At 40.8% G+C, this 144,179-nt stretch overlaps 4 protein-coding genes, 1 long non-coding RNA gene and 1 pseudogene across 8 annotated transcripts in view; 5 read left to right on the top strand and 1 right to left on the bottom strand.

The window, feature by feature from the left end:
• Nucleotides 1–6,971, top strand: part of eeig1b (estrogen-induced osteoclastogenesis regulator 1b) — a 24,100-nt gene extending 17,129 nt beyond the window's left edge. The window contains exons 10-12 of the mRNA XM_085463020.1: nt 113–231; nt 1,556–1,625; nt 1,703–6,971. Coding sequence (XP_085319146.1) covers nt 113–231; nt 1,556–1,625; nt 1,703–1,748 — 235 coding nt within the window. The 3' untranslated portion in view covers nt 1,749–6,971. The remainder of the gene's footprint in view (nt 1–112; nt 232–1,555; nt 1,626–1,702) is intronic.
• Nucleotides 6,972–8,738: 1,767 nt separating this feature from the next.
• Nucleotides 8,739–14,665, top strand: dpm2 (dolichyl-phosphate mannosyltransferase subunit 2, regulatory). The gene is made up of 4 exons (XM_085463019.1): nt 8,739–8,821; nt 11,317–11,406; nt 13,312–13,414; nt 13,497–14,665. The coding sequence occupies exons 1-4, from the start codon at nt 8,819–8,821 to the stop codon at nt 13,550–13,552; spliced, it is 252 nt and encodes an 83-aa protein (XP_085319145.1). The 5' UTR covers nt 8,739–8,818; the 3' UTR covers nt 13,553–14,665.
• Nucleotides 14,666–26,210: 11,545 nt separating this feature from the next.
• pip5kl1 (phosphatidylinositol-4-phosphate 5-kinase-like 1) lies at nt 26,211–88,183 on the top strand. Of its 4 annotated transcripts, none has more exons than XM_085463018.1 (10): nt 26,211–26,229; nt 38,138–38,341; nt 63,414–63,464; nt 63,549–63,703; nt 73,112–73,236; nt 75,965–75,999; nt 76,093–76,148; nt 76,498–76,610; nt 76,791–76,953; nt 86,743–88,183. In XM_085463018.1, exons 2-10 carry the CDS (start codon nt 38,138–38,140, stop codon nt 87,182–87,184), a joined length of 1,344 nt encoding a protein of 447 aa, XP_085319144.1. In that variant the 5' UTR covers nt 26,211–26,229; the 3' UTR covers nt 87,185–88,183. The 4 variants fall into 4 exon arrangements, with proteins under 4 accessions (XP_085319144.1, XP_085319142.1, XP_085319141.1 ...); XM_085463016.1 differs by lacking the exon at nt 26,211–26,229 and adding an exon at nt 37,579–37,643; XM_085463017.1 differs by lacking the exon at nt 26,211–26,229 and adding an exon at nt 37,977–38,025.
• On the bottom strand, nt 51,944–55,411 carry LOC146705373 (uncharacterized). Its single transcript, XR_014921353.1, has 4 exons — nt 54,656–55,411; nt 54,127–54,279; nt 53,311–53,396; nt 51,944–52,711 (listed from the first exon to the last, which is right to left on the bottom strand). It is a non-coding gene; the product is annotated as an uncharacterized LOC146705373 (long non-coding RNA).
• A 36,754-nt stretch (nt 88,184–124,937) lies between the features above and the next one.
• Nucleotides 124,938–126,324, top strand: LOC146705371 (uncharacterized; annotated as a pseudogene).
• Nucleotides 126,325–135,294: 8,970 nt separating this feature from the next.
• LOC146705370 (uncharacterized) lies at nt 135,295–138,505 on the top strand. Its single transcript, XM_085465186.1, has 4 exons — nt 135,295–135,641; nt 136,339–136,393; nt 136,610–136,663; nt 137,141–138,505. Exons 1-4 carry the CDS (start codon nt 135,399–135,401, stop codon nt 137,524–137,526), a joined length of 738 nt encoding a protein of 245 aa, XP_085321312.1. The 5' UTR covers nt 135,295–135,398; the 3' UTR covers nt 137,527–138,505.
• Nucleotides 138,506–144,179: the final 5,674 nt, after the last annotated feature.

Below are 144,179 nucleotides of genomic sequence, written 5' to 3'. Positions count from 1 at the left end.
AGAATTACAACCCACAGAGCTCCAGAATGAATTTGTCAGCGCTTCACTGTGAAGCTGTGTTTGTGTTTCAGACGTGACTTTTTCTCTGGTTTGTGTTCGGTCCAACAAACAGGAGGAAGAAGGAACCCGTGGAGAAGCAGCCCAGCTGTGTGGACGACACCCGCATCGATGCAGACGCTATCGTGGACACGATCGTAAAGAGCCAGGACTTTGACAGCAGCAACAACGAAGGTCGGCCAGAGTCCCGATTATCTGGACTTAGTTTCAGCCACAGGACAAATATCAAAGGCAGTATCAGCTTCTGGCTCTGAAACGTGTCAAACTTGCATTAAATCCTCCTGTTGGCCACCAGAGGGCGGCTCCTGCAGCAGCATAAAGATGTCAGATAGCACAGAACTCATCACTTTCCCGATGAAGTCCTGATGAGAATCAGGTTGAACTGGCTTCAATATGATGCTCATTTTATAATTTGATGTCCTCATGAACGTCCAGGAGGACAATTAATCTGTCTGCTGCAAAGCTCACAGGATGATTTTGTTTAAGAAGTGTCTGAGACTTTTACACTTTCCATTGTTACAGTGTACACCTGTAGTTGAGTCAGAGCAAAGTTGGGTTAACCTCTCATCGTACGAGAAACACCAAAGTTTGGAACTAGCTCAAGGCTTGCTCCTCCAAAGGGTTTGGAGGAGTTGGTTCACCTGCACAAGTGAGCCACGCTAAGGGTGGAAAAGACCCAGAGTTTGATTTAAACTGACTAAACAGCGCAGGTGTGAAAACAGACTTTATCCTCTTATAAAGAAAGTGGAAATAATTCCAGTTTTGAACCCAGTTTAACATAAACGGATGTTTTTTTGAAGACTAACGAGTGGCCAATCAGATTTAACTCAGAAATCAGTGTTGAGGGACCAGCAGCACGAGGACTGATGGCGGTGATGGTATGTGTGGGCTCAGTTTCACTTCACAACAAATAAATTCTTTGTGTATTGTGACCTCAGTCTTCTTGAGTACTCATTACTGGACGTTCCACACTCTAGGATATCGCCCCCTGGTGACTGTACACAGCTACGACATCTAAATACCCGTTCACATGAATCAAAACTTGTAAAAAAAACCGTTAAAAGTAGAAAAAAAGTAGAGTATTGTTTTGGAAAAAACCCTTTAACTTTAGTCATTGTGTCATTGTGGGCAAAGGTGTGGAAATATTTGCTGATACGGGGATGAGTTTTACTGTATTATCGTTTTGGAACTTTTTAAGCCTTGTTTTATTAAAATGAAGTTTCCACCTTCATTTTAATAAAAACATGCAAACTAAACCCAACAGATTGAGTAAAACTAAACTGAAACAAGAAAACTCACTCTGGAAACCAGGTTTGACTAAAAGGAATTTAAAAAAGCTCAAAATTTAAGTTATAACACGTCTGAGCTCCACACAGACACGATGGTCCCTGCAGCAAAATAATGGGCTACTGTATGTCCATCTTTTATATGCAGTCTGTGGTTTTGGGACAACATGTGAGCGTCACCGCAGTAACATCTCTGGGCTCATTTTTTTCAGACAGCAACTTGAGACTGTTTATCAGCAAAGACGGGACCACAGCCCTCAGCGGGACGCATCTCGCCAACAGGTATCATCTCACTCGCCGTATCTTTCTCTCGACGATCATCTTTCATAAAAACTCACCTGTTTCTGTTCTTTTCCCAGAGTAACTCCTGGCATCTTTGAGCCGGTGGTCATCGAGACTCACTGATACCCACGCTCCTCTCGCCTCATTGCCGTCTCTCTGACGTCCGATTGTCTCCGTGCGTGCAAACATGTGCACAAAACTTCATGTGTGATCACCGTGGTGCAGATGTTGAGCCTTCTAGTGTTTTTAATCAGGTGGCGGGACGGGTGTAACACACGGGTACAGTGTTTTCTCATACAGTAGACTGATTTTAACCTGTTTTTAACCTCTAACAAAGGTCATCATTTCTAATTTTACTGGTTTTAAGCACTTTTAAAACTGCTCCAGCCTGCTTCTGTGTGTCGCGTTATGTTACAGCTCTTTTGGTTAGACTGTGCCCTCTGTTTTAAAGTAAAACTCTTCCTCGTGGAGTAGCCTGTCTTTTAGCGGCGGAAGCCTCTATTTTGCATTTTCTGCAGGAAGTGTTGATCAGGTTTAAATGTGATGTTGAAGAGCCTGATGAGTACCAGGGGGAAGCATGCACAGAAATCAGTAATTCATGCTCTCAAAGAAACTAGGTTAAGGGTCTAAATCTAGAATTTAACCTGTAAACCCAGCAGTCAAACTGTAACAAAACTGGCAGTGAGGCAGATATAAAATAACTAAAAGCAGATCCAGAAAACAGCTTCCAAATGTCGAACGTAAAACATGAAATGAAATCCAAGCAACCCCAAAGAGATTTGAAATAAAACATAAAGAGGAATAAAATGACCATACTAAGCAAAAATTCAAAAATTTATAACAACGCTAAAGGGTCTGAAACTGCTTTAATCAGCTGCACAGTTACATAAAACAGCCTGAGAGACACAAAGACGTATCCTGATTCCTACGTCAGGCTTGTGCTCAGAGGCGCGTTTTCTCATAATCCGTCCATGACTGCAGTGCAGCAGCAAGGGAGACCTAACATATACGAGGCCATGGAAAATCTCAAAGTGAGCCACTTACATTCAGACAGAATTCACCTGTTAAATATTAATCAGTGATGCTGACATTTGAGAAAACCTGTTTATGTTTTCTTCACTAAGCTGGGAGCATCAATTACTAATTTGTGTGTTCAGGTTAGTTTTTATTTTTCCCTTCTGTGACTTCAGGACTTTTTCAGTTTTTCACTCTGTTGTTCGGCTTTTCTTCTTTTCGCTACACTGGGTGTGTTTCAGACGAGTCCCCGAGGACGTCTATAAAAGTTGCTGACTCTGTCACATAATCAGTCACTGAACACTGGTACCAGTGAGAAGCACACCCAGTCAACCTCTGACCAGGACTTCGTGCACACATTACTTGAACAACACCTTAGGAACCACTGCATTCTGGGAACTGTAGTGCGACACTGAAACAAGGGTGCTTCTGTCAGCTGGTTGGGACTTTAGAGTTTCTGAGAAAATACAGGACAGAAGATGTCAGACTGTGAAAGCTTCCCTTTAACCAGTGGACAGATTTATGGTTTAGTGTTAGGTTGCATTTTAGCCACATGCTAAATAGATATATTTTCAACTTTCAGATAAAGTGTCATACTTGCAAGGCCGTATTAGGGCTATTGGAGATGTGGAAAAAGTATGAGGCTGCGTGAGGTTTGTCAGGGGTAAAATTCAGAGGTAAAAAGTGACAAATGTATGAGACCAAACTGAAAAATTTACAGGACAAAAATGGCAAATTTGAGAAAGAAAAAGAAGGATAGATTAACAACAAACTGTCCAATTTACAAGAATTAATCTGGGAAATTTTGGAGAAAAAGCAGGCAAAAACTAGAGCAATCTTGTCAAATGTAATAGGATAAATGGGGAAAAAATTAACAAACTTCTGACAGATTTAAAGAGAAACACGAATGGTGATCTTTAGTCAAGGATACATTTTGCTTCATTTTTCAAGGTTAAGTTTGAAAAATTCACCAACAGCATCACATATTAATATAAAAGCAAATCGATCTACACGTTTGTTTTGATGGAAACGCTCCCCGAGCGCTTGTCCTGCAGGTTTTTCCTCTGAATTTTACACCCCTTACGTTTTTGTCCCTTCAGTGCTTTCAATATGTCCCATTTCATTTCTGTGTGAGAAGAAATCAATGCTAACTTATCCCTGGATAGATTTGGTAGAGTAAATTTGAAGGAAGTCATGAACAACATGTAGGGGCAGTAAACAGGAGCTGAAGCATCACTTTCACCCCTGTTATGACGCTATCTCGTCAATATTTCTGCCTTTGGATTTGATGAGGACCCAAAAGTCCCAGAGAGACGCTCTTCGTTCAGGCTGAGCAAAAATCAGCCTGGAACTGAAACTAAAGCTTTTATCCTTTTATGTTATTTTAATGTTATTTGATCACTGTGTTTTTACTTATTTACACTGTTTTGCACATGTGAACTCTCCGAGGCGAATTAGAAACCACTAAAAGGAAACAGAGGTGGCACAGTTGTCCAAAACAACATGAAATCTTCTGTTTTTAAATATCTTATTTCATCTCTGTTGGCTTAATGCCCGCAGAGCCTTTGTTCATATGGCTGGCCATATGTAACCATCCATCCTCTGCACTTACTAAGTACTTATTAACTTTTTAAATTCCAATGATCTCATAAACCTGTCATAAATGTGAGGTTTTGTGGGGGCTTTACTTCCTTTCTCAGCCACATTTTATTTCCAACGTTGGCCTTTCTCTGATATTAAGTACACACAAATAGGCTGAATCCAGAATGTGTGCATTTTAAGGCAGGAGATCTATATTGAGGGCCTGCTCTGCTCCACTGCTCCACACTTTTAATGGTACTAGCCCCTCAGTTCATCCACTCTCTAAGAGAAATAGTTTAAGCACCTGTCTCTTTATAAGAACCCTCTTGTTATAAGCCAACTTTCCAATGACTGGTCAGCTTCTGGAAGCCTGCAGAGGAGCAAATCAGGGTTTCTGAGCTGTATTGTCTATTTCATGCAAAACTGACATCAGCACATCATGAGAGCAGAATGTTTTTTGCTCACAGGAACTACTCTTATCAGTGTTTACCTCATTTTTGTAAAATATGTAACGTTATAATATTATATATTTAACAGAAAGTAAGAAATAAACCCTTTTTAACAACAAGTGACATCACAACAAGCTAAGAAATTGACGTTAGCAGGCAAAATGACTATAAGCACAATATTAGCATTGCCTATTTTTGCATCCATCCATTTAGGTGCTCATTCACCTTTGGAACCACAATCAATGTCGTTTTACTTGCTCATAGCCTGCCATCGTTCTGGCTCCACACTGACAAACAAAGCAGTGTTTTTACCAAAAAGATTAACTTCAGTCAGAACTCTGCATTTTGTAGCTTTGGGCAGTTTAGGTTTTGTGCATGTGCTGCAACAAGGAAAATAAAACTCCTTTTTCCTCATTGCTTTTGCAAGGCTTGTGCAGACTTAGCGTGTTGAGCTAGCAGTGATACTGTGGGCTGGTGTTGGCTGTAGTGAGGTCAGTCCCACAGCTGCAGCAGCACAAAGCCTCTGTTGTGCGAGTACTGACAGTATACAATAGATCTTCACCCCCCCACGGGACTCATTTGTGCATTTGTGATTATGTTCATGCTGCAAGATGTGCATGCCGGCCATGCATCTCTGACTGATATGAAAGGATGTACTGTATAATAGACAGTTTTTTTAAGCTTCTGGTGCATCAAGTCATGCAAAAGTATAAGTAAGTTGTAAGCAAGTACTGGATACTTGGGACATCTAGAGTTTTGTTAGGTTCACTACTCCTCAAAAGTTTAGGATTGCTTAGAAAAGTCCTTCTTTGCTGAAAATAAAGTAGTTTTCTTTTTTTTATTTAATATAACATTAAATTCATGTTAACTATTTTAAATAAAATGTGATTAATGAAACTGTTAATTATAAATCCTCCGATATTGTGTTAACCATTGGAAGTTTATCATATTAAAAAGCCTGCTAATCATTATATAAAGTCGTTAGGCTCTGTATGTTATCCACAGCTTTCATAATTTGTAGAATATGGAAGCTTGTTTCTGCCACTGAAAGAATAAGTTCTTTTCTCAGATGTTTGAGCTAGGAACTTAGATTTTTTTAGATAATAACCTGAAATGTTCACTTAATCTGGCAAAAACTGTTTTTGTTTTTGTGTTTATTTTCAATAATGGGACAGGCAGAGCTACAGGCAGACATTTTCATGCAGCCATGCGTACTACTCCCTCCACAGAACACAGTAACTGGCTGTCACCAGAAAAGAAAGAGGTTCACAACTGACAAAGTCCATAAGGTGTTCAGATTGCAGCTTCATTAGACGGTAACCATAACAGTCAGACTGGGTTCATTAATGAAGGGAGTAGTACACACTGTTGCATTAGGTAACAGTCTGTCATAGATACATGTATGTATGATACATTAATTTTTTGAAGCACTTTTCTAAGTGATCCCCAACTTTAACCTGTACTATTTAATAATTATGCACCTACCTTTATCGCCATATTTTCCATTAACAGTCCATGTTTGTCATTGTTGTGTGTATGTATGTATGAAATGTGTGATGTGGTAACCATATAGTCTATTTTCCTTTTATTTCCAGACCAGCAGGCTGGTCTGCAGCACAGATCTGTGTGTAAAAGCTTATATTTTATGGTAAGATGTGACTAAACAGTAATTATTTACAGTGCTGCCTGGAGTTACTGGGGAAAGTGTGCAGTAAAGGGATCTGTCTGCTACTGTGATTTCTTCTAGAAATACTTACTCTTTCTTTGTACTTGACCATATGTAACCTTGTGATCTTATTAAGCAATTTCTGCGTGTGGTGAAATGTTTTTTATTATTATTATTATCATTTCTGATGATTTGAAATGAAATTGTTGGGGCCAGGGTTATGTTGCAGTGGTAGCTGTGGTACTGATTTAACAAGATGGGGTTTGGTAAAGGGAATATATACTTCACAAAACATTTTCCACCATATTTTAAAATGTATTTATATTAAAGGTAAAATCACTAAATGTGTAGAAATATAATAAATGCATATAAAATATCTAATATAAGCATTAATGTTGGGTGAAAATAATTTTGTTGAATAAATTGGTGCATTTCTGGGTTTTTGAGAATAAAAAATCAGTTGTTGTTTTTTTGTTTTCAAATGCTTTCTAACTCCGTGCACACATATTTTTACTCCTTGTGTTAAAATATTGGGAAATGTTCCAAGAATAACTACAATGTTAATAAATGTTAATAACTACATGTGAACGGAGGAATTGTGATGAACATGAAAACCAAATAAACTGTCAAAGTCTGGATTTATCTTCTTTCTTTAACTGCCTCATCTCTTTGTTTGCACATGTCACATGATACTACACCTTAACACAAGTGTTATTATATACAGTCACGCCGGAAAAGTTTGTAAGTACATGCAATGAAAATATGGAGACAAACAAAAGTTGAAACGATGCCTTCAGGAGACGGTGGTATATTTGATCAAGAAGAGGGAAACCTGACTTTCTGATCATCATCAAAACTATTATCGTTTTAAGTGAAATTATTCTATAGAAAAGAATAACTACACCTCTGGTATCAGAAGTCACTTCTTCTTTAGTAGAAATTACTTTTTGGCGTTTTGCATGATTGTCCACCAGTCTCTGATGCTAACCTGCTAAAATCTTTCATCCACTTTTCAAAAAAAAAAAAAGGAAAAATTATCTTTACTTAGATCTGTGCTTTGAATAAGGCCTTATTATCCAGGGTGCCACAAACTCACCGTACATATCAACCCTGCAGCCGGGGAGCTGTGGACCTGATTGGAGCTGATTGGACCACCTTGATTTGCACTTGGACTCTCTTTTCTCACCTACTGACCTCCTTTTTTGCCATTCACTAGGTAGGTTTAGGCCCTGAGAATTGTTTGGTTTAGGCATGACAGCACCAAAGGACACCTTGTGCATACCTGAAACACGCAAGCAGCAATGCCAAAACGGGAAAAATCATCTTATAAAAAGCATCTCGAAGAAAATCAGGGGCACTTCAACTTAATGAAATATGTAAATGACCTGAAACCAAACAGCTTGAATTTTCTGAAGGACAATGAGAATTTCATTTGCCCCTTACTATTTTCCACTTCAGTGCAGGTATAAAATGATTATCTAATTATTCTGCTTTTATTCACATTAAAATAAAGCAAAAAATGATTTTTATAATGTCTGTCAACAGTATTTTATGGTTTGTGGGGTGATTATAAAATATTTTTTACGATTCTGAATACAATGTGTCAACGTCAATTTTTTCCATTTGTTTTGTTTTTGTGTTTATTTGCCTCAAACATGCGTGTGATGCTGTGATCTATGAAGCTGCAGTAGCAGGTAAACCACGAAGGGGCTTTACAAGGACATGGTCAAGATCATCCAACAAAAAATATTTTTGATGCTGGGAAAAAGACAAAAGAGAATTGAAGAACCTTGGGTTGACAGGAAGCAGCTGAATTTAACCTGGACAAGATCAACATAAGTCAAACAGTTGCCTACAATACCACCTTGGATACTCCCTGATCCAGTAGTATGTTTCACACTATTAAACAAAAAGAATAAGGATAGGGGTTTTATCCTTATTCTTTATTATTTGCATACAGTGCAAGAATATATTACTCAGCATTGCAGTTCTGTCAGAATCTACACAGATCGGTTATATCTCGACTTAGATTCGGACACACTGGTTTGAATAGCACCTTGCTTTTATTAATAGGGAAACACTGCACAGGGGAGTGTGACTGCAGTAGAGAACATGTTTTATTGGATTGTTAGAAATTTGATGCTGAAAGAAGACAACTGATGAAAAAGCTTGACGATATAAAAGTGAAACTGGACTTGTTTGATTTATTTCGCAAGAACTGTAAAAGTGAAAGTTATCAAGCCATATTTTGGTCTTTAAGGAAGACTCATTTGTTTCGGAGAATTTGAATGTTTTTATTTTGGGGGGTCATTTCGGTCCACACTCCATACCAGTTGGTGACGGTAGTGCGGTACTGCTGTAAGAAGAACCACGAGAGGGCATCAGAGACCATTAGATGAATTGTATCAACCGGATTACTGAACAGGAAGAAGAGCACCAGGATACGTCAGCAAATAACAACATTACCTGTGTGTGGGTGAGAAATGGTAAGAAAGCTGCTGTGATTACTTTTAAACAGCTGATAAACGAGCAGAGACAAATTAATACTTTAATGAAATTTTATCAGTTTAGGCGTAATTAGCTTCAGAGCTAATCTTTGCTGTTTGGCTGTGACATTTGTTTCTTTTAGCTTCATGCTAGCAGTCAGCTTCATGGTTGGGGATTATAAGTTAACCGACCTGGTAACATTTTTCAGCGCCGAATTTACTGGCAGTGTTTTTTAATTCGTATGTTGCATGTTTATGAAGTTAGGAGATCAAATATCTTTGATAATTATCAAATTGACTAAAACGGTGAAGGTTTGAATGAAGTTTGGTGCGGCTGCGCAGTGCCGTTGCAGCTTAAAGGGGATTCCCAAGATTGTCTCCTTTTAATGCATCTTATTGTGGAAATGGGGGAACACCTGGTGGCTGCAGATGCTTCTGTTGGTTTAGTTGTCAGAGTCGCCGTGCTGCGGTGCAGGCAGCGTTGTAGCTCGAGCTGTTAGTTTAATTGGCAGGTGCTGATGGAGTTAGTGTGATGATGCAAAATGCATACACGCGTCAATATTATCCTAAGACAACAATTAAGTTATTTAAATTTAAACAAATAAATAAACCATGAAGTCTTCCGTCTGGTCTCCTAGCTCTGTCTTTCTTTCTAAATACCCTCGAGTTTACCTGCGTAGACCCTGTTTAGCGCCTGCTGATTCAGGAAACATGCCCCCGTTATCTGGTGAAAGTCACAGTTTAACGTGGGCAATACAACGTGACGTCATCACAATATTGTGCACAAAATAAGTAAATGTAGTTTGTTTTTTCAGCGCAGAGCTGCTGGAACTTCTTCCCCCTCAGAGTGACCGATCTGGATGACAGATGACAAACAGGATTTAAACGGATGGAGCGATGGACCACTTTATAAGCAAACCTGTTGCTTTAATAAGAATTTGGGCTGTTTGGATATGGAATAAATAGAATTAATGACCCACACTGTTTGGATTAGTACCCGTGTACGTCAGTAATATAGCTGCTACTGATCTGCTGAAACGATTAAAAATCATTGTGGTGGAATTAAGGCTCGGCGGGACCACATATCGCACTTATGAGCCGTTTATTTAGATCACACCACAACGCACACCAACCCCTGAGTCCCCGTGTTTTAACTCGGCGGGCGTGATTAAGGATGCAGTGCAGGTGCGTCCGCCCTCCCTGCACGGCACCGCAGACCACGCCCCACCACAGTCATCCTCTCAAGATGCGAGTATCTTCAGAAAACTCACCGAACTCACAGCTGAATTATAAAGCACTTAGCAGCTTATCAGTCAGGTTAGAAACAGGACGTAGGTTTAAGTGTGTGTTTTTGATCTGGTGCTCAGCATCCATCGGTCCTCCTTTAAATCACGTTTGTCATCTTTAACCCAGATTAGTCACTCAGAGGGGAAAGTGGAGGTCAGCTGAGCTGATCGGTGGTGTCCTGAGAAAATGTCAGCTGTTATTTATGTTAAAGAAAGACAGGGGTAGGAGACCAGGCAGAAGACTTTGTGATTTATTTATTTTTTTATCCAAACAATTTATTTGTTGTCTGAAGATAATTTTGATGTGTGTATGCATTTGCACAAGCTGCAGATGGAGACTTTTCCCCCCCCAAGGTCTTTAATCTTGTCAAGCTGCAGATACACTGACAGACAGAGGATCCAACATCTGGAACACGGAGAGTAGAACATGTAAACAAATCTAACCAGTTAACCTGGAGCACTGGGGTTAGTTGCAGGTATAGTTGCAATGGTGAATTTAGATGAGTTGGTTTAGAGGTTGATTTAGTTGCAGATGAATGATGAAGTTGAAGTTGCTGTAGTGTCAGTGGTTGTTTTAGCTGCATAGGTTGTCATGTTTAGTTGCAATTGACCTTGTAGATGGAGCCGTTGTTTTCGTGACCTCGTACTGGAGATCTTTTGATTCGAGATCTATTGAATCAACGTCTTGTTGAGTTTTCATTTATTTGTTGATTGTTGCTCGTTATTTTGACTACATGACTTCCTTTGAAATGCGGGTTTATAAAAGTGCCTGTAAATAAAGATAACTATTTATATTGATCCAAATTTTTTTTTTAGTAAAAGTTTACCTGCAATTTTTGTTGTTATTTACTCTTGTTGCTGTTTGACATTTATTTAAAAAAGGTAGAATCACAGTTTATTGGTCAGGATGTGATGTAAAGTCTTAATGAGTATTTTTAAATTTGGCCAAAACTGACAATTACAAAGCTAATGTTTGCCAGGGGAGGATGGTGCCATGAAGTGTGCTCAATATCCAAGTAACAACAAGGAGGATCTCCTTTCTAGTTGCTTTATGGGAAATTTAGTGTCTCACCTCTGACGACAACCTGACGTCTGGCTTTAAACTTTTAACCACATTCACATTAGTCTGCATAAAGCTTCAAACGACCACCAGTGCCATGCTTAACACCGACGTCCTCGTGCTCAGTTTTTCTGTGGATATGTTTTCAGGCTACTGGAGTGGATCAAGCGGCTGGCATGAGTCTTGTTGTCTTCAGCCTCGTGCTGTTCACGTACTACTCTGTCTGGGTCATCATCCTGGTAAGTTCTCTTCAGTTCACTGAAATCACATCAGTCACATGGACATACAGGGAGTGCAGAATTATTAGGCAAATGAGTATTTTGTCCACATCATCCTCTTCATGCATGTTGTCTTACTCCAAGCTGTATAGGCTCGAAAGCCTACTACCAATTAAGCATATTAGGTCATGTGCATCTCTGTAATGAGAAGGGGTGTGGTCTAATGACATCAACACCCTATATCAGGTGTGCATAATTATTAGGCAACGTCCTTTCCTTTGGCAAAATGGGTCAAAAGAAGGACTTGACAGGCTCAGAAAAGTCAAAAATAGTGAGATATCTTGCAGAGGGATGCAGCAGTCTCAAAATTGCAAAGCTTCTGAAGCGTGATCATCCAACAATCAAGCGTTTCATTCAAAATAGTCAACAGGGTCGCAAGAAGCGTGTGGAAAAACCAAGGCGCAAAATAACTGCCCATGAACTGAGAAAAGTCAAGCGTGCAGCTGCCAAGATGCCACTTGCCACCAGTTTGGCCATATTTCAGAGCTGCAACATCACTGGAGTGCCCAAAAACACAAAGTGTGCAATACTCAGAGACATGCAGGACATGGCCTCCTTGTTCACCTGATCTGAACCCCATTGAGAACCTGGTCCATCATCAAATGTGAGATGTACAAGGAGGGAAAACAGTCCACCTCTCTGAACAGTGTCTGGGAGGCTGTGGTTGCTGCTGCACGCAATGTTGATGGTGAACAGATGAAAACACTGACAGAATCCATGGATGGCAGGCTTTTGAGTGTCCTTGCAAAGAAAGGTGGCTATATTGGTCGCTGATTTGTTTTTGTTTTGTGTTTGAATGTCAGAAATGTATATTTGTGAATGTGGAGATGTTATATTGGTTTCACTGGTAAAAATAAATAATTGAAATGGGTATATATTTGTTTTTTGTTAAGTTGCCTAATAATTATGCACAGTAATAGTCACCTGCACACACAGATATCCCCCTAAAATAGCTAAAACTAAAAACAAACTACAAACTACTTCCAAAAACATTCAGCTTTGATATTAATGAGTTTTTTGGGTTCATTGAGAACATGGTTGTTGTTCAATAATAAAATGATTCCTCAAAAATACAACTTGCCTAATAATTCTGCACTCCCTGTATGGAAGCTGGTGTTTTTGGGGGGAGTTAAATTGTTGTTTTAACTGTGATTGATGTTAACTAGCCTGTGGCACAACAAAGCAAATTACCGAGCTGGCGCTACATAAACTACACCGGCACATGCTACAAGTCAAGCACCCAGCTCATGTAACTGATTATGTCACCCCAGTCTTTTTTTATTTATTAGAGACTTCCGTGTATTCTTTGAATTAATTTAGTCCAGGTTCCAGCCAAAAGCTTTTAATTGGTGAGTTCGTTGGTTTGTGCATTGTGGAAGCTGTGAGATACAGTCTGTTAGAACAATCTCATTGTAGAGTTTATGTAATGTCCTGACTTTGCCATGTTCCTCTCACCATCCTTTTCTTTGTTTAACATGGCTCCAGCCCAGATGTAGTATAAAAGTCACCAGAGGAAACAGGAGAGACTGAAAAAGAACTTCGAATAACAAGCACATTAAACTAAAGTACACCAGTCTGTTGCCTTTGATAGCATTGTGACTCACTTCCATCCTATTCCACCTTCCCCTTTTTTGATTTGCTTTTTCCATTCACATAAAAAAAAAAATACTGAACTAGATCTCCGTCTTGAGGGAATGGAGGAAAAAAAATCCTGTCCAGAAACTAACCAGTAGCTTTGTATCTGCCTTTTAGTGCACCATTCCTCGTGTTGCTTTTTGTAGTCTAGGTGTGGAACTGCGTCATGTGACTCGCAGACAGTAATTTTGACACCACACATTAACATGGTTGTTTTGGTCGTTTTTCCAGCCTTTCGTGGACAGCGATCACTTCCTGCACAAGTATTTTCTTCCTCGGGAGTACTCAGTCATTCTGCCTGGAATCGCAGCAGTAATACTGCTCATCTGTATAGGTCAGTCCACCATGAGAACTGCAGGCCAAGTTATCTGCTTATCTAATTCAATGAACACTAATGCCTGTTATCCTCTCTGCAGGAGCCTTCACCGTTGTCATCATGTGGAAGAATCGCAAGCCAAAAAAAGCAGACTAATGTTGTAAAACATCAGCTTCTTGCACCTTACAACTAAAATCCAGCCCTATTTTGTAATAAATACTCCTCATCATCACTTTTACAAGTATTTTTGTTCAGAGGAAAGTTTGCCGGTCTTAATTCTGCATTTTAAGAAATCAGCTTTGGTGGCCCCAAGTGGCATCATTGAATGCACTTCTCTTAAGACCATTTGGAAGTTTCTCGACATTTTTAAGGTATTGCTGCGTGGACAAATGAGACAAGAAATTATGTTTGGAGGGAAAAAGGCACCAAAACCGCATCATGACTGTGAAGCAAGTTGGAGGGTGGAGCCACCTTGAGGTCCTGGACACCTTTACACTCAGTGAGAGATCAATGATTATAAAACGTTACAAAGACATTTTCAAGTGAACATCAAAGCAGGAGTTCATGAGCAAAAGCTTTTGAGAGGTGGGGTGATGCAACCCAGCAATAACGCAAAGACGCCAATGAATAAAGTCCAGGGATGTTGTGGTAGGACCTGAAAGGGGCTGTTTGATAGGAGGAATTGTTCAGAAATCCTCTTCATCATTGTGCAAGTCTCGTACGAAGTTACAGGAAATGCCAAAGTCCTTATAGAAGCAATTCTGACCCCTCAGCAGCTCCCCCGAAACACCTTCGAGCACTTACTTGGGCAAAAATTAAAATAAAGTTTAAAAAGACGACCCTCTAATCTGTTCATTTGTATTTCTGTGCACAGTTTTCCATTGTTTGTCGTCATGTTCCTGAACACAGTTTTTCATCTGTCTACTAGTATATGTATTTGTACATACAAAATTATTATTTTCACTTAAAAGTTGGAAAAGTCTGCATGTGGAGGCTGGAGCAGTAGGTGGTGGAGCTGCTCACACACACTCAAGTTTGAGTCCCACATGTCACAGATTTTACAATGAATTTTAAATATTTGAATGATTTAAATGCATTAATTATCATTTGAAACCACTTGGTTTCAGTTAGAAAAAAGGTCACCGCGTCCATTTCTTTGAGGTTAATTTACATTTGCCACGAGACCGTGCTGCTCTGTCGTAATGAGAAACGTGATGGAGGATGTTGCTAAACAAGCAGTTATTGTGTTTAATAAAAATGTGAACAACACAGCTGTTTTTGTTTTTTTCTGTTGTGTGATCAGTTTTGTCAGGTTGTGTTTGTTTACAATTCTGGCTCAGATTGAAATCAAGGCACATTTTATGCAGAAATCCTGATAATCTCACAGACTGCTTAGAAAGTATGGACGTAGCCAGCAGGACCCCCTGGTGTGTTAAGCTCCGCCCTGAAACCTCATGCTGAATGTTTTCACATGTCAGATATATCAGATGTAACGGGACACACGCCTTCCAAAAAGTTCAGCTTTTGTTTCGTCAGTCTAAAGATTATTTGCCCAGAAGTCTTGGGGATCATCAAGATGCTTTTTGGCAAACTTGAGATGAGCCTTTGTGATCTTTTTGGTCAGCAGTGATTTTCTTGAACCCAGTTTTGCATTGTTGAATCATGAACTCTGATCTTACTGAGACACGTGAAGCCTGCAGTTCTTTAATGTTGTTTTAAGTTCTTTAGTGACCTTCTGGATGGGTTGTTGATGTGCTCTTGGAGTAATTTCAGTCGGTTAGTCATTTCTGGGAAGCTTCCCCTATTCCCAGGAATGTCTTTGTAACCCTTTACAGACTGATAGATGTCAGTTGCCTTGTTTCCCATTTGATTCTTCTAGCCTGCTTCACTTTGTCACACAGGATCTATTTACATGATTTCTTGATTCAGCAGGTCTGCGAGTAACCAGGCCTGAGTGTGTTCAGTAAAACTGAACTCGACTTTCCAAAAAATGTGATTAATAACAGTTAATTCATGATTCAACAAGAGGAGCACTTACTTTTTCACAGAGAACCACGTAGGTTTGGATACATCTTCTTGGTTAATCAATGAAATCATCATTTAAAAACTGCATGTTCTATTTACTTGTATAATATTAAAATTCGGATAATGACCTGAAACATGTATGTGTGACAAATATGCAAAACACTAGGAAATCAGGAAAGGGACTAAACACTTTCTCCCACTACTGTAGTTGGAGGGTCAAAAGCACAAAAAACTTCCTTGCAACTGCAAAGGAAGTTTTTTTTTTTTTTTGCTGAAGGCAGCATTGCGGTTTGGATTGGGTCGAAGCAGCGTGGTGAAAATTCCCAAGCTGATGCTACCTACGTGCCGCTCTTATCCATCAGCACCACATCTTACAGGTTTAAGACCTGCTCGTTCAACAATATGTAACCGCCATGCTTTTGCTACCATTCATTTGTTTTGCTCTTCCCACTATCTTTTTCTTTGTTTACTTCCTGTGTTGCTGTACAGTTTTACCCGTGCTGACGTGTCATTAGGGATCCATCACCTTTATTTAAAGGGCAACAATACATTTGGTAAATTGCGCAAACCAAACACAGTGGGCACTGTTTCATAATCATTTTAAACATCTTACAAACAGAGTCAAGACTCTTTGGAGCTGATTTCAAACTTAAGACTTGATTTTTATCTTTTATTGTGTTGCACTCCTCTCTTCCCCAAATCACATTAACTCTACTGGAAAAGATAACATGGTTTTAACCCAACGAGTATAAAAGTCACCAGAGGAAACAGGAAGGACTACATATCAGCGTATTTAAATCGAAATACCAGCTTGCTGTGTTTGTTAGTGTTGTGATTCACTCCATCCTGTTCCACTGAACATTGTTTTAATGTCCTTTTCCCATTAACATGAAAAAATACTGAAGACTTCTCTCATGAAAGGATGTTTAAAAAATTTCTTTTTAGAATCTGAGAAATTTTTAGCCTTAGAGGAAATTCAGATGTATCCGCTCGTTTGTTCTGCAGTCCTCGTGTTATTTTTGTAGTATTAGGCATCACACGTGAAATCCTGAGTCACAGGAAATCCACTCTTCTAACACCACATACAAAGTTGCTTATTTTGGTCCTTTGATAGCCTTTTATTTCCTCCCTTGGAATTTACTCATCCACATGTGGCAGAGCACAAACAAATACACATTTTGATATAAGACCAGACTGCCAGAATTTCAGGATATGTTATAGTTTGGTCAGATTGTGTTTGCAGATAACTGATTTCGATTAAAGATTTTTTGACGATGCAGAAATCCTGACAAAACAGACTGTTTAGAAAGAATGGGCCTAACCACCTTGACCCACCTGTGTGTGAAGAGCGGTCCTGAAGCCTCATGCTGAAATATCTGGCCATTTCACTTGACTGAGGTACTAAAAGAATTTGCATCTTAACAGACCCGCTAATGGTCTTTCCAGAAATCTGGTCATCTTTCACTTTTCAGAAAGAATGCAAGTTTATGAGACTTCGGGTTGAGCTGTCACAGCTGGGGGCGGCCTCAGTAACTGAAAACTGAATCCAAGGCCAAAGTCCAAAATCTGAAGTTCCTTTGATATCAGAAGTGAGTCAGGCTCCACAGACTCCAATGTTGAAATAAACTTTAATCATTCTCTGACTCATTCATCTGGACGGCAGAATTAGGAATGTCTGCAACACCTCATCTACTATCGAGACATTAAACTGGGTTTTTTCACTGTGTGTGATGTTTTTGAATCTTTGTGGTGTTTTTAAAGGATTTTCCAAATAATATGATGGTGTTTGTGACACAGACCAGAAGAAGTTTGTGCTTCAGTACTGATGAGTGAAATTATTAGTTTGATTAGTTTAGCCCTTCTTGGCTGATTTGTTTCAGCGCTCAGACGGTTTATGAATGCAGCTTTAGCGGTCCCCAACCTCTTTTGCAACACGGACCGGTTTATGTCCGACAATATTTTCACGGACTGGCCTTTAAGGTGTTGCGGAGAAATACAACAAAATAAAACCAGTACCGGTACAAAAAAAGAAGATTTATTCATAACGCACGGGAAAAGACCAAGGGAAACCGAGTTAATGATAAAAACGATAAAAAAATAAAAATAAAAACGCTAAAAACCCTGAAAACCTTGAATTTCACACCAGAGCCTCAACTCTCATGGCCCGGTACCGGTGGTCCATGGCCCGGGGGTTGCGGATCGCTGGTCTATACCATATGTATACATGGATATAACTATCCACATGAGGCAACTTCTGGCTTCAGAAAACCGTACAAATGGCGAAGGTTCGTAGCATAAACCTATTCGCCGGAACGTTCAACACAATTCTACTACACAGCAAAAGCAAGACACAAGTCACCAAAGTTCTTTGTGTTTCTCATCCATGAGGGAGAGAACCAGACTAGCGCCGTTCCTTCGCTTGACCTCGGTCGCTCTCGTCCGCTCCCTTGTAACACTGCTCTTTTATTGAGGTTACATGAATATGCATAGGCTCATTAACATAGTTACACATGTGAACAAAGAGTACCGTCTGCGTACATGTGTGTGGGGGGGTCCGAAAAAAAACTTCCCTAAACCTGCTGGTCTGGAAGTCCAGCAGTTCATCTAAACAAAAGGCACTAGACTAAAACAGATATAGATGTGTTTGCCTTACCATATATCAGCAAGAGAAGATACGACCTCTCTCATGTCATGACCCTAGGGTGTGAGTGTGTATGCCAGAACGTTCTGGAATGCACACAAAGTCTTTGCAGACTACTAAGGATCAGACCCCTATTCGATTATAAACTCTAAGCATATATGAGTAAATATTTCTAAGCATAAATGATAATCAACCATATAAACCTGACAGATGGTCTCACATTTGACTCTAGAATAATCTATGGTCGACTCAGTGACTGTGAGGTGCCAAGGTGTTTGGTTTTCGCCAAATGTAGCTGCTGAGTTAAAACACAGACAAATAAATGAAACCTCAGTTTTGATCACCCCTAGAAAATCAGCTCTGTAGTTCTGGAAGGAGGAAGGGAAAGAAGCTCTTTAGGTAAAGTCAGATCAGCTGTGTGGTTACAAAAGAGTGTCACACAATCCTTGGAGAAGAGAAGGTCATGGTTCAGCTCATGGCATGCCAAAACATAAAAACATACATCTACATGTCTGCTAGTCCTCATTGACCTTCTGAACCATTAGAGATCCAATTTAATGGATCTTTCTTTAAAGGTGATCAACTTAACTAATAAACTACTGCAATATATGTGTCTGGGAATAAAAAGGCCAGACAGAGGAAAGAGATCTCTTGTCCATCCTTTCATGTTTACAGGCTATTTTCAAATTTGTGTACGAGCTGCATAAACAATCCTAAAGCTGACTAGGCTTTCCATTGGAAACCCTTCTACACAAGCCAGACCTGTTCCCTACTTTTCAAATTTCGCTGTCATGAACTTTAACCTTTGACATGTTAGAGGTGTACCCTTATGAAAGTGCTCACACCTGCTTATAATTGAGTAACCAACACATTTGATTATCAGCACTTGGCTCCTGCTTATTTCCTTTGGAAGCAGTAAGGGTGAGTAAGGTAATGCATCAGTTCTTTATCTGTTTTTGTTATCTTTCGTAGCTGTGATGCACGTCGATGATTCAGATTTTTTATAAATATAGCCGTGACATAGAGAATACAATTTTCAGGGGAAAAAAATTCCAAACATTTTAATTTGTGTGTTTGATTTTGTAGTTTCATTGTGCTCTTATCAGTCTGACATATGATTCAGCCCATGGCTTTCCCCTCCTTTCCCTTTTTGTTGGTTATGCTTTTTTATACAGAAGCTGACAAGGAAAATGATTCACAAACTTTTCAAGACACCACTGGAAAAGGCCAGTAAGTTAAAAAATTAGTAAATTTAGTAAATTGTTTTAAATTCATGCCAGCATTTCACCTGCGTCCTGCTGACATGCTTAGGACTTATGCACAGGAAATAGAGCAGATTTACAACAGTATAAAAGAAACACTTTTTTTTTTCTCCCACTTATTCACAGCTCAGGTGTGGAATTTCCACTGTGCTACATTTATCCAAAACATTTCTAAAATATAAGTTTTGGTTGACAATTTTAAAAAAAAAAGTGCATTTCACAACAAATTAAGTTATGTGGGATTATTCTGAAGTGGTTCAGGCTTTACAGGGTTAAGCTGGGATTTAGGCTCCAGTTACATCAGGTTTACATCTTTCTTTTTCCAAGACACAGCCAAAAAGTTTACAACATAACAGGTTACTGCAGGCACATCACACCACAAACATAACTAAACTAAACTTCCTACCAAAACATGATCTGGCATCTTGACATCCATCAGGAAAACAAAAAAGTCACAACCTGTACTCTCCTTCAAGATAGCATCTCAACCTGAAGGGTGTCACCTCAGTTAGAGATCCAGCTTTTAAAACCATGTAATATAGGCCCTGTGCATGATACAGCTGTGATGGTTATGCAAATAATAAGTAAGGAGTGTAAGTGAGAAAGATTGAACTGGCCCAGGAGCCAACATGACCCGGATTCCGGTGCTCCTGCTTGATGAGATTTCGTCATACAAATTCCCTAAGCCATGATTATTCATTATTAGAAAGGATGAGGTCGGAAAAAATAATGACAACAATCGTGAAAATGTTTCTTAAGATGTGATTTTGGAGAACTTATCTCCTCTGGAAAGTCATCCTAAAGTCGAGGACAGAAGCACAGTTCTTTACAATAAAGCTTGAACCCAGCAAAGGGTTGAAAGTTTTAAAGTTAGTTCTAAAATGTAAAAGGAGTCACGGGAGAGAAACCAAGATTGTAGGATGTGAACATTTTTAACCAGTTGGACTCTCAGATTATATCAGATAGGACGAGAGTTGCAGTAATGGTGCCTGTAGATGAAATGAAAGCAGGACTGCATGGCCTTGTCCCACTGCTCAGCATCCTGCTGCTGGATCAATGTGAACACTGTCAGAATGAGTAAACACACAGAGAAAAGTAACCACAGTTATGTAAGCACTTATATCTGTCCTTGCAGGGACAAAGATCAACGAGCTCACCACACAGGGCTCAGGTGGTAGAGCAGATCAGCTACAGATTGGAAGGTTGGTGGTTCAATACTTGGCTTCCCCAGTCTGCATGCCACATATCCTTGGGCAAGATTCTAACCCCATGTTGCCCTCCGATGCATTCATCGGAGTGTGAATGTGTTTGAATGTTGGTTAGTTTGCACTTGAGTTTAGAAGCGCTTGTATGAGTGTGTGTGAGTGGGTGAATGAGGCATGTTGTATACAGCGCTTTGAGTACTCCGGGAGAGTAGAAAAACACTATATAAGAATCAGTGCATTACACTCAGACATCTGAATGTGAGTGCACAGTAATCTCAGCACGTTCCATTTGTTTGGCAGTTCTGAAGGCTCGTCCTTTAAAACTAACATCACAGGCTTATTGTGTTGTGATTGGCTGCGCTTTGAGAGTCACCACCATTGCTAAGCAGTCATTACATTCATGCACATTACTTGCATGCTGTGTGGTCAAATGTTTCCTGCTGTTGGGGTATTTCTATTTGCTGTGATCGGTGTCAGGGTTGTTATTTTAAAAATGAATTCTTACACAGAACAATTTCCTGAAAAGTCATGCACCACGTTACTTAATTACACCTAGGAGAAAGACATTTTTTATACTCCTCCTACACAACTTTCAAATTACTCTGTAAAATGACCTGAAACTGATAATCACCATTTAATATAAACCTGAAGCTACAGCCCTACATAGCAACACAAATATCTGTCCTAATGCCTCATTAGGACAGGGGCACATAAGATCATCCTCTTAATATTTAGGTATAAACACAAAGCCGACAGCACAAAGCAAACATGAAAACTGATGAGCCTGATTGATGAGACTGAAGTTCAGGGCGTGGCTGCTGGGCTGGGTGTTAAAGTTTTTCATGCCCAAACTGTATGAATTGGTACTTAAAATTCAGCTGAGGGAGCACAGTGGCTGTTCTGGGCAGGCCCGGACCCTGGAGTCAGTCCATAAAGCTGGCGCTGGATTGATGAGGTTTGCCGACAGCAGAAGAAGTAGACTTCTGATTTTAAGATGTTTGACTGAATAAGTGTCCTCTGTGTAACAGTGAAAGGACATGCTGCAAGCTCGGACTAACTCCCCATAATTTACAGTGTAGAGCGCTAAGCTGGCTACTACTGGTGATCTGCCTGTAGGCTGAAACCAGGTTGTGGTTACTGCTGGGAACTGTCGTCTATGACTCATGACATGTAACAATGAATTGTGGCCGGTGGTTTTATCAGATCTGACAGATGTGTTAAGTGTCAGCTTACTCCACACACAAGCACATTTCCTGTGGGTAGATTTCCTTGGAGCTTGTATCATTGCTTGGCTTTTGTTAGAAAAGGATTTTTCACTTCAGTAAATCGTTCAATTCCAGTGATTAATATAACCTTCTATTTGGTCTAGACATCATAATGTGGCTTCATTATGTTCCACCACTGTTAGCAGTTGGCACCACGGTGGCACAGTGGTTAGCACCGTTGCCTCACTGCAAGTTTGGCTTCACTACCTGGTCAGGGTCTTTCTGTGTGGAGTTTACATGTTCTCCCCGTGCCTGGGTGGGTTCTCTCTGGGTACTCCGCCTTCCTCTCACAGACATGCAGTTAGTGGAGTTTGACTAACTGGTGTTTCTAAATTGCTGTGGGTGTGAGTGTGAATGGTTGTCTTTCTCTCTGTGTTAGCCCTGCGTCAGGCTGGTGACCTGTCCAGGGTGTACCCTGCCTCTCGCCCAAAGGTAGCAGGGGTACCCTGATAAGCATAAATGGAAGAGAATGGATGGACTGTTATCAGTGTTGGAGTTGTTAAACAAATAAAGGGATGATAAAGGACTTTAATATCACCATCCATTCCCATTTTATTATGGTGAATCCATATAAATGGCCCATCCTGTACAATGAGATTCAGAGGAACTGCTACCAGGTTCAGAGATGTAGAAAAAAGGGGGATAAGGTCATGTACACCTTTCTTAAGAATAAAGCAATGCACACGAACTGAAATCAGCCATACAAAACTGAGTATGGAAACCAGATATTCAGGGATTTATTGTTTAAAAAAAAACTTTGGCAAGGGATGACAGCACAACCAGCACTGATACAGACATGAAAGAACAACAGCTCCTTTATACTCATGGGGATAATCTTTGTTTGATCAGTTGTCAGGCGTTTTCTTTTCACAGTCATGTAGGCATTTGCCTGATAATGAAGAAAGTCCATCATGCCTTCAGCAAATAGTTTGTTTTTCTTTCATCTCAAGAAAGTTACACTAACATACCAACAGTACAGAGAGGAGAAATGAGATGAAACACAATTTTCCCTCCTTTTGATTTGAATTAATTCCTCATAGCATAAAATCTAAAACCATCAGTGCTTGCACACCTGGGGGTTTAAGCACCCTAAACTGGAAAGTGAAATGACCTTCCAGATGGTCACAAACTATACAGAGATTTAAATGTTTACACAAGTTACTTTTTTTTGCTTCATCTTTACAATTATGATAGGGAGGTATCCAGTCAGGTGCATGTCAGGTTGTTCATGCATGAGGCTGTTTGGTGTGAGACAGATTCATCAGGCCTCACAGATGCCTCATACATGACGCACAGTGTGACTAATGAAGTTTCCCATATTCTCAAAAATCTGTCAAACTGCTTAAACACTGAACTTTTTTTGTGATTACATTTGGATCGGCTTTTGTAAACAAACCATCAGCTGAAGTATTGTTAGCTATAAATGTAGAACATGTATCACCAAACATTGTGCACACACCTCCTTTCCCACCTAAGAACATAATAGAGAAAGAGTTAAAACGCTTCTCCTTGAATCACTCAGACAAGCTTTTTCTGTATCTGTGATGTTTGTCATGTGGATGTTTTGTCGAAAGGTCGAGTTGGCCGGAGCAAAGAGGCAGACCCAAAAGCTGACTCATCAGAAAGAACATTTCACAAGAAAAGCAAGTTGTTGTTTTTTTTGTTTTGTTTTTTTATCTTTTCACAGGAGACTTGACCGCAGGGGCTGGAGGGCAAACTAGGTTCACTGGTGAGGAGTTCACTGAAAAATGTTTTCCTTACTTTGTTCTGCAGAGTTGAGAGGCAGGTGAGAGGGAAAGATCCAGGTAAGATATGCAGATAGAAGAGGATCCAAGGGAGGAATTCTTTCAACAGATGTTTCCAGAAGCAGAGGGTCAGGCAGGTGAGTGACCGGGGAAATCCCGAGCTTTGAGAGCAAGCGGGCGGGTGAGATGTTGAGCAGCCACTGATGTTGCAGGGATGTTCAGTAGGACGTTGAGCCAAGAAGTTATGGAAGCGTACAAGTATTGGTCCTTAGGCATGGAGACTGCAGGAAAGGGAGACAAAATATTAACAATTGGAAAAACAAATGTGAGTTCAGACAGGGAGGTGGATTTACCAGAAAGAGTAGCAGCCGACCTGGCGATATGGGCCGGTACAGCTTCAAGCCATACCGGCCCATATCCTCCTTCACAGCATGAATCTTCTCTAAGGTCTTCCTCTTCTCCTCATGCCATGCAGCTCTATTGTCATCATCCAACTCTCCCCCCTCTGTACATGTGCAAACATTCTCAAGCTTGAGTCTTTAACTTTGCCTTTAAACCTGAGCTGTCCTTCTGCTGCACTCATTTCTAATCTTGTCTATTCTGCTCACTCCCAATGAAAATATTAAATAGGGGGTGAAATATCTTCATTTCATTTGTACTAAGCTCCTATTTAGTATGTAGCTGTGTGGTTCACCATCTGCTTCTGTGGGAGGAGTGAAGCACCACAGTGTGGTGGCTTAACAAATGAGCAGGCACATTTGTACTTTTGGATTTGGAGTGACACAGAATGTGGTACCTAAAGAGTTAAATCTGAGGAGCCCACAAAGATACCTGAAGCTATAACAGCTCTTGCTAGCTTGAATGATGAACATTGGCGTTTGTCATTCCCCACCATCCTGCAACAACACTGTCCGAGTGAATGATTTGTCAGGATTTTGTTTCCAGTCCACTGATTGCACGTGTAGTTTATCATGTGTTGTCAGTCTCCTCCCAGGTGTCATGAATAACGACGCTTCTCACGCAGGATAGTTGGGTATCAACAGACAGCAAAATGACATCAAAAACTTTGAATTTGTTTCTTTGTAATTCAGAATGGATTTAATCACTGCGACTCTTTTTGGAGAGAGCTTTACCGTCTAACGTGATTACAAATTCATGACAATGTTTTTCAAACATGAAGTGTAGTTTTGATCTTCTTTTGCTGTTGGTTCAGTGAATTTTGGTCAGAGAGTGATGAAACCTGGTTGTAGAAATAGTTTTTTGAGCTTTAACCTGAGACTCTGGCGTGTCTGGCAAAATGCATTTATATTTAAAAATAGATTCAGGATTTAGTGAATTGATATCGCCTTGTTCAAACTAAAATTGTTTTGAATCTGGAAATTGATTTTTTAAACCCAAAGCTTGCAGTTTGTTTTTATTCCCGTCATCGCTCTTTGTACAAGAAAGTTACACTCACATACTAAAAGTACAGAAGATTCTTTGTAACACAAGTAAGTGTAACATAACTGCAACTCTAATGTGTGCGATGTGATTGTTACTGTTTCAATGAAAAATGTAATGTGATTACAGTTACACACAGTATATGGCTGTTAATACAAGTACCCACACAGCGAGCCTGAATATTCACCAGATGATTGCATTAAAAAAAAAAGAATAAAGGTCTCAAACAGCACAGAGTCCAAGGTCAGCTTGTGGCTCCAGTTACCAGGAGTGTGGCTCTAAAGCTGCAGCCACCTGGATCAGACTAGTCAAAGTGGCAATAAGCCTTTAATTTAGTTTATAGATGCTTGTCATAGAACAATAATCTGTGTGCAATTTTATAAATCTCTAAAGAATTCATATTGTTTAGAAACACGTTTATATGTGCTGTATAGCTGGACATGAGACTCTGCGGGCACTGCCTCACTTTTGAGACGCTGTTTAAAGAAATGCAGTTTTGGTTATATTGTCCAGTCCCATTAGTCACTCCTTTGCTGTCAGATTAGAGAAAAAAAATCTTTCCCTGAGTGAGATTGGGTGATTTAAGCCACACATAATTTGAGCCTATGACGCTTTTATAAAATCAGATATAATAAATGTGTTGAACATCAGCTCGCCACAGCCATTTCAGCTCACTGAACTTCATATTTTTTCCACATGCTGGGACAGCATTTCTCCAATCCATGGATGCTTTGTTGATAAAATGGGTTATGAAACATTTTGTCCTCTGTCCTCTGTTCACAATCACTCCCTCTTCTTCAGTTAAAGCTGTAATACGCAGCTATTTTAATTGGAATTGGATAAATGGCACTCTTTTATTCCCCAGCCCAACATCTCCAAGCTTGTTCTGGCAGTTTGTCATGCGGGCGAGTGGCTACGATCTCCGAGGAAAAAGGACATTCCCAAGGACACATTCCCTAGAATGCGTTCCCAAGGATGCATTGTCAAGGACGCCGTGAGCAGAGCTCTGGAGATGTGAAGCCCGGCAGCAGGGGAATGGAGGAAGCTGCACAGAGTCAGGAGGAAGAGGTGCAAGCTCAAGGCTAACACAACCGGCAAAACCAAAAAGATGAAGAGCTGCTGGGTTTCCTCCTGACTGAACCGTGGCTCAGTAACAGCTTATTAGATTCATTTAAACTGGATACATCCTCTCTGAGCGGATCAAGAATCCTGGCTACACACGAGAGGACTCTGAGCCCACAGACCATTAGGTTGGTACACTTACTACTCTGTTATTAACCAGTATTGTTCAAAATTGTTTGGTATTTGGCTTTTTGCAAAGGTGTCGGCTCACTAATTGTTGATCCAAAGTCAAATCAGTCTATTTCAGAGGATTTTTAACTGCTAGACAGACATCAGAGTGGCAGACAGAAATACTGGGAAACTTGCAGATTATACCTGCAGGAGCTTTCAAGGCTTCCACTCTTCTGCGAAGGCTTCCTACAGGATTTTTGTGTCTGTGGGAATGTTGTTCATTCATCCAGATGAGCATTTGTAAGTTCAGACACTGATTGCACACTTGCACACTCCCTTCTGGTATGATCAAAGTGTTTGATGGGGTTGAGGTCAGGGCTCTGTGCAAACCAGTCAAGTTCTGCCACATCTAACTCTGTCAGTCATGCCTGTTTGGACCTTTCTTTGTGCAGAAATCATTTTTTCAACCAGTTTCCACAAAGCTGAAAGTTCCAAAATGTCTTGCTGAGCATGATTTACAGGTGCGGTCTAATGCTTTTGTCTATAGCGTGCCTCTTCTTCATTTGGCCGGCAATAAAACATCTAACACTTTCTTCTACTGCATTTTATGAACAGGGTTTGATACAGGAATGACATTTTTCCTTCACTGCTCTGACTCAGTATCCTAAAGTTTCGATCGTTCATTGTGAAAATTCAACTAATGAGTTGCAGTTTTTCCCCTCAAAGTGAAGGAGAACTGGTTCTGTTTGTTTCCAGTCTACAGTTTTCATGTATAATTTTCAAATGTTGTGCGATAGTAAATATCAATAACGAACTCGAGCTGATTTAATTTGGTTGAAAATCAGTTCATAGTTAAGATCAAGGTCACAGGAAATGTGCAAGTCAGTATTCAAATATCAGATATCAGTAAATCTGTAATATGACCTTCATTGTAAGCACCCAAAGTCAATATAATTGAGTATAACATCATATGAAAGAGCATGGTGAGAGCTACGACATCACAATGACACCACAAGTTTCACAATCTCACACACACGATATGTAGTATCTTACAATAGTGGACATTAGGAGACTTTTTTACAGCTTGTAGAAGCCAACAATTCAGTCCGTTCTGCTCCAGTTATCTTGGTAAAGGCCATTATTTTCTGGTATTTGTTCTCTTAATGTCTTTGTATTATCTGAGATCCCACTCTCAGTGAGACAAAACAGGTAAAAGCCCACATCCGAGACTTATTTGTTTTTTCGCGCCCTGAAATCTGAGGCAACGTTTGAACGTGAATATCTCAAAGACTTTTAAAGAAAAGGCTGAAAATTTCACTTGTCTTTCTTACCATCAAAATAAATCAGAATCTATAATTTGGGACAGAAAAAAGACCATTTACTTTCATGTTAATACTTTTATCATGAAATCCTTTGTCACAAAAATGACGAAAGACCCATTTTATTCAACCTTCACTGCATCCTTGAACCTCCTCCAAGGTCAACTTCTTTTCCTCCTACCTGGCAACACCATCTTCATCATCCTTTGTACAATATATCCACTCTCTCTCCTCCATACATGTCCAAATCATCACATCCTTCCTTCTCTAACTTTGTCTCCAAATTGTTCATCTGAGCTGTCACCCTGATATTTAACTTGCATCCAAATTAGACTACTGTAATTCCCTCTACTTGGGCCTCCCATCTTCCTCTATCCACCGCCTCCAGTTAGTTCAAAACGCAGCTGCGCATCTCCTAACTGATACTAGAAATTATGCCCACATCACACCAGTTTTAGCCAACCTACATTGGCTTCCTGTTGAATATCGCATCAATTTCAAAATTCTCTTGCTTACCTTTAAAATTTTAAACAATTTGGCTCCCAGCTATCTATGCAAACTCCTCCATTTGTATATCCCTAATAAGGCACTTAGATCTTCTAATCAAATGCTCCTGATGCAACCGAGGTCTCGTCTGAAGTTCAGAGGTGGTCAGGCCCTTGCTGCCGTAGCTCCCAGACTCTGGAATAACCTTTTGATTCAAACTAATATGCTATTTCATGGCTAGTTATGTGTTGTTGTTGTTTTTTACTCATATTGTTCATATTGTTTCCTGCCCTCCTTTTACCTGTTTCTTTTATGCTGTCTTATGCTATTTCTCTGACCAACTGTGAAGCACTTTGGTCAGCTTTGTTGTATTATTATGTGCTATAGAAATACATTTTGATTTGATTTGATCCGAAAGAATTTGCAAAAAAGAAAAAAAAATGGAGAAAAAGCAAATTAAAATCCAATAACTCTGGTGTCTCCAAGTGAAAATCTACGTTGAAGGTATTGTATATGTTTGTATATCGTCTGAGAGGAGTTGGGGTTTCTTGTCTGTGGAGTGTTGGGTGTGTTTTCAGATGGATGGAGACTCGAGTCCAGTTGGCTGGAAAACCTCCAGCAGTGAGTCAGCAGAGTTTGCGCTGCAGTTGCATTCCCACTTTGCCAACAAACCTTTTATTTCTGCACCTCTGCTTGCCTCATATTGACTGCAGTATCAGAGCTGCAGCTGCCGGCAGTCGTGTCTGCCTCAGACAGTCAGTGCCAGTGTGGGTGTGACCGCTGGGTGAGCCGGGCTATGCTCCGATGACATCACACGGTCATTCTGCAGGCTGACATGTGACACACATGCACTCAGTGAGTGACACACACTGGGAGAGACACGGACAGGCCGACCATCAGCTGCTGTACAGAGGCAAGTGAAACGCTTTGAATCTGATTGCTTCCATAATGCGTGCAGTCACTGCTAGAGATCAACTGTGTGAGGGGTTTCACCCAAGCTGCTGATGTGTAGTCACCTCCCCGGGCTGCTGTGTGCAGTTATTAGACACTGTCAGCTTTGTTTTTGTTACAATCATCAGATTCTCATTTAAAGATGAAATGTCCTCAATTCATTTTGAGTTGGCTGTCTGCTCACAGCCGTATAGTGACCAAATCAGTTGTTGCAACTTTGCTGTCCATAAAAACAGCATCAACTTCTGTTTGTTTGGAAGTTTCACCATCACACTGTGACTGCTTTTGACTGCAAAGATGCCTCTGTGGCCATTGAGTGCCATAAATGTTGACCATGCATTGACCGCGTTAATGGCTTCCATCATGACATTAGTGAGCGGTTACTTCCCCATCACATTAGTCAGCTAATCAATCCATGGCCGGATTTACTGGGGTTGGGATTGTATTCTGAAAATTGCATAAATCAACAAATGTAAGATAATGTGCACGCAGGATTATGGGCGTCAGTGTGAAGGTTGTTGTTTCGGTCTTTGGTTTGAATGAAGTTAAGTTCTTAATGTCATGGTCCTGGATGACTGGGTCTGTGACCCAGTGTTTTGTGTTGTTTATTATTAATAATCTTCTCTTTTGTGTTATTTAGAGTTCTTAGTCTATTGGTTTCTCTCTGTGTTCCATGTTTGCGCTGTAACCCCTTGTCAAGTCCGCGTCTGTATTATATTTCCTGTTTTACTTTGACAGTCTGGATCTTATGTTAATATTTCTAGTTTTGCTTCCCTTGTCTTGTCCTGCCTAATTACTCTCAGCTGTGCTCTCCTCCTGTGTCTCATTCCCCTTGTTATCCCTCAGTGTAGCCCCGTGTTTCTCTTCATCAGTGTCACGATCTCCCTCATATACAGTGGGGCAAAAAAGTATTTAGTCAGCCACCGATTATGCAAGTTCCCCCACTTAAAATGATGACAGAGGTCAGTAATTTGCACCAGAGGTACACTTCAACTGTGAGAGACAGAATGTGAAAAAAAAATCCATGAATTCACATGGTAGGATTTGTAAAGAATTTATTCGTAAATCAGGGTGGCAAATAAGTATTTGGTCAATAACAAAAATACAACTCAATACTTTGTAACATAACCTTTGTTGGCAATAACAGAGGTCAAACGTCTACTATAGGTCTTTACCAGGTTTGCACACACAGTAATAATAATACATTTTATTTAAATAGCGCCTTTCAAAGCACCCAAGGACACTGTACAACAGTAGCTGGTATTTTGGCCCATTCCTCCATGCAGATCTTCTCGAGAGCAGTGATGTTTTGGGGCTGTCGCCGAGCAACACGGACTTTCAACTCCCGCCACAGATTTTCTATGGGGTTGAGGTCTGGAGACTGGCTAGGCCACTCCAGGACTTTCAAATGCTTCTTACGGAGCCACTCCTTTGTTGCCCGGGCGGTGTGTTTTGGATCATTGTCATGTTGGAAGACCCAGCCTCGTTTCATCTTCAAAGTTCTCACTGATGGAAGGAGGTTTTGGCTCAAAATCTCACGATACATGGCCCCATTCATTCTGTCCTTAACACGGATCAGTCGTCCTGTCCCCTTGGCAGAAAAACAGCCCCATAGCATGATGTTTCCACCCCCATGCTTCACAGTAGGTATGGTGTTCTTGGGATGCAACTCGGTATTCTTCTTCCTCCAAACACGACGAGTTGAGTTTATACCAAAAAGTTCTACTTTGGTTTCATCTGACCACATGACATTCTCCCAATCCTCTGCTGTATCATCCATGTGCTCTCTGGCAAACTTCAGACGGGCCTGGACATGCACTGGCTTCAGCAGCGGAACACGTCTGGCACTGCGGGATTTGATTCCCTGCCGTTGTAGTGTGTTACTGATGGTGACCTTTGTTACTTTGGTCCCAGCTCTCTGCAGGTCATTCACCAGGTCCCCCCGTGTGGTTCTGGGATCTTTGCTCACCGTTCTCATGATCATTTTGACCCCACGGGATGAGATCTTGCGTGGAGCCCCAGATCGAGGGAGATTATCAGTGGTCTTGTATGTCTTCCATTTTCTGATGATTGCTCCCACAGTTGATTTTTTCACACCAAGCTGCTTGCCTATTGTAGATTCACTCTTCCCAGTCTGGTGCAGGTCTACAATACTTTTCCTGGTGTCCTTCGAAAGCTCTTTGGTCTTGGCCATGGCGGAGTTTGGAGTCTGACTGTTTGAGGCTGTGGACAGGTGTCTTTTATACAGATGATGAGTTCAAACAGGTGCCATTCATACAGGTAACGAGTGGGGGACAGAAAAGCTTCTTACAGAAGACGTTACAGGTCTGTGAGAGCCAGAGATTTTCCATGTTTGAGGTGACCAAATACTTATTTTCCACCCTAATTTACGAATAAATTCTTTACAAATCCTACCATGTGGATTCATGGATTTTTTTTTCACATTCTGTCTCTCACAGTTGAAGTGTACCTCTGGTGCAAATTACTGACCTCTGTCATCATTTTAAGTGGGGGAACTTGCACAATCGGTGGCTGACTAAATACTTTTTTGCCCCACTGTATGTCTGTGTGTTCTGTTTGCCAAGCCTGCCAATTTTAATTTAGTTTTTCCCCAGTGTTCAGCAATAAAGCTAACATTTTGAGTTTCAGCTTGGCCTCTGCATTTGAGTCTGAATTTTGGGACCTTTCATGCCTCCCTGCACACAAACCATGGCACTTAACAGGGTTGTGCTTTATTTTGGCCACATGTTAACTAGGCACGCTTTCATAACTGGAAGATGTTCCCTCTCATATTGGCGTCACAGATTTTCTGCAAAAATAAATAAAACTTTTTTTATTAGACTAATTATTTATTAGAAGGGTTGGAAGAAAGGTTAGACGCTAACTGTACCAAACCCTAATCCTTGATCATTGCCAGTGTCATGGTAGATGTTAGGAGTTTAAAACCCTGCAACACAAGAATTCACACAGGAAAACAGGGAAAAGCTAAACTAAGCTGTGCCCTGCTTCTCTGCAGGTTTTAGACTTTTTAAAGCCATCCAGTGGGGTGGATTGGGTCTTTCAGTGAGCGAGTTCAGGCCCTAGGGCCACGTATTTGACTCACCTGTCTTAGCAGTGGGACATGATTCTGTGCTAATAAGCAAACTCTGTGGTAAATGCACCTGACCAGTTTGGACTGACAAGAGGGTAGAAAAAAATGCAAATCAGAGTTCAGTGAGTGTATTAGTCGGCAGGTAGGCATCTATTATGATGGGTTTATTCTTGTTGTTGCACCAAAGAAATCTTAAAATATCCACTAAAATCTTGGCCTGATCAGTAACACTGCATACTTACACTGTTCATATGAAAGATAATCAAAACATTTTAATGTTGATAATTAGAGCAGGGCGATATGACCAAAAATATTTATCACGATATACATTTGAAAATTTGCGATAACGATATAACTGACGATATAATTGACACTAGACAAAATACTTTACAACTCCTCTACTTTATTGGTGCAAAAAAACACCCCCATCAATGTATTTTCACTTACACAAGCAGCTTTTTAAGTGCATTAAAGTTATATAAAAAGTTAACAGTGCAAATGCAAATTCCTTGCTGACAGTTTAACCAAAAGGCATTTTCAGTGGAAACTGGCCGACATATCCTCAGCATAACCATGTATAATATCCATAAAACTTAAAAAGAGGTTATACACACGCAATACGGTAATATTATGTTGAAGCACAGTACGTATCCCTCCGCGAGGCTCCTGCCTACAATAGCAGTAATGCTCCGACAATCCATCAAGCGGTGCGGCTTCGTAGCTTAGCAAAGTCGTACTGAAACATTTGACAGATTTTCCAGCGCCGTGTACATAAAATCGTTTCGAGGTCAGTAAACACAACCAGAATTCATACATAAGGCACACGGGATTATAAGGGGCACTGTCGATTTTCAGAAAAATCAAAGGATTTATTTTAAGTGTGCCGTATTTTCCAAACAATACGGCAATAACGACGGCCCGCTAGCATGCTGTACCAAAAATAGTGCTTTGTTGTGTATCTGACGGACGAAAGCTAAACCAGTTTCACACCACTGAAGTTGCAGCATTTTTACAAACCAATTCTGGTTCATCTGTTTCATTCAACGATCCACTTTCGCTCGTCTCATTCTGCGTCGTAGCCAAGTGCGCATGTAAACAAAGGCACTGCGCATGTGCGTTTTACCCATATTCTATCGCGATATTTCATTTTCTTATCATTGCCCAACATTACACCGGTATTACCGTGAACGGCATGATATAGCCCAGCCCTATTGATAATGATGGTTTTCACACATTTTTATATCCTGACTCATCTCCATCAGTTTAGCTGTTTTCATTGTCATGCTGTGCATTACTCTGCAAAACATCACAAGACCAGGGAAATTACAACTGACTCAAATCCTATGCTAGTGTTACATTTTTTTATTTGTTTCCTGGGTTCCCACACAACCTTCCACCTATCATCTTTACCACAGCAATGGGCCTGGAAGCCTGGAATGGGTGGACTTCAAAAATCACCAAAACGTGTATTAGTTAGTATTTTTTTTATTGAAAAAGATTCTATGTACCATAAATGTTTTATGGTACATAAAAATAACAACAGCTGGGGTCAAAAAAAATGATCTGACGGTTAAAATCTTTTCTATACTTGGGTTTATAAAAAGGGCAGTATGTTTGCCATATCCAATCTCTGTCTGTAACGTTATTATTTTATTTAATATTTAATTCCTTTCATTTGTTTTATATTTTTTTTGGCCTGTAATTGGCATGCAATTCTGGGTTTTATCCTTTCTATTGTTATCATATTGCTGATGTTTTGCTCACTTGCGTTGCTTTGACACACTTTTATTTTCATTGGTGAAAGTGAAACTCTCTGGAAGGGAAAGCTGCTATGAATTCCACTGGAACCCATGTTTGTCACAAACAGCAGCCGCCAATGTACGGAGCAAGTCCTAGCACGATCTAATAATAATTTATGGCAGGCTGGTGTGCACATCAGCTGCTGTGCTACTGAATTCACATGAGAAAGCCAGCGGGTGTTTAACAGTCTTACATGAGTTGGATGTGGTGTGCCGACAGCTGGCAAGCATCAGAGAGTTGGCAGAAAGGCAAGAGAGCAGGTAAGTCTTTCCTGTGACATGTTACAGGTAATTGGGTTCAGAGCTGGTAAGTACAGCTATAAATTTCTTCAAGCAACAGGTAGACAAGTTTCCAGATAAGCAAGTTTCCAGATGAACCTTCTCCTTCTGTGGAAGTTTGGAGCAGCTAGCTTGGAGACGTGAAAGCACACTGCGTTACCACAAAAGCGGCAGGTAACAGAGGTGGCCTAATTCTCACCATATAATGGTGCAGAGAACTGCTGTACTCTACACTTGATTACCAGATAGAGGGCAGGTGTTGGAAGGACTGTTTCAATGGAGAAATTCCAGGCAGGGGGTGGAGCAGGAGACAGAAGCCATCACTGCATCTCCGCCTGAGGCTCCAAAGCAAGGAAAAGGTTAAGAAACAAAAGAAAAGACTTCCAGCCACCTGCCTCGTAAATCAAATAATGCACTCCCTCTCTACTAGCTTTCCTCTTGGGTGTAGATTCACACTTCCTACAAGTTTATCCAGATCCAAGTTTTAGGCTTCACTGGAGTTTTTGAAATCGCTCTAGGTCTAATTAATCTCCTCGGACCAGTTTGCCTTGGGAGACTTTACCTGGGTTATACAGTTCATCAGTTTGGGGGGTTTGTGGTGGCTTATCAGTTATTTAGAGTTTACACTTGATTGTAATGGATGTTTGAAGGCTTCCAGTCTTGCTGTAATCAAGACTGAAACTTAGTTAATGGTTCTTTTAATTAATTGAATACAGCACTGTTTCAGTTACAGTTAAGTAAAGGTATAAAGGTTAGATTTCAGGAGGTCGAATGTAAAGTACCAGTTTATTGCCGGCACATCCAGCTGCCAGTAATTATTGTGCTTTAACTTCCAGAAGTTGCTCAAAAAAAATGGATCGCCCGTGATTTATCTCCCAAGAGATAGAGACCAGCTCTACCAGCTCTGCAGCTTTAATGAGCTCAACACATAAACCAGTTCTCCACGTGATGCGCTAAATACTTTTTATAATGTTAGAAAACCCAGTCTACCCAACAGACAAAGTCTCTCCAGCATGTCCTGGGTCGGGCCTGAGGACTCATACCAAGACACTTAGAAGGCACCCTGATCAAACCACCTTAAGTCTTGCGTTTTGATGTGGAAGAGGAACTGCTCTAGTCTTATCTCTGAAGCTGAGCCCATCCTGCCTTCAGGGGAGGCTCATGTCTAGCACACGTACCTCACCCTCATGCTTTCAGTCTGTACCCACAGCACAGATGTGGAATGTAGATCAACCAGTAAATCTAAAGCTTTGCTTCAACGCTCAGCTCTCCACCACAGCAGAACGGGTTCGGCAGATGCTGCATCAATCAGTCACTCTTCCACTCAATCCTTCCCTGGACTGTGAACAAGACCTGTGTCTCGTGCTGCTGTTCTGCAGCCTCGATGAGCCTCGATAAGGTTTCAAAATAAGAGCGGCAGATTGTCCGCAAGTAAAATCACAAGACGTCGTTGTCCTCTTAAACAGATTAAAGATACGTTCTAAACTTATTTGTAGAATACAGCTGTTAACATACCTGGGTGACTAACAGACATGGGCAGTAATGTGTAATCCGATTACTTTTTTCAAGTAATGAGTAAAGTAAGGGATTACTAAAGCAAAAAAGTAATTACATTACTGTTAGTTTCCCCTAAGCAGGCGCCGTTACTACGTTATTAAGTCGTGATTTTGTTTGTGAGAGTGTCTCATGACAATGACATACGAGTGTGCAACATCCATGGCAACAACAGATGTGTGTAGATCAACAACGGACAAATGGAGTGCTGGAGAGAGTGCAACCATGCAGTGTTTAAAGCGTGGAAGGTCAGACATTACTTTGAGTTTGATTCCATAAAAAGTGACAAAAAGATTAGTGTAGGGGGCGCTTTGAGTGTACTGGGTATCAGGCCCATTGTTATGGGTCATCTGGTCCCTGTAGTTAGAGCCTGGTTTGCACTGCCAGCAGTAAATCTGATTCGTTGAGGGTGGGCGTTGGACTCCAGCAGGCCTGTCCTGTCACTGTACTTTATTATGTATTTGTTTACAGAAAGTTAAAGCAAAAAAACCCAAAAAACAGGAAACTTAATGAAGCAGGACACCTGTCCATTTTTACACCCTGTGAAATAGTTATATGTCAGTTTCAGCATTATAAGAGCCAAGTAAGGTTGAATGATGAATAGATTTGCAACGTTCTATAAACATCAGTTGCAACTTTGCCAGATGATGTTCTACTAATCAATTATGTGCCAGTTATTAAACATTATTAAATATAATTTACTGCAATTTATTTTATTTTTTTTACCAGTTATTAACAATGGTTATTACAGTTTGTCACCATTGTTAAAGACGTGCTGAAGCCGAACACTCAGACCATCAAACAGCATCAGGAGAGGCTGTGATCAGACAGGAAGCTTTTGTTTCTCAGTCAAAGTGAAGAACAGAGAGAGGAGCTCAAAAGGTCCAAGGAGCGCAGCGTCATGCATGTTGCTATGGACGCGTCCAATGGCATGGCAGGCTAATTTACAAAAGGAAGGTAACGCTGTGACGTGAGTGCTGAGGCACTGTTTTCCTTATAAAGCACCAGCTGATAAAAATGGTAATCTCAGATGGGTTTAAATTGCAGGATAAAGACTCTGTAATAACAGATCTTAATGTTGTTTCTAAAATGAAGGTTTTATTACTGATGAAGTGACTCTGTTTATTTGAAGCCAAATACAAGTATTTTTTTTATTTGTTTCTTTAGTTTCTTTGCAACACTGAGACTGCTCAGACTGACACCTCCTCACATGTAATCACATCATCAGGACCCACTGTGCTTCATTGGTCACTGAGCAGATATGAAGTTTTCCAGGAGTGAATTATAACCCAAACCACCATCTTCATAAAATAAAACCAAGTGGTTTTAGTGTCTATTTTCATTCATGAGTCACTTTATTAGATACACCTGTTCAGCTGAATGTTAATGCAGATGTATTATCAGTCAATCACATGGCAGCAACTCATCATATAAAAAATGGTGAAGATGAGCTGCTGACGTTCAAATTGAGCATCAGAATGGGGAAGAAATGTGATTTAAAGGTTTTTGGATATTGTTGGTCAGCTGGTCTGAATATTTCAGAAACAGCTGAGATCTCTAGGGTTACAGAAAATGGTCAGAAAGAAAAATAGAAAGCCTTGTTGATGTTAGAGATCAGCTGAGAATGGCCACACAGCATGCAGAAGAGCTTCTCTGAAAGCAAAGTAGCACTGCAGATGGGCAGGAGAAGACCACCCAATGCACCATTTCGTTTAGCTAAAAACAGGAAACTAGGACTACAATTCCCATTATGCTTATCAAACTGGACAACTAAAGCCTGGAAGAACTTCTCAGTTTGTGCTGTGACATTTGGATAGTAGGGTCAAAATTTGGTGGAAACAACAACAAGAAAGGGCGGAGCCATCCTGCCTCTATCAAAAAAGCTGCTGCTGACCATGTCCACCAGTCAACCTTTCTACCTATCTTTTGGCAGTTGTTTCCAGCAGGATAAGGTAGTTTTTTCTACTCTCAACGGTCTTTCTTGCTACAAGTACCTCATTCACTCAGTCACACATTTACACAAGTGCTTTTTATGCCTAAACGCTGATGAACGCATCATTCACCATCAAAAACTATCAGTTACTATTTATTCCATAGGAGTCTTTTTGTTTCTCTGGCTTAGTACTGAGTGGCTCGGGTGTGTAGAGCTCACAGGGTCAAACATTTACTGTAAAACACATGACATGACCACGCAATTAAAATGTTTTTCTGTGGCATTCAGAGGAGCAGCATTATGGCATTATCCACAGCACAGCCCATGAAGCTTTTATCCCTTTGTGTTGGTTTCCATGGTTACTCTGTTAAAGACTCAACTGACAGTCAGCTGTCTTTTGTGTTAGTCGCTGGCCTCTCTGGCCTCCACTCACACTCTGATTTCTTTTCTCCTCTGCGTCCACAGTGGAGCAGTCACATTTTTTCCTCATCGGGCTGTTTTTCTCTATCTCAGATGGAGATGTCGACAGCCGGTCCAGGGATGTTGAGTCACCAGCAGCGCTCCATGAAGAGAAGGCGGTGGGGAGGTCTGAGGCAGCAGTGGAAACTTCTGGGCCTGTTTGAGATTGACCAACAGCATGAGTTCTACAGCCTGACCTGCATGATGAAGGAGGGATTGGCTGCAGCCATCCAGAACACCATCGATGACCCACCCGCAGTGAGTAGCTGTCAGGAAACAGTGCAGCCACTTACACATGGCGGCTTCACACAAAGCCACCTGCTTTGTAGTGAAGTGGAAGCAGTTAGCAAAATAAGCTGAAAGGTGTCACTACCACATATACTAACAGTTACCATGGAGTAGTTGTGGGTGTTTTGAGAGGAGCCCATTTAGGTCGTGGACACATGAATTTTACCTGTCATAAGTTTATGTTTTTGAAAGTAGAGATCATAAAAAAAGAGGGTTTGAGCTGACTGATAAATGGAAAATACTACATTCTCAAACAACTCCAGTAGTCCTTTTATCCTCTAAGTGGGACATTCAATTATAAACTCATTAGGAAAGTGATACTGAGGTCATAAATCAAGTGACTTCAATACAATCAGACTTAAAAAAAAAAAACTTGGGGTCTCTCCCCATTAAAAATAATACACTCTTACGTACTAAAACATTAGCTTTACTTTTGTATATGAAAGATGAACAATCAAGCCTTTATGGCTGTTGTCATGTTGGGCTTTAGGAGCCCAAAGTAACCAAAATTAGATGGTGTGTGGAGTGTAACCATATGGCTACATCACACAGACAAAGATACCTGTTAACTGGTGCTGAGTAAAATCCAAATAAAGATAAATTTTGCCTTATTATTTGTTGGATAAGACAAAGTGGTCCAGTTCTAGGATTTCAATTAAGTAAGGTGAAGCCTAGCAGCTACAGTCACCTTTGTCACATCCACCTCTCAGTCAAAGAGGCTGCACCTCTAAAATTGTAAACTTAATATAATCCTTAAGAACATTTGGACTGGTGGGTTGTTGTACAGTTCTTATAAGGGAAAAAATGAGCTACAGGGACCAAAATCGTTCTTTATAACAGGTTGTAAGATCTTTATTTCTGCTCTAAAGCTGCAAAGGTTCATATTTTAACAGTTTTTCTTTTTGAAGCCTCTAGTGGACATCAGAGGAACTGCAGTTTGTGGTACATCCATATTAGCTCAGATTTCTGCTTGGTTTTGTGTTAGTAGCAGTAGTAGCAGAGTCAGTGAATCCTTGGCAGTATATTACTTTTGTTTACCTTCCATAAATTAAAAAATAAAAGCAGATTACCAAACTGAAAATTCTCTTGTTATATTGCATTAATGAGGCCTGATTATCCTTGTTGCCTTGTCTTGTCTGCTTAGTTTCATGTGAATGAGCCATAACCTACCCTCCAACCACCAAAAAAAACCTTATTATCCATTTATAATATGCAGTTCTTCCAAAGAAAATGTGCTGCTTGTGTAAATGTATTGTATTACAAGTTGGTATTACATTAAAGTACCACTGAGCTGTGACACTGGACTGTTGACACAATCTGCAGAGTGCCAACAAAAAGTCATGAGAGAGTGAATGAAAGCTGTTGCATAATATTTCTACATCATCAACTATAATGTGTCACATGGCGTAATCAGACTACAAAGGTCGTCTGTAATGGCATCTACAGCGACACCACAGCTGTGAAGGCATTGATTATTGGATTACTGCACAGAACCTGTGAGCTGCAAAAATCACAGCTTCATGCTCATTCCAAAGTGAGAAATGAGGGCTGAGGAATTTCACTGTGCAGATTCACACAAAGAACTAGTTCAGTTGTTGTTAATGTAGGGACACCAGAGCTACAGTGACTGAACAGCTTGTCTAAACCGAGAGACAGATGAAACCACTCACGAAAATATAAAATATAATATGATGAATGCTTACATATCTGAGAAATATAAATGAATATTTTGTTGAAGTTTAGCTGGTTAACACGGGCTAAAAACGGTTCGACTTTGAATATAAAAGGTCATTTTTGTAATTACCCTCTGCTAACCTGTACTATAACTTCTACCACAGGAGGGCAGTATTGTAAAACCGAGATCTGAAATCTAAGAAAATGTAATATTGTTGAGACTGAGGTGATGAAATGTTACCTGAAAGCAAGAGGTTTAATGGTTTGACTGTCCTGCTTAGTAAATGTGTTCTTTTGGTTTTCCAGCTTATCAAAGAATTGCTCAATAATGCACAGAAAGTTCAAGAAAATCTAAAACTTGTTTCCACTCTGAGGTTGAGTGAGAGAAGCTGACACTTACACTGACACTTAGATAGTGTCTGACCAATTCTGGTAAAAGGCAGATTTTGGAAACAAGCAAAAGGTTAAATACAAGGGAGGTTTAAATAAGTAGAGGAAAGAGGATCTAACTGATTCTAAATAAGCAGAAAGAAAGACAGGGAGTGTGGATGATGAAATCCTCTTTTCTCTGATTCTTAGAATGACCAAAGTTTTAAAAATGAATCATGTTTTACTCAGTTTGACTCGAAATGAATGAGTCCGTAAAGTTGTAAGAAAGTGTTTACAGAGGTCAGGGCTGATGGTTCCTTGGACTTTTATAGGACAGGAAGTCGTTTTTTTTTTGTGCCTGGTGGCCTTTAAAAAGAATGCAAGCTTAAAGCATTTCTGCATTTCCTTTACTTTTCAGACCTAGAAGCTAGGTCCATCCTTTATATTGTTTGTGATTCCAGTGAGTATTTCCTCACTGGCACACTCAAACTGAGACTGGCAGAGTGGATGCTGTCATGAGTCACTGGGCCTTCTTACTGTATGAAGTCATGTTGCTTGTTTCTTTGCATTTTGTTGATCAATTTAGTCATTTTCCAATGGCTACCTTTTATTAAATGCACTGGAAGGTCAGTTTCCTAAATAATAATTCAACAGAGTTCGTTTTTCATGTGCTGCAGTTTGAGGCCACAGAGAAACGCTTACAAATTATAAAGTAATATTTTCCTATGTTCCTGCTCCCTCACTCAACAATCCTTTTTTTCTTTTTTTCATTCCCTTCATGTTGAAGTCAAAGTCATGGTTGCAATACTATCATCAGCATATGGCTGATTAGATTATATCACTTTTGAAAAAAAAAAAAAACTTCAGACATTACTTAAAAAGTAAAAACTCGATTAAAATTTTTATGTAATTAATAAGAGGCGTTGTAAATAAGTAATCTCTAAAATCTAATTAAATTAAAATCAAAAATATTTTTTTTTAATTTAAAAGGGTTTTAGTATGCGACAGAATAAATAATAGTCATGGACATGAATATAGTAAACTCAAGCTTTTAATTTCTGGGGAGAAACTAAATAAAAAGCATTTAAACTGCATTTCAATTCAAAACAGAGAAACAAAAATAATATCCCTGGCCAAAATTGGGCAGACTTAAAAATAAAGTCCTATTTTAAGTGCCTTAACCTCCTAGGACCTGGCGTCCACATATGTGGACATCGCATTTTGGGTTATTTAGACCAAAATACTCAATTTGGGCCTGATATCCACTTACGAGGACACTATGCTGGTACTGTTTTATCAAAATTTTAAATGAATATCCTCATATGTGGCTCTTATTTTTCTTTAAAAAAAAAAAAAAAAAAGCCAAAAAAAAAAATCTGGTAATTCTTTTTTTTTTTACATTCATCAAGCCCCAATCAGCCCAAATATCAAAAAGAAATTAAAAATGCATGCCGTGGAAGAGTTCGGGTCTTAGGAGGTTAAGTACATTTTCAAAATGGCATTGTCTTTAAATAATAATAATAAAAATGTCATCATAAAGTGCAGTTTTTCTTCTTTAAAAGACTAAGGCAGAAACATAAACGTTTATTTGACCAGGTTCACCTTTAAACTCTGAGTACCCTTAGCCAAAAAGTATTTTGTACATTAGGCTAAAACAATGTGATCATCGAACGTTTTAGTGCAAAAAATAACAAACCCATTGGACTCACAATACCTGCATGCTTATTTATTGGCCGTCTCTTTCAGCCAGTTACTTAGACAAACTAGCCTGTTCGCATAGATAGAAGTGGCAGGACTCATCAAATACTTGCAGGCCAGGACAGACAGTTGCTGGTGGGTCCCTGCTCGACCCTGTTACGCAGGGCTTCATCATCTGAATCAGGGTCCGAGGACAATGAAGAGAATCAGAATCAGAATACTTTATTGATCCCTGGGGGAAATTATTTAAGAGAAGAGGCTCTTTGTCTTTGCTGGCTCCTTTGTGGTGGCATCTTTACACTGTTCCTGCAGCAGGGCCTCAAGGCTGGTCCAAACCTCTTCTCACTCTCCCCTTGCAAGACACAAATCCTTAAAGTGTGTATCAAGCACAGTAGCTATCTTGAACAACTGATGGTTGAGTGTAGCTACACGTTGGGATAGGTCCTTTGTGAAGGCAGTCTTAAATTTCACCATGTAGTTTGAGTCATCATCAGAGACCTCCATGGTGTGATGCAGGAGGCAGAAAGCAGGAAAAACCACTGAACATGAGACATATGTTTCACCTCCACGAAGCTCAGTCACAAACCTGTAGTAGACTGTTCAAGAAAGTAATTATTAACCTACACAATAACTAAACTATAAAGCTTTTTGAAGAAACAGTAACAATAAGTTAAAAAATAGTTTTATTTACCTGCATGGCTCAAGGACAGTTGCCAGCTTTGGAGTTTTACCAGCTCTGATGGAGTTAAAATGACTAGCTTGTGCTTTTGTTTGTCTAGCACAGCAAAAACAGCCTCTTGATTCTTTAGTAGATGTGAAACCATATCCAGCGTTGAATTCCACTGTGTGGAAACATCCTGTATGAGTGGCTTTTTCTGTTGCCCCAGGCTTGTTTGCTCATGTGTAGTTCCTCCATACTAGCAGGGCTGTCGTTTTAAAATGGCGCCGGTGAGGTCGGCTGCCGTGCTGGATGCTCTGCCCCAACTTCTCCACTTTTTGCAGTTTTTCGTCACTTTTTGCTATATCTGCGATAATCTTGCATGGGCATCATGCAAAACACACAAATCCGCTACAGTAGAGACACTTTGGTTTCTATTGGTCTGCAATACACGAACATTTCACCATGTTTAACTCCGGACCCAACCTGGCCAAAGGAGATCCTGAGAGAGAACAAAGGACGCGACCCTAAGCGATGGCCTCGAGGTAAAAGAGCCGGCATCAGGAACAGGCTATGGGCTCGCGCACACCGCGCACCCATGCCCAGTATCCTGCTAGCCAATGTTCAATCCATCGAGAACAAGCTTGATGACCTCAGAGCCAGAATCAAGTTCCAGAGAGACATTCGGGACTGCAATCTCCTCTGCTTCACCGAGACTTGGCTGAACCCAGCGATACCAGACCACGCCGTGCAGCCGACGGGGTTCTTTTCGGTTTACCGCATGGACAGGACAATGGAGTCGGGGAAGAAAAGAGGTGGTGGAGTGTGTTTGATGGTGAACAACAGATGGTGCGACAGCACAAACATCTCCCCACTCACACGCTCTTGCTCGCCCAATCTGGAGCTTTTGATCGTTAAGTGTCGCCCTTTCTATCTCCCTCGGGAATTCACTGCGGTCATTGCCTGCACTGCTTACATTCCGCCTCACGCGGACTCGAACACTGCCTTATGTGAGCTACATGAGGCTCTCACACATCAACAAACACTTCACCGAGATGCCGCACTCATTGTTATGGGAGATTTTAACAGAGTGAATCTCAAACGGACATTTCACAACCTTCACCAGCACATCAACTGCCCCACCCGGGGCACGAGGACATTAGACCACTGCTACACCCCGTTCAAGAACTGTTACAAGGCTCAGCCCCTGCCGGCATTTGGAAAATCGGACCATGCCGCCATCTTCCTCATGCCTGCTTACAAACAAAGGCTAAAGCAGCAACCACCAATCAGGAGGGAGGTCGCTCGCTGGACGGACCAATCGGTGGCCGCGCTGCAGGACGCACTGGATGATGCACTGGATGACGCAGACTGGGACATGTTTCGGCGCAGCTCTGATGACATCAACATGTTTACGGAAGCGGCTGTGGGATTTATCGGGAAACTAGCGGATGACACAGCAGAAAGAATTATCATCCGAACGTTTCCCAACCAGAAGCCGTGGGTGGATAAAAACATCCGTGACGCTCTGAGATCACGCACCGCTGCCTACAATGAAGGGCTTGTCTCCGGTAATATGGACCTATACAAGGCTGTGTCCTACAACGTGCACAGCGCGGTCCGAAAGGCAAATCGGAGCTACGGGGAAAAACTAGAGTCACAGCTACGACAGTGCGACTCTAGGAGCCTGTGGAAAGGACTGCGGACTATAACGGACTATAAACGACCAGCTTCTTCAATGATGAATGCAGATGCTTCACTGGCTGATGAGCTGAACACGTTTTATGCTTGCTTCGACGCCGCAGCAATTAAAACAACAAACGGCTGCGCACGCTCGGAGTGCACCAGTGAAGAAAATGCATTCGTCATCACAGAGCATGCCGTGAGGAACACCTTCAGGAGGGTGAACACCAGGAAGGCAGCAGGACCAGATGCAATCCCTGGCCGGGTCCTTAGAGCCTGCGCTGATCAACTAGCACCGGTGTTCACGGAGATCTTCAACCTCTCCCTGGCCCAAGCTGGTTCCCACGTGCTTCAAACAGTCCATTATTGTCCCTGTTCCAAAGAAACAACAGCCCGCTTGCCACAATGACTACCGTCCAGTAGCACTGACTTCAATTGTGATGAAGTGTTTTGAAAGACTGATGAGAGATCACATCACTTCTTCACTTCCTGCCACCATCGACTCACTTCAGTTTGCTTACCGGACTAATCGTTCCACAGACGATGCCATATCTCACCTGCTCCACACATCCCTGAGTCACCTGGACACTGGCAGAGGGAATTATGTTAGGATGCTGTTCGTGGACTACAGTTCAGCATTCAACACAATAATTCCCTCTAAGCTTTTCACCAAGTTGACGGATCTAGGACTCAGCTCATCACTGTGTCAGTGGATCCTCAACTTCCTCACAGACAGACCCCAATCAGTGAGGGTGGGAAAACAAGTCTCCCCCTCCATCTCACTCAGCACTGGAGTGCCTCAGGGCTGTGTTTTAAGCCCCCTGCTGTACTCACTGTACACTTATGACTGTGTAGCCACATCAGACACCACCTCCATTGTCAAGTTTGCTGACGACACTGCTGTTGTGGGCCTGATCTCCGACAACATCGAGACGGCCTACCTGGAGGAGATTAGGAACCTGGAGACCTGGTGCCAGGAGAATAACCTCCTCCTAAACATCAGCAAGACTAAGGAGCTGATCGTGGACTTCACTACAAAGCAGGCGAGGAATTACAAACCCCTCATCATCAGTGGCACGCCAGTGGAGAGAGTGGACAGTTTCCGATACCTGGGTGTCCACATCACTCAGGACCTGTCATGGTCCTGTCACATCAACACCCTGGTTAAGAAAGCCCGTCAGCGTCTCTTCTTCCTCAGAAGACTTAGAGACTTCCATCTGCCACTGAAGGCGCTCAAGAACTTCTACTCCTGCACCATCGAGAGCGTCCTGACGGCAAACATCTGCACCTGGTTTGGGAACAGCACCAAGCAGGACAGACGAGATCTGTAAAGAGTGGTGCGCTCGGCCGAACGCATCATTCAATCAGAGCTCCCTGACCTGCTGTCCATCTACACCAAGCGGTGCAAGTCCAAAGCTAGGAAGATTATGATGGACCTCTCCCATCCCAACAATGGACTCTTCTCACTGTTGAGGTCTGGGAAGCGCTTCCGCTCCCTTAAGGCCAAAACAGAGAGAATGAGGAGGAGCTTCTTCCCCCAGGCTATTCGGGGCCTGAACCAGGTGTAGGACTGGACTCTCCCAAACACGTCACTATAAGACTGGACTCTCACACACGTCACCACACGCACCACCACACATTTCCTATAATCCTATAATTCCTATAATTTATAATCCTTATCTTTATAATCTCTTCTGCTATTTGCACATTCTTTACTGTAAATTCCTAAGTTAATTTGTAAATTTTTGTAGTAAACTGTAAATTGTAAATATTGTAAAACTTTTCTTCTGTCATTTAATGGTCGGGCATTGTACAGCTACAAGCATTTCACCCCCATGTCATACTGTGTATGGTTGTGTGTGTGTGACAAATAAAATTTGAATTTGAATTTGAAAAGGCATCTAAAACAGAAATAAAGAATTTTACTGGAAATAGTCTTTCGGCACAGCATTTCGAAAGTTGGATCACCTGATGCTAACTGTAGCACATTTTCTCACCCCCTATCTTCTACCACTGATAGTGGTCTACAATCCAGAGCAATTAATTTTGCAAGAGAATCTGTAAGTTTGTCCGATGTTGACTTACTAATTTTGGTCCTGAAGCCAGTCATTTCATCAAGTTTGGGCTACCGACACCTTTTGTTACTACAAATTTGTTTAGGACAAATTAGCTGTTAGCTACCACTAACAGCTTTCACAATTTCTGTGCTCGCTGCATCATGTTTTGCATTTAGATGCTGCCATAAGGTTGAAGTGCTTCGGTGGTATGCAAACTCCTTTTTGCACAATTTGCACAAAACCTCGCTTTTATCAAATCTTCCATCGGGTAGTCTTTTGAAATGAAATTTGCCTCTGATCAATTGAAATCAACTGAATGAGCTTCAAATCCTTCTTTAATGTCTTCTTTGCAAGCTCAGTACGAACTGATGGAACGGTGAATGTCCTGAGACCGCAGTCTATGAATAAAATGTTTGTGTAACATGTACTCTGATGAATAAGAGGGCATTGAAGTTATTTTACTCAGCCCTGAAAATCTTATCTTAATGACCTTACTGTATCACCCCATTAGAGCACTTTGCTCCCTGACTGCAGGCTTACTTGTGCAATATGAATACATTTAATTGAATTGAACTGAGTTTACAGGTTGCAGAGCAACCATGTTACAGATGTGTTTAGTTAGTCTTCATCTGTTATTGTGTTTTATTTTTAGCTCACTTTCAGTATTTCAAGTCATTTCATGGAAACAGTAGACACAGAAACATAAAATCTCTGAAATTATAGAAATTTCCATCTACAGTCAACAATTCTTTAGCAGTTCCTGTAAGTTCCGGTCTTTGTGGGTCATAGTTTCTGTTAGCTGTCCTCTTACAGGGAGTGCAGAATTATTAGGCAAGTTGTATTTTTGAGGAATAATTTTATTATTGAACAACAACCATGTTCTCAATGAACCCAAAAAACTCATTAATATCAAAGCTGAATGTTTGTGGAAGTAGTTTTTAGTTTGTTTTTAGTTTTAGCTATTTTAGGGGGATATCTGTGTGTGCAGGTGACTATTACTGTGCATAATTATTAGGAAACTTAACAAAAAACAAATATATACCCCTTTCAATTATTGATTTTTACCAGTGAAACCAATATAACATCTCCACATTCACAATTATACATTTCTGACATTCAAAAACAAAACAAAAACAAATCAGCGACCAATATAGCCACCTTTCTTTGCAAGGACACTCAAAAGCCTGCCATCCATGGATTCTGTCAGTGTTTTGATCTGTTCACCATCAACATTGCGTGCAGCAGCAACCACAGCCTCCCAGACACTGTTCAGAGAGGTGTACTGTTTTCCCTCCTTGTAAATCTCACATTGGATGATGGCCCAGGTTCTCAATGGGATTCAGACCAGGTGAACAAGGAGGCCATGTCAATAGTTTTTCTTCTTTTATACCCTTTCTTGCCAGCCACGCTGTGGAGTACTTGGACGCGTGTGATGGAGCATTGTCCTGCATGAAAATCATGTTTTTCTTGAAGGATGCAGACTTCTTCCTGTACCACTGCTTGAAGAAGGTGTCTTCCAGAAACTGGCAGTAGGACTGGGAGTTGAGCTTGACTCCACCCTCAACCCGAAAAGGCCCCACAAGCTCATCTTTGATGATACCAGCCCAAACCAGTACTCCACCTCCACCTTGCTGGCGTCTGAGTCGGACTGGAGCTCTCTGCCCTTTACCAATCCAGCCACGGGCCCATCCATCTGGCCCATCAAGACTCACTCTCATTTCATCAGTCCATAAAACCTTAGAAAAACCAGTCTTGAGATATTTCTTGGCCCAGTCTTGACGTTTCAGCTTGTGTGTCTTGTTCAGTGGTGCTCGTCTTTCAGCCTTTCTTACCTTGGCCATGTCTCTGAGTATTGCACACCTTGTGCTTTTGGGCACTCCAGTGATGTTGCAGCTCTGAAATATGGCCAAACTGGTGGCAAGTGGCATCTTGGCAGCTGCACGCTTGACTTTTCTCAGTTCATGGGCAGATATTTTGCCCCTTGGTTTTTCCACACGCTTCTTGCGACCCTGTTGACTATTTTGAATGAAACGCTTGATTGTTTGATGATCACGCTTCAGAAGCTTTGCAATTTTGAGACTGCTGCATCCCTCTGCAAGATATCTCACTATTTTTGACTTTTCTGAGCCTGTCAAGTCCTTCTTTTGACCCATTTTGCCAAAGGACGTTGCCTAATAATTATGCACACCTGATATACGGTGTTGATGTCATTAGACCACACCCCTTCTCATTACAGAGATGCACATCACCTAATATGCTTAATTGGTAGTAGGCTTTCGAGCCTATACAGCTTGGAGTAAGACAACATGCATGAAGAGGATGATGTGGACAAAATACTCATTTGCCTAATAATTCTGCACTCCCTGTACACTGTGTTCGTGTTTTCCTCCGAAACAATAAGTTCCCTTGGAGCAGCCTTTCAACGCCTCTCTCTGTCTCTCGCTAGCAAAGTTGACCCAGACAACAAAGTAAAGCTAGTTTTCGGCTACGAGCCCGACACGGAACCCGACTACGGTGTACATTTTAGGACATCCAATTGAATTTAGGATTCATTTTAAACTCCCTTTTACTGGTTTTTAAACCCTTAAATGGTCTGGCATCTGCATATTTGTCTGATTTGTTGAAGCCCTATGTCCCCACTCGTTCGCTCCGGTCAACCGAGCAGCTGTTCCTCCCAGTCCCCAAATCATGGCTGACACTGAGAGGAGACTAAGCGTTCTCTATTGTGGCTCCAAAGCTTTGGAATAATCTTCCTCTTCACAAATGGCAATCAACATCAGTGCTGGTTTTTAAATCCAGATTAAAAACGCATTTTTATTCGCTGGCCTTTGACTCAGTGGTTAACTCACTTGTATTAGCCAGAGGTCCCTTTACTACAGTTCGGAGCCGCGGACCTGTTTTATATACGCGCGGAATATTTTTACGAGATTGCTGCAAAAAGTGCAGCCTTACCTAATGTCCACCCTACTGTTACTCATTTTATATTAAGATTTAAAAATGTAGTTGGTATTGGTATGGCGAGTAACCTTCTGTAATAGTAATAAATCACACATCAATAGTACATTCATGTAGTTGTAAAAAACACAATAATATAATAGGTAATCCAAAGTATTCAGAATACGTTATACTCTCATTGAGTAACGTAACGGAATACGTTAAAAAAATACATTTTGGGACATGTATCCTGTAATCTGTAGTGGAATACATTTTAAAAGTAACCTTCCCAACACTGGTGTTTAGAAGCCACAGTCATGACTTGTGGTCATATCTGTTGGTTGAGAAAATACACTTTAAGTGGGAATTGCTATATTTAAAGTGTAGGAGTGGGAACTACTGAGTGTATTTCTCCAATCCAATCTTTTGAAGCTATTTTATACAATAAAATAAAAGCTACTCCAAAAAGTCTTACACACAAGCCTAAATGCTTTGATAAATATGTCTAAATGGTCAGAAAAATGTATGAGATCATGCAACCTAAATACCTACAATTCTTTCTATGACTATGGTGGTGGTTAAAGGATTTAAAAACATACAGGAAAGCCTTAAAATCAATCCTAAATGGGTTGAGCTCAAATAAAAGCAGGTATAACACTCTCAAAATTATTAAAATATAAGGTTTGACCTTAGAAATAAGCTTTAGTTGGTAAAAAAAAACAAAACAAAACATGATTTTACAACAGAAAGAATCTGTTAAATTCAAGAATGGAAAATGTGAACATAAATATCAGAATATTTACGTGATGATATTCATGTAAATGTAATAACTTTCATCACTGGATACCCTGCACTCATACTGAATTTCAGTATGTTTTTTAAAGCAGCAGGGCAGGCTGGTCAGACTGACGGTTTATGGAAAGAAGGACTGTGACTGTGAGAGTAACTAGGATATTAAAAAAGGAATAAATGGAAAATGTGAAATGAGAAGAGTAAAACTTAAGTTCTATTTTATGTCTGAGTTGGCGTCCAGAGTCCTGTTCCTCATAGTTTTGAATTTCCAGTGAATATATTTGAGTTTGGACTTCTGTGAAGGTTTTATTATGACTCTGAATGTTTAAAGTTTTGAACTTCTGGTTTCTGGGTTCCTATGTTGATTGATGTTGATTATGAGCGCTTTATTTCTAGTGAAATTTTTGAGACTTTGATTCCTATTTTTACTTTATGATTAGTCTAGAGGTGAGTTTCATTTTTGTTTCCTGTCTTTGTTTCTATTACACTGTAAAAAAAAAATCTTAAAAAAACAGTAATATTCCGGCAGCTGGGGTGCCAAAATAACACCGTAAAATAACATAAAATAACTTTCTCATGAAAATACGGTTATTTTCAGTAATGACAATGCAGTTTGTTGCCCTAATTTTACATGGGATTTTGCCTTTTTCAAGTTCTATTAAACATTAAATTAGGGACATTTTAATGTGATTAAACAATGAAATTACCTATAAACAAGGTCAATGAATGCAGCAATATGAATAATAATACTTAAATGTACAGAAATATGCAGTTAACAGTTGGTTTAAATGATAATGGATTTCATTTATATAGCGCTTTTTGAGACCCTCAAAGCACTTTACAATTCATTCACTCTCACATTGGTGGAGGCAGCTACAGTTGTAGCCACAGCTGCCCTGGGGCAGACTGACAGAAGCAAGGCTGTCATATCGCGCCATCGGCCCCTCTGGCCATCACCAGTACACTGAAAAAAATATGTTGTTGGATTTACTTAATTCAATGGTGGACATTTGTTGCACACAGATGTTTTGCTTTGGCAGCAACTTAAACAATTGAGTTAAATTAACACAATTTATTCATGTTCAATAAGCCTGTGCAATTTGTGTTGATAAAATGTGACTTAAACATGTTTTGATGAAGTAATTTGAGCTCTTGGAATATTTTAATCCTTCACAATTTTCTCACTTTATCCCAACACCATTCAATAACTTTTACCCAATACTACTTGGTCACTTAAATACTACATGTTATCTTCAAATTACATTTTGCTATTATATTCTAGTATCAAATACACAATTTTCAAATGGAGGCCTTATAACAGATTGTATTGTTCTCTTCCAAGATGGTTGCTGGCATCCACCAGTAACCTTTCAAAACAAAATGTCTAATTTCACTGCATTGACAGTAGGTAAAGAATTAAACTGACATTACTCCTCCACTGAATCTACATAAATCAACAGTTAAATAATGTCAGTTCTTCCGTGTTCTCTGGAATCAATCACAGCAAAGAAATTAGACTGTTTCTTTTGAAAAATGTTGGGAAAGAACAAATCAAGATCAAAAATCAAGATTCAGTTAAACAACAATTATAACTAAACAATTTGAGATAATGTTAGTTTCCATTAACATTAAATTAGGTTACTGAATTGGCAAACACCTTCCTATTAACATTACCCATTTTACCCCAATAACTAAAGAAATTAGCACTTGCAGGTCAAAACCTTTATTCAAGAGACGCAAAAATAACATTGATACAGTGACTGTCAAAAATTACAGCACTGATCATACTGTGACATCTTGGTTCAAAACAGCACACTTAGAAATATTCAACGTTCTTTACTTCAACTGAATGAAACTGAAAACACCATTTCACACGACCCATATGGGATATTTAGACTGTATAACTGTTCACGCTACATCTCTTCACTAGTAAAAGAAAGAAAAAATACAAAGAGAAATTTAAAAATGCTGCCAAAATGCTGTACAGAGCAAAAGGAAAAACAAACAACAACAACAAAAACAGCTTGTCCTCATGGCAGTTGCAGAGTATATAAAAATGAACTCTGCGATCTGTTCCTGGAATTGAGCTTCAAAAATGCAGCAGAACAAGTGTGAGATTTAAATGTCCTCTCACCTAGAGCTGATCACCTCACATGCATAACAGTGAGCTTTCCTTGCAGGAGCAGTTTTGTCTTAGTTGTGAGCTTTTCTTGAGAGCTGAGTTGCATCCAACTCCATTACCACCCTTTGAATCACCTCAAAAGTGTAGCAGAGCTGTGATGGGTAACTCATGTTGAAGGAATAAAAAAGGTCCAAACAGCATGGCTACTGCAAAGGTCACGTTATCCAGATCTTGAAGAACTACTATACCCTCGATGATGATGCCAACATCAGAAAAGTCATTGCCTGCCGCATCCTCTGGAGACAGATGTTCTTTGTGGTTTTCTCAATCTGTGCAGTGCCCTCAGTCAAGTCCTGGTTAAACACAAAACATTTCTTTAAGATTCCTTTTTAAACTCATTTCTTTTGAATCTACCAGTTCTAATGTTATAGTAATTTAAACCAATGCAAGCAACATAGTAAATAGCTATAGCCAAAGAGTGGCCTGCCATGCTGCCATTCATGGTCTAACAGAGTTTCTAAGAGAGGGTGAAAAACATAATAATTTCAAATGCTTTACATTAGTTTTTGTTAGAAAGACACTGGCCCATCAGAAATCCAGGTTATGTCACTCAGAAGATGTTAGAATTTAGACTTTCAGCCCCACAATTTGGTTAGCTGTTGGTCAGTTGGTCTTTTTTTTTTTCCAAACAAAAGCTAATGTAAATATTGGTGGGATTTTCCTTGGTTCACTAGAATGACAAATTTAAAGTTTTTTCACACTGATGTGACCCCTAATACAGGGGTAGGGGTGGGGCCTCAAGGGCCGGCGGCCGAGTTCACTACCAGGCCTCATGTGAACTTCAAATTATTAAAGAGGACTACTGGTCCTAACCAGTCCAATGAGGATCAAGTGGATAACTAAATGCATTTTTAAATGTTGCAAAGCCACAATCTACTCATAAAACACTCACCATGAACTCCTGCACCAAGATTGCAATTGTCTTTCACACAGATGCGGAGCACTTTGATGAGACTCCCTTTGAGCATTAATGTCATCCTAAAGTATTATAACAAAGAAAACAGAGATTTGTGAACTTTTCAGTAGCACAGAAGAAAATGATCCCAGACAAAAACTCTTGACTTTTTAAACCAGTCAACATGCAACACCAGCATCTACAAAGCAATATCAAAAGTTCCTGTTTGACATCAACTTTATGGATATATAGTTTCCAGAACATATTTTATTTTATTTATTTTTTGGCCTGTCCCGTTTGGCTCTTTTGCCATCAGAATTGTTGTCTAAAGGCAAAGAAAGATGCCCAATGGATTTACTTTACCAAATTGACCATCCCAGCCTTGCCATAATGGTCCATTTGAGTCACCTTTTATTGTTTATTTTATTTTCACTTACTGAATACGGGACAGACTTGACTGGGGGAAAGAAGGGGAGAAAGAAAGAGGGAAAGAGAAACAGCTGAGAAGAGGGACGGGGGAGAAGGGCAAAAACCAACAGAATGAGCAGAAAAAGAAAAAAAAGAAAAAAAAAAGCATATATCAATCACCTGGGTCACCTGCTGAGAAAGAAAAAAGAAAACATATATTTTTTAAAAAAGATAAATTTTTCTCAGTGGGCCAGTAAATGCATGACGAAAATTATGGCATCCTTTCAGTGGAATCAGTACTCACTTGTAATAGTTGACTGTTTCAATGGATGCAGCATAAAAATCTTTTACTGACCTAATGCAATACATATAAACTTTGTAGTTAAAGAATTTTAAAGTTCTTACTGTCATCATGGCAGCTACATCCTTTAGCTTTGTGCCCTGTTCCCCCGATCACTTTGCAAACACTTTCAGCAGACTGTCAGAGAGAAACTCAGCTCCGTCAGAAACCTTGACTGTAAAGGCATGGTTGGGATGCACTGGAATGCTGCATTTTATCTGAAATGACATAAAATTATTTTGAAATAACAGCAGGCATTGTGCTTGGTTAATAATCAGTAATGTTTTGTTGAATAAAAACTGTGTTTCCAGATCTTATGGGATTCAAAAAATCCAAAGATGTTTGTTCCTGATTTGCAACCCAACAACCCAGAAGTTACAACCTCATTTTAGTTCAAGTGTGCATTAATGTGAGTCCAGTAATCACCTTTCTGACAATACATACAGGTATAAGTTAAACCTATGGCAGATTTTGGATTTCTCAGTTGTATTAATAGGGTGGTCTATTTGAGTATGCATGCACCTAATAATTATAAAAAACCTATTATAATTAAGTTACAGAAACCTTGAGCGAAAATAGAATATACTTTCTTACCATAACACCTTGAACCCACAATCCATCAGCTGACTCCTGGTGAAATGCAGAATAGATGTGGTCTCTCAATGTGCATCAACAAAAACAAAAACAAAAACAAAAGGACAGCAGGTGAGGGCAGGAGGGGTAGGGATGTAAGCTAGCATAATGCCACTGATGATATTAGCTAAAGCTGTTCAATGTCCAAAATCTCACTAACACCACGGTGCAGTAAATACACAATGTAACTGAAGAGTCAGTTGGCAAATCTATTCACACAGAAAACCAAATTATGTTATGAGTGCCTCGTAATTAGGTTTAATGTGATATTACGGCTCTTGTGCCAAAGACAAATTCAAATGAAAAAGCGCCAATTCTTTGACAACAGATAAAACAGCAAATAAGCTAACGGCTCTTTTTTAGCATGTTACATGGTGACACTCTAGACGTTTAACTACATTTGGCTGAAATATGGTAAATATTAATTCAAAAAATCAAGACATACCAAAAACGTAGAGTTGACTGCTCGACTTGACTGAGATGGATGCCTTTTTTAAACCACGATCCAAAGCCCGCGAGACAAAATCACGCGTGGTTTCACGAGATTTAACGTTGCTATCTTATTGACTTACTTCACCTGAACATGATATGAACAATTTAATACACCCTTTCTGCATATCATGTAGTTTTTACACTATATAGTTACATTTATCTTTAAAAGATGAGGCAATTGTGTTAAATACATGCAAGATGCTTACATAAATCCAAGAGATGGCCAGTCCCTTTTTTTCAGTGTAGCTGGTGTCTTGCCCAAGGACACAACGACCGAGACTGTCCGAGCTGGGGCTCGAACCGGCAACCTTCTGATTACAAGACGAACTGCCAACTCTTGAGCCACAATCGCCCTAAATAACATTACGCGATGTAAAAAAAGTTTATTAGAATCATTTTATATATTTTTCCATAGTATTACATTTGAATTTAACAGTTCAATCTGTCAAATAACAGACCAACATTTGTGAAATTATGATACATTTGTGAATGTATTTTAACAATCTAAATATGCATATGTACAGACAAATATATTTAAAAAACAAGAAAATTATGTTTTATTACATTTACAGTGATTTTATGTTATTTTACATTTGAAATCTAAAATCACAGTCTATTTATGTGAATTTAAGGATATTCTAGAAAAACTGTACAAAACTGTAAAATACAGCGTAAAATACTTTTATTTTACTTGTTTTTTACAGCGTAGATGGATTCTTTGTTTCTTCAATGTATCCTGGTGTGTCAACATCTCTTCCTCCCTCTGTCTCATCTTTCTGTGAAAGTGCTAACTCTTACTTTCACCACTTCAAATTCAAGCTTGATTTAGACTTCTGCAAGAAATCTACATCCTAACTTATGACATAAACTGAACCCCTCTTAACCCTTCATGCCTTTCAGTCATTGTAAGCTATGTTGACCCGAGGTGTAATTATATTTCTCGGGAGCTCCTGTTACATGGAAGCCTATGTTGTGGGGTTAAAAGCCGTTCCTTGCTACATCTTAAGTTATGACGAACTGGAGGCCACTGCCTGATGAAGCCCACAGACCACATTGTCCATGAAAAGCAGAGATGAGATTCTGTAGCCACCAAAGTAGAACCCTTCCTCCACTTGGCTCTGCTTGTAAATTATGTCCATAAAAATTATTGACAGTCATTGACAAAGGACAGCCCTGGTGGTGTCCACCACCCACTGGGAGCAAGTCCAATTTATTACCGGCAATGTGACCAAGCCCTAGCTACAGTTTTACACTGTTGAAAGGGCCAGACACCCATTACTGCTAAAGCACCTTCCACAGGATACCCCGAGGGACACGATCAAGTCCAAAAAACCACATACAGACTAGCTGGACAAACCCCCAAGCATACTTGAACATTCTCAAGAGGATGAAGAGTGGGTCCAGTGTTCCTCAACCAGGACCAAAACCACATTATTTCTTCTGCATCCAAGCTTTGACCAATACACAAACTCTACTTTCCAGTAGCCTGGAACAGACTTTCCCTGAGCAGACCCTTGTGTCCCCCTTTTTAACGATGGGCTAATCCAGAGGTGCAGCCCCAGATCGCTGAGCAATGCTGCAGAGGAATGGCAACCAAGTCAGCCCTATAACATCCAGGGGTTTAAGAAGTTCAGGGCAAATCTTGATTGCATTTTTTCTGGTAGTGTTAGTGTTTCTGCTTTATTTCATGAGACATTTTTTGAGCCTTTCGTTTCTGTTTTTACTTTATGATTACCCACCCCTGTTGCACCCCTTATCCACCCCTGTTGCTTGTCACGTGCTTCATGATGTTGTGATGTGGACATTTACGTGCTCTTTGTGCAGAGGAGGTGTTTTGTTTTCTGTTCTGACTAGAGGTCTCTTTTTTTCCCCTCCTCATCTTGCCCATTTTCGGATTTCTGTTTGTCGTTTTGTGCTTTGTCACCTAAAAAAAAACACGGTCCATTGTTTGTTCTACATTCTGCTCCCCAAATTTTCAGAAATAAGTGAGATCAGAGAAGTGAAGAGTCTGCTGCTAATGTGTTACCCAAGTACACTTTTATATACTGATCGACAAGACTGAGAACACATTTTGACTGGCTCAGGTTAGAGTAATGGTTGAAGTTGGGTGCATGACCAACAGTGTTGGGACTAACGCGTTATTAAGTAACGCGTTACAGTAACTACGTTATTATTGTGGTAACGAGCACGGTAACTAGTTATTATGCCAAAATCAGGAACGCGTTAGTCGTTACTGGGATTTAGATAGGGTCGTTACTCGTTACTTCGTGTGGTGGCTATCGCGGAGCTTCCACAGATTCAGTAACATTAGCAAGTGGTGGAGGCAGCAGGTGGATGAAGGAAAGGGGACGCAGAAGGAAAAGAGACCCGAGGCGGCCGCCGGTCCAAGTGTGAACTGAACTTCAGGTAAGAAGTTATGACCTGCAGTCTCTCTGGGTCAGATATGAACCAAGTTTAGGTGGAGTTTATTTTCGTTATTCTGACTTTTTCCCTACTGCGTGCTAGCTAGCATGACGGAGTTTCTATACAGCTGGGTGGTGCTATGAAGTTAATGATGTTGAACTTTATTTTGTTCATAAGTTATTAGAGTTGCCAACCGTCCCGTCTGGTATTCAGAGAAAATATTAAGCGTTTCTTATTGAGGTGAAAAGGAACAGTTTGTCCCGTAATTCAGCTACAATGAAAAAGGCACAAAGCTGGAGTTATTCTGTGTCTTTGCTGCACAGCTGCCTCTTCTTCTTTCATTCTCTCCCCTCCCTCTCCCGTTTCTACTTCAATCATGAAAACTGATCAGTGATCAGCTGATCGGCTCTCTTGTTTGTCGCCCACTTTGCGCCACAAAGAGGAAACCAGCGGATGTCGCGCTAAACAACAGCAGCACGTTTAAGCTTGATCAGCTGTTAGAATTTATTTAATATTAATTTCTAGTATCAGCTGATGTTTGCTGGAGCCACAGCTGCAAAAAAGCTGCTGGTCATGATATGGTTTGGTTATCTGGTGAGAGGGAAACATGAAGATGAAACCAGGAGATGTCCTTACTGAATCATCAGAGCTGTGATGGAGAAACAGGTTTACCTTTTAGGTGACATGAATGAGTTGAAGGGAAGTTATGAACTGTTTCTGAGAGACAAATAACCCCAGGATCCTTTTTTAGGTAGCTGACAGCTGGTAACTGTGCAGCAAAATCTCCAGTGTTAAATTAACACTAGAGAGTGTCTATATGGGTCCACACCTCTGAGTATTAAATACAACACTGTTGAGTGTTAAATTAACACTTTTGACAGTGTTATATGTTTAAAAGTAACCTAGTCAGTTTTGAAGGTTAACAAAACTGACTAGTTTTGTTATTTCTAACATTTTGAGTTATTTTCCAGTGTTAGAAAATCAGCACTGCTCAGTGTTGGTGTATTAAAAGGGAAAGGGGGGCACAAAGAAATACTTTTCTTTCTTATTCTCATTTAAAATGTCTAGCTTTTAAAAAATAATTATCTGAATCTTACAACAAACGATTGATAGATTGATGCATATATACCATCAAAACAGTGTACATCACTGTCACAACAGCGTTTGTTTTCATTCAAAGGCTTTATGATTTTTCCTATAATGGTGGGCCGGTCTCTAGTCAAAATGCCCGGGACGATTTATTTGTCCCAGTCCAGCCCTGTATGCAGCTCATCTGCAGTCTGGTGTTACCTACATCTTCCTATTTGGAAGGCAGAATTTCCGAGTTCTGAGTACAATCGAAAGCACCACGACTGCAGTTTTTGTGTTGGATGTAAAAGGCGGACATGACACTGTGACGTAGGCTAGAATCATGGCAGCAGTCAACGACGGTCCAGGTGTGGCATTTCTCTCGTGGAAATGTGCACATTATCTTTTCCTTTCTATTAGTAGGTGGCACAGTGCACTGTGGCAAGTAAGCAAGCTAGAAGACTGGCAAAGTTATGGAAGCAACACATTAACAAGAGAATTCTGAGTAAAACCAAAGTTACTTTCCCTAGTAACTAGTTACTTTGAAAGTAACGAGTAACTTGAAGTAACTGAGTTACTTTTGAGAGAAGTAACTAGTAATGTAACTAAGTTACTATTTTAAAGTAACTTACCCAACACTGATGACCAATGACTATTTAGATCGCTTAGAGTGTTTTTGTGAAACTGCAAGTCGATGACTTTCAGATGAAGTGTTGTACATTTATTTTTCATTTACAGGTTTATCTTAAAGGTTTTTCCATTTGGTTGTTCGGTAATGTCCGTAAAAAGTATGAATGTTACTGAACTCTTACCTAGGATGAGTAGCCAATGAGCTGCAGATGCTCCACGGGCAAAGTTACAAAACTTTATGATCACACATTGTGTATGTTTGATGTGGAACATTCGCCCTGTTATTCATTTCTTTTTAGGCCAGAACAAGTCCAGTAAGTAAAATACACACAAATCAAGCTCTGACAGTGATGACAGGAGTTTTGCACACAAAGAAAATCTCATCAAAACAAAAATATTAATCCAGAGGTGCTGGAGGGTTGTCCAGGGGCCTGTTCTTCGTACGTCGCTTACTACATCCAAGATCAAATGACACATCCAAGACCAAACCATCGCGCTAACCGTGAGCTCGCTAATCCGGTTCCCCGAACACACCTGCTGTTGACGATTAGTACAGCTGGACGCAGTAATGTGACATCACTGGGTGTCGTAAAAGGGGCTACGCATCGATAGTAGAAACATTGATCGGCAACCCGCTGATTGGTCGGCGAAAATGTCGAAGGAGCGCGCTCGGTATTTTCCGGCAGCAGAGCAAGAACTCATGAGTGAGGGATTTCAGGAGTTTCAGAGTTTAATTAAAACGCAAGAGAACACTGCAAAGGCTGCAAAAGCAAGGAGAGAGGGGCTGGCAGAAAGTTGCTGACAAATCAAACTCGTAGGTAATTTAATAATAATAATAATAATAATGGATTGGATTTATATAGCGCTTTCCAAGGCACCCAAAGCGCTGTACGATACCACTATTCATTCACTCCCACATTCACACACTGGTGGAGGCAGCTACGGTTGTAGCCAGGCTGCCATATCGCGCCATCGGCCCCTCTGGCCAACACCAGTAGGCGGTAGGGTAGATCTATCATATGACACTATATTGTCCAATATCATATGGCATTATATTATATTATAATATGTTATATTATATCCCCTTTCACATTAGAGCCACAACAGGACCCACAAGAACATGGGAACAAGTAAAAGTGAAATACAGGAGTATTCTACAGAATGGTAATATTTATCTCTTAGATTGCTTTTCGTCTCTTGGCAAGGTAATACTGGCCTGTAATACTCTGTTAGTTTGTTCATAACAGCAACCAAGAAAAGGGCAGAGCAACAAAAGACAGGTGGTGGTCCTGCACCCCCTCGTCAACAAGTTGGTTAAGTAAATAATACCCTCACGGGAATATCGATATCTCTCTATGAGCACACTGTCGCGCTGAGCTAAAGGATCCTGTCTGTCCCGCAATATACGCTGAATTCTGAGGACTCTCCTTATCAATCTTGCACCTTCCGCAATGGGTTGGTCGCGTATACGGACAGGACATGGCTGCGACAGGCTTCCCAAATCCACCTTCGCTTTTATAGCCGTGGTCTCTCATCTTGATTACACGAAGTAATTTACAATTACTACTCTGAAATATGAATTACATCTGTAATAATCACATACATGTAATAGAATGTTAATAGTACATTTCCCTTTTTTAGGAAATGACCTGTATGTATCTGTGTGACATCAATAAAAGGATCAAGTGCTGCATTATCTTTAGTTACATTGATGTTATTTATTTATGGTGAAACAGTGGTGGAATATCGCTGTTGCTTTCGTATAAATGAAGCGGACATACCTGCGTGGCCGCGATCTAATCCTGTTTACATAAAGTAAACCTGCTCCCGAGCAGGTTTACGCTTACGGCTCTGTTGCTATGACAGCAAGTCCCGGATGAGCTTCGGGGAACCGAACGATCCAGGATCACGCGAAATCGTCAACAATCTAATCCAGCTAACTTACTTAGCGAGGTACGAAGAACAGGCCCCAGGTTTGTAGACACAAACCAGGTGTGGAATACTGCCTCCAGTACATATTTGGCACAAAAATGTAAAAACACTGGTCCAGCCTGCTGAATATAAAGTGCTCTTTTTTTCAGATTTTGAAAGGCTTGTGTTTTGTTTTGTTTTTGGTTTTGTGGTGAGTGCCTGCCTCATACTCTTAAAGCCTGTAAGTGAGATCTAAAATGGTAGGTTAAACAAATGGCAGTGATTTTCCTTCCTCATGTGAAAGTATGTAAATAACACACCCAAAACTCAACAAGACCTTAAACCACAGAGAGCTCTGCAGTGCCTGCTGTGATGCAGCCATTTGCTGCTGCTTCACCCTAATCCTGTTTAAACACAATATGCTGGCTCAGCAGGTAGAAGTGTGGCAGCTCTGTTTGTGTTTCATCCACAGGGTCTCATGACAGCATTTTGTTTTTGTAGCCCTTTGGTGCACACAAGTCTCACAGGATACAGGTGTAAATGTGAGCTAAAACAGGCCAGTGTTTAGTTATTGTCATTGGTGATCTGCTGGTGATATTACAAGAATTTGTAATACAGACATTCTAAATAAACACAAAAACTAGTAGATTTTCCTTTCAAATAGACTCGCTAAAACAAACAGGCTAGTAGGGGGACAGACAGCAGGGTGTGTGGTGCATAGTCCATTTAAAGCTGTGTTAGTACGATTAATTGCATCCTGACAATAACTGAATGAGATTATCGAAGGAGTACAAATACCAAGGCTCTTGTCAATGTTAGTGTATGCAATAAGAATTTTCCTTCAACCACGGTTTGACAGCTCCGAGCTGTTCCCAGACCTGATCAGAGGATGCTGGCTCACGGCATGACTGCCATGAAAGCAGCCTGCAGAACCTGAGGTGGGGGGCTGTTTAAATGGTAGTCAGCATGTCCAAAAACCAACACATACAAATGTAACATAAATAAATAAAAATAGTAATAATGATATCTAAGCCACTTGAATATTTTAACTTTAAGCTAATATATACAAACTAACTTATATTTTATCCATCTTTAACAGTTGCCACACAATACACACAATCATTACTACTGTACACCAGTGTTGGTCAAGTTACTTGAAAAAAGTAATCAGTAACTAATTACTGATTACTTCCCCCAAAAAGTAATCCCGTTACTTTACTGATTACTTATTTTCAAAAGTAATTAATTACTTAGTTACTTAGTTACTTTTTAAAAACACGATTTACAACCTGAATAGGTGATAAAGCGATAGATCTTTAGCCCAGTTCTACTTTTTCTGCATAATCCATCATACAAAATGTAATCAAATGGAAAAGTCTCTTTTAAAAACTTGTTTTATTAGTTTTAATCTTTTAACTTTATGCATCAAGCAAAAATTTAATTATATGCAACATTCTCTGACTGGAAGAAATTTGTTTAATATTTAAACTTATTTTCTGCACATTCCAGCACATAAAATAATTTTTTTGTGTGTTTACACTCACTCTTTCAAATAGATGCAAGTAAAACACAGCAGAAAATAAATAAAGTCAAAGACTAGCAGTCCTGTTGCTCTATTTTCACCTGTAAAGCAGGAGTGCGGTAGGCGGAGGTTCACCCTGGTGCAGGTGTGCCGCGGCGGTCAGTGGAAGAATCCGCGAGTTTCTCTGTGAGTTTCCCACTATGTCATAGCGCACTCGGTGCTTGCTTGGAAGTTTAGGGGTTTTTTCACTGTAAAAAGAAGTTTTCTTCCCACGCACAACGGACACTAATGTTTTTGTCACTTTTTATGGAATCAAACTCAAAGTAAGGTCAGTACTTCCACGCTTTAAACGCTGCACGCTCATACTCTCTCCCGCACTCGATATATTATCCACTGTTGATCTGCACGCAGCTGTTGTCACGAACGTCACACTTGCTTAGGTCACTGTCATGAGACATTCTCGCAAAAAACTCACAGTTTTAGTAACGCAGTAACGCAGCGTTCCTACGGGAAAGTAACGGTAATCTAATTACTGTTTTCACAATAGTAATCCCTTACTTTACTCGTTACTTGAAAAAAGTAATCGGATTACAGTGCCCATCTCTGCTGTACACACATAACTTTTAATAAGTCTATTTTGTCAGTTGTCCTGTTTTTCTGTGTGACTTGCTTTTGTTTCTTTTTATGCTTTAGAATGAACTGACAGATGAAGATTTCAGGTTGGAGGTCACTCAGATCCATAAGGTAGGATCCTGTGTGTTTCTCTGACAGCTCTCAGATGTATTACTGTGCAGAAGGCTTCCCTGTTTGATTTCTGTTTGTGTGTAGGACTTCACAATGGAGACGTTTGCAGGGCCTGTGTTTGCCACGCTGCGTGGATCTTTAGGAATGACTGAGCAGGAGTATCAGCAGTCACTCTGCTCTGAAAATTGCTACCTCCAGTTCATCAGCAACTCCAAGAGCAAAGCAGACTTCTTCCTCACGTGAGTTACAACAAATTGGCTGATCATCTGCCAAAATGTACAAGTCTGATAAAGACAGATAAATCTAGCGGGGCCTGCAATAATGAACCCGAGTAATAAACTTTACACACAGATGTGCCCAGTTAAGTAAATGCTGCTTAAAGGGGACTGATTATGCTTTTCATCAGTCAGTTATTTAAGTTTTCCAATTACTTTTGAGTCTATGAAATTGTAGTAAAAATGCTTTAGTTCCGCACATTTTTACCTTTTTGGAAATAAGTGTTTCAGTGCTTAAGTATGAAAGCTGAAAGTCTGCATTTGAACTGCATCGGTGTTGTTCTGTTTGAAATTCACTGTGGTGATGTCTCTGTCCAAATATTTATGGACCTAACTGTATATAAGCAGCGGTCTAAGAGTAGCTGTGTATCATAATCATCATCATAGTTTATTTATATAGCACTTTAAAAACACACAAGGCTGACCAAAGTGCTGAACAACAGAAATATAAGAGACACAATAAGAATAATAAATACGATAAAATAATAAACATAGTAATAACAATAAAATATAATTAAATACAAGTCAGTTAACCACTGAGTCAAAGGCCAGGATTTAAAAATCTGGATTTAAAAACCAGCACTGATGTCGATTGCCATTTGTGAAGAGGAAGATTATTCCAAAGCTTTGGAGCCACAATAGAGAACGCTCGGTCTCCTCAGTTTCATCCGTGATTTGGGGACTGAGAGAAACAGCTGCTCAGCTGACCGGAGCAAACGAGTGGGGATATAGGGCTTCAGCAAATCAGACAAATATGCAGATGCCAGACCATTTAAGGATTTAAAAACTAATAGAAGGAGTTTAAAATGAATCCTAAATTCAATTGGAAGCCAGTGCAGGGAGGCCAGAACTAGAGTAATGTGCTCAAATTTCCTTCTACCAGTTTAAATCCGTGCTGCAGCATTCTGTACTAGTTGCAGGCAGCATGGATAACAGTCTCCAAATCACACTTTGAAAGAAAAGGTTTGACCTTCAACAGATGCCTGAGATGATAGAATGATGATTTCACCACCCATTCACGTGTAATTGAGCTCTTCAGGTGAGGGGCCAGAGCAGTAAGGTCGACATCAGGGGTATCAGAGGTACAATTCGGGCTGAACAGAATTGCTTCCATTTTACGTTCATTAAAATTTAAAAGGTTTAGAGCCATCCATGACTTAACATCACTAAGGCAATCAAGCAAGAGTCTAATTGTATTTTGCTCGTTTGTGTTGTTGTGTTTGCACATCTCTGTTGCTTGTGGGGCTCGCACACAAGAATTTCACTCGCATGTGCTGTGCCAGTGTGCCTGCACATGTGATGTGACAATAAAAAGTGATTTGATTTGATTTGATTTGATTTAATTGGGGAGCTATCAGAATGACTGAAAGGAAAATAAAGCTGGCAATCATCAGCATATAGATGAAATGAGACTTTGTGTTTTCGAAAGATCGCTCCCAGTGGCAGGAGATACAACGAAAACAGTTATGGCCCAAGAATAGATCCCTGTGGTACACCCCACAACAGAGGGGCCACAGAGGACGATGACGAGCCCAACTTAACACAGAAGCTCCCGTTTGAGAGATATGATTTTATTCACAGGACAGCCAAGCCAGAAATGCCCACACAATGCTGGAATTAAGAGATCAGCAGGTTGTGGTCCACTGTGTTGAATGCAGCAGTCATATCCAGTAATATAAGCACTACATGTTTATCACAGTCCATCGCTACCAGAGTGTCATTCATAACCTTTATGAGAGCTGTCTCTGTGTTGTGAAATGGCTTAAAGAAAAATGTCAAACATTTGAGAGTTATTTAGATAATCCATCAGCTGAGCGTGAACAATCTTTTCCAAGATCTTACTCAGAAAAGGAAGTTTAGAGATGGGTCTGAAGTTTGACATAACTGAAATATCTGAGCCTGGCTTCCTAAGTAAGGGATGAATAACTGCATGCTTAAACTCGCTTGGTACTTGATCTGACAAGAGGCTGGTATTAATTATGTTCAGAATATGTAGTCTAACAGTAGGAAACACCTTTTTGAGAAAACGGGGATGAACAACATCATTCGGAGAACCACGCGGTTTAGCATTTAACACAACCTCCTCTAGTTAAGGTAGAACAATTGGTTGGAAAGCAATACACAAATTTGAACAGGGAACATCCACAGCCGGGTCACCAGAAGATAAAGTGGAGGGTCTGAAACCGGCAACCTTATCCACAAAGAAATTAAGAAACTTATTACACATAACCTCAGAAGACTGCAAAAGAACATGATCCTCTGTATTCAGTACAGAATTTATGGTATTATACAAAGCACGAGGGTTATGTGAATTAACAGCAATAAGGTGAGAAAAAAAGGAGTTTTTGGCGGTCTTTACTGCCCTCTGGTAAGCTTTCCAGCTCGTCTTAAGAGCTTCCAGAGAGATGTACAGCCATTATTATCATATTAACAATATGATAATACTGTAAATAATAGTGTAAATGTTCTTGTTGGTTACAGACTCTCGCATCACCTTCATAACTTGTATTTGGATTTCATTATTTTAAATTATATAAGCAAAGTTAGATGAATTAGATTGTTAAAATTCTTATTCTTTTCAAATTCTGATAGATGTTCAACTCAACTCAAAAAAACATTGTGTTTTTTGAGTCCACGTGTGTCACTGACAGTGTTGGTCAAGTTACTTGAAAAAAGTAATCAGTAACTAATTACTGATTACTTCCCCAAAAAAGTAATCCCGTTACTTTACTGATTACTTATTTTCAAAAGTAATTAATTACTTAGTTACTTAGTTACTTTTTAAAAACACGATTTACAACCTGAATAGGTGATAAAGTGATAGATCTTTCAGCCCAATTCTACTTTTTCTGCATAATCCATCATACAAAATGTAATCAAATGGAAAAGTCTCTTTTTAAAACTTGTTTTATTAGTTTTAATCTTTTAACTTCATGCATCAAGCAAAAATGTAATTATATGCAACATTCTCTGACTGGAAGAAAATTGTTTAATATTTAAACTTATTTTCTGCACATTCCAGCACATAAAATAATTTTTTTGTATGTTTACACTCACTCTTTCAAATAGATGCAAGTAAAACACAGCAGAAAACTAGAAAAATTTGCATTTCCTGCGAAAATGCAGTGTGGATGCTTTAAAGCTGAAGCTGTATGCAAAAACTAGCTGAAAAAGCTGAAAAGTTGCAGAAATTGTAAAAACTTTGCAGAAGCAAAGGAACTTTGCTAAAATGTAATAACTTAGCAGAACTGCAATATCTTAGAGGAAACATAATACTTGGCAGAAATACAATAGCATAGCAGAACTTAGCAGAAATATTGTAACTTACCAGAAACATGACAACTTCTCAAAAATACAAGAATTTAGGAGAAATAGTATAAGAAAACAGAAAGAATATATTTAGCCAAAAATACTTAAACATTACAGAAACACTATGATTTAGAAAAATAGTACAACATAGCAGAAATACTGTGTTTTACCAGAGACACTGTGATGAACTATGAATATTGTAATTTTAAATTAATACTATGTTTTAGCACAAATACTATAATTTGGCAGAAATACTATAATTTGGCAGAAATACTATGATTCAGCACAAATACTCTGGTTTAGCACAAATATTATAAGATAGCAGAAATACAATTATATAGCAGAAATGCTATATTTAGAAAGAAAAATATAATATAGTAGAAATAGTATGATTTAGCAGAAATACTACAATATAGCATAATAACAATGATTTAGAACAAATACTATGATTGAGCAGAATAGTTATAACTTAAGTGAAAATACTGGAAAACTAAAATGACAAGCTGAGAAAAAAACAGAACATGGTTAAGCTGTCTCAAAACTAATTATTGTTCAACTGTGGGGAAAAAAAGAAATACAAATAAATAAATACAGAAATGTAAAGAGAGAGACACACACACAGGGTCTATGCCAGTCAAACAATGAGATGCTGCCCTAAAGAGGGTCTTTCTCTCTCTCTCTCTCTCTCTCTCTCTGTCTCTGTCTCTCACACACACACACACACACACACACACACAGGGAGAGAAGCAAGTTTCTAGGTCAGTCAAGCAGCCTGGGAGCTGGTAAATTTGAATCCACCAATCAGAGAGGCTGTAAACTTTTCCCGCCAAAACAGGTGCACACACGCAGCACAGAGACAGGATTTTTGTAGTCTATTTCTCATAGTGAGGATTCCCCTCAAACAAATGACCATAATTTCCTAACCGTAGGGGCAAGAACTGTCATTTTTACACAGTTTTGTTCAGAAGAGATGGGGCAATCGTCAAGTGTTGACAATTTATCATTAAAATATGAATTTTTAGAGATATATGATATGGATGACGGGTTGGTTTAGAAGCCACGAAGGCCCCAATATGCAAATTTGAATGCCTCAGCCCACATATATGATTGGCTGGCTGGGAAGCCGTGGAGGCCCTGATATGTAAATTTGAATGTCTCAGGCCTCACAGAGGATTGGCTGCCTGGGGAACTGGCAGTAATATATGGAAATAGTATGCTTAAGCATAAATACTACATTTAGTAGAAATACTATATTTTAGCACAAATACTATAAAAAGCAGAATTACTAAAATTTAGCAGATATACTATATTAAGCACAAATCTTATAAAAAGCAGAAATAGTATGATTAAGCATAAATACTACATTTAGTAGAAATACTATGTTTTAGCACAAATACTATAAAAAGCAGAAATACTATATTAAGCAATATAAATATCCTATAAAAATCCTATAAAAAGCAAAAATACTATACTGTGATTTGGTAGAAAAACTATAATTATTCAGAAATACTATATTTGGCAGCACGGTGGCACAGTGGTTAGCACTGTTGCCTCACAGCAAGAAGGTCCTGAGTTCAATTCCACCATCAGGCCGGGGTCTTTCTGTGTGGAGTTTGCATGTTCTCCCCGTGTTTGCGTGGGTTCTCTCCGGGTCCTCCCACCGTCCAAAGACATGCAGCTTGTGGGGATAGGTTAATTGGATAATCCAAATTGCCACTAGGTGTGAATGTGAGAGTGAATGTGAGTGTGAATGGTTGTCTGTCCCTGTGTGTTGGCCCTGCGACAGACTGGCGACCTGTCCAGGGTGTACCCCGCCCTTCGCCCTATGGCAGCTGGGATGGGCTCCGGCACCCCCCGCGACCCTGAAAAGGATAAGCGGAAGCGAATGGATGGATGGATGGACTATATTTGTCAGAAATACTATATTTAGCACAAATCTTATAAAATAGCAGAAATAGTATGATTTAGCACAATAGTAATATCTTATACAGAAAAATTGGAAAAGCAAAATGGACAGCTGAAAAAATGCTGAACATGCTGAGGGTCCCTCGAATATGCTTGTTAAATGAAAAAAATCGGCAAAAAAAAATATAACAGAGACACACACACAAGATCCAATTCAGTCAACCAGTCTAAATATGTTGAATTTGAATCTTACAATGGGATCATCCCATTAAAAGACTTTCTTTCTCTCTCTCTCTCCCTCTCTGTCACACACACACACACACACACACACACTCACACACACACAGAGGGAGAGAAGTAAGTTTCTAGCTCAGTCAAGCAGCCTGGGAGCTGCTGAATTTGAATCCACCAATCAGAGAGCCTGTGCACTTTTTCCCGCAAAACAGCTGCACGCAGCACAGAGAGACACAGGATTTTTGCAGTGTATTTCTCATAATGACGACTCCCCTCAAACAAATGACCATAATTTCCTAACCGTAGGGGCTAGAACGGTCATTCTTACACCGTTTTGTTCAGAAGAGATGGGGGAATCTTAAAGTGTTGACAATTTATCATTAAAATATGAATTATTAAAGATATTTGACTTCTAATGCACCATAACTGAGCAGAGCAAAGCAAAAACTGCCTTGACTTGCCCTCAAACAACGCTTTCTAACTCTAAATCTATTTGGAGTATCAATATCATTCTTTCTCTGTAAGAGACAGCAGGCTTTGGTGAACAATCATGGAAATTTTCAGGTCTCTGTGGAAATTCATTAAAAAGATATGACGAGAGAAATAAGTGGTTCATTTCCAGAGTTTGAAATCTGAAGAAATCTGAGCGAAGGACGAATTTCCTACCCTCAAACAAGTCTAACTCATTTCAGAACGGTAATAGGTGAGAAAATAATTCTTGAATTGTGAGCGTCAGGAGTGTCTGAAGATATACTGGGACAAGCCTCATGTCTTAACTTTGCTTCATTAAGGAGATATGACGATTCGAATATGCCTCTCATTACAGAAATCAAGCGGTGATTTTGAACAAACTCTCCATTGACTTTCTATGGAGAGTTTTGCGACTTTGTGTTGGTCTGAGGAGATTTGCCAAAATTCTATAAATCCCACAACAATGATAGTGACATTTTCGGAAAGCCAGCAAAAATACCTACGTTTTGATGTATAATTTGTGGAAGTTGAGTGAAAATTGAGCAAGTAGCAAGAAGTTGTTCGGACATGAAGAGAAGACTGCAAAACCTTCAGTGGCACACTGGAAGCCAAGTGCAATAGCAACCATAACAACGCATGTATTTTGTGAAAAATCACAATTTTGCAACTGAAAACGTTAAGAGGCATAAAAGTAAAACGGTAAAAGATTTGAAAAAGCTGATTTATACCTGAATAGCCCAATAATTTGAGAACAATTTAAAGTTTGAATGGTTGTTCTACGTGAAAATATGAGGAAGTAGTTAAGTTTCAAAAACAAGAACATTTTAGCAGAATTGCAGAAGTTTCCCATTCATTTCAATGGGACAAATTAAGCTTAATATTTTAAAAAGTATAATAGTGAAAAATACCAAAAGACATAGCACACATTAGCAGAAGTAGCAGAATAGTTTAAAATTTGAACAGTGAAAATCGGCTGAAAATTGTGGAAGTAGTTAAGTGCCAAAAAGTGTACGGAAGTATCAAGAGGAACTCAATATGTGTGCTTAAAGCATCCACACAATAAATAAAGTCAAAGACTAGCAGTCCTGTTGCTCTATTTTCACCTGTAAAGCAGGAGTGCGGTAGGCGGAGGTTTACCCTGGTGCAGGTGTGCCGCGGCGGTCAGTGGAAGAATCCGCGAGTTTCTCTGTGAATTTCTCATTACGTCGTTGCGCACTCGGTGCTTGCTTGGAAGTTTAGGGTTTTTTTCACTGTAAAAAGAAGTTTTCTTCCCACGCACATTGGACGGTAATGTTTTTGTCACTTTTTATGGAGTCAAACTTAAAGTGAGGTCAGTACTTCCACGCTTTAAACGCTGCACGGTCATACTCTCTCCCGCACTCGATATATTATCCACTGTTGATCTGCACACAGCTGTTGTCACGAACGCCGCACTTGCCTACGTCACTGTCATGAGACATTCTCGCAAAAAAAATCACAGTTTTAGTAACGCAGTAACGCAGCGGGAAAGTAACGGTAATCTAATTACCGTTTTTGTCATAGTAATCCCTTACTTTACTCGTTACTTGAAAAAAGTCATCGGATTACAGTAACGCGTTACTTGTAACGCGTTACTGTAATGCGATTTACTTGCATCTATTTGAAAGAGTGAGTGTAAACACCAGAGGTGGGACCAAGTCATTGTTTTGCAAGTCTCAAGTAAGTCTCAAGTCTTTATCCTCAAGTCTCAAGTCAAGTCTCAAGTAATGTCAGGCAAGTCAGAGTCGAGTCTCAAGTCACTGGTGTAAAAGTCCGAGTCAAGTCACAAGTCTGAAACTTTGAATTTCAAGTCCTTTCGAGTCTTTAAAAAAAAAAAACGAAAAAATAATGTTGCAGTTATGCTAAATGTAAATATTAGACCATGTAATTTTAAAATCTGTGTTTTTCTCAACACATGACAAAATAGTGAACTTAGAAAATATACACAAATTGTGAAATTGCACCTCTTTAAAATGCAGCTCAATTAAACCTAGCTCCAAGAATAATTTTCACCGACAGTTCTGAGATAAGCTGCATGTTATTCTTGGATGCGGTTGTAGGACCAGCTTTAAAATCGCATGACAAAAATATCATACACATTAAAAAAAACTGTATCACCAACGTAGCCTGGACAAGATTTGCTAGTTAGATGAAGTCAGCTATCTCATCTTAGCATATTTATATGCATATTTATAATCATACGGTTCTTGGAGTGAGTGCATACACTCATGAAGTTTAGTAACTTCAGGTCACTGCAACAAGCCCAGGTACAGTTTACCGACAGATGGGTGCAGGACCTTGAAATGCACCGTGTAGAACGAAAGACCATCGTACGTATCATAAGTTTACCAGTCTCACAAATTGTCGTCATAAATACACATTCCTTAACTGTTTATTAATAGGACCTTTGAGCTCAACGGTAATTAATTAGTAGTGGAAATAATTTCTGGTACCCATCACAGAAATGTAGCAGTGACAACAATATTGTATGCTGTAATCGTACTGGGCAATTAGTGATACAAAAAACCTGTTTTATCCTGTGAATAAAAGTATATGTTTTTGTCAATGTACCATAATAACAGAAGCGAAACGCAATATTGTGTCAGGACAATTCACTATTTATGCACAATAAACAAAGGAGCATAGCGCGACAATTTCTGTTCAGCGCCAGACTTGCTTGTAACCTATATCACTAATTATGTTATGAAAATGACGTATTAAGTACTAAAAAACACTGACCTTCGTGTAAATGCTTGGAGCAGACTAACCTGTGAGCTGGAGTGTTCTGGGACGTTATATTTGGTCTTTGAATGGCTGCAATCCAGGCCATCCGTCGTCTTTGTTACTTCGGAAACATGGCTTGAACAATTTCTCTTCAACGACGTAATCCGATAACAACCGATCTCTTTACCCGTCGGCTTCCCGTGGCTGTCATGCGACCGGCTATTGCAGTTAATAATACAGCGGCTTCTTGACATTTTTGTGTTTCTTTTTATCGCTGTATAACTGATTTTAATTGAAAGCCTGCGTGCGCTAGTACCGCTTGCCACGAGTTCCCAGAATCCTTTGCGGTTCTACCCGTGAATGACGTCACATTTTCAATCTCTATATAATATGCATGTTAAATTTTATATTTGGGGTAAAATATCAAGTCTTTTCAAGTAAACCGGTTCAAGTCCAATTCAAGTCCCAAGTCATTGGTGTAAAAGTCCAAGTCAAGTCACAAGTCTTAGAACATTTTTTCAAGTCAAGTCTAAAGTCATAAAATTAATGACTCGAGTCTGACTCGAGTCCAAGTCATGTGACTCGAGTCCACACCTCTGGTAAACACACACAAAAAATTATTTTATGTGCTGTTACAAGTAATGTGTTACTGCCCATCTCTGGTCACTGATAAGAGAGAGATATACTGACACCGTGTTTTTCAACTTTTAGGAATGATAAACGCTTCTTCTTAAAGACTCAGAACAAAAGGGAAATTAAGTTCCTTCTGGGCAACCTGAAGATCTACATGGAGCACCTGAGGAAATACCCACATTCACTGCTGGTCAAGTTTTTAGGTACCACACACACAGACTGAGAAATATCTCTGTACATCACTCACAATCCCCAGGGTCCGGTCAACCCTCCACATTAGACTGGATGCTTCTGTTCACAGTGTTACAGTATAGTGGGCACATTTTAAGAGTCCAAGAGTCCAGAGTCTGGCTGGCTCAGATGCTGGCAGTTCTCACTGCAGTCTACCGGTAGCGTCTCCTTTTAGGCCAGGATAGACGAATGTCACCGAGCAGTGACTAAGTTTGTGGTAAAAGGCTTGCCCCCGATTTTCGGTAAGTGAATGTGTTTAATTGTAGGCAGGGACATTACTGGATATTCTTGTGTAATTGCTACAGAATAATGGTAAACGGCCTGTATTTATATAGCGCTTTACTAGTCAAAAATAAACCTGCCCCGGGGCCTACCACAGCACTTTCACACCTGTGCCATGATACACAAATAATAAAATGCCATCTTGGATGACATTTACCCTGCACTCGTCCTTTGTATATCTTGGCACAGGCATAATATCTCTGTGGTAGTCCTATCAGAGCAGAAAACACTTGCAGCACACCTACAGCTTTCTGATGAATGATCCCTTTTTTCAGTGCAATGTTAAACAAACTCTGCAGGGGAAATTCCACCGAAAGCCTTTTACCTTCACAATGACACATTTTTCTCTGTTGCAGTTTGATTTTTACCTCGTTGAAATTGCAGCAACAATTAAACAACAGAAATTAGCTCCCTATAATAAATACACCAAACAGTGGGCGAGTGAAAAGCAACAGAAATTAGCTCCCTATTATAAATACACCAAACAGTGGGCGAGTGAAAAGCAGAGGCCCGTGCTATGCAGAAGACGTGTGTAGGAAGTCACTTCAGGTTTAAACTTGGCTGGTTTTGATCACTGGTTCCCGTCTTATCTTGCTGCTGATGCATGCCTAACATGCTCTGGAGCAGATTACGTTCGAGACAACAGATCAGCACGAACAAAACCAAAACCAACCCAGCAACTCCACAGAAAGTGGTGTGGCGTATTGCAAGGGGCATAAAATCCCTTCAGCGTGCAGACAGTAAGAAGGTGTGAAGTCTGTCTGTAGTGAATGAAAATGAGTACAATTATGAATTAGTAGAATCAACTTTATTGATTTTTCCCCTGTTAGCTTCAATTTGAAAAGTACTTTATTACTGAACATTGTGATTACTGGAACTGTCAGCTTAAACAGCTGTGATTTTTGCTGCCCTTCTTTTCTGGTTAAAAAAAGGTTTATAGAAGTTTGTTTTCCAGTGTTATGGAGCAAAGCTCTTAAAGTTTACACAAAGTCCTGTGAATCCTTTTCCTTTCACTCGTACTGTGCTGCTTTGTCTGCAGTAGCTGTCACTTTCAGCGTATCATGTGTTTGACCTCTTCTGATTTTTCTAATATTAGTTTTATCCTCTTTTGTCCATGTATCTGATTGCACACGTGTTAAAAATTTGTATCTTATCTTAGGTTTGTGATTAATTGGCTTCATAAATACGATATTTATCATCTGTTGAGCCCACTAGTTTCCATTATTGTGCTGCTTTTAACTTGTATTAACAAAAGAGGTCAGCTAGCTTCTTATTGTTTTAGGATCTCATGAGAAATGAAAGGAACTTCGTTTTTGGGTAGGACCTCTTTGTTCATAATTTTAAATATCAAGCACTTTTCTATGCAAACATAGCCAGTAAGAAGTGCCTGGAAAATAAAATAATGAAAGCAATTTCAAAATAAAAGAGAAAGTGATTAAAAATGAAACTTAAAAAAAAACCAAAACGATTTTTGTAACTAGTGAAAACACCAAAACTGAGAGAAATGTCAGCCTTCAATGATCGACCTAGACTGAACGCTCAGAGGGGAAATGTATGGAGCCCTGAAAGGCGAATGAGAAGAACAATCCATGTGTTATTACTCGTGTAACATTGGCTCTTTTTACTTGTATGAGTAACTTAAACTTTAATAATACTGCAGTACAGAACTTCAGTGAATAATTGAAGAACAGATTATGACAAACACATTTTTATGAACAATCCCTCGGATGAATGCGACTTGTCACCAATTCCATGCACCAACACAAAACATGGAAAACAAGGACAGTGCCCTCGGATTGGCAGACTAAGGTGGTGAACCAAGGGATCATAAACCTCAGCCTCCATAGGGAAGCTACACCACTGTCCTGGTATGTCTAAGTATCACAAGTATTGGATGTTATCGTACGTGTATTTCTGGTGGACTCTCTTTCTGTTTTACCTAGAGTTGTGATTTGCATCTCATGGTGGTTTTGTCTTTATCTCCTGTTACCTCTGGCTCTCTTCCACTGCATGTCTTTCCTCCTCTCACCCCACCCGGTCACCACAGATGGCCGCCCCTCCCTGAGCCTGGTTCTGCTGGAGGTTTCTTCCTGTTAAAAAGATGTTTTTCGTTCCCACTGTCGCCAAACTGCTTGCTCATAGGGGAGCAAAGATAATCCATATGATCGTTGGGTTTTTCTCTGTATGTATTATTGTAGGGTCTACCTTACAAAATAAAGCACCTTATTGTGATTTGGGGCTGTATAAATAAAACTGAATTAAACTGAATTGAACAGGTGACAGCGAGTTCTCATTTGCAATAAACCGTAGAGTAGGTTTTAGAGTAAGAGGTTTTATGTTGCAAATCCCACATCCCACTTAAAATAAATCCCACTTAAAATAAATGTCTCAATTAAGTAACTGGTTGCTTGTTTTTAGGTGTTCACAGGATCCAAATCCCACAAAGACGAAAGGTACAGATACATTTTACGCCTGTTCAGTTCTGTTGAGAATTACAATGTGAAACAAAGGATTATAAAGTACTTTTTCCCATTTATCTGTTCCAGAAGTTCTTCATTGTCATGCAAAGTGTGTTTTATCCAGATGATCGCATCAATGCCAGGTAAGCTTGGAAGGATGTCCTTTACAAGCATCCATATGCGACAAGTTGAAGTTGACTATTGCTCAGGAACTGCAAACCTTCCGATCTCTTACAAACAGACTAGCACATGCTTGCATGGCTTTGGATGCTGATGCGACAGGTGCTGTCCGTGACTCTCTTGTGACTTTTTTTTCACGCTTGCACTTTTTAGACATTTACTTTGTAGTGCCTTCTATGCATTATGTACCAGGGATTGGGTTCACCTATACCAGGTGAACCTTGTTCCTGGAACTTTTGGGTCATGTTTCGATGGTCCAAGCCTCTAGCAGAACCTTGAAAACATCCAGTTATGCCTTTTTTGTGTTGTCAGGTATGACATTAAGGGCTGTGAGGTGAGTCGCTGGACAGAGCCTGCACCAGAGGGAAGCCACATCATCGTGGTTCTCAAAGACCTCAACTTCGAGGGCCAGTTCATCACTCTGGGTAAGAGCATTTATGTATTCAGGGTATAAGTTCAAAAGGTAGCATTATTGCACCTTCTTCCAGGCCTGTCACTGCAGTATCTCACTGCAAATGTCATGTCCATGTGCCGGAGTAACAATTAAATACCAGTTTTTGTGTCAGTATTGTGTTTTTCGAGCTGTGCGTTGTTTAATTGTTTAGACCAGCAGCGTTCCTGGCTCCTGCGACAGGTGGAAATTGACACACACTTCCTTCGCCAGCTCAACGTGTTGGACTACAGCCTTCTCCTGGCTCATCAGCCCCTACACCATGACGAGCGCCACCAGGGCCTCTCCTTTGCTACGCTCATCGTAAGAGCAAAAAAGTACGTTTTAGTACCCTGATTTTCATTTTTGTTGCATTTAGAGAGTTCTGATTGCGTATTAATTTTGGGAGGATTCCAGCAATTTTAAAACACTGAAAAGTGATGAACTGCTTCAATTCTTCATGATTCAACAAGGTGTTAGAAACATTCCTCTGAGACTTTGGTCCATATTGACATCACACATCACACAGTTGCTGCAGCTTCAATCCAAATGTCACAGCAGAAACCAAACTTCATCGAACCACGCAACGTTTTTCTATCCAAGCATGAAACCTGGTGTGCTCTCCTGCTGCTGCATCTGCTTCAAGATTCAACATGTGTGTTCAGAGAGGGTTTTTTTTTTTGTTTTGTTTATTTGGGTTTTTTTTTTTTTTTTTTTTTTTGTTGCCTTCCTATCAGGTCAAAGCAGTCTGGCAATTCTCTTTTGTCAGCCTCATTAACAGGACATGTTTATCCAGAGAACTGCCTGGCACTTGATATTTTCTCTCTCTTCTCAGACTATTCTCTGTAAACTCTAGATATGGTTGTACGGGAAAATCTCAGCAGCTAAGCAGTTTCTGAAACTCTCAGATCAGCCGGTCTGGCACTAATGGCACTGCCTCATTCAAATTCCCTATCCTGATGCTTGGTTTAATCTTCAAAAGGTTTACGTGCCTAAATGCACAGAATTTCTGCCATGTGAGTTGCAAATTAAACATTTTTTAAACATGGCTGTTAAAATGTTGGGTAACGCGTTGTGAGAATTGCACTGCATCACTGTTTTAGGAAACCTGAGACTTCTGTCTCAGCCAGTGCTCTTTGAACTAACAACCACAGAAAGTACAGAGAGCCTCACCAGCAGACTGGGTTTGGTTTGTTTCTTTGCTGACATTACAATAAATATTGATAAATCTCTTAACACCAGATTTATCCATACAATAACAAATACCTGCAGTCATGACAACATGCAAGCATGGAGAAAGTGAAAGCACAGCATGACATCATTATGATCTTTAAGGTGTATGAAACAAAAGCTCCAAATGAACACGAACACAAAAACACAAACACAAACGTGTTTTAAAATCCAGCTGCTGTATTAACAAGGTTAACTCAGCAGATGGAGCACTAAAGACAAAATAAGAGAAAACAATCAGAAACAACTCGCTGGCCGAATGTTTTTTTTTTTCATTCCTAAAATAAAAGTGGAACATCAGGAGCATCAGACACCTCGTCCTAAGCCAGAAATTGTAATTTCCATTAGTGTGTGACGCATGCTGCTTCATCACTCACTCACATCCAGAGCAGTGGGCTGGGCTCCCAGACTAAGCTTCCTGCATAGGGTCCTGTTGCAGAATTCCTCCACTTAAGTTTTTTTTTTTTCACTCTGCTTTAAATTAGAAGAAAACTGAGTCATTACTGGTTTTGTTCAGTTACAGACTGTAGACACAGCTTCAGACGAATATAAAATTCAGACACTGAGTCATGGTTGCCTTTTTGTTTTTGGCCCACGATATGCTTGATATCTGGCTTCAATTCAAGCACAAGCCCTGAATCACAGAATAATATAATGCATGTGGAGCTCAAATATTTACACTGAATATTTTGTATTTGAATTGCATGCAAACTATTTAGCTACCCCTTGATATGTATCTAACTGTTATACAGTGGGGCAAAAAAGTATTTAGTCAGCCACTGATTGTGCAAGTTCCCCCACCTAAAATGATGACAGAGGTCAGTAATTTGCACCAGAGGTACACTTCAACTGTGAGAGACAGAATGTGAAAAACAAATCAATGAATTCACATGGTAGGATTTGTAAAGCATTTATTCGTAAATCAGGGTGGAAAATAAGTATTTGGTCACCTCAAACAAGGAAAATCTCTGGCTCTCACAGACCTGTAACGTCTTCTGTAAGAAGCTTTTCTGTCCCCCACTCGTTACCTGTATGAATGGCACCTGTTTGAACTCATCATCTGTATAAAAGACACCTGTCCACAGCCTCAAACAGTCAGACTCCAAACTCCGCCATGGCCAAGACCAAAGAGCTTTCGAAGGACACCAGGAAAAGTATTGTAGACCTGCACCAGACTGGGAAGAGTGAATCTACAATAGACAAGCAGCTTGGTGTGAAAAAATCAACTGTGGGAGCAATCATCAGAAAATGGAAGACATACAAGACCACTGATAATCTCCCTCGATCTGGGGCTCCACGCAAGATCTCATCCCGTGGGGTCAAAATGATCATGAGAACGGTGAGCAAAGATCCCAGAACCACACGGGGGGACCTGGTGAATGACCTGAGAGAGCTGGGACCAAAGTAACAAAGGTCACCATCAGTAACACACTACAACAGCAGGGAATCAAATCCCGCAGTGCCAGACGTGTTCCGCTGCTGAAGCCAGTGCATGTCCAGGCCCGTCTGAAGTTTGCCAGAGAGCACATGGATGATACAGCAGAGGATTGGGAGAATGTCATGTGGTCAGATGAAACCAAAGTAGAACGTTTTGGTATAAACTCAACTCGTCGTGTTTGGAGGAAGAAGAATACTGAGTTGCATCCCAAGAACACCATACCTACTGTGAAGCATGGGGGTGGAAACATCATGCTATGGGGCTGTTTTTCTGCCAAGGGGACAGGACGACTGATCCGTGTTAAGGACAGAATGAATGGGGCCATGTATCGTGAGATTTTGAGCCAAAACCTCCTTCCATCAGTGAGAACTTTGAAGATGAAACGAGGCTGGGTCTTCCAACATGACAATGATCCAAAACACACCGCCCGGGCAACAAAGGAGTGGCTCCGTAAGAAGCATTTGAAAGTCCTGGAGTGGCCTAGCCAGTCTCCAGACCTCAACCCCATAGAAAATCTGTGGCGGGAGTTGAAAGTCCGTGTTGCTCGGCGACAGCCCCAAAACATCACTGCTCTCGAGAAGATCTGCATGGAGGAATGGGCCAAAATACCAGCTACTGTGTGTGCAAACCTGGTAAAGACCTATAGTAAACGTTTGACCTCTGTTATTGCCAACAAAGGTTATGTTACAAAGTATTGAGTTGTATTTTTGTTATTGACCAAATACTTATTTTCCACCCTGATTTACGAATAAATTCTTTACAAATCCTACCATGTGGATTCATGGATTTTTTTTTTCACATTCTGTCTCTCACAGTTGAAGTGTACCTCTGGTGCAAATTACTGACCTCTGTCATCATTTTAGGTGGGGGAACTTGCACAATCGGTGGCTGACTAAATACTTTTTTGCCCCACTGTATTTCATTTATTTGGGTTTATTAGAGTTGTTATTTGTATATTTAGGTTTCTCAAATCAATGTGCGTGCCTAATAAGAATTATAATAAATATTTTGATGTCCATTAGTAGAAATGGGCCTTCATGGTCAGTGTCTGAGGTCTTCTTCCCCAAGCTATAAAGCCTGCTTCATTTAGCCCTGTAAAGTCTGACTGATATGCCTCTAAGCTCTTTGTTGCTTTTCTCTTGAACATATGTTTGCATGATGATATAGAGCCAATATTCTAACTAATAATTAAACTTTTTGTAATTAAAATAAACAAGGGTTAGTTAGATTTAATTCCTGGTTGAATTTATAACTTTACTCGCTTAGAAAGAAATTAACAGATTCTAACTTTTATGGTACTTTAATTTTAATGGAGAGAGACAGGATATCAAAAATACCAAAAAGCCAGAAAAAAAAACCTATTACATAAACATTATAAATTGATTTGCATGTCATTGAGTGGCTCATCCAAATTTCAATTCGTCATGTTCCTAAAGCACCCCTGTCATTCCAACCTCTCCAACACTGTGATAAAGACCAAAGAGCTGACAAAGGGAGTCAGGGACAAGACTGTAGACATGCTTAAGGCTGGAAGGGGGGGGAAAGGGCCATCAGCAAGAAGCTTGGTGCCGAGGTGACGAGTATTGATCCGATTATACGGTAATGGAAGAAATATGAAATGACCATTAGTGGCCCTGGGTCTGGAATGTCATGCAAGATTTTGCCTCATGAAGGGAAGATGATCTTTAAAAGGTGGTGGATGACCCAAAACCTAATGACAGGAACTTGTTAATGATCAGGTGACCACCTACACTAAATGCCTTACCTCTGTGCTTGTCAACAAGGGTTTCTGCACTACTTCTGTGGTGAATCTTTGTAGACCTTGCAACGTAACTGACATTAATAGCTGACACCATTACCAGGATTCATGCTTTTCTGTGATGTTTTATGTGTTAATTACTTTGTGGTTGTGTCCCACAGCTTCATCTGTCCTTATACTAAAGTGATGACTCTTATTCTCTCACTGATAAAATTAAAAGCTGCAATGAGAAAGTAGCCTGAAATCCACAGCAGCAATCGACAGTACTGAAAAGCAGTTATATTTCCACAGCAATGCACGTCAGCTTTAGTGTATGTTAAGTGACAGGATTACAGAGGCCTCTGTGTTTTTGATGTACCTGTGGTCTGTAAGTCCTCAGTGGTGGACTCTGCTCTTCAGGTGATTTGTTTGCATTTATAAAATGTTTTTTAGTGACTTAGCAATCAAAAATATAATCATTCTACCTAAAATACATTAGAAACATGACGTTTTGGTTTACCATGTGAGTGGTAAACCAAATGCCTTACCAGCCCCAACCCTAAACCCAAATCAATATTAAAAAGCATTTTTAGTAACTAATTAGGTATGTAATCTCTGCATACCAGCCCCAACAGTAGTTTCTAAATCTGTTGGAAACTCCGTCATCAGTCTCTCCTGACATTTTTTCCAAAGCTGGTAGGGTTTGGTGTGTTTTACCGCAGCTGTTTAAGCCCTGACTACAAAGCACCATATAAAAGATTTGATAAAGCCAACTTTTAGTCAAGACCTCAACTATAAAAACAGAAATTAGCATAGCTTCCAAAGAAACTGTGAATGCATAAATGTCTTAAAGTTAAATCAAAACCAACAGGTCATTAGCAGCTCATTTGCAGTTAAAGTTAGAGCTAGGGTTACGTTCAGTTTTTTCTTTTCAGTTTCTGAAATTGGCACCAGTGTCCAGTTTTTGAAATATAAATAGCTGCAAGTGCACAATCACGACTGTGTGTCTCATTTAGACACTCAGACACTGAGCCATGTGCTAATTGCACACATTTCTGCATCTCTGCCATTCAAAGAGACTGTGTATATAGTTTATTGTGTGAATGCCGTGAGGCCCGGGTTCAAATCCTGCTTATGGCAACAATTTTTTCAGTTAACAGTTCAACCTTTTTAACTCTTTTCAACATAAATTTCAGCTTCTTCACCCCTTTGCAGCACAAATTCCAGATTCTTCAGCTGTTTTCAGCAAAACCCTCAGCTTCTTTACCTCTTTTCAGCACAAAGTTCTGCTTCTTTACACCTTTTCAGAAGAAACTTTTGCTTCTTTACCTCTTTTCAGCAGAAGTTTCAGCTTCTTGGCCTGTTTTCAGCAGAACTTTCAGTATCCTCATCTCTTTTTAGCAGAACGTTCAACAGGTTCACCTCTTTTCAGCAGACAGTTCAGCTTTTCCCACCTCTTTTCAGCACAAATCTAAGCCTCTTCTGCTCTTTTCAGCAGAATTTTCAGTTTCTCCATCTCTTTTTTGCTGAAAATTCAGCTTTTTCACCTCTTTTCAGCACAAATTTCAGTTTCTTCACTGCTTTTGAGCACAAAGTTCTGCTTCTTCACCTCTTTTCAGCACAATTCAGCTTCTTCTGCACAGTGCACATTTTTTCTCTCATCATATCGTTGCTTGGGAGTAGAACTGGTTTGGCTTACTGGGATGAGTAGCCGCTGTGAGACCCAGTGGCGAAGTTTCGAATCCTACCTGTGGGGGTTGCCGCACATCTTCCCTGCTTGCATGCACACTGCTTTCTTATCACTCTGCAGTATACCCTTTCAAATACAGCCATCTTCAGCAAGCACTTCAGCTTCTACACCTCTGTTCAGCAGATAATTCTGCTTCTTCAGCTGTTTAGCAGATTCCACTACATGGCATTCACACTTTCGCAGGAAATGCAACTGTTTCTAGTTTTATGTAATATTCAGTACTGAACTTAAAACTTTTCAAGGAATCAATTTATCATTCAGTGTTTTCATAAAAGCCTTATTTTTACACAAACGAGGTTTAAGGCCTGGAGACGTTTGAAGCTTTTTGTCCTCCACAATGGAAAATGGCTAAAAATAAAAAGCCACTTTAGCCACCTCCTAATTTTATTAATTCTGTGCTCAGCTTTGAGTCTCTAACATCATTAAAACATAGCTGCTACTGCTCATTTTACATTTTTCGCTTGTGTTTTCACTCTTTCCCAACATGCTCAAATCTCTAGATTCATATATGTCCAAATTCCTTTGGAAAAATATGCCCCCACGTATAAGCTTAAAAACACTACAAAAGACCAAGGATAAAGGAGGATTAGAACTACCTAACTTTCAGCACTACTTCTTAGCCAACAGGCTTCAGTTTATCTCAGGATGGCTAAAACATACCTTCTTAGATGAACCTTGGCTAGATGTAGAAAAAGCACTTTACAATAATCTAGAGATTTCAGATCTACCATTTATCAGCTCAAACATCCAACGACATGAATGCTTCAAAAGCATCAACATCGGCTCTTCTCTGACAGCATGGTGGGAGTTTCTAAAAATAACGGAGATCTTCATTAATCCCATGCAAACGTACACCTATCTGGAATAACCCTGACATATTACAAAACAATAATATGATAAACTTTTCAGATTGGAGTGGTAAAGGAATCAAATATGTAGAACATATACTAGAAGGAACAGAATTTATTTCATTTGACAGACTAGTTACACAATATGGGATCAACAAGAAAAGATTTTTAGAATATCAACAAATTAAATCCATAATAAACTACAAACACCACCAAGTGTGGTTCAGTTTCTTACTCTTAAAACCCCCAAATTACTATCCAAAATATACAGAATGCTTTCTAAAACAGATGAATCAATATCACTTCCTATGGCAAAATGGGAAGCGGATTTATCAGTTAACTTAGACCAAAACTTCTGGTCTCAGATTTGCTTAAAAACCTTTCATCTAATCAGAAATCCCAGAAATCGCTGCTGCACTGGGCCCCAGTCTGGATGGGCCTGGGCCCACTTTCCCTGGCGGGTCGCGGAGTATGGGGGTGCCTACTGGGGTCAGCGGGGGAGCTGACCCCAGCTCCACCACAACCACCGACACATGCAGGGCCTTGGAGTAGGGGTGTGTCACCAGCGTGCAGAGGAGGCATCCCCCCCCTCTGTCCCCTTCTGGCTGCCTCTGCCTCAATTTTATCCCACAACTCAGACATTCACATTACTCACACTCTCATTACACATACATATAGGATCTTGGGGGTGGACACGCTACACGGAATCCAAATTATCATCAGGGTGTACACCTCACCCCTGGCGTCGTTGCCCACCTCTCAATTTTAAATACACGTAGACATTGAGGGCTAGCAGGAGGGGCTATGCGCTTACCTGCTGCTCTCTGGCAGGTAGCTCCATGCCCACCTCTCAATTTTAAATACACGTAGACATTGAGGGCTAGCAGGAGGGGCTATGCGCTTACCTGCTGCTCTCTGGCAGGTAGCTCCATGCCCTCCTGGGTTTTAAATGCACTTTAGAACACACATACATCAACACTACAATGAGCGGGTGGAGGGAGGTTTGGAGTCTTCTCTCACCCCCGTTCTCTGCGGCCTGCTGAAGCGGGGGGGCTAGAAGGAGGACTTGGTCGTCCGACTGCGGTCTGGAGTGTGGGGCCTCCCTGCTGCTGCGGAGTCGGGGCGGTCTGCTTCTCCCCACCGCAGGGAAAAGGGTAACACTACCTGGGTCTGGGTGCAGTCCCCCCCTCCAGGGGCAAGGGTACCTAGACCCGGTTTGTAGAGTACGCTTGGGGAGTGTGATCGTGTGTACAGCGTCTCTTTATATCTGTCTCCACGTTGGTTGAGTGTGGAGTAAGTGCATATGAGAGCATGAGGGTGGGAATGGATGTTTGTATCTGTGTGTGCCTGTATGTCTGTGTCTTTATGTCAGGTTGGGTATCAGACGCCACCTCTCTGGGGACACCTCAGGCCCTCCAAGGTTTGGAGGCCTATCTCCCCCCACCACTTCCCCTGCCGGTGGCGGACTCCCTCAGACATCAGTTCGTTGTGTCTGGGGATGGGCGTCCGGGTACACACCGGCTCACTCCTTGGCGGCTGCTTATCAGGGCCTGGAGCCTGGGGCTCGCTTGGGCCACTTTGGAGGTGGGGTGCCCCCGGCCTCTCGGCCTGGGGCTCGGTCACTCAGGCACAGCTGGCTGCCGTCGGAGCTCACGGGCACGTCACTGCAACCCGCCCTGGCTTCTGCTCCGCGGCTACTGAGTGAGCCCTCATCTGGGACTCTCCTCAGCTCTTTCTGGGACAGTGGCGCGGCTGCCCCTCTGTTGGTCTTCCTTGGTCTCTTGTGTTCTGGGGGCCTCTGGATGTCTGGAGTTTTGATCTCCTCCATACCTGCTTCATGCCCTGGAGGACGGGGCTGTGGCCCCCCCACACCCTCTAGCAGATCATTACATGAAGGAACCTTTTAAAAAAACAAGCGCGTCCATGCTCACAGGTGTACACACGGGTGATCACACCCACAAACTACACCCTTTTTGGCTCCTACCTCAAAGCCCACTGTGTTCTGTTGATCTTATGTGCTGCACAATAATGTTTAATATTTAGTATTTACTGTCATATTCCCATATATCATTGTGATGTTGTTTATTCTATTACTCTCGTTTTCTTCTGCTTGTTTTCTTTTTTCTTTCTCAACAGGTGATCCAGGTGATCGATAGATGTATTTTTTTTTCTGCCCATTCTGTTGGTTTTTGTTTTTTGCCCTTCTCCCCCGTCCCTCTTCTCAGCTGTTTTTCTTTCCCTCTTTCTTTCTCCCCTTCTTTCCCCCAGTCAAGTCTTTCCCGTATTCAGCAAGTGAAAATAAAATAAACAATAAAAGGTGAATCAAATGGACCATTACGGCAAGGCTGGGATGGTCAGTTTGGTAAAGTAAATCCGTTGGGCATCTTTCTTTGCCTTTAGACAATAATTCTGATGGCAAAAGAGCCAAACGGGACAGGCAAAAAAAAAAAAAACATGCTCAAATTTAATTCGGTTCCCTGTCTCTCTGTGCACCTTGCCATTTTGTGTGAAAATTCCATTACATCAGGATTTCTGACTCAGACTATCCTGTCTGGCACCACCAACCACACCAAGTTCCAAGTCAATTTAATAAGCCCTTTTTTCCATTCTGATGTTCAACCAGCAGTCGTTTCAACCATGTCCACACGCCTTAGTGCATTCTTCTATAGGAGTGGTGGATGAAATATTTGCCTTTACCATCTTGACACCCATTAGGCCAGCAGTAACCAGTGTGGAATTTTAGGGTTGCTCTGGGTTGCTTTTATTTAGGCTCATTTCTCAGAAACCAAAAGATATTACCTTTCAGATTTTTGACTATATATTCTCTTAACATATTTTCTTTTTAACTGTTTCAAATTTGAATAAATATTATAAAAAATGGTAGACTGTAACCTAACCCAAGCCCCAGGCTTAACCCTAAATGAGTTATCAGTTACCTGGTGTTCAGAAATTAATGCATGAGTATAATGGCGTGGGAATTCAATGTGTATATTCAGTCTGGATTCACTTGGTGCCCTAAACTCTGTTGTAATCTGTCTAGACCGGACTGAAAGGATTACAAAAGGGTCAATTAGGGTGTCCGTTTCAGTGACTCATTCTCATCTGTATGGCTTTTCTTTTCAGGTCTGTGAATCCAGGCTCCAGTCCAATCCATATGAATGCAGCCACAGTTCCCGGAGCAGTCGTGGACGAGGACCCTGCCCTATCCTTATCTGAAACAGACAGCGGCTTAAAGACACCACACTCTCAAGCTGCATCAAGGAGCAGCTCTCCTCGAACATGTGCAAAGGATGCTGGGCCAGCAAGCGCCGAGGCTGAGCTGCAAGACTTCCAAGCCCAAAACCGACGTTTGCTGCCAAACTTAAAGAATCCTCTTCACATCATTGATGGCCCCGAGCAGCGCTACTTTGTCGGCATCATTGACATTTTCACAGTTTACAGTTTTAAGAAGAGGCTGGAGCATTTGTGGAAGAGGTTGAGGCACCCCGGTCGGTCCTTCTCAACCGTCAGTCCACAGACTTACTGCCTCAGGCTGTGTCAGTGGGTGCAAGACCACACCAAGTAGAGCCTGAACAAGAGGTGGAAACTCATTTCCACTTCTCACCTGCAAGTCCAAATAACCAAAGTTCAAACGCATGGCGTAAAGCACGTTTCCTCTCAAACCTTCTCATCATAAGAACTTCAGACATTAAATGTGGGCCTCACCTCTGAGCCTTTAGCAGATACCAAAATGATTTTTGCACACACATAAATTAGATTTTGTAGAAAATGGATGGATGGCTGATTACGAAACAATGCAATGAAACAGGCTGTACGCAAATAGGAATTTCATTATTTATTTGAACATTTTTTTGGATTGGATTACTTCTTTATACTTCCTTAACCTGCCAAATAGTTTTAAGACAAGTATGCGTTTCAGCCCACTGTGTTCAAATTTTAGAATTATATTCTGGATTTGACGCTTCAAGCTGAATGTTTGGGGTATCTTAGCTTGCTATGACCATGAGTCTGAGCCGAAAACTCTGTACTTGGGCCCACCCTAACGCATAAGCTGCTTTATTCTACATTTTGACTCTGAGTGGGACCATAATTTACAGACTAAACACCAAGTTGTGTTCAAAATGGCTTAAATTGAGTGACTCTGACCACAAACACATCAAGAAAGTGATTAGAGAAGTCGTGAATCCAAAACAACACAGGGTTATTTTCTGATTTCTCTTCTATACATTCATACTTCTTTTTGCAACCAGAGGGTTTTAAAAGTAATGCAGGTGTAAGGCCTTTAATACACAGAGACTGTGATGTCCTCTGTCCAGCTGTTATTGTTTCTATCCACTTCTTCTTCTGTTACTGCTAATGCTACCTCAGAAAGACTAATTTAAATACATGGGTGCATTAAAGGGTTAAATAAATACTTGTTTTGTGTTTTGCAAACCAGTGAGTTTGTGAAGCAAATATATTTGCAGCACAGGGAGCCTCATTCCTCAAGATCACATACATGTTCTAGCATCATGGAATAAAGCTGACTTGCAATCTTTTTTCTTTTTAATATATTTTCATTCTTATTGACTTCTGTAATGTACAGGGTGAACCTACAGCCATGGACCTTCTGTTTTTCCCCATCTACAGGGTGGGCCATTTATATTATATATAATAAAATGGGCCGCCTTCTAAATGGCCACCATGGTCACCACCCATCTTGAGGAGTTTGCCCCCTCACATATACTAATGTGCCACAAACAGGACTTTAATATCACCAACCATTCCCATTTTATTATATATAATATAAATGGTTCACCCTGTAGATGGGGGAACAACAGAAGGTCCATGGCTGTAGGTTCACCCTGTACATTACAGAAGTCAATAAGAATGAAAATATATTAAAAAGAAAAAAGACCTACAGCCATGTAGGTTCATGTCATCTTACCCTTAGATTTGAAAAAACATTTGAGAGAAACAAATTAAAAACAGGTAATTGAATTTTCTCTATAAATTATATTGTTCATGAGTGTGCTTGCATTTCTCAGCAAAACATTTTTTTTCTCCTAACTCAGCTACGCCTATGCAGGGCCAACCCAAATACGCAGGGCAAAGCTGCTCTGCAATCAAAGTCCACTCGAAAATCATTCCCCATGTGCCTTGAAAACCTCTGTACTGACGTCTTTGAGTAAACTGAATCCAAATTTCCATTTTGGAACAACGACACCCGAATAAATGAAAGCATAGGGTGATGTTAGAGAGCTAATAGCAAAAGAGCTTAGTGTAACTTCCAGAAAACCACTGCTGTTATTAACATCCATTAAATTAACTGCAGTTAATAATCTGGTGTTTCCAACCAATGCCAATGACTTGAACAAACCATTGTTTGATAAAGTGGAAGTAAAAGTGCTACAGGAATCTGATAAACTGACTGGAAGTTTCTGGCACTGAAAGCAAAGTGAAAATGCCTTAAAAATAAATAGATGGAGGAAAAAAAGGAATAAAAAGATTTTTTTTAAAAAGTTAAATAATTTAATAGATGGGTTTATTAAACCCTTGTGGGGATAGGTTAATTGGAAAATCCAAATTGCCATTCGGTGTGATTGTGCGAGTGAATGTGAGCGCGAATGGTTGTCTGTCTGTGTGTTGGCCCTGCGACAGACTGGCGACCTGTCCAGGGTGTACCCCGCCTCTCGCCCTATGACAGCTGGGATAGGCTCCAGCGCCCCCCGCGACCCTGAAAAGGAGAAGCGTAAGCGAATGGATGGATGATGGGTTTATTAAACAGCTAAATTAATTGAAAGTGCAGCAAGCAGTAAAAAAATGAGGCAAATTAATATTTTATGTAATCACCTTGTAATCACCTTGACACCTATTTAGGGCTCTGTGCTTTTAATCTTCTCTTGGCTGCACATTCTCTTTGTATGGCTCTGTTTGCATTTAGTGTTGTGATGTTGAATACATTCGTGATTCTTTCTCTGACAATACAAAGATCTCACAAATGCATGAAGGATTTAATGTGTGCAAATAAAATTAAATAAAAATGAAGACATGGGCAGCAGTAATTCACCCAATGCAAACATACAAAACAAAAACCAATAATTTCCTTTCCCACAGAAAGAAGTAAAGTGTGCCCACTGAGTAGATGGGGAAGAGCAAAAAATAAATAAATACAGGAAGAAGAAACTTGACTGGATCACAATTGCACCATAAATTAACTGTTCCGGAGTTCAACTGTAACCAGATCAAGACCACCTACTCCGAAGGCTTTCAATGTGGTTGTTTTAGTCCACACCCAAGTTTGATTAGCATGTTGGTATCTGCACAAACTAACTGCACCATGGGACAAAATGATTGAGAGTTTGAAGTAAACAGTGCAATGCCTTATTAAAGGTGGAGAAACACCACCCTTACTTCAAAATGCTTCTCACCAAAGTCACTGACAAAAAAAACAACCTAAACAGTTATTTTGGCTACGTTCTTTCTGTGCATCTTTGCCAAAGTAAACCAGCTTCTGTTTCTGACCATGTAGCGTTACAGAGCAGTCACAGACTCAGGGGTTTAAAATGTGGCCGTATCTATTGAGAGGTCACTTGCGAGTTTGCGAAATCCTGGGTGACACTTTATAATATGACCCGACAGTAAGGGCATTATTCCCCTATAATTAAACAGACTTTAGTTGTTTTATTTTATTTATTTATGCATTTTATTTGAGTTTCAATGTAGGTTGTGCCTAAATATTTTACAGGGAAGGAAATACAAGGTATAGCGTGAGTTATTTGAAGTACAGGGTGGGCCATTTATATGGATACACCGTAATAACATGGGAATGGTTGGTGATATTAAAGTCCTGTTTGTGGCACATTAGTATATGTGAGGGGGCAAACTCCTCAAGATGGGTGATGACCATGGTGGCCATTTAGAAGTCGGCCATCTTGGATAAAACTTTTGTTTTTTCAATAGGAAGAGGGCCATGTGACACATCAAACTTATTGGTAATGTCACAAGAAAAACAATGGTGTGCTTGGTTTCAACGAAAATGCGCCCGACGTCAGGGGTGAGCCATGGCTTCCAGCGGAGTTCCTCCTCCAGCTGGACAAAGGCTGCTCGGCGTCGCTCCTGAAGTTCGATGTCTGCTGGGTCCATAATATGGTCGCGATCTTCTGTCAAGTGAAGGCTGTGTGCAGGCAGGAAAAAGACCCAAAATGCAGACTCACGGAAACAAAAGGTGAACTTAAATAAGGCTTTAATGCTGGACGACAAAACAGAAAACTGGCTGAACAGCATACAAAATAAACTAACGTGGCGGGCTGGCAGGCTGGCAGACAGACAGACAGAACACACAGTACAATATGATGGTCCGTGTCACCCCAACAGATATTTAGCGAGGAAAATTTAAAAACAAACAGCAATTAATTAATTAAAAAAACAATTTAAGATTGGGAATGTTTTGTGTTTTATTTTGGTTTTTCTAAAAATAATTACCATGATACCAATTACACTACTTAAAATTACTTAAGCTGTACTTAAATGTAATCAAGGTTTAATTATTGCTTTGTTTCCTGTAAAATCCGGTTTAATAAATCTGGAGCTGAGGATTTCCACTATGGCTGAGCCAGGTGGTGAAGAATGAGCCAAGATCCAAGGACACTGGATCTTGGAAGGCTGGTTATTAGGACAAGACAGCCACCTTCACCACATGAGATGGATGCCACCTCCCACCTCCCTTCCCCTACCCTCCTCCCTGTGTTTCTATATCTAAGCTTCTTTAAGTCCTTAGCCGACAAGCATACCTAGAATAACTTGAATTCTGCCTGTTATTATGACCATAATTTACAAATTAACTTGATATTTCATGGGGAAATATTAAGCTATGGGTCATGGGTGAAGGTCATGGGGAAGATTATAGATATAGATTATAGATTAATGGAGCTGAGGGCCATTTTCTCATAGACCTCTATACAGCTAGGAGTGTTTCTCTAGCTGGAGGACTCTACCAGTCTTTGCCTTCACTTACCAGACTTGGAGACTACGTCAGTTTTTTCTGCATGTGTGGAATGATACAATGGAAGTTTCTTTCTGTTTTTGAAAGGAAAAATAGAAAAATCCAGAATCAGAAGCTGTCCTTGCAAAATTCCTGTTTAGTCTATGTGATGTTGTCTGACAAACTGTTGTAACAGCAGTCTGGCGAGGAAGGAGCGGCTAGCAGGTCCAGCGGGCATGAGGTGTGGAGGTTAGCCGGATAACTCAAAGCCAGTCAGTTGAATCAAACAACAGACCTTTATTCGCTGTCAGCAAAATAAGACCACACTAGCCAGGTCTCCACGGCTCTACTCGGTCCGTACATACATGTGCAGAGATGGGTAGTCGCCGGCACCAGGCTGTTACAACGGTAAGGTTTCTCCAGAACAGACACGTGAGCAGCATGTAATGGCTGCCGCTATACCGATTTTCATTGATTTAAACCTTTCTGTGTGTGATGACACAGTTTGATTCCACTCATGTTGTGATCCATGTTAGGCTGGTTGGCTTTGTTGTCATGTCCTCTGATTTCTGTGTTCCCCTTTTATTGTTTTTATGTTCAGTATTTCAGGTTTGGATGTTGTCATGTTTTAGTATTATTTGACTTCCTGTTGTAGTTTGACCATTTGTTTTCTCATGTGTTATGTTCGCTTTTACTTCCTTTTTTCTTTCATCTCCTATGCTTACAGTTTTTGTGGTTTGTGTTTTTGCCTTTTTTTTGTTTGGCTCTGGAATTTGGCTTATCAGCATTTCAATAAACCTTTTTTTGTTTTTCTTTGTTGTTGTTGTTGTTTTTTTATTCTTATTTTGGTCTGTATGTAAGTGTAGCTCTTTATGATACCTTTACACTTGCGCTTAAAAGTCTCACTTTCTGGATTACAGAGATTGTAATTGGTTCTGTGGGGTTTTGTTTTGTTTATGTTTTTTTGTTTGTTTTTTGCCATAGTCTCTGAAACTATTTTGGGTTCAGCAGAGCAATTTTAAAATCTCATAGCTAACATTAATTCACTAACAATAATACAGTTTACATGCCTGAGCATATCAAATTAAAATGGACCTACTAATTACGTCAAGCCAACAAATGCACCATCAGCAACTTCAGGAACTCTTTTTTTTTCTCACCTTTTCATACAATTTTCAAAGGTTCAAAGCGTTTATTGTCATATGTACAAAGAAAAAAAGGCCCGGTTAGGTTAATGTACAATTTTGTACAACATCAGCTGATTGCACATACATTTTGAAATCAGAACATATTGCACTGATTACTGTGAAATCAGCACAATATGTGCAATATTTTGGTGATTCATTATTAATTACGTCTATGCAAACAAAAGCACCGTCAGCAGCTTCGGGAACTCATTATTTCCTCCCCTTTTTGTTCAGTATGTAGATGATTTTGTATGACATCAGCTGTTTGCACAATATGTGCAGTTAGCTGATGTCTACATATTGGGTGATTTGGACGCTGCGTCATTTTCAAAAAAGGTTCCATTGTTCTTTCCATTGTTCTTATGGGTGGCTGTAGCTCAGGTGGCAGAGCAGGTCAGTCACTAACCAGAAGGTCGGTGGTTTGATCCCAGGTTGCCTCCTGGCTGCATGCCAAATATCCTTGGGCAAGATACTAACCCCGTGTTTGCCTACTGGTGGTGGTCAGAGGGCCCAGTGGCGCCTGTGTCCGGCAGCCTCGCATCTGTCAGTGCGCCCCAGGGCAGCTGTGGCTACAATATAGCTTGCTGTCACCAGTGTGTGAATGTGGGTGTGAATGACTGAATGTAGTGTAAAGCACTTTGGGGTCCTTAGGGACTGAGTAAAGCGCTATACAAATGCAGGCCATTTACCATTTTTCACATCAGTATCGCATCCTCGAGCAGATGATTTGATGTCTCATTTAAAGGCCACTGTGCTCAGCGGACTTTAAATGAGCGACTAGTGTGCTAATCTCAACACTGACAGTGAGATTATGCAACTTGATTTATTTTTTGTTCATGACTTTAAAGGAGGCTGTGCTGTCATAGCTGTAAACTGTCAACTGCATGATGTGATGTGAATAAAACTCTTAGCAGCGGTGAGATCCCACTCCTAAATCCCCTGTGCCGTTTTGAATACATAACAGGTCTTTCTACTTTGAAAAAATAATTGCAGGCAATATCTTTATTATTGCTTTCATTTATTTACTAATTTTAGTTTTTGCAAAAACAGAGCATAATGGCAACCCAACACATGGAAATACAATAAAGAAAACGACACGATAAAACAAAGAGGACTGATGTCATTTGAGTTTCTTTGAAGAGTTGTGAGGATCATTGGTGTTTTAGTTTTGCTCCCTCGTCTGCCTTCACATACATATAAACTTTAGTGACAGCATATTCTTAATACATGGGGTTTAATAAGATGCACAAGCAACGCTATTGAGAACTATAGGCATGCTGTGTGGTTTAGTGGTCTTAGCAGAGGCGGACCCACCCACAGGTTTAAGGTGTAGCTGTAGCACAACCTCACATAAGTGAATTAGATATGAATGCAAATAATCGCGTACCTACTGCCCTGCGCATCGCTAAGAAAACGAATGAACTAGAAATCAAAAAACAGTTTGTGTATTACTCAGTATAAAAATTTTCTTCCAAAATAACATTAGTTTGGAAAAAATGTCAGCCTCTCAAAAAAAACCCTACTGGATCAATCGCAATGATTTGTATGGATATATAAGATAATATAGCATTGTTTGTATTATTTGTAGTTTTCCTGTTTATCTGTTGAGTAGTATTCAGTTTAGTAACAGTTTTGTTTTCCAGTCTGGTCTCATTTCTGTTAGCCTCTCTGCTTTCACTTGTGTTTGTCTTCCTGTTTAATATTTGCAATTACTGTTGCCTGTGTCTCACATGAAGTTTCACTTCCTTTGTTTCATTTTTGTCCTCCCACCTTTGTTGCCCGTACAACTGAGTCAGTTGTCATTCCTCTTGGTCATGTGCTCCCTTCCTTTCTCTTTTGGTTTTGAAAAGTTCATCTCTATCTCTCGCTCTCTCTCTACTGTAGCGTTCTCCTTATAAAAACATTTTTATTAAGCTTGGCATGTTTTGAGATAAAAACCCTCCTAAATTTGCATAATAAAAATTATTTCCTATCAGTTATTGATTAATTTTCTTTCATTTTATTGAAATTTAGGATTCGATCACAACACCTCTGTTCTGTAACTGAGGGTTAGTGGGGAGTGTTATGGTCTAGTTTCATGTACTTTATATACATCAGTACATAAGTTCACATGCCTGTTTAAAAACAATAAAAGTTCCTCTCAGTGACTGAGAGCTGTCTCACTGTGTTTTAATGAAGCCTTGTCTTCATTTTTGATGACCTAGGCAAGAGTAAACCAAGCTAAAAGTATTTATTAAAGTGTCTCGGATGTCATTTGTTTGTTTGTTTTCTTTGTTTGTAAAAAAAGAGTAGGTCTCAATAAATGTTGTGATATTTTCTGTAATATTTTTAAGCCAGCAGTTTTTATTGCCTAAACTTAACTAAACAACAAGTTTTGTTATTAGCAACATATTTAAAAATAATTTAAATCATATGTAGAAAAACAGACAGGTGTGAGTCAAACTTCAAGACAAAAATACCTTTCAACCAGTGTATTTGAGAGTGGACTGGTCAGCATTCATGTTCAGAACAGAATAGCTCTTTAATGTCATTGTAAATGCACAAAGAAATTAAGGGCGCACCACGCCAACTGTGCATGGAATAAAATATAAAAAGTAAGACAGCAAGAATAAATAAACAACAGGAGAAGTATACAATCAAGAGAAAGGCACACATTGAAGAGCAAAATGCTTGGAAGTGGTGCAAAAGGACTTGGTCTGAGTGCAGAGTCCGTGTATGAGTGGCCTGAGTGATGAGGGTTACTCAGACCATGGCTCAGATTGGTGAGGTGGTGGACAGGGGTGGGGTGTGGAGATATAGTGTTTGTTAACAGTCAGAATGGCCCAGGGGAAAAAGCTGTTAGTGAGTATGGAGGTGTGCGACCTGAGGCACCAACCAGAGGGCAGTGGGTGCTATGTTGGCAGTAATTTTAATAAACGAGAGTGCAATCGAGAGAAACGTGCCCTACAATGAGTTGTTTATTGAGTTATTTATTCCTTCCTTTACAATTTTTGTCACTCATGTTGTGACATTTGTCTGTCCCTCACAATTTATGAAAAAATTCTGGAGGCACCCCTGTTCTCAGTAGTTGCCCCCGTGTACCAAACACCCAGCGATGCAAAGTAATGCTCAATTCAGTATTATTTATACAGAATTACAACTGCAGTCACGTCTAGGTGCTCTGTAACCCACATAGCAAAATTGGTATGGCCCAGATCTGGCCCACACAATGTGCTTACACATGGCCCACATACCGGAAAGAATGACAGCCCTTTGGTGGCCCAGATCTGGTTTGCCAGATGTGGCCCACACATGGGCCAGCACATGTTCCAGTTGCAGACACACTGCTGGCCCTGTGCTGGCCCAGAACAGTTTCAGCTCTGGCCCCAGATGTCAGCCTAATGTGTACTTTAATCAAGCCATGTAATAACAACATGTGCTGGAACATAATAGTACAAAGTAACATGATGAAACTCTGTTCAGACAGTAAATGGACTGATTCTTATATAGCGCTTTTCTACTCTCCCGGATTACTCAGAGTTAGGGATGGGTATTGATAAGATTTTCATGATTCCGATTCCATTTTCGATTCTGTTTAACGATTCGATTTTTTATCGATTCTTCTTTTTTTTTAAAAAAAGCAGAACACTAAGGTCGATTGGCTTAGAACTTTGTTTTATATCTTCTCTTTGCACAAGATAGAAATTTAGGAGTAACATGGCCTTACAAACCCAACAGTGACATCTTAAGAGATCCAGCCTACGGCTCTTCAATGGGGTGTCACAGGGTCCCCAGGAAAAAAAATTGTAAATGTAAAATAATAAAATAAATATTCTTCTGTAGCAATAACAAAGTATAACATAAATTATTCAGTAGCAATTACATAAGAATATCCAGTAATGTCCCTGCCTACAATTAAACACATTCACTTACTGAAAATCGGGACATCTGCTGTGGCAAATGGGTGCAAACCTTTTACCACAAACTTAGTCACTGATCGGTGACATTCGTCTATCCTGGCCTGAAAGGAGACGCTACCGGTAGACCGCAGCGAAAACTGCCAGCATCTGAGCCAGACTCTGTCTGTCTCTCTCATCATGGTCACCTAAATGCACAGTAATGGCAGGTTTTGTAATAAGGCAGAACGCGCTAACATAATATGCACTGTTAGTTGGTTATTTACCTGTCGCTTTAACGGGAGAGGACGTGCAAACATTACCGCTGCTGCTGGGTTGAGATTCACGAGTCCGGAGCGGAATTAAAAACACGACATTCATTTAAGGTCATCGCGTGTTTTGTGAGCAAATGCTTTTGCATATTCATAATGTTTCCTCCCTTAAATGAAATATCTACTTTGCAAGTTGCCCTGTTGTCATCCGTTCTCGTAAAGTAAAACCAAACTTTTGAGCGTTTGAGCCGCTTAGGCGCCATGTTTCCTGCCAGGTAAATGACGCTCCACAACGTGGTGACGTCATTCGGGGCGACTGGAATCAATAAGGGAATCGTTTGTAAAAATGGCAAACAATTCCAAGGAATTGAAACAGTGGGAACTGGTTCTCAACAAGAACCGGTTTTCGATACCCATCCCTACTCAAAGTGCTCTATACAACATGCCATATCCACCCACTTTCTTTACACTGAGTGCTTCCTAACTACATTCATACACATTCACAATCTTGACACACAGACTGGAGGAGCGAGGGATCGAGCCACTAACCGTCCAATCAGTAAGTGACCTGCTCCACCTCCTGAGCTACAGCCACCTGGTGGTAAACATGAGTAGACTAGGTTTTGGATAAAATGTACACTCACAAACCTGTCAAACCTGCATTTGAAATGTTGGCTACTATAGCAGTATAGTATTGCAACATGGCATTTGGGTTTTCTAACTAAAATAGGAAAACAAGAACATAAATAGTGCCATTATTGCCAGACCTTGCCCACATCTGGTTGACATACACCCTGCCATGCCAGAAATCAGCCAGCAGTGTCGATTAAACATTGTGACTACATGACAATCTGATAACCAGCTTAATTTAGTTAAACTGCTTTAGTAAGCTGTATTTGAAACCATATTTTTCACTTCTCTTCAAAGCTTTTCCCGCATCTCTTCTCCTCACAGTCATTATTATTCATCACAATGTCTGAGGGATTTCCCTCTAATGTTGTCACAGTGATTCTGCTCTTTTCTTCCACAGAGGAATAGGGTGTTCATTTTGTTTCTGCCAAAGTAAGTTAAAAGCAGTAAAAGAATTTCTTATTCTTATTATGAAAAAAAATTATATTTAGATCCAAGTGATAACACATGTTTAAAAAGGGACATCTAAAAAAGTCCTATAGGACAAGGCAAAGAAAAACTGAATTTCTAGCAATGCAAATCACTAAAAGCTTCTACGTCAAGAGCCTCTACAAACACATTTTTTGTTTACAATTCATGCCATAAAAAAAAGATTAATCCCACAGCATGTGTTCCCGTTGATGACGCTGTTCAGGAGACGTTAAAGATAAGAAAAGATAAAGCTTTATTAGTCCCACATGTGGAAAATTTGTTTGGTCATGGCAGAAAGTAGACAGTACAAAGTTAAGAGCAGCAAAAATTATGAAAAAAACAACAGAATAGAAGAAGTTATAACAGAATATCACGCTAAATGAGAAATTGCACTTGGTAATATTGCACATCAGGGAGATAAATATGGTCTCTCTGTAACCGTGACTTAGAAACAAGCAGGTGTGCATTTTTAAACAAAACTCACTCGTATGGAGCTGCAGGGGCTTCCTATAATTCTCTTAATATAGTGCAGGTGAATATTGGGTTATATATCTGATAAAACACTGAGGGGAGGACGTGCAAAAATTACAAGGCTTGTTTGAGGTTTCTCAGCCATAAGCAGATAGACCATTCACTGCACTGTCTGGAAAGCCTTGGGTACTGCCAGTCATGTCTGTATTACCTCATCATAATCTGAACACTAACAAACAAATCAGTATAATATACTGCAGTGTCTCTCGCCAATGGCAGCAACCTCCCTTGACAGGAATAATGCATTCTCATCACAATTCCTGATGTTGCTGCAGCTGTTCTTATTTAAAAAGACCAGAGTCTAAGTTTGGAGGGTGGAGACTTTTGTATTTCTTCCCCTCACATTCATTATTATTCATCACAGTGTCAGAGGGATTTTCCTAACTCACCAATCCTTTTCCCCCCACAGAGGATTACTGTTGTAATTTTTTAAATCAAAATGTGGAAAAAGAAATAAAAGAAGGTCCTAATTGCAGGATAAAGTATCTCTTATTATTACCATAAAATGATTAAATTATCTTTAGAGACAGTTTTGCTTCCATTCACATTTGACTTTCACTTCAGTCTGTGGTTGTTTTAAAAATACTTTTGAGTGATTAGCACACAAAAGATTGCACAGATGATTGCACAAAGGATGACTCCAGAAATTCCATCTCTATGCAAGTGTTTTTGCTGACATCAAAGTACTGAAGCTATTGTTTGCTGTCCTAGCCAAAGAGGGCTTGGCCTTACTGTGACATGACAGTTTCTAGCATAACCGTTAGGGAGTGTTAGGAATACCTTCCCTTTTCTGTTGAGTATCTGATTAAAAATAAAAAGGAAGAAAAACAAGCTCAGATAAAATCCCAATCTGCTACGCTGCCAGCAACAGACAGAGCACACAGCAGGGGATGAAGTCAGTCACCAACAGAGCCACATAAACCAGAGCTGGTGGAAAGGAAACTCATCTAGTAGCTCAGTGGTGGTGACCCCTGCTAACTTTAGACACCTTGTAAGCTTAGCAGCTAAACCCATGCAACACCACAAGAGTCTTGCAGTGCAAGGCCAAGTACGAACCCTGAGTAAATATATGCAAACACTGTATGATAGCTCAACTACAGGCCTGCACTGCCCACCAAACCGTTCTCAAAGACCTTCAAGGCACCACACTATGCAACAAGAGCTTTCGCAAAGCCAAATACTATCTGCACTACTGCAAACTGAGATACACAGCACAGGGTAAACACACACAATGCTGTGACAACATCCTACAAAACTCAGTGTCACCTGATTAGCTTACTGAGCTCTCAGTTTTCCCCATCTAGCAGAGGGGAGATGTAGCTAGAATCAGAATTAAGTTTATTCTCAGTTTATACACAAATGAGGATTCATCTTATTGGCGTGGTGCACAACGTATTTAAATATATATAATATATACATCTCTAAGTAAATATTAATATAAATGCAGTACAAGAATAATGTCTAACAACCCACAGATATTAGGATATTAGAGTTTGGTCCACTACCAGGATAACCACCAATCACAACAAGAACAAAGCTTTATGGGAAAGGCTGAGCCAGCAAAAGAAGAGAAGAAAGTACCTCTAAAACCAAAATCACAATGTTTGAGTACAACTTATTGCAAACAAAAAGCACATATGAAATGTCATTGTGATATGACAGTTTTTTAGTTGGCTGGGAGTATCTTCTCTTTTTTTCTTTTGGTTCGTGGTAGGAAGAAAAATACAAGTTCTGTTAAATCCACTGTCTGCTACTCTGCTACTTTCCCAGCAGCAAAGAGCACAGCGAGGCAGTTCAGGAATAAGAGACAGACAGAGCTGCAGAGCTGGAAGAGAGTCAATTCTGGACAAGTTGACCATGTCTTGAAAATCATCCTGCTGACTATGAACAATTAACCGTGTGGAAGAAAGACGGTTCCAAATAAGTGCTGATATTACTGCACTTTTCCAAAAGAAAACATTTAAGTTCATGAGCCACATCAACCAAGCAAACAATTATTTCTGAAACCACAAATCAAAAAATCTTCATAGCACCTTATATGAATTAATATTGCAGTTTGTGTGCACTGTGTTTGAGATTGAGTTTAAAAACACTTTAAAGACGGTCCTATTTTTCCTGTTTTTGACTGCAAAGTCAAAGGATATCATCACACAGTTTTCTTTGTTGGAATCCGGGAAGTGGACTGGGTTTCTTTTTTTATGTTCAGTTTCAAATAGAAAAAGAAATCTGTTTCCTCGCTGACAGACATAACAACACTGCTTAAACAGAGAAACATGCATAGCTGGAATTCCTCATTCTAAAATCACTGGGCCAAAGAGAAAACTCGAGAGGGAATAATCATCCAACTATGCTGTTCTCCTGTGGTTTTAACAAAGACATTCTCATAAGAAATACGCAGAATTAACAAGCAAACAATAACCACTTCAGCGCAGAAAATGGACCACCAGTGATGGTGCTGGATGAGGAACTGGTGCAATCTGGAGCAGACTGAGTAAACAAAATCCTGAAATAGGAAATGCTCTGATGAACAGTTTTACACAAAAAACCATTTGATTAAAAGCTGGCTGGCTTGATGTAGACATAGGCATCCATTCATTATTTGGACTCCTGTTACTCCAGGTCTGTGGCTGGGACTGAAAAATTTATACTATGCTAATATATACTTAGGATGGCATTTTACTTTCGTTTAATTCTATGATATCTCCCACATAGACCTGTGTTTGTGTCCATATAAAGATCTCACAGCAGAGCTGGGTGCAGAACTTGTTTTTCTTGCATTAGAATCGGTACTCAAATATGCATTAGTCTCTGTTTTCCAGACTGACCACATTCTCACTTATGTAAACTATGATGAAGTCAAGCTATGTCTGTGACGATGTTGAATTGCACATGAATGTAAGCAGGAGGATGGGTAAAGGTTTGAGACGGTGGTAATCGGTTGACAGGACTTCTCCATTAGCTATTCTATTTAAAAATTCATGAACTATCACAAACATACATCTGTACCTTTATGCTTTGAAAATACATACAGCTGATACTTCATTAGGTAACATGGTGCTGTGCTTTTGGCACAGATTCAACAACATGCTGGAAACACGCCACAGATGGTAGCATCATACAGTTGCCGCACAGCTCCCCTTCCACTGCGTTCCAGCAGTGCTTTATTGGATTAAGCTCTAGTGACATTGGAGGCCGTTTGACATAGGACTCATTGTCATATTCAAGAAATCAGCTTCAGATGGTTTCAGCTTTGTGACATGCTGCAATATCCTGGAAACAGCGATTAGAAGATGGGTAAACTGTGGTCATAAAGGGATGTATGTGGTTAGCAACAATACTCAGCTAGGCTCTGGTGTTTACATGATGCTCAACTGGTACTAAAGGGCCCAAAGTGTACCAGAAAATATCCCCCACACATTACACCTCCAGCAGCCTGAGCTGTTGATCCAAGGCAGGATGGATCTATACTTTCGTGTTGTTTACACCAAATTTTGACCTGGCAATCCAAGACTGTTGCAGCAGAAGTTGAGTCATATGAGACCAGGCCTTGTTTATTTCAGTTTTGGTGAGCTTGTGTGAACTGAATGGCACCTGCTAAGGTAGCCCATCCTCTTCAACAAATGTTGGTTATAAATAATACTCGTGTTTCTTTCTGTTTCCTTTCTATTTGCTCAAAGTAGTGTGGCAGAGAAATGCTGCTCAGTGCTCACTATTTCCCCTTTTTAATGCCATTCTCTGTAAACCCTAGAGATGGTAATATGGGAAAATCCCACCAAATCAGCAGTTTCTGTAATTGTCCCAGCCAAGTCATTTATGTCTGCATTTAATCATTAATTATTGTCTGCTCCCACCCCCACAACCTCACCTGCAGTCAGCCTGGAATCCAGAGCCACACCACTGTGCCAGCCTCTCTCTTCACATGTTGCCTCCTGTGAGATTCCTGACACCCCTCCCCCACCCATCACCTTCACTCAATACCAGGTTGAGATGCAAATGAGGAGACTTCACTCAGGCAAGTCTGCTGGACCAGACGGAGTGAGTCCCCTTGTCCTCAAGGCCTGTGCCCCCCAGCTGTGTGGAGTCTTTCATAAACTGTTTATGCTGAGTCTGAGTCTGCAGAGGGTCCCGGTGATGTGGAAGACATCATGCCTCGTCCCTGTACCAAAGACGCCTCGTCCCAGTGGCCCCCAGGATTACAGGCCCGTGGCACTGACCTCCCACATCATGAAGACCCTGGAAAGGCTCATCCTGGACCAGCTGCGACCCATAGTAAGACCACATCTGGATCCCCTTCAGTTCGCTTATCAGCCTCGTCTCGGAACAGAGGACGCCATCATCTACCTGCTCAATCGTGTCTACACCCATCTGGACCAGCCGGCGAGCACTGTGAGGGTCATGTTTTTTGACTTTTCCAGTGCTTTCAACACCATCAGGCCGACCCTCCTGGGTGATAAGTTAGCAGCGATGCAGGTGGATGCTTCTCTGGTGTCCTGGATTGTTGATTACCTGACAGGAAGACCACAATATGTACGTCTCCCACAGTGTGTGTCTGACAAGGTGATTAGCAACACAGGGGCACCACAGGGGACTGTCCTCTCCCCCTTCCTCTTCACCCTCTACACCACAGACTTCAGCCACTGCACAGAGACCTGCCATCTTCAGAAGTTTTCTGATGACTCTGCGGTGGTTGGATGCATCAGCAGGGATGATGAGACAGAGTACCGGGCTGTGGTCGACTCCTTTGTCACGTGGTGTGAGCAGAATCATCTGCAGCTCAACGTGGCAAAGACCAAGGAACTGATCGTGGACTTCAGGAAGACCAGGAAACACTTGACCCCTGTTTCAATCCAGGGGGTCAGTGTTGACATTGTGGAGGACTATAAATACCTTGGAGTACACATTGACAATAAACTGGACTGGGCTAAAAACACCACAGCACTTTACAGGAAGGGCCAGAGTCGTCTCTATTTTTTGAGGCGACTGAGGTCCTTCAACATCTGCCAGAAAATGCTGAGGATTTTCTATGAGTCTGTTGTGGCCAGTGCGATCCTCTATGCTGTTGCATGCTGGGGGAGCAGGCTGAGGGTCGCAGATGCCAACAGACTTAATAAACTGATCCGTAAGGCCAGCAATGTTGTGGGGATGGAGCTGGACTCCCTCAAGGTGGTGTCGGAGAGGCGGATGCTGTCCAAGATAAAGACAATGTTGGATAACACCTCCCACCCACTCCATGACATGTTGGTCAGTCACAGGAGCTCGTTCAGTGAGAGACTGAGATTACCGAAAAGCACCACTGAACGACACAGGAAATCATTCCTGCCTGTGGCCATCTCCCTGTACAACGCATCCACTTAACACACTGTTTGCTGCTACAACTACACATGTTTCTTTTCCAAATATTTATTTATAAGTGACTTATGTATGTATGTATGTATGTATGTATATATATGTATATATTGTACTATTCTTAGTTAGCGTATTGTCTGTCTTGTCTTAATGTTGGTTTAAAATGGAGCACTGTAACAAAAAATAATTTCCCCCAGGGATCAATAAAGTATTCTGATTCTGATTCTGATTATAAATGTATTGCTGTCTTCCACAGAATGTCTTTTGTCCTGTCTTCCTCCTCTCCCACCAGCTGGTCACGTCAGATGGTTCTGAGCCTGGTTCTGCTGAAGGTTTATTCTTCCCACTGTCGCCAAAGCGCTTGCTCGTAGGGGATCATATGAATGTTGGTGTTTTCTCTGTTGTGTTCTTCTAGGGTCTAACTTGTGTAACCCAGATCATTGTTTGAGTATGGGATTTCTGATTATTTGTGGTCACTGAACGCACCACTGTGCCGTGCGCATAGCCACTCTCTAGTCCAGCTACAGAGTTTTTCCTTCCGTTCGTCCGATGAGGCGCATGCTGCTCTCGTGCCCTCTACGAGCTGGAAATTCGGGAAAAAGTCTTGTAGCGGTTACAAACGTGAAGCGGAGCTGAGTCCGACAGCATTCGCCATTACACGAACTCCTCTGGTGAGTTAGCGTGCAGCTCATGTTCGTATGAAATGTTTTGTGCCTTATTATACTGCAGCGAGGTATCAAATCTACCGCTGTCATGTTGTTAAGAAAGAGGCTAAATATTGTATAACGTGTGTTATTGGCTGACTGTTAGCAAGCTAGCCGTTAAGTGAGCCTAGCTAATGTCCTGAAATGGCGGCCGACACGAGGTCAGTTACAGTGTTATTATGTTATGCCTAAGAGAACAGCATTGATAAGCATTGTTAACTGCATTTATGTTCTGTTATGTTGTATTTTGACAAACCTGTATTATTATAATGGTAAGTCTGTTAAATAAGCCGTTAGTGACATGGACACTGAGTCAGTGGTACTGAGACTTATGAACATTTCAGTTAATTCTTCTGCACACTTGTGTGTAGGCTGGTTTGTTTGCCCTTTTGGTGCCCTGGATCCTACTGGATGAACTGCCTTGTGGAAGTCCTCATCTGATGACTCTGCCGAACCGTCCTGGCAAATAGATGGTCGTTGCTGGATGCTATTATTGGATGCTACACCGTTCCAACAGAGCGGTAGGAACAATTCAAAGGGCCCCAACGATGCGCTTTATTTTTCCCTGAGCTCAGGTGATTTTCTTTTGGCCAAAGGACCTTAAAGGATACATATTTGTTTTTATTTATTTATTTTATTTTTCTCATGACACTGAGTGGAAAGACACTAAAAAAAAAAAGGGGTTTATTATTTAAAATTGTGTCTAATAAATGTGTTTATATTAAGTAAGTGTGGTGTCCATTGTGTGCTGGAAGCCTTATTGTTCCTGTGGTGGAGCAGCTACTACCAATCTCCTTTACGAAACTAGCTTCTGACAGGATACAGGTATTTGGGATACATTTGATTTCTTGTAACCTATTTTTAGAGAAACTGTGATTCTGGGTTAAACATCGGGGTGAAATTGATGACACTGACACCTAGTGAACTGCCCAAGGTCAACAGTCCTGATTTCCACGCATTAAAGGTTTGGCGTAAGTACAGATTGCGTTACAAGTGGCGAGCCAGCCAGGAGATTGGTGAAAAGTAGCACCTTGACTTTCCAGCTCACAACATCTACCTCTTTTCCTTGACCCTATTGTGTTGGACATGGATCTTTGCAGACGTTTTGATGTAGATGGCCAGTCCTCACTTTTTGTGACTGGCGTTGAAGGGATTTACACAGATGATGACATTGCTAGTGTTTTTTCAGTAAATGGTAAAGTTTCTCGGATAGTTCGAATTCCAGATGAATCAAACCAGCCAGAGGGTAGAGTCCTGATACAATATTTGTCCGATCAAGCCATTTCCAAGATCAACCCCCAGATCTTAGGCGACTTGCCGAGCCCCAAGGATCCTGCTATCGGTTGGTCTGTCAAAACCATTCGAGATGTTGCTCAGGAAGAGGTAGGCAAGGAGTTAGCTCGTAGATATTTAGAAGAACTGAAGGCTGTTGGAGATAGTGGTAAAGCAGGTTTCTTGAGTGTTATTCAGAGTGAGGTCAAAGAAGTTCGACATAACTCTGAGATTCCTGACACACAGCCACACACAGCTCAGGATGGTGACACATCCCTCCATGACATTGTAGCTAGTGATCATGATGAACCTAATCACTACACACAGACCCACAATGCACCTGATAGTGCTGTGGTGAACCCTGTTAATATCGACCGCAGTCTCCTTAACCCACCTCAGATTCAAAAAGTTGTCGTTGAGCACGTTATCAGAAATGACTCAACAGCCCCGTGGTCTACACAAACCAGACTGCGCACCTTTTCTGGCCGTGCTCCTAGGCCCAATGGTGAGGTAGACTATGAAACATGGCGCACACAAGTGGACCTTCTTGTCAGTGATTGCTCTCTTAGTGATGTGCAAAAGGTTAGGAAAATACTTGAAAGTTTGCTAAGTCCAGCAGCCGATGTTGTTAAGTTGCTTGGTGTGAGTTCACCACCCAGGGCTTATGTTAGGCAGCTCGATTCCGCTTTCAGTGTTGTAGAGGACGGAGAAGAGTTATTTGCAACCTTTCTCAGCTCCAACCAGAATAGCGGAGAAAAGCCCTCAGCATATTTGAACAGACTCCATAGCCTCCTTACTCGAGCTATTTCTAGAGGGGGAGTCTCTGTCGAAAGTTTGAGCGAACACCTACTCAGACAGTTTATTAGAGGCTGCTGGGACCAGAGTCTCATTATAGCTCTCCAACTAGAAAACAAAAAGAACAGTCCACCAACATTCCCAGATCTACTCCTTATGTTGAGGACCGAGGAAGGTCGTAGATCTGCAAAGCTAGACAGGATGAAAAAACATCTGGGTGCTACAAAAGCAGCTGTACATGCCCACTCCATTTTTGATGTACCCTCCTATGATGATGAGCCCGTTCCGACACAGACTGCAAAGCAGAGCGAAGCATCTAAGCTTGAGAGGAGAATGGATGAGCTTTCAAAGCAGGTAGAGAAACTGAGTCAAAGGTCCAATAATTCTCCTTTTGACAGTGAGCTTAGTGCAGCGTTAAAACAGAGGCAAGAAGAAACTGTTAAACTTGAAAGCAAAATAGATGAGTTGTCTAAACAACTCAGAGAGCTCACTCAGAACCAAAAATGTCCTAAAGAGAATAATAGTGGCAAAGACTTCCTTACGGCAAGAAATAGCAGTGCCAGGAGACCAGTTAAGGTTCCCTCTATGCCAAAAGCATGGTTCTGCTTTAGATGTGGTGAAGATAACCACATTGCCGCTCGATGCCCAAATGAACCCAACCAGGCACTAGTCCGCCAGAAGAATGCTGAGTTAAAGGAAAAGCAAGGAAGGTTCCAAGCCCAACAGGTTACTGAGCCTTTTGCTTTAAACTTGTAGCGGCTCCTGCTGTGGGACGTCCAGGAGCTGAGACCAGCATTAGTCCCGCCTCAAGTGACCAAAGAATTGATGTTCAGAGCAAAATAAAGACCCAGACAACGGTTCAAGATTTCAGTTCCCAATCCCGCTTGCCACCCGGTCTGATAGGTCCTCGTTGTTCAGCTTCTGTTTTGGTTGAGGGTGTGCAATGCAACTCTATCATGGATAGTGGTTCACAAGTCACTACAATCTCCGAATCATTTCACAAGGATAAGCTGGCACATCTCCCCATTCAGCCCATTCAAGCATTGCTTGAGATTGAGGGTGCAGGTGGACAGCACGTTCCCTACCTTGGTTATGTTGAGACCCACATCACTTTTCCTCACACCATTACAGGCAAAGAGGAAGAGTTGGTTGTTTTGGCTCTTGTTGTGCCTGAGTGCCATTTTAACAGCAGAATACCAGTTTTGATTGGTACCAATGCACTGTTAAGACTCCATGATAAGTTATCTGAACGTGACGGTCCAGATTTCCTTCACAGACTGTGTTCCAGAGATGTAGCACTGGTTCTCCAGCACTTGGCTAAACAAATGGATGATTGCCACATACACCCAGTGAGGTTGCACGGGAAAGTACCAGTCACCATCCCTGCCAACCACAAGTGCTGTTTAATGGGCGATGTTAGGCTGAGAAAGAACACTCCTAACGTAAGTTTCGTCCTTGAACCAAATGAACACGACAAGTTACCTGGTGGTTTATTTCTTGAAACTGCTTTGATAGACATCCCTTACAAAGCTAAGAGTAAGGTTCCAGTCGTCTTGCAGAACTTGAGTGGGCATAGTATTGTATTGCAACCAGGAAGTACAGTTGCCCAGGTATGTGTAGCCCAGCACATTTCACCCCTGGTGCCTGTTTCAAATGCTTCTTCTCATGACAAGTTTGATGGAGAGAAGCTTAAGTTTAATCTTGATGAGTCACCCATCTCTGAAGAATGGAAAGAGCGCATCACCACCAAGCTCAAGTCTATTTCAGAAGTGTTTGCGGTTGATGATCTGTCTTATGGTCACACCACTGTGGTAAAACACCACATTCGGCTGAACGATGACACGCCGTTTAAGGAACGGTCGAGGCCCATCCACCCAAGTGACAGAGAAGCTGTCAAGCAACACCTCAAAGAACTGCTTAATGCAGGGGTTATTAGGGAGTCAGAGAGCCCCTACGCATCTCCAATAGTAGTTGTGCGTAAAAAGGATGGTTCAATCAGGTTGTGCGTTGATTACCGCAAGTTGAACGCACGGACCATTAGGGATGCTTATGCCCTCCCAAACATTGAGGAGACCTTCACGGCCCTTAGTGGTGCCAAGTGGTTCTCGGTCATGGACCTCAAATCAGGCTATTATCAGGTTGAGATGGCCGAGGAAGATAAAGCTAAAACTGCTTTTGTCTGTCCTCTTGGGTTTTATGAGTTTAATCGCCTGCCTCAGGGCGTTACAAATGCCCCAAGTACGTTTCAACGACTGATGGAGAAGTGTGTTGGGGGTTTGAACTTGAGTGAGGTACTTGTGTTTTTGGATGATCTGATTGTGTTTTCAGACACCCTGGAGGAACATGAGGTGAGACTCATGAGGGTGCTGAACCGGTTGAGGGACTTTGGGTTGAAGCTGTCCCCAGAAAAATGTCATTTCTTTAGGCCCTCGGTGAAGTACCTTGGCCATGTGGTTGATGCCCAAGGAGTTCACACAGATCCTGATAAGATCTCAGCTTTGAAAACATGGCCTCGTCCTACAAACAAGAGAGAGTTAAAATGTTTCCTAGGCTTTGCCGGTTATTACCGGAGATTCATTGATGGATACTCAAAGATCGCAAAGCCTTTAAATAGTCTCACGGCTGGTTACTACTCACCCAAAAAGAGGGGTAAAGTGTATCTTGGAGAACATTTCAAACAACCATCAAACATTAACTTACCTTTTGGAGAGGAGTGGACACCTGAATGTGAAAATGCGTTTAAGACTTTGATTGAGAGACTGACATCGGCACCTGTCCTTGCTTTTGCCAACCCACAGCTACCATATGTCCTGCACACTGATGCCAGTCGTGAAGGCTTGGGTGCAGCGCTCTACCAAGAGCAGGACGGGAAGCTGAGAGCTGTGGCTTATGCAAGCAGAGGACTTTCCAAAAGTGAGAGAAACTATCCCACTCACAAGCTTGAATTTCTAGCTTTGAAGTGGGCAGTTTGTGAGAAGTTTAACAGCTACCTTTATGGCGCTAACTTCACCATTGTGACGGATAACAATCCTCTCACGTATGTACTGACATCTGCAAAGTTAGATGCTGCTGGTCATCGCTGGTTAGCTGCGCTGTCTACTTATCAGTTCACCGTTAAGTACAGGGCCGGTCATGCCAATCGCGATGCAGACGGGCTGTCCCGACGACCACAAGCTCCTCCTTTTGAAGATGAGGATTTCATCAAAGAAAGGGAGAGAGTTGATGACATGAAAAACCGTCTTCTAGAGGTGAGCAACGAGATGAGTCACGAGGTGGTATCTGCCTTATGTCAACGCCATCTTGTGGTGTCAAAGATCGAGCACTGTTCAAATCTAGAACAACCTTTGGCTGTAGAGTCTCTTGCTGTTGATCCCTCAACAGTTGCGGATGTATTTGGAGAAGACACATTACCATCTATGACAAGCTCTGACTGGTATAAAGCTCAGAGGGATGACCCGGTTGTCTCACGTGTCATTACCTTCGTTGAAAGAGCTCAAAAGCCCAGCTTCAGAGAAACAAACCTTGAAGTTCCTGATGTTAGGCTCCTTCTCAAGGAGTGGAGAAGACTCGAAATGAGAGATGGAGTATTGTACAGGAAATGGACAAATAGAGACAACACTGTATGGCAGTTAGTCCTACCTGAACAGTTCAGAGGGAAAGCGTTGCGTGGAGTGCATGATGAAGTTGGTCATCTTGGTTTTGAACGAGCACTGCATCTTGCCCGTTCCAGATTCTATTGGCCAATGATGACAAAGTCTGTAGAAGAGAAGTGCAGACAGTGTCCACGCTGTGTCAGGAGGAAAGCAGTGCCTCAGAAGGCAGCGCCTCTTGAAAATATTATAGCAACTTACCCGCTTGAACTCGTCTGTATGGACTATTTGTCAGTTGAGCCAGACAACAGAGACACCCGGAACATATTAGTTATCACTGACCATTTTACGAAGTTTGCTGTGGCAGTGCCAACTAAAGATCAGAAGTCCAGGACCATTGCAAAAGCTCTGTGGGAGAACTTCATAGTTCATTATGGGTTTCCCAGTCGTCTACTCAGTGATCAGGGTAGAGACTTTGAATCTCACACAATCAAAGAGCTATGTGCGTTGATAGGAGCAGACAAAATCCGCACTACACCTTATCATCCTCGCGGAAACCCGGTGGAAAGGTTTAACCGGACACTTCTTGATATGTTGGGTACGTTGGAAGAGGAAGACAAATCTCACTGGAGGGACTTTGTTAAACCCTTAGTTCATGCGTATAACTGCACGAGGAACGACACAACTGGTTTCTCTCCTTATGAACTGATGTTTGGCAGACAACCCCGACTACCCATTGATTTAGTCTTAGGTATCCAACCTGAAAATGCCAACCATAAGTCTCATTCAGAGTATGTGAACAACCTTCGTCAACGTCTGGAGGAGAGCTACACCCTAGCTGCAAAAAACTCCCAGAAGATCGGAGAAAGGAATAAAGTTAGGTTTGACAAGAGGATTAGAGTGGCCGAGCTCTGTGCAGGTGACAGGGTTTTGGTTAGGAACATGAGTGTCAGAGGTAAACACAAAATCTCAGACAGGTGGGAACAGAAAGTACATGTTGTGGTTAAACGAATCAATGATGGCCCTGTCTATGTTGTGGAACCCGAGTTGGGAGACGGACCAAAACGCACCTTACACAGGGATCTCCTTCTACCGTGTGGGTTCTTACCTGTGGAAGAAATGGCAGGGAGCAGATCTCATGGGCCCTCTAAAGGGAAGAAACCAAGGAACAAAGCCGAAAGAGAAGTACAATCTTCTGATGACCCTGATGGTCAGGAAGATGAGGTATACAGAGATGAGGACGAAGTGTATCCAGCTTTTGTGGTTCCAGAAATAATAACCAGAGGTCCTTTTATCCAGACTGAAAGGCAGGTTATCACACCTCAGCTGTCCACTGGGGATGTGCATTCTAGGTTGCCCCGTGCAGAGCCACAAGACGAGTCACACGCACGAGAAACACCCAGTCATGTTTCTGAACCTGAGCCTTTGTTACACTCAGAAAGCAATGAGGTGACCACATCTCCCATTCCATCTGATGAAGGTCCAGGTTGGGTTGTTATTGACATTCCTGAACAAACAGAACCTGTTGAAATGAATCAAGAAAGCAGCGACACTGCTGAGCAGAGTTCAGAGCCAGAGACAGTAGAGTTGCGGCGTTCTGGGAGAGAGAGACGCCAACCTCGTAAACTAACTTATGATGAGTTAGGTGAGCCTTTAATTTTGGCTCTCAGTTCCTTTTTGTCAGAGTTTCGCAATTGTATTCTCTCAGAGCACTTTCCTTCACACACCTGTTAAGTCAAGTGTGCATGCAGAGACTCATGCACTTTAGAGGGGGAGAGTGTAACCCAGATCATTGTTTGAGTATGGGATTTCTGATTATTTGTGGTCACTGAACGCACCACTGTGCCGTGCGCATAGCCACTCTCTAGTCCAGCTACAGAGTTTTTCCTTCCGTTCGTCCGATGAGGCGCATGCTGCTCTCGTGCCCTCTACGAGCTGGAAATTCGGGAAAAAGTCTTGTAGCGGTTACAAACGTGAAGCGGAGCTGAGTCCGACAGCATTCGCCATTACACGAACTCCTCTGGTGAGTTAGCGTGCAGCTCATGTTCGTATGAAATGTTTTGTGCCTTATTATACTGCAGCGAGGTATCAAATCTACCGCTGTCATGTTGTTAAGAAAGAGGCTAAATATTGTATAACGTGTGTTATTGGCTGACTGTTAGCAAGCTAGCCGTTAAGTGAGCCTAGCTAATGTCCTGAAATGGCGGCCGACACGAGGTCAGTTACAGTGTTATTATGTTATGCCTAAGAGAACAGCATTGATAAGCATTGTTAACTGCATTTATGTTCTGTTATGTTGTATTTTGACAAACCTGTATTATTATAATGGTAAGTCTGTTAAATAAGCCGTTAGTGACATGGACACTGAGTCAGTGGTACTGAGACTTATGAACATTTCAGTTAATTCTTCTGCACACTTGTGTGTAGGCTGGTTTGTTTGCCCTTTTGGTGCCCTGGATCCTACTGGATGAACTGCCTTGTGGAAGTCCTCATCTGATGACTCTGCCGAACCGTCCTGGCAAATAGATGGTCGTTGCTGGATGCTATTATTGGATGCTACACCGTTCCAACAGAGCGGTAGGAACAATTCAAAGGGCCCCAACGATGCGCTTTATTTTTCCCTGAGCTCAGGTGATTTTCTTTTGGCCAAAGGACCTTAAAGGATACATATTTGTTTTTATTTATTTATTTTATTTTTCTCATGACACTGAGTGGAAAGACACTAAAAAAAAAAAGGGGTTTATTATTTAAAATTGTGTCTAATAAATGTGTTTATGTTAAGTAAGTGTGGTGTCCATTGTGTGCTGGAAGCCTTATTGTTCCTGTGGTGGAGCAGCTACTACCAATCTCCTTTACGAAACTAGCTTCTGACAGGATACAGGTATTTGGGATACATTTGATTTCTTGTAACCTATTTTTAGAGAAACTGTGATTCTGGGTTAAACATCGGGGTGAAATTGATGACACTGACACCTAGTGAACTGCCCAAGGTCAACAGTCCTGATTTCCACGCATTAAAGGTTTGGCGTAAGTACAGATTGCGTTACACTTACAACATAAAGCAGCTTGAGGCTGAACTTTAACTGCTAAATTAACGCCTAACTTTTCTGGGCACCTGTGTTAACAAACCAGCCACACCAGTGACATTTTATACACGGTGTCTGTTAGTTTGGAGTTTGTTAAAAATATTTAAGCTCGCAGCTACCATTAGATTGGAGTGAAAACAAAGTTGTGAAAAGTAGCAGGGTCTCATCGTAGCAGGGTGTGGCAGGTTTCACACCTGATCTGCATCTCCTCATCACCTGCTGGGGTTTAAGGACCATGACATTCCATCACTCCCTGTCAGATTTGTATGGTGCGATCCAAGCTTGTCTTCATTTTCTTCTTACCTCAAGACTAACCTCGAACTGCCGTCTTTCCTCATACTGTAGTTCCCTCCTATTGTGCCTGAACCTGGGGGAAAGCAGCAACACACTATACATAACAGTCACTAAATCAACAATAAACTTGGACTTGAATAAACTAACATAAAAAAACAAACAAACCAGAAAGTAAATAAGAATGTGTTTGCATAATAAATGCCAGTGTGCCCTGCTCGTCCTAGGAGGTTGAAATGATAGAGGGACCAGGCAGCTCTCACGTGAAAGGTAGGTTGCTCTAAAGTTTAGGAGGCACCACTGAAAAGGCTCCCCTCTGCTTTTAAGCTGGGATGTAGGAACACTCAATAGCAGTTGGTTCATACACCTCAGTGCTTTGGTAGGTGTAGGGCTTCAAAAGTAAAGTGGGGCTTTAAGCTCTTGTGTCATTGTGATGGTTTGCATGCAGCTTCTGTGATATTAAAGGTCTCATATTAGCCTTTTTTGTGACACATTAAAGCTTCAGAATTCATGAGTGGGGTCTTTTCTAATGAGTGTTATGCTAACCACAGTCCTTATTTCAGAGGAGGAGATCAACTCAAATTCAGTTTACTCAAACTGCAAAAATACAAACAAATTTCAAGGTTTTAAAACTCAGCAAGTAAAACCTGCAACTAGGGATGGGTATCGTTTAGGTTTTATCTGATACCGGTGCCAAACCGGTACTTTTGAAACGGTGCTTAAACGGTGCTCAAACCGGTGCTTAAAGAATGGAGAACACAAAATTGGTCCAAAAGCCTCTCATGTTCAGCTGTTTTTTTGTAAAAAGATTACGATGTTAGCCTTTTCTGCAGCTATGGGGCATATATGGTATCACTCTTGGCTGGAAGCAGTGCTTAAACAATGGAGAAAACACAAACTTTGTCCTAAACCTCTCATGTTTAACTGTTTTCCACTTTTTCTTTGGTCTTTTTAGCCTTTTTGGCCAGGGTGAAGGGAGCATCTGCCATCAAACAAGAAGACAGCCGCATGTAGCTATGATGATGTTTGCTAGTTCACCTTACATGCATTAATTTAATAACGTGGTTAGCCTACTCAACGTAAATTACACACGAACATTAAGCTACTCACGCAGAGAAGAACGGCTGCTGCTGCCATCATCATCCGTCATCATTTCTGCTACACTGGCAGGGCTAGGGGCCAGGACTCTCCTCTTCGGGTTTTTGGGGGATGTTGCTAACTCCGGGTCCGATAACAGGCAACCCACCCGCAGTAGATGTGCTCGGTGTGAGGTCTCGCAGCAAGCTATCAAATACGGCGCATTTCTCGGCTTTTAAAAAAAAACGCTATGCGTCGCCAGGTGTTTCATCAGATTTGAGGTGTTACCTCCTTTGACAGTATCACAGTATCACCTTAAAGCACTTGTTGCAGGCTGCTGAGTTTGCATATTTTGCTGTGAAGTATAGCCAGACTTTTGACCACTTCGCCTTGGTCATTTTTAATCTGTAGCTCTGCTCTAAAAGAACGTACGTATCTGGCCCCGCCTACTATCCTCGGAAACGTAAAATGATTGGCTAGAATCTAAAGTGTATCACAGCTCAGGAAAAAAAAGCACAGAAATAAAGCACCGAAATGTGCACTGCTTTTCGGTCTGGTTACTACCGTTTATGTCAGAACCCCGGTACCCATCCCTACCTGCAACTTTCCAAGTGATAAAGATTTAGTCTTGTGTGGGCCAAACAACCATTCATTGTACTGTGAAACTACAGTCTGTGTAGTAATGAGTCATAACCTCTGTAAATAAAGTAATAAAGTGATAAGGTGATAGTGATAAAGTAATGATAAATGGGGGCAGAACCAAAGGAATTACCCTGCATTCTGAAGCTGCAGAACATCACGCTTTGTAAAAAAAGAGAAATAGCTTTGAAGGAGAAACAGATTAGTTCATTCAAATGAATGTAATACTTTATGTGACAGGCCATAAACATGTTTACGTGTATTTGATGATGATGACTTTTAAATGCAGACCTGACAATCAGGACATGATTATTAACTCCTATTGTTCCATGTTTTCATCAAGTGTTCTCATCCTAAGGATCTGTGAAATACTGGGGCCTGTTCTTCGTAACTAAGTGAGTTAGCTGGATGAGATTGTTGACGATTTCGCGTGATCCTGGATCGTTCGGTTCCCCGAAGCTCATCCGGGACTTGCTGTCATAGCAACAGAGCCGTAAGCGTAAACCTGCTGGGGAGCAGGTTTACTTTATGTAAACAGGATTAGATCGCGGCCACGCAGGTATGTCCGCGTCATTCATACGAAAGCAACAGCGATATTCCACCACTGTTTCACCATAAATAAATAACATCAATGTAACTAAAGATAATGCAGCACTTGATCCTTTTATTGATTTCACACAGATACATACAGGTCATTTCCTAAAAAAGGGAAATGAACTATTAACATTCTATTACATGTATGTGATTATTACAGATGTAATTCATATTTCAGAGTAGTAATTGTAAATTACTTCGTGTAATCAAGATGAGAGACCACGGCTATAAAAGCGAAGGTGGATTTGGGAAGTCTGTCGCAGTCATATCCTGTCCGTTTACGCGAGCCACCCATTGCGGAAGGTGCAAGATTGATAAGGAGAGTCCTCAGAATTCAGCGTATATTGCGGGACAGACAGGATCCTTTAGCTCAGCGCGACAGTGTGCTCATAGAGAGATATCGATTTTCCCGTGAGGGTATTATTCACTTAACCAACTTGTTGACGAGGGGGTGCAGGACCACCACCTGTCTTTTTTTTTGCTCTGCCCTTTTCTTGGTTGCTGTTATGAACAAACAAACAGAGTATTCCAGGGTCTCTTTCCAAGAGACGACAAGCAATATAAGTGATAGATATTACCATTCTGTAGAATATTCTTATATTTCACTTTTACTTGTTCCCATGTTCTAGTGGGTCCTGTTGTGGCTCTAATGTGAAAGGGGATATAATATAACATATTATAATATAATATAATGTAATATAATATTGGATAATATGGTGTGATATGATAAATCTACCCTACCGCCTACTGGTGTTGGCCAGAGGGGCCGATGGCGCAATATGGCAGCCTGGCTTCTGTCAGTCTGCCCCAGGGCAGCTGTGGCTACAACCGTAGCTGCCTCCACCAGTGTGTGAATGTGGGAGTGAATGAATAGTGGCATTGTAAAGCGCTTTGGGTGCCTTGGAAAGCGCTATATAAATCCACTCCATTATTATTGTTATTATTGAATTACTTACGAGTTTGATTTGTCAGCAACTTTCTGCCAGCCCTCTCTCCTTGCTTTTGCAGCCTTTGCAGTGTTCCCTTGCGTTCTGATTGAACTCTGAAACTCCTGAAATCCCTCACTCATGAGTTCTTGCTCTGCTGCCGAAAAATACCGAGCGCGCTCCTTCGACATTTTCGCCGACCAATCAGAGGGTTGCCGATCAATGTTTCTACTATCGATGCGTAGCCCCTGTTGGGCCACCCAGTGATCTCACATTACTTCATCCAGCTATACTAATCGTCAACAACAGGTGTGTTCGGGGAACCGGAATAGCGAGCTCAGAGTTAGCGCGATGATTTGGTCTTGGATGTTTCATTTGATCTTGGATGTAGTAAGCGACGTACGAAGCACAGGGCCCTGGTGAGTCATTAATTCCAAGTAATGTTTTCTTTTTAGGTTTTCAGTGACATAAGATCAGGTAGAGCTGGTTGCCTGCTTATTGGAAGGCTGGTGGTTCAAACCCCGCCTTTTTCAGTTTGCATGCATAAGTGTCTTGGGGCACTAAACTTTTTCAAAATAGACTAGAAAGGGGGAGACTAAAAAGAAGTGTGTCTTAATTAGAAATATAAATTGGTGCAGAAAATTGGCACCAAAGCACTGGAACTGTGGCGCTACACATGGCTGCACGTGACTTTAAGCAGATTTGTAAATTAAATAAAAGGTATAATTCTTTTTAAGCAGTTTAATAGTAAACAACATGCAAAATTTAAATATAATTAAATAATTTTCTTTGTTTTGTTTTGTTTTTTTCCCTGTTTGGTTGTTTAGCAATCAGAATTTTTGTCTGAAGGCCAAGAAAGACGCCCAACGTTTACAACTATAAGGTGGCAATTCAGCCATTTGATTCATGTTACAGCAGCTCATGAGTGAATGAACATGTTGCAATAAAAGTACTTTTAGAAGTACATTTTTCCAAACACTTACATTTACTTAAGTTTACTTGAGTAGGGTTAGGGGTTACCACTTCAGCATGCAGTCAAGTTCTATACTCTTGCTGATGACCTACTAATTTTATATAGGTGTGGTGCAACAGGGATACATGCAAAAGTTTCAGGATAGCGGCCCTCAAGGACTGTTAGAGGCAGTGGCGAGTGGGGTGGCTGTAGCTCAGGTGGCAGAGCAGGTCAGCCACTAACCAGAAGTTCGGTGGTTTGATAAGATAAGATAAGATAAGATAAGATAACCTTTATTAGTCCCACACGTGGGAAATTTGTTTTGTCACAGCAGGAAGTGGACAGCGCAAAAGTTATGAGGCAAAATTAGAATACAATAAGAATAAATACAGTACACAACTGTACAGAATAGAATAAAATAAAATACTATATACAGTAGAATAAAATAAAATAAATATACAATAAGATAAAAATAGAATACAAATACAAATACTATATACAACTGAGTAAAAATACAACGATGACAGAAAGGATTATTGCACTTAGTATTATTGCATATGTATGGATGTGTGTGCTTGATCAGTTAAAGTCTTTATTATGGAGTCTGACAGCAGTGGGGAGGAAAGACCTGCGAAATCTCTCCGTCCCACACCGTGGGTGCCGCAGTCTCCCACTGAAGGAGCTGCTCAGTGCTGTCACAGTCTGCTGCATGGGGTGGGAGATGTTGTCCAACAGGGATGACAGCTTAGCCGCCGTTCTCCTGTCACTCACCACCTCCACTGAGTCCAGAGGGCATCCTAGAACAGAGCTGGCCCTTCGGATCACCCTGTTCAGTCTCTTCCTGTCCCCAGCAGAGATGCTGCCGCCCCAGCAGACCACACCATAAAAGATAGCAGAAGCCACAACAGAGTCATAGAAGGTCTTGATCCTAGGTTCGATCCTAGGTTAGCTGCATGCTAAATATCCTTGGGCAAGACGCATCTCTGATGCATCCATCGGAGTGTGAATGTGTGTGAATGGTAGACTACTTAGCACTTAGGTCAGAAAAAGTGCTGGTGTGATTGGGTGAATGAATTAGGCTACGTCCACACGTACACGGGTATTTTTGAAAACGGAGATTTTCCGTTTTAAAAAATAATCCCGTCCACACGTAAAGGCAGAAATGAAGGAAAACGCTGCTAGGAACATACCAAAGCAACAGGTAGCGATATATTCCTAACCGTGCAGAAATGTTGGCCAATCAGAAGTCTAGAAGCCTCGGTGGGAAAAAGTAAACAAAGCTGGGGCATAGAAGCAGAACCGAGTCGTATGTGTGGAGGGACAGTAACTGTGTGTATATGTAAGCATTTAAACACTGCAGAGAGTAGAATTAACAGTAACAGTATTGTAGAAATTCTCCGTTTTCAGTGACCAAAAACGCCATTTACGTGTGGACGAAAGGTGCAAACGCATAGAAAAATCTGCGCTTTCAAAAATACCCGGGTACGTGTGGATGTAGCCTTAGTTGTATAAAGCGCTTTGAGTGCTCAGACAGAGTAGAAAGGCGCTATATAAGAACAAGTCCATTTACCATTTACCATAACCCGTTTCGAGGTTAGCCAGGCGGCTAATGCTATCTACCGCCTGACTACCGAGGACAGTGACGTCATCAGCGAGAGACCGGTGACCAGCATCGCGGAGCATGACGTCCGAGCGGCACTGAGGAGAGTGAACACAAGGAAAGCGGCGGGGCCAGACGGCATCACCGGCCGTCTGCTGCGCTGCTGTGCTGACCAGCTAGCAGGTGTGTTCACTTACATCTTCAACGAGTCCCTGGCGAAGTCTGTGGTCCCCACATGCTTCAAAAGATCCACCATCATCCCTGTGCCCAAGAACAGCAAACCCTCATCCCTGAACGATTACCGGCCAGTTGCACTGACCTCAGTAGTAATGAAGGTGTTTGAGAGGCTGCTGAAGAACATCATCTCCTCCTCCATCCCAGACACCACAGATCCGCTGCAGTTCGCCTACAGATCCACAGAGGATGCCATCGCCCACGTCCTACACACCACTCTCAGCCATGTGGACAAGAAACAGAGTAACTATGTGCGAATGCTGTTTGTTGATTACAGTTCAGCGTTTAACACAATAGTGCCCTGCAGACTGTTCACAAAGCTGAGGGATCTGGGACTTAACAGCCGTCTGTGTGCATGGGTGTTGGACTTCCTCACTGGCAGAACTCAGGTGGTGAGGGTGGGCAGGTGCTTCTCCAACAGCATCACCATCAACACAGGAACACCTCAGGGATCTGTCCTCTCGCCACTGCTCTACTCCCTCTACACTTCAGACTGTGTGGCCACCCATGGCTCCAACACCATTGTGAAGTTTGCTGACGACACAGTGGTGTTGGGTGCCATCTCCAACAACGATGAGACGGCCTACATGGATGAAGTGAAGAATCTGGCATCGTGGTGCCAGGACAACCACCTCCAGCTGAACGTCAGCAAGACCAAGGAGCTGGTGGTGGACTTCAGAAGGGGTCAGCACAGAGACTACAAGCCCATTATCATCAATGGAGCTCCAGTGGAGAGGGTGCAGTCCTTCAAGTATCTTGGTGTCTGTTACACCCCGGCCTAGGCAACCGGCGTGCAACGTATGAATACAGAAATAAGAAAAAAAACACACGAGAAAAAAACTAAAGCTCTCCACCAAAATCCCAAAACGAAGGTGTCTCAAACGAAAATATTAACAAACCCATTCACAGCTATTTACAACAGACTATTTATTTACAACAAAACACCAAACTATTTACAACACGGGGGGAGATCGCGACCATGACACACTGAAACACAGGGTTTAAATACCTAGAGGGAGCAATCAGGAAAATGGACAACAAGAGGGAAACACAGCTGGGGCAACTCAGAACTGACGAGACAGGGAAACGTAAACTGAAAAGACTAAGATAACACAGACTTTCAAAGTAAAACAGGAAACACATAACAGTCACGCCAAAAACAACACACTGACAACACCGAAACGTAACAGTTCCCCCCACCCAAAAATCAAACATTTAACACCAAGTGAAAAGTTTGATCCAGATAGCCGAAGCCGATGAAGGCTGGAGCGGTCCCACTGACCCTCCAGCAGACGACGAAGGCTGGAGCGGCCCTGCGCTCTTCCTTCTGACTATGCTGTCTGTGTTGAGCGCTCAGTGGATCTGCGCTCGACAGTGCAGCCTAGGCGGAGTAGTCGAACACAGATTCACTGAGCGCTCAACACAGACAGCATCGTCAGAAGGAAAATTGATAAAATAAATTACAAATGTTGTATTGTTCGATACATATGCGTACTGAACCGAAAGCACTGTATCGAACGGTTCAATATCGATACGAATATCGTTGCACCCCTAATATGTATGTGTATATATATATATATATATATATATATATATATATATATATATATATATATATATATATATATATATAGGCTACATTTCACTGTGTGTTATACTTGTATAACTATGCATGTGACAAATAAAGAACCTTGAACCTTGAACCTTGAGGAGATCCAGGTCCCAGACATCCAGAGGCACCCAGAGTGCAAGAGCCAAAGGACTAGTGATGTTCGATTCGTGAACGAATCGTTCAATACTCGAGAATCACTTTACTGACTCGTGAATCATGATTCACAAGCCCAACTGACTCACTGACTCATCCCTGTTGCTGTTAGCAAACTAATTTCATTAGTAGAAATATATCTAGCTTATAATTAAAATTGTGGGGGGAAAAACAACAGCCAGTTTCGTAACAAAAGCATTTCTGCTCTGAACTGGAAGAAAAAACCCTGAGTAGAAGCTCACATCAAGAAAATAGCTCCTCGGTTCAGAGTAGCATCGTGCTGCTAACATGCTAACAACACATTTGAGCTACTCACCCCCTCCCTTCCTGTGCTGAATCATAGAGCGAACGAATCACTCACTCACTCACTAACCCCCTCCCTCCTGTGCTGAATCAAAGAGCGAACGAATCACTCAGGACTCACTAACCACCTCCCTCCTGTGCTGAATCATAGAGCGAGCGAACGAATCACTCACTCACCCCCTCCCTCCTGGCTCACAGCTTCTTCTTCTTCTTGGTTGGCAACCAATGTTAAGGCGCATTACCGCCCCCTGGCTCACAGCGCAGTGAACATTTAGATGAGAAAATATATATTTGACACACTTAAGGAAAATACTAATAAAATACAAATAAACAAAATAAATGTTTATTAAGCAATTTTGATAGGAAATTGCTTAATTTTAGAAATGTTTTTGCTCTTTTTTTATCTATAAAATAGTTGTTGTTGTTTTTTAATCATTCATCTTAGCAGTGGGATTTACATGAAAAGGGAAACAAATTAAGTTTGAGTGGAAATGTAAAACCTTTGCACTCTCTGGTCAACTGACTCAGTGAATCAAATGACTCAAAACACCCGATTCACTTTGGTGAGTGACTCATTAACACTCGATTCAATAAAAAGAATCAAATTTACCATCACTACAAAGGACGACCATCAGAGGAGCAGCCGCGCCACCCTCCTAGAAAGAGCTGAGGAGAGCCCCAGCTGTGGGGTCACCCAACAGCCATGATCAGTGTTGGGGAGTAATGGAATACATGTACCGCCGTTAGGTATTTAAAATACTAAATATTCCGTTACAGTTACCATTTAAAAAGGTGGTATTTAGAATACAGTTACTTTGTTGAAATAAATGGATTACATGGCAGTATTTTCCTGTTTCATATTGTCGTGGGTCAGGACTGTTTGGGTTTTGTTTGACAGCTATGGTCTGTTGTTCCAGGCGGCAGTGTTACGGTTGCCATGGTTACAGGGTGACGCTCTCTCTCTGTGACTGTGTGTTTCCTGGGTGAGAGAGCGCCTTTTTGTTGTTGTTGTTGTTGTGCTAAACTAATAGGCAGGATGCTACAGGCATAGCCCTAAAGTAGCCTCATGGGCAGTGTAGTCCGTGCTGCAGGGAGAATAGACTGCCATAGCCATTATGTGTCTGTGAGCACGAGAAGGGAGAAAAAGGAGAGTGGAAAAAGCACGTAAATATAGAAATAACCACTGCAGCCAAGATGAGTGCCTGACGAGCCCAGTTGTAAGTAAGCTATTAAGACCCAACTGTACACCGTGTTCGTGTTTTCCTCTGAAACAATAAGCTCTGTCTCAAACTTGACCCAGACAACAAAGTAAAGCTATTTTTCGGCTACGAACCCAACACGAAACCCGACGTATTAGCCAGAGGTTTCTTTACTATGGTTCGGACCTTCTGTAATAGTAATAAATCACACAGCAATAGTACATTCATGTAGTTGTAAAAAGCATGATAATATATTAAGTAATCCAAAGTATTCAGAATACGTTACTCTCACTGAGTAACATAACGTAAGATGTTGCAAAATACATTTTGGGGCATGTATTCTGTAATCTGTAGTGGAATACATTTTAAAATTAACCTTCCCAACACTGGCTATGATGCAGAAGCCACAGGGGACCCAAGGGGTCCAGGACCCAGGCCCAGGTGCCTGAGGCCCGAGGGCCCCCCACTCACCAGAAGGGGCTCGATCGAGGCCCTGGCAAGCAGCCACTGGGAATTAGCTGGTACATACCTGAGCGCTGAACCCCAGTGACTGAGAATATAAACATACATATAAACACAGACAAACAGACACACACAGACACAAACATGCATTCCCAGCCTCATGCACACATATACAAATACTCGCCACTTACCCAACATGGAGACAAATAGAGATGGACACTGTACACACACTCACACCCCCCAAACATACTCTTTACCCCTGGTCCAGTTACCCTTTAATATAATTACATAATTAAATTATCTACAGATAGCATTCATGATTTGTTAATATGTACAGTCTCCCTCTATAATGTTTTAGCATTCGATATTTTTATGTATATTTTGCTAGCTAGCTTGATCTATAAAAGGCAATTTATGTGCAAAATAATAAGAAAGTAAGGCTTTAAAATTACTAATGGAGTGCAAATTAAAATATTTGCATCCAAAATATGGTAGAGTAAAATGAGAAAGTAAGACTACATAGAAATACTACGAAAATACATTATTGGAAAGTACATTAAATGTGTACATCGGTAAATGTACTCAAGTTACTTCCCTACTGGCCCTATCTTCCTTTTGGGTGCTGTTCGGAACTGTAAGATTTATGCCTATAGGTTGTTTACTGCCAGTTGATGAGTTTATAAACTTGTAGCTTTTCCCTGAGGTTTGGTTTGTTTTCGCAGAGAGAAGAAAAATCCAAGGAAAACGGAAATCCGACACTACAAGCCACGTGAGAATATTCAGTCTGTGTGTGGGGCAGCAGCAACAAAAGGAAACACGGGAAGAAGGTGCTGTGTTCTGGACTGTTAGAGAAGTGAGTTTACGTTCATTGCACAGCTAGTTGCTAGCACTGCAGACCTTTGCACATCTATAGTACTTTACCGGCATCCAAGGGGAAAAAAAGCATACGTGGCCGCGGGATGTTGTTTAGCTCGAACTTGCAAAGCACACCTGGTAGTTGGTTCAGATCGGGCTCAGATCACATTCACACCATAAAGCACTGTGGAGTTCATTTGGAAATGCACCAAGACTATCACCTCCAAAGGGTCTCAGGGCGGTTGTTTTGGTCTATAATTGAGTCAGAGTACTCTGTTCACACCTGCACTAACCAACTGCACCAAGACGGAAAACAATCCCGAGTTCAATTTCAACTGACTCATCACTGCAGGTATGAAAGCACCCTTAGAGTAATCTAGTTCAGTGCTTTTCTTAGGCAGGGAGGTATTTTGTGGGAGCTAGTGGCACTCTATCCTCTCCACTTGGTGTTCGCTCGCTCTGCGGTAGAGTATCACTTCCTGTTCCTGCTCAAACACAGTGGTGTTTCTGAGTAGCTTATCTGCTTAGCAATTTAATTAAAAACTAGAATAATAAAGATAGTATAATCTTCACATGCGTCATCCGAAGCACACTTTCTGTGTACTCACTACCTAATTTATAGCCAAAGTATTCACTCACTGTCGCTGTACTGTTTCGCTAGCTTAGCTTAGCTTAGCTCCTAGCCGACTCGTTAGCACTATGGCTACTTCACCTGTCCCTCCTGCACTTTCCTGCTCATTGTGTCAGATGTTTAACTACTCGGCCTCCTTTACCAGTAATGATACCTGTGACAAATGTAGCATATTTGCAGCTCTGGAGGCCAGGATTACTGAATTGGAGACTCTGCTTCGCACCCTTCATTCACCTGTAGCTAGCCAGGCCCCTGTAGCTGGTGCAGCCGAAGATAGCGTAGGCCCCGCTAGCTGTTCCCCGGCAGACCCCAAGCAGCTGGGGAAAGAGGACGGCTGGGTGACGGTGAGGAGGAAGGATAGTCCTAAACAGAAGCCCCAGGTACACCGACCAACTTGTTCATGTGTCTAACCGTTTTTCCCCAATCGGCGACACACCCGCCGGGGGTCAAACTCTGGTAATTGGTGATTCTGTTCTCAGACATGTGAAGCTAGAGACGCCGGCAACCATAGTCAATTGTCTTCCATACCAGGCGACATTGAAGGAAATTTAAAACTGCTGGCTAAGGGTAAACGTAAATTCAGTAAAATCATAATTCACGTCGGCAGTAATGACACCCAGTTACGCCAATCGGAGGTCACTAAAATCAATATTGAATTGGTGTGTAACTTTGCCAAAACAATGTCGGACTCTGTAGTTTTCTCTGGTCCCCTCCCCAATCAGACCAGGAGTGACATGTTTAGCCGCATGTTCTCCTTAAATTGCTGGCTGTATGAGTGGTGTCCCAGAAACGATGTGGGCTTCATAGATAATTGGCAAACCTTCTGGAGGAAACCTGGTCTTGTTAGGAGAGATGGCATCCATCCCGCTTTGGATGGAGCAGCTCTCATTTCTAGAAATATGGACAAATTTATTAAACCCCCCAAAATATGACTATCCAGAGTTGGGACCAGGAAGCAGAGTTCCAGTCTTACACGCCTCTCTGCAGCTTCTCTCCTCCTGCTACCCCCCAAAAAACCCATCTCCATTGAGACTGTGTCAGCTCCCAAACAGACAAAAAACAAACTAAAAACCAGCAATAAACAACTTAAACATAATAAATCACAAAGAAAGAACAATACAGTATCCACATCTGAACCAAAGAGTAAAACAGTGAAATGTGGATTATTAAATATTAGGTCTCTCTCCTCCAAGTCTCTGTTAGTACATGACTTAATAATTGATCAACAAATTGATATACTCTGCCTTACAGAAACCTGGTTTCAGCAGGATGATTATGTTAGTGTAAATGAATCAACACCCCCGAGTCATTCTAACTACCAGAAACCTCGAAGCGCAGGCCGAGGGGGCGGTGTGGCAGCAATTTTTCACGCCAGCCTATTAATTAACGAAAGACCAAGACAGACTTTTAATTCATTTGAAAGCCTGATGCTTAGCCTTGTCCACCCCAGCTGTAAAACTCAGAAACCAGTCTTACTTGTTATCATATATCATCCACCTGGGCCTTACACAGAGTTTCTCTCTGATTTCTCAGACTTTTTATCTGATTTAGTGCTCAGCTCAGATAAAATAATTATTGTGCGTAATTTTAACATCCATGTAGATGCTAAAATGACAGCCTCAACATGGCATTTAATCTGTTATTAGTAGGGATGGGTACCGGTGTCCGGTGCCATCATCTGACATAAACGGTAGTAACCAGACCGAAAAGCAGCGCACATTTCGGTGCTTTATTTCGGTGCTTTTTTTTCCTGAGCTGTGATACACTTCTAGCCAATCATTTTACGTTTCCGAGGATAGTAGGCGGGGCCAGGTACGTACGTGCTGTTAGAGCAGAGCTACAGATTAAAAATGTCCAAGGCGAAGCGGTCAAAAGTCTGGCTGTACTTCACAGCAAAATATGCAAACTCCGCAGCCTGCAACAAGTGCTTTAAGCTGATACTGTCATACTGTCAAAGGAGGTAACACCAAGAATCCGATTAAACAGCTGGCGACGCATAGCGGTTTTTTTAAAAGCGGTTTTTTTTTAAAGCCGAGAAATGCACCGTATTTGATAGCTTGCTGCGAGACCTCACACCGTGCACGTCGGGTGGGTTGCCAGTTATCGGACCCGGAGCAACATCCCCCAAAAACCTGAAGAATAGAGTCCTGGCCCCTAGCCCTGCCAGTGTAGCAGAAATGATGAGGATGATGATGGCAGCAGCAGCCATTCTTCTCTGCGTGAGTAGCTTCATGTTGTTCGTGTGTAATTTACGTTGAGTAGGCTAACCACGTTATTACATTAATGCATGTAAGGTGAACTAGCAAACATCATCATAGCTACATGCGGCTGTCTTCTTGTTTGATGGCAGATACTCCCTTCACCCTGGCCAAAAAGGCTAAAATGACCAAAGAAAAAGTGGGAAACAGTTAAACATGAGAGGTTTAGGACAAAGTTTGTGTTTTTTCCATTGTTTAAGCACTGCTTCCAGCCAAGAGTGATGCCATATATGCCACATAGCTGCAGAAAAGGCACACATTGTTATCTTTTTACAAAAAAAAACAGCTGAACATGAGAGGTTTTTGGACAAAGTTTGTGTTCTCCATTCTTTAAGCACCGGTTCGAGCACCGTTTAAGCACCGGCACCGTTTCAAAAGTACTGATTTGGCACCGGTATCGGATAAAACCTAAACGATACCCATCCCTAGTTATTAGACTCAATTGGCTTCACTCAAAATGTAAAGAACCCACCCACCACTTTAATCACACTCTAGATCTTGTTCTATCATATGGCATAGAAACTGAACATTTAACAGTGTTTCCTGAAAACCCTCTCCTGTCTGATCATTTCCTGATAACATTTACATTTACAATAATTGATTACACAGCAGTGGAGAGTAGACTTTATCACAGTAGATGTCTTTCTGAAAGCGCTGTAACTAAGTTTAAGAATATAATCCGCCCACTGTTATCATCTTCAATGACCTGTACCAACATAGAGCAGAGCAGCTATCTGAACGCTACCCCAACAGAGGTCGATTATCTTGTTAATAATTTTACCTCCTCACTACGTATGACTCTGGATACTGTAGCTCCTGTGAAAACTAAGGTCTCAAATCAGAAGTACCTGACTCTGTGGTATAATTCTCAAACACGTAGCCTAAAGCAGATAACTCGTAAACTGGAGAGGAAATGGCGTGTCACAAATTTAGAGGATCATCATTTACCCTGGAGAAATAGTTTGCTGCTTTATAAGAAAACCCTCCGGAAAGCCAGAACATCTTACTATTTGTCACTGATTGAAGAAAATAAGAACAACCCCAGGTTTGTCTTCAGGACTGTAGCCAGGCTGACAAAAAGTCAGAGCACTGTTGAGCCAACCATCCCTTTAACGTTAACTAGTAATGACTTCTTCTTCACAATGAACTTCTTCACAAATAAAATTTTTATCATTAGAGACAAAATTACCAGTAATCATCCAACAGATGTAATATTATCTACAGCTACTCTTAGTACCATTGATGTTAAGTTAGACTCTTTTTCTCCAATTGATCTTTCTAAGTTAACTTCAATAATTACTTCCTCCAAACCATCAACGTGTCTTTTAGATCCCATTCCTACAAAACTGCTCAAAGAAGTCCTCCCATTAATTAATTCTTCGATCTTAAATCTGATCAACCTATCTCTAATAATCGGCTATGTACCACAGGCCTTCAAGTTGGCTGTAGTTAAACCTCTACTCAAAAATCCATCTCTAGACCCAGCAGTCTTAGCTAATTATAGGCCAATCTCCAACCTTCCTTTCATATAAAAAAAATCCTTGAAAGAGTAGTTGTCAAACAGCTAACAGATCATCTGCAGAGGAATGGCTTATTTGTTTCAGTCAGGTTTCAGAGCTCATCACAGCACAGAAACAGCTTTAGTGAAGGTTACAAATGATCTTCTTATGGCCTCTGATAGTGGACTCATCTCTGTGCTTGTCCTGCTAGACCTCAGTGCAGCGTTCGATACTGTCGATCATAATATCCCATTAGCGCGATAGGAACATGCTGTAGGTATTACAGGTACTGCACTGCAGTGGTTTGTATCATATCTATCTAATAGGCTCCAATTTGTACATGTAACTGGAGAGTCCTCTTCACACACTGAGGTTAATTATGGAGTTCCACAGGGTTCAGTGCTAGAACCAATTCTGTTTACATTATACATGCTTCCCCTAGGCAGCATCATTAGAAGACAGAGCATACATTTTCACTGCTATGCAGATGACACACAGCTCTATCTATTCATGAAGCCACATAACACACCAATTAGTTAAACTGCAGGAATGTCTTAAAGACATAAAGACCTGGATGGCTGCTAACTTTCTGCTTCTTAATTCAGATAAAACTGAGGTTATTGTACTCGGCCCTGAAAATCTTGGTATCTAACCAGATTCTTACTCTGGATGGCATTACCTTGGCCTCCAGTAATGCTGTGAGGAACCTTGGAGTCATTTTTGACCAGGACGTGTCCTTCAACGCACATATTAAACAAATATGTAAGACTGCTTTCTTCCATTTGTGCAACATCTCTAAAGTTAGAAATATCCTGTCTCTTTAAAAGTAGAATGGGAGGGAGAGCCTTCAGTTTTCAGGCCCCTCTTCTGTGGAACCAGCTTCCAGTTTGGATTCGGGAGACAGACACTATCTCTAATTTTAAGATTAGGCTTAAAACTTTCCTTTGTGCTAAAGCATATAGTTAGGGCTGGACCAGGTGACTCTGAATCCTCCCTTAGTTATACTGCAATAGACGTAGGCTGCCGGGGATTCCCATGATGCACTGAGTTTTTCCTTTCCAGTCACCTTTCTCACTCACTATGTGAGTTTTCTCTCTGGCTCTCAGCGAAGGCGGTCGCACTTTTCTCCTCTCCTCCTTTCCCCTATCTTCCCTGCTTAGCTGCTTATGTCCTTGTCTTGTCTCATGTTTTTTTTCACTTCCCTGGAACACTCTTTCACAGTCTGTGTCTAAAACCTAAAGAGAACTATGGATTTGATCAACTGGTCTCTGAAGGCTATTGTCACCCTTTTCTCAACGAGAAGTCTGGGCTTGGGAGAGCCCGAGTGCCCTGGAGGGACTTTCCCTGCCGGGTACACGATGGACGGGTGGCAGAAATGGAGGATCGTGTGCCTGGCGGGACCGTCGGTCGAGGACGCTGCAGATATCTACCTATTCGGAACCATGGTAACAGGGTTCTTGCTGATCGGAGCTGGCTTGGCCCTTGCTTATCGGAGAATAAAAGCGGAACCGGCTGTTCAAACCCCCACAAAGCTGCCCGCTGAGATTGAATTGACTGGATGAGGTGCGGTTTTTCAGACAGGGCTCACAGACGGGAGCATGGTTGAGAGCCCCCCTGCTCCAGCAGGTCGCAGAGAACGGGGGTGAGAGAAGACTCCGAACCTCCCTCCACCCGCTCATTGTAATGTTGATGCATGTGTGTTCTAAGGTGCATTTAAAACCCAGGAGGGCTTGGAGCTACCTGCCAGAGAGCAGCAGGTAAGCGCATGGTCCCTCCTGCTAGCCCTCAATGTCTGCGTGTATTTAAAATTGAGAGGTGGGCAACGATGCCAGGGGTGGGGTGTACACCCTGATGGTACTTTGGACTCCGTGTATCGTGCCCACCCCCAAGATGTGTAATGAGAGTGTGAGTAATGTGAATGTCTAAGTTGTGGGATAAAATTGAGGCAGAGGCAGCCAGAAGGGGACAGAGGGGGGGGGGGGGGGGTAGCCTCCTCTGCACCCTGGTGACATACCCCTACTCCAAGGCCCTGCATGTGTGGGTGGTTGTGGTGGAGCGGGAAGAGGGAGGCAGCTGGAGATGGTGATTTGATTTATGGTGGAATTAACATAGCTATGTCTGTTCTAGTCTGAGTGCTTTTCTGTTTAGATGACCTGCTGGACTTCCTTACCGGCACTGTCGCCAAAGTGCTTGCTCATAGGGGGTCATGTGATTGTTGGGTTTTTCTCTGTATCTATGAAGTGCCTTGAGGCGACTTTTGTTGTGATTTGGCGCTATATAAATAAAATTGAATTGAATTGAATCCTTTCACAATAATACTGAACATTTTTTCTTAATCTTGTCCACATTTGAAGTCTCAAATTATGTCACCTGTAAGGTGAATCTTGATATATGACAGGCATATCACGACAGATGCTGCAACACAAGGTCTCATCTCTCCCAAACAGCCAAGACTAATAAATAAAAAAAAATATAAAATATTAAACATATATATATATATATATATATATATATATATATATATATATATATATATGTGTGTGTGTGTGTGTGTGTGTGTACAATATACAGTGGGGCAAAAAAGTATTTAGTCAGCCACCGATTGTGCAAGTTCCCCCACCTAAAATGATGACAGAGGTCAGTAATTTGCACCAGAGGTACACTTCAACTGTGAGAGACAGAATGTGAAAAAAAAAATCCATGAATTCACATGGTAGGATTTGTAAAGAATTTATTCGTAAATCAGGGTGGAAAATAAGTATTTGGTCAATAACAAAAATACAACTCAGTACTTTGTAACATAACCTTTGTTGGCAATAACGGAGGTCAAACGTTTACTATAGGTCTCTACCAGGTTTGCACACACAGTAGCTGGTATTTTGGCCCATTCCTCCATGCAGATCTTCTCGAGAGCAGTGATGTTTTGGGGCTGTCGCCGAGCAACACGGACTTTCAACTCCCGCCACAGATTTTCTATGGGGTTGAGGTCTGGAGACTGGCTAGGTCACTCCAGGACTTTCAAATGCTTCTTACGGAGCCACTCCTTTGTTGCCCGGGCGGTGTGTTTTGGATCATTGTCATGTTGGAAGACCCAGCCTCGTTTCATCTTCAAAGTTCTCACTGATGGAAGGAGGTTTTGGCTCAAAATCTCACGATACATGGCCCCATTCATTCTGTCCTTAACACGGATCAGTCGTCCTGTCCCCTTGGCAGAAAAACAGCCCCATAGCATGATGTTTCCACCCCCATGCTTCACAGTAGGTATGGTGTTCTTGGGATGCAACTCAGTATTCTTCGTCCTCCAAACACGACGAGTTGAGTTTATACCAAAAAGTTCTACTTTGGTTTCATCTGACCACATGACATTCTCCCAATCCTCTGCCGTATCATCCATGTGCTCTCTGGCAAACTTCAGACGGGCCTGGACATGCACTGGCTTCAGCAGCGGAACACGTCTGGCACTGCGGGATTTGATTCCCTGCTGTTGTAGTGTGTTACTGATGGTGACCTTTGTTACTTTGGTCCCAGCTCTCTGCAGGTCATTCACCAGGTCCCCCCGTGTGGTTCTGGGATCTTTGCTCACCGTTCTCATGGTCATTTTGACCCCATGGGATGAGCTCTTGCGTGGAGCCCCAGATCGTGGGAGATTATCAGTGGTCTTGTATGTCTTCCATTTTCTGCTGATTGCTCCCACAGTTGATTTTTTCACACCAAGCTGCTTGCCTATTGTAGATTCACTCTTCCCAGTCTGGTGCAGGTCTACAATACTTTTCCTGGTGTCCTTCGAAAGCTCTTTGGTCTTGGCCATGGCGGAGTTTGGAGTCTGACTGTTTGAGGCTGTGGACAGGTGTCTTTTATACAGATGATGAGTTCAAACAGGTGCCATTCATACAGGTAACGAGTGGGGGACAGAAAAGCGTCTTACAGAAGACGTTACAGGTCTGTGAGAGCCAGAGATTTTCCATGTTTGAGGTGACCAAATACTTATTTTCCACCCTAATTTACGAATAAATTCTTTACAAATCCTACCATGTGAATTCATGGATTTTTTTTTCACATTCTGTCTCTCACAGTTGAAGTGTACCTCTGGTGCAAATTACTGACCTCTGTCATCATTTTAAGTGGGGGAACTTGCACAATCGGTGGCTGACTAAATACTTTTTTGCCCCACTGTATATGACTAATAATTTCCCAAACTAACCCAGATTAGGTCCATAGAAAAACCTAATTTGAGCATTTTAACAGTCAGTTAATAGTAACACCTAACAAAAAAGACAAGTTCACATATTTACTCAAAGACATGCTCGTTTTAGAGAGTTTCTTAAAACAGAGGTAGCTTAGTCTCACAGCTGCACCACTAAACCATTAGATATTGTTTTGTGGTGAAAAAAAACGCTTAAACTACCCAGGAGTCCCTGTACCATAGATATATTTAGTCTCTTAACACCTACCAGGCCATAAGCACATCTAGGGTTAGGCTTCTGTTAGTCATATATTAACTCAAGCATTACAATTACAACAGTTACAACAAGCAGCAAAAGTCCCTTAGAGGTGCATAATAACTGAACACAAACACTACCCTCACAGTTTTTAAAACAAATAAATCCTAAAGAATTTTGGGGTGTGGCAGAACACAGTGTTTTCCAGGAGAGGCAGCTTCCTTCAGGCAATACCTGGGTAAATGTGTCATTACTCTGACTTCTAGATCAAACCACGCATGGGTGGAATGCAAAAGTACAGTTCATATGATTGCCGTGGCATACATATATAATATATATAACTAATCAACTGACCTATTGGTGGTTTGATCTTTAGGCAGGTATGCACCAACCTGCATATGAGATCTCTGAGATAATGACTTAGGAGGACTCATAGATAACTTTTGAATCAAACTGAAACCATTTTTAGCAAAGATGGTAAGGAGCCCTTTAGACCCCTGTTAGACATCTATTCAACAGGAAGCTTCTCAGTGGATGATCACAATGAATTCAAGTCTTATAGCCTGAAATAGCCTGAAAAGACAGCAAGAGAGCATTTGAAACGGATCCATATTATGACTGGCTTTTGTTTCATCATCTTTGTTTTTTTTCTCAGTTTGCTTTTTCATTTTTCATTCTGTAAAGACATTTTCAGCTTGCTGTTCCAAAAATTTTATAAACAGCAGTGGACACTAACTAAATCCTAACCCTATGAGGGTCACTAATGACAAAGCCGATGTTGAGAGCTTTGAAAAAGGCATTTTTTGCATTTCTGAAATAGTGTGGTCAGTGGACTGGTAGTTACAACACGTTTCTAAATAATCACTCAAAGTGCTTTGTACTAACAGCCTCATTCACCAAACAACACACATATCAATGCAATGCTTTTTATTTAATGCCTGAGCACTTTGCATAACACACACACACAAACATATCTGGGAACCCAGGGCTCAGTATCTTAGGACATTCATGCTGACTGACTCATCACCCTTCCAATTAATAAATAACCTACTCTACCTCCTGAGCCTTCCTCCACACTTGTTATGTGAACCAAAGTGAAACTAATTTTAGCATAGATAGTTATGAATCATTTGGACGTGTAATCAGGTTGTATTCAGTCTTTGCAGTAGCCTTAAAAAGCAGCTTATCAATTTTCAACCAAATGCGGATTTAACTGCATGACAGCAGCTCATGGGCAAGACATGTAGGTTATTGTTTTCTTAGTCACACACTATGTTAATGTTATCTTACAAATGAATTCACTGGTATTAAACATTTTCTGATGAAACATTTCTAACTGGGCATTTCACTTTGGTTAAAAAAAAAACTGCATAAAAAGCAGTGGATGCTATTGAAACCCAAACTCTACCCAGAACCAGTTAGGTTTGAATTTTTCTTTTTTTTTAAAGTAAGGCAAAGGTCTGTGTGTGCAATTTCAAAATGGGGTGATCTAGACTTTGACATTTGAAATGTAAGCCTTTTTAATCTTGATGTCTCTGTGTTATTTATCTGTCTGATAACATAGAATAAAGTCTTTGCAAAACCCTGAAAAAACAACTTATCATTTGTGACTTTTAACCACTTGTTGGGTTTATGGTTAGTTTTTTCATAGACTAGAAGGCATTACCTTTTCCATTAAATCATATAGATTTATTTTGGCATCATTTTCATGTTTCAATTAGGCAAACAAGTATACACAAAGGAGCAACCCTACCCTGTACTGTAGATGAGATAAAACAAACAAACAAACAAACAAACAAACATCTGTTTTAGATGTGATGCAATAAACTTTCACTTTTTAATCCGGTTTAATCTCTTTAAGATCTGACAGTTATGTATCATTTAGACGTCTGTTAAACCACAGATGAACAGAAAACTTGAGTAGGTAAAGGACTGGAATGAATTCAAGCCTTAAAAAAAGCCATTGGCAGACTTTTTTCTTTTACGAGTGCATGTCTAGGTAAACAGAGACTCTTCTTTAGCACCACAGCCTGAGTCATAACTGTGAAAAAAAAATCTTTTGACTTGTTGGAATCAGATGAGGAAACAAGCTGAATGTAAAGAGCAACACATGACACATTATAACCGGACTCTAGTCTAGTGAACGTGGGTCAGTGTGGGAAGTGGTGTATGCTCCTCCTCACTCTCTCTCCTCTCCCTTCCTGTCTGCACGAAGGGACAGATGAGGTAATTCCAGTTTTTTTGGTGTAGGCGTTTAGCTGCTATAAGAGTGTGTGCATGTATCAGTCAGAAGCAGCTTTATTCCTAGACCAGTCTCTCTTGTTGAAGACATTATGGGACAGAAAGTGATGGGACCCACCGTACCTGCTGGGGCTGCCTGTGGGGATGCTTTGATAAATGTGAGCTCAGACGAATCTGTGCTGATCCTCATCAATCACTGCCGGGACATGAAGAGGCAGGAGGCGAGGCTCCGGCTAATCACTCTGCTCCTTCTGCTCGGCTGTACTGCACTGTTTGTTTACAGCACGTGTGCTAATTTAGGGCAGCATGGAAAATCTGGATCCAGCAGAGACGGGGTGAGTTGTTTTTTCCTTGGAGACTTTAGTCTGTCTGAAGCAGTGATGCGACAGACTTACCTTAGCAGGAATGTTGACTGCAATTCTATCAAACCTTTTTGCATTGCACTTAAATCATAAACGCATTTCGGACAGATTACGCTGTCTAACTTGTCTGATAAAGTCGACTCATACAGACATTGATAGATGTGCCCAGATTGTGGTATTGTGTTTTGTGGTGCTATATTATTGATTGCCGTGTGTGCGCACTTCATGACAGATTTTATTTTAATAGTAAGGAAACTGTACTGGCTGGTATCACTGAAAACACGAGAGCTGATTGTTTTGATTTGCGCCCGATCCCTCTGAGCAACATTCCTGTGATTCTTGTGCTCCCTGCATTTGAGTTTCTAGTATTTCAGCTTCTTAGCAGACAGTTACGCAGGTTTTGCTCCAACAACAGTGTGTTGCTGATTTTTATTACTGTTTTTAACTGTAGTGTTAAACACATATCCGCCAGTTAAAGTTATTTTTACAAGCACAAGCATGCTGTGGGCTCTTTTTCTTACAGGTTAACATAGTTTAATGAATTTTGTGTTGCTGGACATAAGTTTTCAAATTTTTGCGTGAATACAAATTTTTAAAAACAGACCATCAATGACTGCAAAGCTCTACACGACTCAAGGTTTTATTAAAGTTAATTCTCCTTTATTCCCAGAGTGCAGAAGACCAAACTCCAGCCTACTCAAAGCAAGAGAGAGGGTGCCCGGAAGGTATGTCATGTCTTTTAATCTATTTTTAATTATATGTGTTGTTACTGGGAATACATGTATTTCAAGCTGCTCTGTTCTCCAGTCTTTTTGGCTAATCTCCCATACTGTACCTGAAAGAACACACTCACGCTTGTGTTTGCTTTATGCAAACACTTTCTCCAAGATATTATAACAAGGGAAAACAACTCATTTCAGTTTCTCTCTTCTTCTGTCTAGTTCCACATGCAGAAACTGTTCAAAGGCAAGCGGAAACACAGAAAATTCATCTCCGTAAGTGTCTCATGTTAGTTTACACCATCTATGTTGTGCTTTCCATGTGTTTATATGTAACTGTGTGAGGTATTAAAGAGCTCTCAGAGGGATATGAACAAATCCTTAATTGCATACAGTTATAGATTATAGAATTATAGCTATAGATTGAGGGGGACAATCCAGCTGTGCATAAATACTTGAAAATCTGCAGCATGAAAAGCTGGAATGTACTTAAAGGTTAGACGAGCCTCCGGGCTCAGAGGCAGCTAAAACAAATAGAAACACAATAGAAAAGGTTGTGCTGTTTCGTCAGAATCAGAATCTTTATTGTCATTGTGCTTTAAGAACAACGAAAATTATATGCAAACCCTTTTAGCGCAAGCGAAAAGAGCACCCTTTTAAGAGAAACAAAAAGAATACATATACAATAAGTTAAAAAAGGATCTCAGGATGTGAGTGATTCAGTGACTCACAGGCTGATATCCTCTCTTGCAGAGTCTACCGGCAAGGCTAATGGATCTTACATCACGTGGGCTCCTATACTGGGAAAAATGAACTACAACAAAGAGAAGAATGCCATTGTGATTCCCACGACTGGTATCTACTTCATCTACCTGAGGTTTACTTTAAGCTGTAATGATGATGTGAAACGTTCCGAATTCCAGAAATTCCATATACAGCTGCACCGTTGGAGTGAAGCATACGGTAAAGTCACTACAGAACTGGATGCCTGGGAGAGTGTCAAGTGTCAGACAAAAGACTACCAGACCTTGTTTGTGGGGCAGCTTTTTGACCGGTTAGATGGAGAATTTTTGAGCGTGAAAGTCATAGATGGCTACAACCTGATCAAGACATCCTTTTTTGGCGCGTTTCTCCAATAATTATTGTACGTGATCATGGTCTCATTCTTAATGCATTTACTTTTTAAGTTAATATAACTTGGTGTTCTATAGGGTTAGGGTTGTGTTTGGTTTGGTTTTAGCCACATGCTAAATAGGCTAATTTCCAGAAACAAGACAAATTTGCCTTTCAGATGTATTATCATATATTCAATGAGGCCACGTAATTTGAAGGGCATGTTAATTGCATCCTAACCTTAGATGGGTCACTGGTAACCTGGTGAATGTTAAGGTTAAAATTTAAACAGTTGTATGCTTTATATTTTTAATCCTGGAACTTAAAGTGCCCTTATGCAAGCCCCTCAGTTCCTCCTGAACCATCCAGTTTGGGGTTTCAGTCTTTCGTTGTGGTTCAAGAGGCAGGTGCTCCACATAAGGGTAATTTCAGTTCATCAGCTTTAAAGACTGAGCATACAAAATGTGTGTGTGTGGTTCTTGTTTTTGAATTTGCACTGAAAAATGGTTTAAAATATTTAAAGAGAATTAATTTCTATTACATTAAATAGATGCAGACATATACCAATATTTTTGAGATATTTAATGAAACCATACCCTCTGCTGTTAAAATTGAAGACCATTATTTATTTTCAGATTACCCACTCATTTATCAATCGTACATGTTTATCCTGTTCCAGTTTGTTATCCCAGTTTGTTATCCCAGAGCTATCTTAGCATGAGATGCTACTGTTGTTTAGTTATTTTGTTAGCCTAGCACCAGCCTTTCAAATAAACCTCTTAGATTTTTCGTACATGCCTAATAACTTTTGTAAGTCTTTATGTGTGTGTGTGTGTGTGTGTGTGTGTGTGTGTGTGTGTGTGTGTGTTCAAAAGCCAAACAGAAATGTGTTAATGTTTAAAGAAACCACCACACCAGATATGAACAGACAGGTTTTTGTATTGCTTGTACTCAGGGACGCTTTGGGGAAAAAATGAAACTCTACTAATAAAAGCACAAAACTTACTGATGCTTGTCTCTTGCTTCTTATTTTATTCATATTTTATTGTTAGTCTCATGGTGGTGATTTTCACACTGCATTCGTTTGGATTAAATGACTTTAACCAGATATTTGTTGATTAAAACCTCTTGATTAAAATTGAAACTTTTTTCCACATGACTGTTTGTGCTTTCTACAAGTATTACAGATCACAGCAGGAAATATATCAAATCTGATGCTGAATATCTGGATGCTTCTGGCAGGCTACACTACAAAGATTTTTTCTTATTATTACTGTTATTAGTAGACTGCCTGTATTAATCCTTGTGTCAGATTTGTGAATTTATTCACTGACTTTCATCTGCTTATGTAATAGTAAACTTGATGAAACTTGGAAGTGGGAGGAGGGGAAAGGGAATTGGAGAAAGCAGGAATAACAACATGTGTAATGCAAAGAGGTTAGTCACCTCAGCTTAAGAGCTAAAAATACATATTGAGTCAATAAATATAATGAACAGTGTGGGAGCTGACGACATGAAATGTTTTTCATGGCGAGCCTTTGAATCGTGAGATAATGACACGATTCACTCACATGAAGCTACACTTCAAGCTGAGGAAATTCCTCTGTGTGAGTAATTCATTTATCCACACCCTCTTGCATCACAACGTTTCTGCAGTAGCGTGGAGGGTTTTGAACTTTACAGTGATAACTGACGGCAGCAATGATGCAGCTCTATTTCTTATTAGTAACTTTCCTGTCTGACCTGAGGAACAACAGAGTAAAAGCTTTAAAAGGCAACACTACCTTAACCTGGTCTTTTATAGAAACGCACATCCAACAACAAGAACAGATACAGCTTAGAGGGATTATCAATGTTATTTCTTTATAAAAAAAAAAATCCGCCAGATAAAAGGTTGGAATTAATTCAAAGTATTTTCCTGAAGGAAAGTGGATAAGGCCATCTTCAGGCTGCAAGAAAAGGCAGAGACCATCAGATTTTTGAACATCCTGAAAAGAAAAAAAATGCATGTATGATCACTGGATCCTTTCAGTTCTATTCAAATTAATCTACAAAGTGCCACTTCAAGGAGCTTTACACTGACAGTAATACAGAGGGAAGCTCAACGAGCACTTTGCAACATTGGGATGGAAAAACTCACTTTAACAGGAATAAAACTTGCAGAACCACGCTCAGGGAGTGGTAGCTATCAGTCGTGACTATTGTAAAAGCACTTCACTCTCAGGAGGCAGAGCCTTCAGGTTTCAATCACTATGTGATTATACATTTAATCATTAGATATTATTGTAGGTTCTTTACCTTACAATAGTAGTGGCCTCAAGGTGCGTTATATTATGATTTGATGCTAAATAAATCAATCTGAATTGAATTGAGTTGAAACGGTAAAGTAGTTTTAAACTATGTTTTCAAAAAGTGCTCCAGGCTGAGTCATGTCCTGTTCCAACAGCTTGAGTAGCTGTGGCATTCTTACAGCTTCCTCTTTTTACTTTTTACTGAAAGTAGGGTTTGGCAATCATGCTCAGTCCATGTTCTATCAGAGGAAACGTATAACCACAACCTGCTGTCCAAGACACCACATGTATTACTGTTATTAATTTCTGGATGGAGACAAGACGCAGTTCAGCAGATTTTGTGTTTGTGTCAGGATGATCAGCAGATTTTGTGTTTGTGTCAGGATGATTTGCATAAATACTTTCCCCCTTTTTTTTTTGGTTTAGTGAGCCATTGGTATGAAGGCACTGTCTGGAAGATCAGGGGTGTTTTGGTCCATATGCGAGGTAATATGGCATAGAGCCACATGAGTGTACAGAATTTACCACAGAACCTTCCTATTTTGCGGTCACACGTGTTAATTATAGGGTTCCAAAAAAAAAGGATTGTCACCAGCATGGGCATCTGGTCAGCCAGTGTTTCAGGTTTATTTGACTTTTAGATCAAAATTACTTTAAATGAATAACGGAAAGACACCCATGGACTGTGAAACCCTCAAAAGGGACAAATTAGGGTTAGACTTTGAATCTAATCAGTATCTAATTTTCCATAATCAGTCATTTTTTTGCTAGGTTATTTAAACAGTAAGGATACTTCAGTCATAAATATACATAGATAAGCATGTAATTACATCTTCAACAACAATGTTCATAAACTGTCAAGGGACATTAAAATTTGTGCCTTCAGACTGAAGATATGATGGATTATCCCTATATTTTATTGTTGGAGAAGGGATCCCCTTCTCCAACAATGGGCAGAAATGGGCAGAAATCTGTGCCATCAGAAACTGAATATGAATAAGTTACATTTGAATTTGAATTGCTCGGATTGAATCTGAATTGTAACTTGAATAAATGCTTTTAAAAACTGAATATGAATTAGCCTAATTTGAAATTCAATTTATTTGTTTGAAAATGATCATCACTACATTGAAATTGAATTTTATAGTTTGAAAATGATTCCATTTGCTTTGAAACCGTATTTTATCCTTTAAAAATTTAGCTCTCGAATAATTGCAGATTCACTTCTCACCATTCAGTTTCAGTTCTACAGTAGATTAAAATGCAGAGAGCATGCCAGACAGGCTGCCATCTGAGACAGCATTGGAAGTGAATAGTAATTTGCGTCAAGGTAAGTACAAATGGAAAGGTGATTTTAACTGTGGGGGTGATGCAGTTAAAGCATATGTAGGTTGGAGCACAGAGTTTTGCCGTTACTCAGATACCATAACTGAAAGTCCCTTCACTCTCGTTTGCTCCTGGACCTAATGAGAAATGAATGATTTTAACTCTCTGTGTTTATTTAGTCATTAATCATTGGGCCATTTTACAACTGCCCCCTCTACTGAACAACTGTTTCATACTGTGTTTGCTTTGCACTTAAGTCTTGAGTCTGAACTCATGTGCAAGGCTGTCTCCACCCAATTATTTCAACACAACACTGACCTCTACTATTCCACTTGCTGTGTGCATTTCACAACACAGTTGTTGCAAGAAGTTCAAGAAAACTCATGCATTCAGGACTTACAAAGGTGCATTTGGGCAGTTGCATTCGCTCATATGGGAACCTCAAATCACAGAACTGCAGTTTTAGGTAGTAAAAACCTACTTTTGTCTGTTCCCTTGTCCAGGAGAGGTCACCCAAGCAAGTAGCTGCACATGTTTGATTTGGCAAAGTTTTGCACCAAATACTCTTCCTGTTGTAACCCTGAAGGGATTTGTATCATTGGCTGGACCCAAACTAGCCCAGTGAATGTGTATATCACTACACTATGAAGCAACTTTGTAGCTGAGAGTAGTATAAAAATAATAATGAATACATAAGAGTTTGCAGCTCTCAGTATATTTGTGTAAATATGTGTGTTTTTGTGTGTGGGGGGGGGGGGGTTCTACACACATTTATTCTACAAGTTTTGACATGGCATCTAGAAGCTTCTATTACCTTCTTACCTACCATCCTTTTCGTATCATCGGTCGCATCAGCTGATGAGTTTTCACAATGCAGTATGAAGCTGTACCATTTGTTTACCCTTTCACTTACCTCATTTCCTGCTCTGGCTCCTGTGTTCCTTTGTTCCTTAACTGACCTCACCTCTTTTCATTTCTTCTATTCAAACTTTTCATTTGAATAGGAAACCGCTAAAGTGTCTATTTTGTTGTCGTCCAGAGCTAATTTCAAATTTCAATGTGTAAAGTTTTCACTGCCAGACATCTGTAATTTTCAGATTGCAAAAGGACCACCCTTGAGTTGTGTTGGCTATCGGTACACTGTTTACCTCAGCTGTCAATGCCGGATGAAAAACATCCAACTTTTATTCATCTGGAAGAGGCTATAAAACTTCGTGAAAGGAGTCTGATATGGTTCAAAGAGTCAGTGAAGCTCATTTCTGGCCAATGACAGCCATACTGAGGTGAGTTGTTAAAAAGTTCTGTCAGTAAGCACTTCTGTTTTTGCTGCCAATATCTGTGTTAGTTAAACTTTCTTTGAAGTGACATTGGATTTTGACGCTTGGTGAATAAACTCATGTGATGTGAGAATGCAATCAAAGGGTTTATCAGTGGGAAAGTGTGATTTTTAGGACACACACTCCTAAATTAGCTGGCTTCATGTTTGCTTTCTATTTAGATATCTCTTGTCAGATTTTCAGAGATAGGAACTTTACATGTCTAATCTGTTCTTAATATGTAACTATGGCAATATTGGGATGAAATAAGAATGCTTGTTATGGGCAGAAATCTGTGCCATCAGAAACTGAATATGAATAAGTTACATTTGAATTTGAATTGCTCGGATTGAATATGAATTGTAACTTGAATAAATGCTTTTAAAAACTGAATATGAATCATCCTAATTTGAAATTCAATTCATTGGTTTGAAAATGATCATCACTACATTGAAATTGAATTTTATATTTTGAAAATGAATCCATTTGCTTTGAAACTATATTTTATCCTTTAAAAATTTAGCTCTCGAATAATTTCAGATTCACTTCTCACCATTCAGTTTCAGTTCCAAAATTCAGTTTTTTGGGACTTACATCCGGTTCCGGTTCAAGAGTAATCGAGCTCAGATTAATAGAACTACGTTTTACTAGCGGACCGAAAGTGTTACTGACGGGAATCTACAGCATCTTGAGCTGAATAACACATTCTTATAATTTCACCCTCAGATGAGCCAAGCATACGACTGTCAGGGAAGGTGATGTAGGTACAGAGCATGTGAGAGTGGTTAAGTTAATGTCTCTTGTCTAGATGAAGGCTCAAGAGGGATCAATGGCAAGGTGTAGAGATTCAGTATCTTCGGTGGACACTCCATTTCTGGCACAAAACACCTGTAAAAGATGGTCGATTTAGGAGGTGACCCGACAACTTCAGTCTGTCAAACATAGCAATGGAGTAGTGTGTTTAAAAAAAACGAATTAAGCATGCACTCAGTACCCTAAGAATTATTATGGTAGTTAAACACAGTGACAGTCACATATCATATCACTTCAAACAGAGGTGATCCAGTAATGCTGCACTAATGAATTACACTAACTATTCACTTTAGCTAAAGTTATTAAGTTAGCTAAAGAGTTGGGATGCTGTGTAAGACATAAATAAAGCTAAAACAAAGGTTTGGACACTGTTTTGCATGTTTCCCTTCTGTAGGGGTCTCTGCAAGCATACAGGGCTCTGAGAGGGTACAAGATGACAGCTTTGGAATTCTACTAGAAACAGTCGATCATATTTGTTTATCAAAGCTGAATTCAGGGCAAACTACGCTAAATTAGCGTTTTGAGCTAACAGCTACAATAAGCATAAAAGTTACTGTACGGCTATCATTTGTTAACATGGCGCTTGTTCTTATACATGTAATACATTTATTACCAACCTGAGAGTTTATCCGCTGCTCATTCGACATGACGAATGACTTCTGAAGTCTTAATTCAGCTCAAGACACCGTAGATTCCCGTCAGCAACACGTTCGGCCCGCTAGTAAAACGTAGTTCTACTAATCTGCGCTCGATTACTCTTGAACCGGAACCGGATGTAAGTCCCAAAAAATTTAATTTTGGAACTGAAATTGAATTGTACAGGGTGGGCCATTTATATGGATACACCGTAATAACATGGGAATGGTTGGTGATATTAAAGTCCTGTTTGTGGCACATTAGTATATGTGAGGGGGCAAACTCCTCAAGATGGGT

The sequence above is a fragment of the Copadichromis virginalis genome, linkage group LG7 (genome assembly GCF_057382275.1).
Source record: "Copadichromis virginalis isolate Kocher_CV1m ecotype Utaka linkage group LG7, C_Virginalis_male_GT1.1, whole genome shotgun sequence".
In the NCBI taxonomy this organism is placed as follows: domain Eukaryota; kingdom Metazoa; phylum Chordata; class Actinopteri; order Cichliformes; family Cichlidae; genus Copadichromis; species Copadichromis virginalis.
This window is presented reverse-complemented; position numbering and strand designations above follow the sequence as displayed.

Excerpts from the sequence above, each read along its gene's own strand:
- dpm2 (XM_085463019.1), top strand. Across the intron at positions 11,407-13,311 it reads CTGTCTGGGTCATCATCCTG|CCTTTCGTGGACAGCGATCA; the intron begins GTAAGTTCTCTT and ends TCGTTTTTCCAG. Across the intron at positions 13,415-13,496 it reads AATACTGCTCATCTGTATAG|GAGCCTTCACCGTTGTCATC; the intron begins GTCAGTCCACCA and ends TCCTCTCTGCAG.
- pip5kl1 (XM_085463015.1), top strand. The coding sequence starts at position 37,892 with ATGTTTTTCTGTGGCATTCAGAGGAGCAGCATTATGGCATTATCCACA. Across the intron at positions 76,000-76,092 it reads AAATCCCACAAAGACGAAAG|AAGTTCTTCATTGTCATGCA; the intron begins GTACAGATACAT and ends TATCTGTTCCAG. Across the intron at positions 76,149-76,497 it reads GATGATCGCATCAATGCCAG|GTATGACATTAAGGGCTGTG; the intron begins GTAAGCTTGGAA and ends TTGTGTTGTCAG.
- LOC146705370 (XM_085465186.1), top strand. The coding sequence starts at position 135,399 with ATGGGACAGAAAGTGATGGGACCCACCGTACCTGCTGGGGCTGCCTGT. Across the intron at positions 135,642-136,338 it reads CTGGATCCAGCAGAGACGGG|AGTGCAGAAGACCAAACTCC; the intron begins GTGAGTTGTTTT and ends CTTTATTCCCAG. Across the intron at positions 136,394-136,609 it reads AGAGAGAGGGTGCCCGGAAG|TTCCACATGCAGAAACTGTT; the intron begins GTATGTCATGTC and ends TCTTCTGTCTAG.